Source organism: Beta vulgaris, chromosome 5 (assembly GCF_026745355.1).
Source record: "Beta vulgaris subsp. vulgaris cultivar EL10 chromosome 5, EL10.2, whole genome shotgun sequence".
In the NCBI taxonomy this organism is placed as follows: Eukaryota; Viridiplantae; Streptophyta; class Magnoliopsida; order Caryophyllales; family Amaranthaceae; genus Beta; species Beta vulgaris.
The window spans coordinates 25,681,550-25,825,728 of NC_079206.1; the positions used below are offsets into that span (position 1 = coordinate 25,681,550).

Below are 144,179 nucleotides of genomic sequence, written 5' to 3' on the forward strand. Positions count from 1 at the left end.
TGGGTTTATTTCGTGATTATGTCGCCTATCATTTACTGTCCATACATTCATACAATTAGGTAAGATTGTTAAACGGGCTAAAATGAAGACAGACAAAAACCATACACCTCAAATCTATCAATACTAGAATGAAGACGGACAAAATTAGGTATACACAAGATCATAGCACAACCAAGATCCAGTATCAACTCAAATAAAAATTGCAACACACTAAGTTATTGTCTGAATCAGCGTTCATGTCAACCAAATTACATCCACTTTCGTGTATCAAAGCTGAAGTCAGAAGCGATAATCAAGAGCAGCAACACATAACATAGATCCTTCATGTGCATAGTGAGGTCATCTCGAAAACATCACTCTCACATGATCATTACATCTATATTAATTTCAGATACAGGGCATGACTTAAGAAACATCTTTTTCTGTAAAGACCATATACAGTAAACAGATTCACAAAAACACGACAAGAGATTAGAGAGAGAAACTATTCTTAATATAAGAGAGAATGTATCTGCAGAAATAGTAGGGATATTTATAGATGTACTGTTCATATGACAGGATAGGTAATCCTTTGACACATTTATGACCATGATGAGTCTATCAGAGAGAAGATTCCCTTCTTTTGTCCTTTTCGGTGGCTGCAAGAGCAGTCCCGGTCTCTTATCAAGGAACACTCGTTTTGCTCTTATAAGTTCGCGTCTCGAAATATTTCCTGTCGGTCTCATTGCCATGTCCGACAGTAGACTTGGGTGGTACCCATACACCTGGTATATGGCAAGGGCCCCACTTATTGTAAGGGTCGTCAAACTCGACATGAATCCAAGGAGTTGCAATTCTTTTGATCCATGTTCAGCCTTCTGAAACAAAAATCCTCCACAAACAGTTGCTTCAATCAAAATAACACCTCCATAAACGCATGTCCTGTAGCTGAAAATGTTTGAGTTTGGGTGCATCAATCATAACATTAAAGTATTTGTTTGTTTTACATGCAATCCAAATGAAGCTTTTCCAATGAATGCCATTTAAAAACACACAGCGACAATCGACTCTAAAAAACTTTTTCCCTTGGAAACACACCTTGAATTCTTTCAAACATCCACCACAAATTTCTCGAACCCAATGATGGATATTCAATTGATAATATTATTCAAGCGATTAACTCTACAAACCGGATTGTTAGCGTGTTTGTGATTGTCGGCAACAGCTTCCTCAAGTTGCCAAGGGATATGAATTTAGTGTTGAAACCCATTGAAAGCCCACTTGTGAGTATCCCACATTGGAGAAAGATGAGAGATTGTTATACTTTATAAGATAGAGGAGTTACTTCTACTATCACCAATTAGTTTTAGTATGGAACCTCCTTTGGGCTTTTAAAGTGGATCAAATCACTCCTCCTCTTTGTTCGAGTCACCCAGGCCCGTTTCGTATTGTTTCTAAATTTTACATGGTATCAGAGCAGGAGATTCCTGCATAAATTCATGAAATTCCGTGCAATTTTAAGCTTAAATCTTCATTGAAATTCATTCCAGGTTTCTTTAAGTCAATGAATAATAATTCCATTTGATCGTTTAAATCAATGTTGACAAAATCTCACTACAATGTCTGATTACTAAATATTGATTGATTGAAAAACATTTCTTTTTGCTTGATTAAATGCTTCATTCTGATTCCAAACAAATTGAAGTTAATTTTATTCAAATCTTGCCTTTGATTTTTCATCTTCTTTGATTCAACTTGATTTCATCTTGAAATTGAGATTGATTTCAGAATTCTTGAGTTTATTTTATCACCAAGATTTTCTCAAAATGTCAGAAACATTCAACAATATTCTCCTCTTTTAAATCCAATTCAGGTTCCTTCATCAGTTTACTTCATTTATCCTTCATAAAATCCTACAATTCCTCTTGTTTCTGAAAAATTCAATGGAGATAATTTGCTGATTGGAAAAGAGGCATGTTGCTAGCATTGTCTATGAAAAACAAAATAGCTTTTGTTGATGGAAAGCTTAAAGACACCCGATCCTACTAATTCTTTGTACTCAGCCTGGGAAAGATGCAATAACATGATCATTTCTCATATTCTTAGGTCTTTATACGTTAGCCAATAGTGTATTGTATTACTCCACTGCTAGTGAACTTTGGAAAGATCTTGAAGAGAGGTACTCTATCATTTGAGGACCTCGGTTATACTCTATTCAACAAACACTCGAACAGATTAAGCAATGCTCATCTTCTATTGCTGAATTTTTCACAAAAATAAAAGTAATATGGGAAAAGATAAGTACAGAAAGTCCTCTTCCTTGTTGTACCTGTAATGGTTGCTCATGTGAGCTGACTAAGAAATTCCAGAAAACGCAACAAGATGAAAGGCTGATTCAGTTTCTTATGAAACTAAATGGAAGGCATGCTGCAGTAAGAACAAACATACTTATGATGACCCCACTTCCTTCCATCTTCATATCATATAATCTCTTGATTCAGAATGAAAAACAAAGAGAAATTACTGATATGACTCATAGTCCTACTATGGCATGCACAGTAACTGAAAATAAGAAAACTGAATCTGTTTACATGAATAAAGGCAGATCTTATTCCAATACTGGTCCCCTACTCTTGGATACGGGAAAAAATTAAACTCTTACTATTGCAATCATTGCAAAATGCCTGGTCATTCCATTGAAAGATACTGGAAAGTCAATGGATATCCTTCCACATTCAACAACTATGGTAGATACACCAAGGGTAAGAAGATTGTTGTAGTTGTGTATGGTGATGAAGACTTTAATGAATCTGATGGAACAGTTGACACTACTACTCATCTCACTAAAGCTCAGTATGATCACTTCATGTCATTGGTGAAGTAGAATAAAGATGATCCAATTCTATCTACTTCCATGGCAAATGTAGCAGGTACATGTCTCATTACATGTCATAATTCTAGATGGATCATAGAAAGTGGGGCAATATACCACATATGTTGAAATCTTGAATTATTTGATTCTTATCATCCTTTTGACAAAGAACCTAGCACCATTAAGTAGCTGATGGTAAACAAGTAGAAGTGAAGCATATTGGTTCTGTCAAATTTGAAAATGGGGTGTTACTTGAAAAAGTGTTACATGTGCCTGGATTACATTTCAATTTGATATCCACTCATAAATTGTGTACTAACATGGATTGTGATATCATATTTTCACATGATAAATGCATGATTCAGGGACATTCTCAAAAAGATTCCCCGGTTCTTGGTAAGCTAGAAGTTGGTCTGTATGATGTTGAGCATGATGCAACATCTGTTCAGTCCATGACAAGTTTAACAACAACAAGTGAGGAAGCAAAATTATGGCATCTGAGGCTTGGTCACTTGCCATTCAATAAAGTACATCACATAGACTCTAAATTTCATGTGAATAATTGTTGTTCAGATAGCACTTGTCAAGTATGTCCCAAACTTAAACACACTAGGAAACTTTTTCATGTTAGCACCACTTTGAGTAATCATTGTTTTGATCTTTTACATATAGATACTTGGGGTCCCTACAAGATTTAAACTAACTATGTGTACTTTCTAACTGTGGTTGATGATTTGTCTAGACATACTTGGACTTTTCTTATGAGTAATAAAACAGAAGTTGTTGATATCTTGGAGTATTTGGTGTAGCTGATTCATGCTCAATTTCATGTTTCTGTCAAGTGTATAAGAACTGACAATGCCAAGGAGTTATGTGAAGGCAGAATACTTTCTATTTTTCATTCACATGGGATTTTGCAACAGAAAAGTTATACAGATTCACCCCAACAAAATGGGGTGGTAGAAAGAAAACATAGGCATCTCTTAGAGACTACCAGGGCACTTTTCTTTCAATCAAGAGATCCATCTGAATTTTGGGGAGAATGCTTGCTCACTGCCACACATCTCATCAACACAATGCCTTTGATCTACCTCCATCACATTTCACCTTATGAAAAGCTTCATGGTCAAAAGCCTAGCCTAACTCAGTTTAAAGGTGTTTGGTTGTCTTGTTTTTACATCAACCATTAAGGCCCACAAAACTAAATTCGACTCTAGAGAAATTCCTTGTGTCCTCTTGGGCTATCCTATAGGCCAAAAATCCTAGAAGTTGCTCAATCTAGAAACAAATAAAAAATTTGTTTCTAAAGATGTCACCTTCCGTGAAAAACACTTACCTTTCCACATTACACAACCTGTCACTCCTTCTTTCTCTAACTTTCTTCCCACAAATACTTACTTGGATTCTTCACTTCCTATTGAACTTCCTGATGCTTTATCACCATTCTTTGATCCACCTTCTCCAGTCTCCTTATCACCTTACATCAACACCCCTCTACTCATAGCTCTTCTGTTTCTAGTTCCACTCCTGATCCATCTTCTGTTTCTCCTCTTCACCATAACATTTCTTCTTCTTTACAGAATAATGTTTCCGAACCTAGGAGATCTACTAGGCCTCATACTCAACCAACATGGCTATCTGACTATGTTTGCACCACTACAGCCCCCTCTTCTCATTGGTGCAACTTAATTAGCTTTGATGCTTTTCCTTATATTTCTAAAGCTTTCATCACTCACATTTCTAAAATCACTGAACCTGTTAGCTATCTTGAAGCCTCTCAGCATCAGGAATGGCAAGATGCCATGAATAAAGAATTAGAAGCTTTAGCTTCCAATCAAACATGGGAAGTGACATATCTTCCTAAGGGTAAGAAAGCCATAGGGTGTAAGTGGGTGTTTAAGGTGAAAGTGAAAACGAATGGCACTTTGGAAAGATATAAGGCTAGATTGTTGGCAAAAGGGTATACTCATAGGTATGGATTGGACTATGTAGAGACTTTTTCACCTGTTGTCAAAATGGCTACAGTCATGTGTCTTTTAGCTTTGGCAGCTAGTTTTGCTTGGCCTCTACATCAACTTGACATCAACAATGCTTTCCTTCATGGAACATTCATGAAGAAGTCTATATGCAGATGCCAAAAGAGATTCCGAATCCAGAAAAGAAAGTGTACAAGATCATTAAGTCTCTTTATGGCTTGAAACAGGCTAGCAGGCAATGGCTTGCTAGGCTACATTAAGAACTAGAATATACAGCAAGGGTTTATGCAAATTAAGAATGATTTGTCCCTTTTATCCATAACAGTGATTCTGGTATGTGCTTTGCAGTTGTGTATGTGGATGATATCATCCTTAGTTGGCCTAATATCACTCTTATACATCATCTCAAGACTCATTTACATAAAGTCTTCAATATAGAGGATTTAGGGCAATTGAGTTTTTTCTTGGGCATTGAGGTTTCTAGACTCTCAGATGGCATCATTTTAAGCCAAAGAAAGATCACCAATGAGTTGTTAGTAGACTGTGGTTTGGATGTATCTAAAACAGACAAGACTCCTTTTCTTGTGTCTTTGAAACTTATGGCTAAAAAAGGGGATTTTTACCATGATCCAAGTCACTTTAGATGCTTGGTAGGAAAATTAAATTTCCTCACTCATACCAGATCAGATATTTCTTTTGCAGTACAAACTCTTAGCCACTTTCTTCAGGCTCTTAGAGTTCAACATGTCTCTGCCCTTCATCATCTTCTCAGATACATTGTTGGTATTGTTGGACAAGGCATTTTATTACAAGATTTCAAGCACCTTACTCTACAGGGGTACTCAGACTCATATTGGGAAGCTTGTCCCAATTCTAAAAGATCTGTCACTGGCTACTTTATGTTATTAGGTTCTAGTCCTCTTAATAAGCTATATAGGGCCATGGCTGCTGCTGCTTCTGAAATTTCCCGGCTGGTCAGGTTACTTAATAAGCTAGGTGTGACAAACCTTACACTTGTTAAGCTCAGTTGTGATAATCAGTCAGCCATTCATCTAGGCAAAAATCCACTCCAACATGAAATGACTAAGCATATTGAACTAGATGTTCATTTCACTAGAGATAAAGATTTAGGTTGGAGCTCACTTATGTTCCTACAGGATAGCAGCTTGCTGATCTTTTAACCAAGACTCTTCCTTCTCCTCAACTTTTTAAATGAATGACCAAGCTAAGGATATCCTCACATTCCACCCCTAGCTTGGGGGGGGGGTATTGCAGATATAGTTGCAGCTCCAGCAGCTCACCTAAGCTCTCACACTCTCTATGTTGATGTGTTAAGAGTTAGTTGAGTTTATTAAAGGGTGTTCTAACAACTTTCGGATTTCTAGGAAGTTAGTTATATTAGAGAGAGGGTCTTATTACATCATCACTTGTAATAACAAGGTCTATATATACCATGCTGAATTCATTTTTTGTAATTCAATCAAACAATTACAAATGAAATGAAACCCTCTATTCTCTCTCTACTCTTATTTCCAAATACTAAGAATCATTACATGGTATTAAAGCCCGTTTTGCGGGTCTCGTCTAAACTGGATATTTGATCGCTAATGGATAAGGATTTACCTCGATAGGATGCCCATCCCCTAATAGGATTATTGCTATGACCTTTCTAGTTAGATCTTAATGTCGAAGGATACTCACAAGTGAGGGGGTGTGTTGAAACCCATTGAAATCCCACTTGTGAGTATCCCACATTGGAGAAAGAGGAGAGATTATTACAAACTTTATACGATAGAGGAGTTACTCCTACTATCACCAATTGTTTTTAGTATGGAACCTACTTTGGGCTTATAAAGTGGATCAAATGTCTCCTCCTTCTTGTTCGGGTCACCCAGGCCCGTTTCGTATTGTTTCCAAATTTAACATCTAGAATAGGTTAATTATTGGGGAAGTGAGTTTTTATAGGATTTTCCATGTCCAGAATATGCGACTATTTTTAGTAATGGTGAAATAGTCCGTAATAATGCGAATAGAGGTAACTTGGGTCTAGAGAAACTACCATCGATGGGATAAAACACTTATTGTAGCGGCAAAGTTTAAGGGAAGAAGAGAGAGAATTTCGATGAGGATGGTATCGGGAAGTGAGCTTAATATGTCTCTTCTTCGTCGTCGTTGTTGTTATAGTTGTTGTTGTTGTTGTTGTTGTTCTGCACTTTTCGCCTTTTCTTCTCGCCCTCTTTTGTGTTGTCAGGCATTTTTGTGGCAATTGTGTTGATTTGAGAAATGGAATTGGAAATTGATTTGGGATGCACGATTTCTCGGTGTTTTTTTTTTTTGAAGTGAATTTCTCGGTGAGTTAATAACCTTTAGGGGTTGAAGAAATCACTAAAGGGGTGCTTTCACTTCTATTTAAAAAGAAGTTCAAGGTGGAAGTAGGTTAAATCAGATGCAAAGACATGAGTGTATAGGGCTATGAAAGCCTTATTTTTGGTCAAATTGTTTTTAAAGATATAAATCATACATTCGTCATTCTGATCTCCAAAATTGATAATTCTACCAATCCAAATCATTTTGAGCCATTAGTTTTTGTTCAACTACTTATAAGATTATTTATAAAATAAAGGCTAACAAACTAAAAGTAGTCTTGGACAGAATAATTCAACCTTTGCAAGGGGCTTTTGTTCCAGAACGAGTAATCCAAGATAATATTATCTTAGTACATGAATTTTTTTCATTAAAATAAAAAGGTATAGAAAGTTGGTTACTTGGTTAGCTATAAAACTTGATATGGAAAAAAGCATATGATATATTAGAATGAATCTTATTTGTGATACTTTTAACAAATTGGGCTTTTGCGCAAGATGGATAACTTGGTTACAACAATTTCCTTTTCTATTCTAGTTGATGGGATTCCAATTGATATGTTTATTCCATCAAGAGGCATACGACAAGGGGATCCCTTATCTCCGTATATTTTCATTCTCTGTGCTTAGATTTTAGCTCGTCAACTTTTTCAACCTAGTACTATAAGCTCTCGATTAATCGGGGTTACCTACGTCATTTCAGAGTTAATATTCCCTTCTTAACTTTTGCGATTGATAGTGTGATTTTTGCTAAAGCCAATTCTGAAAGTTGTCATACTATTAAAAACATTCTTAATCGTTACTGCTCTATGTCAAGTCATTTAGTTAATTTTTATAAGTCTGCGTTCTAGTGTACCCAAAATAATCCTACAATGTTAATAATAGAAATTTTTATTATACAAAAGTTGGAAGAAACTCTCTCTTTAGGTAACTATTTAGGTTGCCCAATCATTAGTAGTAAGGTTTCTAATGCTACTTTTGATGAAATTCAAGAGAAAGGTCCTCTCAGCTTACTAAATAGAGAGCTAACTCTTCGTTCCAAGCAGGACGTACTATTTTGATTTAATCAAATTTGGCTACTAAAGCTAATTTTCAATTGCAATGTTTTGCTCTTCCCCGCCTCTATTCATTCCTCCATTGACAAAAGTTATAGAAATTTTCTATGGAATAAGGATCCGAACTCCAATGCCCCTAACTTGATAGGGTGGGACATGATTTGTAAGCCTAAAATATTTGGAGGGTTGGGGTTAAGAAAAGCCAAAATCAATAATTTTGCTCTCCAACTCAAATTATTGACGAAAATCATTAGAAGGCCGGACAGCTCATGGGTCAAACTTGTTAAGCAAAAGTATCAGAAATAAGATGATTTATTTTCCTATAGAACTAAGGCTAATGTTTCTTGGCAATGGCGCGAACTTATGACGTTCTGTAGATGGTCGATTGGGGATGGTAAATATATTTTCTTTTGGTATGATAATTGGGAGTTCAAATCTCCTATTAGTCAATTATGTTCTCCCATTATTGGGTCAGAAGAGCTTAGGGTTAGTTATTTTATTTTTGAGGAGGTTGAGTGGATGAAGTATTGTCTAATTGAGTTTGTTCCCTTTAACATTGTGGATGAAATGTTGAAAAATTTAATCCCTTATAACCATTTGTCAGATAGGGTGTTTTGGGGGTCTTACTGTTGATGGGAAATATTTGATTAAATTAGGAGTTGCTCTACTTCAAGGGTATGGTTTAAACCCTTTTGTTCAAGTTAGTTATAATTGTATATGGTCTTTGGCTATTCCTCCTGAAATTAAACTTTTTCTGTGAAAAATTTGTCAAAATGGTCTTCATACAGAAAAAAAAGAATTGGAGATAAGTCATATTTTTCTCCCTCTGGAATGTTTTTTTTTTGTAATTATCATTCAAAAAATAATCACCATTTATTTGTGAAATGTCCTTGCATTTCCAGTGTTTTGGATATTGTGAATGTTGATGGGGATCCCCCCCCCCCCCAAAGGATTGATATAGATATTGATTTCATAGACAAATTATGTAATCTTAATTCACTCCAAAAGTATTAGTTTTTTATGTTGTTGTCTAGTGATTTATTTAGTATGCTAGGAATAGTATTACTTTTCGTCAGGAGAGTTTCTCCCCAGCTAAATTGGGGGGCTTGATCAAAGCTTATATGAAAAAGATTGATTGCCTCAAGTCTCTTGGTTTGACTACAAAGACTAGTCAAATGGTGCCTAAGGGGTCTAAGCATAATAGGATTAATATTGTGTGGTCCCCTCCCACATCCGCCTAATTGCATAAACTCAATTTTGACGGGTCTAAATTGTGTAATGGTAGTACGACCTATGGTTTTGTTATTAGAGATGATCAGGGGAAAATCCTATTAAAAGCTAATAATTCTATTCCTGATAACTCTATTTTGATTGCTACGGCTTAGGGTCTTAGAGAAGGTATTTGGGGGCTCTGTCTCTGGAGGCTACTAATATTTGTGTTGAAGGCGACAATTTAACTATTATTCAAGAAGTTTAAAGAGTTTGGAAAGTCAGTGGTCTCTTATGCTCTTATTAACGATGCAGGTGAGGATCTTAAGGAATTTTCTAATTGTTTTTATTGAGCATGCTTTTCGAGAAGCAAATTATGCTAAAGATTGGATGGCGAATCGTGGCCATTCGACTTTAAATCTTTGTTATTGGTTTGAATATTATGATATTGCGTTTACCAAGATCATCCGTAATAATGCTTTAGGATTACTTTTAATTGGATCTCTCCCTAGTTTTCTCTTTGTTGCTAAAAAAAGACAAAAATACATGACATGAGCATATGGAATTCGGATTAGGACATAAATTTTAAGATGGAGAATATCTAAATCTTTTCCAACCATTAGAATGTATCTCCAACTCTTGTTTCACCCCTTCAAGATTTCTTAAGTTATTGCTCTTAGCCATATTTAATACACTAGCAAGAACATTATTGAGTTCAATCCAATCAGAAGTGGCGGATCCAAGATTTGATCTACGTGGGTTCGAAGTTATTCGAGAAAAAAAAATATTAGTTAATTATATTGCCTGTCCACTGGTCTAAATTCAAAGTTACGAACTTATGACCAATACCTAGTAATTTAACCCATTATTACATTAAAAAAATAATAATCAATTAAGGTATATTTTCATTCATTTCATATGTCAATTTATTAGTTAAGTTTAGAAATCATCCCATGAAAATATTGATTAATCTCAATTTTGTAGTTATTAGCATTGATTATAAAAATGCATGAGCATCTTAATCTCATCTTTGATATATTTAGCAATATCATTTCTTTATGCATTAAAAAGTAAAAAGGACAATTAGAATACAAGAAATAAGGAAAAATTGACATGAATTAATAATCTAAAGTTCAAAAAAGTTAGTGAAAGTTAGTGAATGTTAGGCTGATTTAGGCGATTTTTTTCAAAAATGAGAAAAAAGATGCATAATACGGTAAATAAAAAGAAAACAAACTAAAATTAAAAGCTAAAGCTTTTTTAAAAGAATTAAAAAGTTAAGATGTCCAGGAGATTACCCAAATTTGAACTTAAATTGAACTCCCTTGAAAAGACAGGGTTTCCCTCCTTTGCGAGTGAGGCCAACCTTACCGGCCGCGGTTTTTTCTCAGGTCAATTATGTTGTTAGCCGAAAGATGGTTATCGGTTCAAGGACGTAAGGTGACCCTGTTTTTCAGGGTAAGAAGGGATAGAGAAAATGCCTCGAGCCAATGTTAAAGTACCAGGCTTTACGGCGCTGAAGTAACCCATGCCATACTCCTAGGAAAAGCTCGAACGGCCTTTAACAAAAGGGTACCTGTACCCAAAGTCGTAAGACCATGTATGGGGGCTGACGCCTGCCTATCCCCGGTGAACGGCGGGCGTAACTATAACGGTCCTAAGGTAGCGAAATTCCTTGTTGGGTAGGTTCCGGCCCGCACAAAAGGCGTAACGATCTGGACACTACCGCGGAGAGAGGCTCGGTGAAATAGACATGTCTGTGAAGATGCGGATTACCTACACCTGGACAGGTTTGTTGGAACGATGCTGCAGATTGAAACTTAAGGATGATGATAATGAAATTGTTGACCTTGGTGGTTATGTGGACAAGGAAATGTGGAGGTATATAATAACACGAAATCTATTATATACTCAGATTGTTAGGTTATCATCGAACTTATCCTCCAAAAGGAGCACTTTGATAAAATATCCAACATGGTTGATACTTGCAGGCAGTGGTATAAGAGGTACTAGGAGGTGAGGCTCAAGTATTGTACGTAGTGGAATTTCAAACAAAACAGTCGGCGCTCTAGCAAAGGAATGTAGATATATGTAGTTAGAATGTGATGTAATAATGATGTTCCTTCTTCCCCCTAGTTATTGTATGCAACATTTTATTTTGGATTGTATGACGTTTGAAGTAGTAACACCAGTGGAAAAAGTCTTATATGACACAAGAAAATTGATCCGATTTTTACTAAACCAGATCAGTTAGATACTGATCCGGTTGGCCAAGATAACAGGATGATTTTGTATATAAGTTTTAGGCGCAATAAAAAAAAGACCGAATTAACTGATCCAGTCCATCTCAAAACCGGATCAGGTAATTGGACATACATATTATGGGCCAGCGTGCTTTCATCCCACTCCTGATATTCTGTCGCGCTTTCAGACTTCAGCTCACTAGTTTCTCTTTTCAGAGCACTCCACCCGTTTACCTTATATTTTCTCTTCTTTTGCGTGCCTACATCGCTACTCCTAAATCTTCTCTCACTTTCACCCCACAATGTAAACTCTAATACCACTCCTCATCTTCCCTCATCAGCCTCCCCATGATCTAAAATCTAAACCGTTATCTTCCCTCCTCAATTCCCCCGCCACGATAATCTACAACCACGCACCATCCTCCCTCCTCTCGCCCAGTTCTCCACGATCGCAACCTTCAACCATCAACAATGTTGTATTTCCAATTCCTAATACCCACTTTTCATATAAGCGCCATCAAGAATTTGAAGAGAACCCATTTCATATATTCGTCTTCAATGAGCTATGATGCCGTCAAATTCCATGGTTTGTAGATGTCGTTAACAAGGACAACATCAGAGTTGCCAAGATCTTCAACACAAATCTGGCCAGGCGTTTCGTCGCATCTTTGAAATTTGTTCGAGATCTGAATTTTGTTCTTCAAGGTCTGTTCCAGATCTAATTTCTGTAAAAAAAAATATAATCTATTTTTAGTTCAAGATTTAATTTATTTTCATTTAGATGCAATTTTTTAAAGGTTTTAGGGTTGTGAATTTATTATCTAATTTAAATTTCATTTTTTTTTATTTTCGTTCTTCAAGATCTGTTCTAGATCTAATTTTTGTAAAATAGTTTCGATTTTTAGTTCAAGATTTAATTTGATTTAATTTTTTAGTTTAGATGCAATTTCCTTTTTTTAGGTTTTAGAGTTGTAAATTTACTATTAGTTGTATTGTTGTTGTAATGTTTTATCTATTTTTTAGTTTAAATGTAAATTCTGAGATTGTATTATGTTTGTAATTTAGTAATATATTATTTTAAATTTTATTGTTCGTAATTCTGGGGTGTTTGTAATTTTATTGTCTAAGATTTTTATTAATGTTTCGTTTTAAATTTGGAGTTAAAACTGAGTTGTGTAGTTTTATGACTTTCACGAGCAATTTTTAAAAAAAAATCAAGAGCGCAACTGATCTGGTTTGTGTACAAACCAGATCGATTGACTAATGTAACGGATCCGATTTGTGTATAAAACCAGATCGGTCAATAGTTATCCGATCCGATCATAAACCGGATCAGAAAAATTTTGCTATCCGTTGCGACGCCACCAACTCCGGTCCATTTACAGATTGGTAAGCCCATTATGACTGGATCAGAGACCTATTTTCTACTAGTGTAATGCATTTGGTTGCTCTCTTTCACAAAAAATGATAAAAATATAATACTTTTTTTCAAAAACTACCTTATAAAGAAAACGTTTTTTTTTTTAAACTACCTTATGACAAATAGTTGTTAAAAAACTTTGTTGAACCCTAGTTTTGATAATGACAAAGAAACAAAGGAACAAACTAAGTAGTGAACTAATGAGTTATTTAAGTGTATGGTGTTTAAGGTATCAATGCAAGGAACTGGGAGAATACGAAGTCAATGAAGAAGTCAAGAGAGGATTTCAAAGGCTAAGTAAAGAAGTTTCTATGTTGATACTGGAGCAAGCATTGGATCAAGAAGAATAGAAGCTAGGCGTTTTATTTTCTAGTTCCAATGTAAAGGAACAAAGAAAGAATGGTAAGGAACTGTGGCAGTCTATTTGAGAATGAGAGTTTGTTCCTTTGTAAGGAACAAACTAAGTGGCACTAAACGAATATGTTAAAGGAACTTAGTTAATAAAAGGAACTAGACTTAGGCGTGCAACATTATAACGGTTAAAAAGATATTTGAGTAAGTCATGCCTAAATTATAGGAAATTAGTTATATCTAATTTCAAATGATAAAATCAGTTTTAAAAAGAAAATCTGTTTAAGAAAAAGATTTTATTTTTCGGAAAATTAAGAATAAATATCCGGGTTGTTAGAAAGATTTTTTAAAGATATTATTTTCTTAAAGATTAAAAATTCATTTTAAAGATAAAAAGAGTTTTATAAAAACTGATTTTCGGATAAAGCTCAAGGAACTCCTATTACTTAGGAGTAATGGCTGAAATATCCACGTTCATTTTAGTTCATGGGATCATGGGACATGATGTAAAACGTGTTCCTTAGGGGAAGGAACATCATGGGTTAATGGACTTAAAATGTACTCTAGATTAATCCCACGTTCTTCATGATTAACACTATAAATATAGAAGTCTAGATAAGTTCCAAATTGTGTCTGACTAAGTAATTAAGTGAGTTTAACTTATTAAGTGTCAGTGCCTTCATTCTCTCATAATAGCCATTTGTTCTTTGCCTTCTTACTCTAATTCCACTAAGCTTATTTCGATCAATTGTATTTTGGTTTTTGGGGTAAGGGAACTTTGAGTGAAGTTCTGTAAGAAGAGGCTTTGAGTGAAGCTTGTATGTGTGAGAAAAACTTCGAGTGAAGTTGAGAGGAACTGCTGTTAAGGGAACAGTGGCTCAGGAACTTGAGTTTAGGAACTCAAGGTTGGCTCGAGTTAGAATTAGGTTGTAACAAAATTGTTTGGCCTAATTAGTGAAAGTGTTGAGTTTAAAATCCCTAGTGGTCGAGGTTGTTTCTTCTTGTTGGGCCCAAGAAGTTTTTCCTCGTAAAAATCCCTTGTGTTCCTTAGCTTGTTTATTCGTTTAAGTTTTAATTTCCGCAAAAAGTTACGTTTATTTCTACACCTACAATTCACCCCCCCTCTTGTAGTGTTCCTAGGGAAATAACAATTGGTATCAGAGCAGAACTCACGTAAGATAGGAAACCCTATTGAGAAAAAGATCCAAGGAACAATGAATACCACCGAGAAACTTGAAGAAGGTTATTCCACTCAAAGGCCTCCTATGTTCAATGGGAAGTACTACAACTATTGGAAGAACCGCATGGAGATATTCATCAAAGCTGAAAACTATCAGGTATGGAGAGTCATTGAAGTTGGTGATTTCGAAGTCACAACTACAAATGACAAAAATGAGGTAACTCTTAAAACCCCTCTCTGATTATGACAAATCTGATTTTGAAAAAATGGAAGTAAATGCCATGGCTATTAAATTTGCATTGTGGACTTGGACCCCATGAACATAATAGGATCATGGGATGCAAATCCGCAAAGCAAATAGGGATTTACTAGAAGTAACCCACGAAGGAACTAATGAAGTTAAAAGATCGAAAATTGATTTACTTATGAATCAATATGAACTGTTCTGCATGAAATCCAAAGAAAGCATCCGAGACATGTTTACTCGTTTTACTAATTATTAATGAGTTGGCTTCTGTTGGAAAGTTTATTTCATCTGAGAAAAACAGGTTCGAAAGGTTCTTAGGAGTCTTCCTAAGGACAGATGGATGGCTAAAGTCACTGCTCTTCAAGAAACAAAAGACTTCACTAAGTTCAACTTAGAACAGCTGGCAGGGTCACTTATGACTCATGAGCTTCACCTTGATACTGAATATGGTGAAAGCTCCAAATCAAAATCAATTGCTCTCAAAGCAGATGATGAAGATGATTCGGACTCGAAGAAGAAGAAGCAGCCCTCATGGTTCGAAAATTTCGAAAGATGTACAGGAACATGAAGAATGGAAACTTCAAAGGTAAAACTAAGAAATTTTCTAACAAAGCTGCTTGTCATAAATGTAGTACAGATCACTTCATCAAGGAATGTCCTCTTTGGGAAAATGACAAAACCAAAGAAAGGAACAAGGAACGCTTTGCTGAAAGGAACAAAGAATCAAAAGCACCTTTCTCTAAGGCAAATGTGCGCAAAGCTATGATAGCTGCTTGGGGAGATTCAGAGACGGAAGAAGAAGAGGAACAACCAACTGAAGAAACAGCAAACCTTTGCCTCATGGCAAACACTGACGAAAAAGAAGATGAAGAAAAATTGAGGTAAGTCAACATGGACTTGAGTCAGAACTAGATGGTAAAACTAGGCTGAAATATATGATCTTCTTTATGATGCAATTCTTGAATGTAGAGATGAACGTGAAAAACGTAAACAAACGGAACAAGCCTTAAAGTTGCAAGGAACACATAGAATGGCTTAAGAAAATGAGAACAGATGTCGAAACAAGATTCTTTGATTATGATAAAAACTTAAAAATCAAAGAATGTTATGAAAGTTTGAAAAATAAAATTATCTAATTAATTTAGAGATTTCACACTTGAAGGAATTTGTCCCTGTTCTGAGTTCCTTTGATATAAGATCAACCCCTTTGAAAGGATACAGATCTGAGATTGAAAAAATGAATAAAGAGAAAAATATTTTAAAGGAACAGATCTGTAATCTTAAAAAGGAACTGGTTGTCGCAAGGAACAGAGGCAAAATCATGAAAGTTCCTAAGTGGATTGAGAAACCACAGACCAAAAGGAAGGAAGGTCTTGGTTTTGAAAACTACAAGAAAAGGAACAAGACAAAGAAATATGTTGATCTACCTAGTGAAAATTTGTATGTATTGTGGCAAGGTAGGTCATTACATAAATCAATGTCAATTAAAATCTGAATGATTGGGAAAAATGTGACAATAAGTAAGAAAAAATGGGTTGTCAAAACAAATCCTAGTCAAGAACAGGAACCCACGAAAGATGGGGTTCCTACAACTAACACTAGTTGATTTTTGCAGGTTGGAGTGAGGGGGAACAACAATGGTATCTCGATAGTGGTTGTTCCAAGCACATGACAGGAGACAAAACGAAGTTTCTCTCACTCACAACCTATGAAGGTGGAAGTGTAACATTTGGTGATAATAAGAAAGGTAACTAGTTGCTATGGGTAAGGTCGGTAAGTCACCATTACACTCCATTGAAAATGTATTTTTAGTTGAAGGTCTAAAACATAATCTATTAAGCATTTCTCAATTCTGTGACAAAGGAAATACTGTAAAATTTGATAAAGAAAAATGCTTGATCATCAACATTAAAACTAAGAAGGTTATCTTGGAAGGAACAAGGAAAGGGAACACATACATTGTGGATCTAGACCTTGTTCCTCAAATCAATTTAACTTGTCTTAGTGTTATTGAAGATGATTCACTTCTTGGCACAAGCGTCTAGGACATGCTAGCTTTTCATTACTTGAGAAACTTAGTCAAAAGATCTTGTTTTAGGATTACCATCCATAAAATTTCATATTGATCAAGTTTGTGATGCATGTGCACGAGGTAAGCAAGTAAGATCCTCTTTCAAATCTAAAACGATTGTAAGTACCACTAAACCATTAGAATTAATTCATATGGACTTATGTGGACCCATGAGAATTCAAAGCAGAAGTGGAAAGAGGTATGTACTTGTGATTGTAGATGACTACTCTAGGTACACTTGGGTTATTTTTCTCCTAGTAAAGATGAAACTTATGATGAGTTCCTTGTCTTTGCTAAAAGAGTTCAAAACTAAGTGGACATAAAATAATGCACATTAGATCAGATCATGGCAAGGAATTCGAAAATTATAAATTTGATGACTTAAGCAGAGATAATGGCCTAGATCATAATTTTTCTGCCCCTAGAACACCACAACAAAATGGTGTTGTAGAAAGGAAAAATAGAACTTTGGAGGAAATGTCTAGAACCATGTTAATTGCTAGTGAACTTCCAAGGAACTTTTGGGCTGAAGCTGTTAATACTGCTTGTCACATAATTAATCGTGCCATGATGAGACCTATCATTAATAAAACTCCTTATGAACTTTATTTGGAAAGAAACCAAATATCACCTATTTTAGAACATTTGGTGCAAATGTTATGTGCATAATAATGGAAAAGATAATCTTGGAAAATTTGATGCAAGGAGTGATGAAGCAACATTTTTAGGATACTCCTCACATAGTAAAGCTTATAGAGTATATAACAAAGAACTATGTGTGTTGAAGAAAGCATTCATGTAATCTTTGATGAATCTGACAAAATAATCCAAGCATACAGGTTGATGACTATGAGATAGGGTTATACAACCAAGACAAGGAACAAGATTCACAAGAAGAAGAAGAAGTGAAAGAGGAAAGGAACGAGGAATTTGAAAATAATGACATCAATGATGTTCCTGTTCCTCAAGGAGGAGAAGATGCTCCTGTTCCTCTAAATGAAGGAACTGAGTCCACCGAGGCTAACAGAGGAACAACTGAGCAGAGTTCCTCATCCTCTCAAGGAACTCATGAGGAACAACATGTTCCTATAAGAGAGTTTCAACCAAAACCTTGGAGATTACAAAAGTCACATCCTGTGGAACTCATAATCAGCGACATATCCAAAGGTACGCAAACTAGATCTCAGTTAAGGAACTTTTGTGCATTTCATGCGTTCCTATCAATGATGGAACCAAGAAATCATGAAGAAGCCTTAACTGACTCTGATTGGATTACTGCAATGCAAGCTGAATTAAATGAGTTTGAAAGAAACAAGGTATGGCATCTAGTTCCTTCATCTAAACAACAAAAAGTAATTGGCTTAAAATGGGTGTTTAGAAAAAACTAGATGAATATGGAACCATTGTAGAAACAAAGCTAGACTTGTAGTAAAAGGTTATAATCAACAAGAAGGAATAGATTATGAAGAAACCTTTGCTCCTGTAGTAGATTAGAAGCCATTAGAATTTTAATTGCATTTGCTGCTTACATGGGATTTAAATTATATCAAATGGATGTTAAGTGTGCATTTTAAATGGCTATCTAAATGAAGATGTATATGTTGAACAACCCCTGGTTTGTAAATAATTCCCAAATCATGTCTACAAGCTTAATAAAGCTCTTAGGGTTAAAACAAGCACCTAGATCATGGTATGAGAGATTATCAAAGTTCCTTTTAGAAAACAATTTTAAAAGAGGAAAGGTTGATAAAACCTTGTTCCTAAAATCTAAAGGAACTGATTTTTGCTTGTTCAAATATATGTTGATGACATCATATTCGGAGCTACTAATGAAACATTGTGCAAAGAATTCTCAAGTCTCATGAGCAATGAATTTGAAATGAGTATGATGGGTGAGTTAAATTTCTTTCTTGGACTACAAATCAAACAAACTGAAAAGGGAATAATTGTTCACCAACAAAAATACATAAAGGAACTATTAGGGCCCGTTTGGTTGGAAATATTTTGGGCTTGGAAAGGGAATGAGGTAACACACTCCCTTATTTGATGTTTGGTTGGGCTATTCATTTTTTTCACTCCCTTACTGGCCCCATTTTGATTCCCCCATCTTGAAACCCTCCTCCCACCAGAGGATTCAAATCACGTTACTTTTGATTCCCCATCTTGAAACCCTAACGTCCTTTCTCTCTCCTCTTTTCATCTTCGAAATCCTTTGCGAAATATTTCAAATCTGCTGAAATCTTCTCGAAATATTTCAAATCTGCTGCCAAATCTTCAAATCTACTGCGAAGTTCTTCAAATTTGTTCCGAAGATGATGTTTACGCAAGAACAACCAATCATCTTTTTTTCGTAGGTAATTTTCAAGTGATTTTACAGTATTTTTTGTGCGATTTTCACTATATTGATGCTTTTTGTTCTTTTTTTTTTTGTCGAATTCTCCTCAGATCAAAGGGATTTTGAAGATTGTCCTTGTTATTTCAACAAAATTAAGCTTAGGTATCCATCTCTATATTCTTCTTAAAACTAGGGTTTTTTTTTCCTATACTTGTCCCGTTGTTGTTGATTTTTGTTCTCACGAGGCTTTGTTTTATTCATGCACACCACATGTTCGATAAAATGTTTAGCTAAGTTCATGGAAAGCATCCTTTAGTTTTCATGCACACCTTGTTCTCTCTTTCCATTCGTGTGTTTTTTTATTGAAATGGATTCCCTGAATTGCCACTGATTCTCTTTCATCTGCTTGCTGTGTGAGTTGAGACACTTAATTACATGAAGAATAGTGCTTTCATGAATTGCCACTGGTGGTAGTAGTGATTCCTTGATATGGGTTCAAGTATTGAACAGAAAATCCAATATGACCAAGCTAAGATAGATTGATTTTGTCACAAAAATCATATATTAGTAATGGATTATCCAAATATAATCTAATCCAATTTACACCCAAATATGACCAGATTGAAATTAGTTTAGAGAAATCTATTAGATTGTGGGATATTTTTCTATCAAAATCCAATCTAAATGATCAATCTCACATCCCTAATGATAACACATCTCCACAATTGATTAGAGATAATTTATTTCTCTACTGTTTTGTTTTTCATTAGTCATTACTAATTTGTGTTTTGTGTTTGGCAATGTTGTTGTTTTGTTTTGTGTTTTGTTGTATGAACCTAAATATCTTAACTTAATTTATGGATGTTTACTTATCTGTTGTTGTGGGGTGCAATGATAATTCTAGGAGGTTTTTTTTTTTTAATTTCAGAAATGGACCGTTTTAACCAAATATCAAGGAGGAAGAAGAAATGTCAACAAATTCAGTTGGTAGTGTCACTAATTTGTGTTACGTATTATATGTATTTTATGTGGTACATGATGAGCATAACAATTGCTAAGAGTCTTGATTTGACGGGGAGGAAAAAGTCTAGAAAAAAAATGCGTATGGAACTTTAAGAAGGCTAAATTCGAGAGAGTGATGTATCTTGTAAAAATAACTTCGAGTGACTAGACATACTTTTTAGTGCTTTGTGAGATGCTTAGAGATATAGGAGGACTTAGTGGGACTCGAAACATGTCACTTGAGGAGATAGTAGCTATGTTTATGTATATATTGGCTCACCATAAGAAAAATAGGTCTATTGGACACTTTTTCATTAGAAGTGGAGAAACGGTGAGTAGATAGTTTCACCTTTGTCTTACGGCTGTCCTAAAGTTACATGAGCACTTACTTGCCAAGCCTACACCAATAGCCGATGACTGTGAAGATGATAGATGGAAACCTTTCAAGGTATTTCACCTAAATCCTTTATGCCCATTGAATAGAATTAGGGGTCGAATTGTTTTGAGTTCAAATGATTTAAAGTTTATTACTTGTTTTGTAGAATTGTTTAGGTGCATTAGATGGCACCTACATTAACGTGAGGGTGCCGGCAAAAGATAGAGCAAGGTATCGAACAAGGAAAGGCACCATAGCCATGAACGTATTAGGGGTTTAGGTTCTATAATTCAACAAGTTAAGCTGGAAATGAAGCATATATAATAGTAGTTATGCAAGTGACCCTTATCTTAGAATAGCAAGCTAAAGTGAGTTGATTAAAATGTATTAATTTCTCCTGTCTATCTACCTATGAGATGAAGTACATTCTAGCTAACATTAGTTAGTATACAGAATATTCTCTTTCATGAAGTGCTAGTAGAGGAGCTGGTATTTGCCACTAATAAGGAACATTAATAAAGATTGTCAGTGTTCCTTTGTTAGTATACAGAATCTTGGCCTGAGTTGCTGCAGTTTTGAGTAAATATACAGAATCTTGATCTGAGTTGCTGCATTTTCCTGTGGTTTAAGCACATCAATAAAGATTGCCAGTGTTCCTTTGTTAGTATAAGTGCTATATTGTCCATTTCCTTTTGATAGCATTGTCTATAGTTCCTTGTTGCGTACAACCTTTGAAGTTAATTAGTCATGTCTATAGTTCCTTGTTGCTGAAAATGACTTTTCATGTTGTAGACTCACAAGAAAGCCAAAGGGCTTTATGGGGTGCCATTTCCACACTTCGAAACACTTGCTGAAATTTATGGGAAAGATCGAGCTACTGGAGATGTGGCGGAGTCATATGTTGGTGCAATCAAAAAAATGGAAGCAGAGACAACTAGTGAGAGAGTGACACTTGATAGTGATGATGACGATGACGATGATGCTGATTCCACCATAGTAAAGGGGAAAAAACCAGCTATTGAGACAACTAGTGAGGGTCTTGAACCTCCCATGAAGAAAGCAAAGGTGCTGAAGAATCCCAAGGGAAAGGAGAAGATACCAAAGGAGAGAAGAAAGGATGAAACACAAAATTTGTCTACTGCCCTTCTTAATGTTTCGAGCAATTTCGGAAAAATATTTGGTGATATGAGCTCTAATCTTGCTACAATGGCGTATGCTTGGTCAAAAGCCGAAGAAAGGGAGCAACTTAAAGATGATAAGAGCAACAACGTCTTAGAGGAGGTGATGAAGTTAGAAGGTTTATCTCCTTCCGAGGCTCTTCAAGCTGCTACTATTCTGATTGGAGAAGAACCAAAGCTTCGGATCTTCCTTCAAGCTCCTCCTAGTATGAAGAAACAATATGTGTTGGATCTTCTTAAGAAGTAGTCTCCCTTGTATGCTTTTGATCAATTTGGTTGTTAACGTGTAGTTTTCAAACTTTTGTTATGTTTATCTTAAAAATATATGCACACTTTTTGGATATAATTATCGGAAGAAGTTGCTAGTTGATGAAATAGAACTTGGTTTTTATTATGTAAGAAGTATATTTGAAGTTATCTTATTTGTTTGGAAGTGAATATCTATGTTGCTATATTGTTTCATATAAAATTTTAGGCACTAAAATAACATTTTTTTAGAATATTTTTAATTTAATATAATATTTATAACAAAATTAGTGTAGTTTTTTTTGAATTTTTTATAAAATTTTGAATTTTCTAGAAAATTTCGAAATTTAATGTATTTTTATACAATTTTTATATATAAAAATGTTTTTGTGTCGATTATACAAATAAGAGTAATATCATCAAAAATCAATTCTACTAATAAGTTGAACCAAACAAAAAGTAAGGGAGTCATTAGGACAATGATTCCATTCCTACATGAAAACAAACAAGTGTTCAAGGTAACACCTTCCCTTTCCATTCCATCCTTTCATCTCATTCCATTCCCTTTCCATTCCTTAGTTTGAACCAAACGACCCCTTAAAGAAATATGGCCTCGAAAATTCAAAGATAAATCAAACTCCTATGGGAATTTCAACTAGATTAGATGAAGACTCCATAGGAACAAGTCTTGATCAAACAAAATATAGAGGAATGATTGGTTCACTTTTGTATCTAACTGCTAGTCGTCCAGACATAGCTTTCAGTGTTGGTTTGTGTGCTAGATTTCAAGCAAATCCAAAGGAGTCTCACCTCACTGCTGTGAAGAGAATTCTTAGATATCTTAAAGGAACATATGATCTTGGACTCTACTATCCAATAAGTGATACATTCGAACTGAAAGGATATGCAGATGCAGATTATGCTGGAGATCTTGTAAATAGGAAAAACACCTCAGGTATGGCACAATTCCTTGGTCATAATTTAGTTTCTTGGAGTACCAAGAAACAAAACACAGTTGCTTTATCCACTGCTGAAGCAGAATATGTAGCAGCTGCTGCATGTTGCTCTCAAATGCTTTGGATAAAACAACAACTTAGTGACTATGGAAAAAACTTTGAATGTATTCCTATTTATTGTGACAATACAAGTGCTATAAGTATTTCTAAAGATCCAGTGCATCACTCTAGAGTAAAGCATATACATATCAGACATCACTTTTTAAGAGAAAATGTTGAAAAAGGTTTGATTAAACTTGAGTTTTGTCAAACTGATTATCAGATTGCTGATATTCTAACTAAGCCTTTGCAAAGGGATAGATATGAAAAATTAAGGCTTGAGTTAGGGTTAATAAAAATTAAGTGATTGTTCCTATGTCATTCCCCCCATGTTTGAATCAATTTGAGTGACTTTGTGTGCTAAAAATAATTGTGTTTAATTGCCTAAGACCATTGCAAATTGAAATGTTGCAAGACATAAACATAAATTCAAAGAAAATAAACAACTCACAAATGTCACATAATACTCCCCTTACTGTTCCTAAGGTTAAGAAACATGCATGATATGAAGGACATTGATATGTAGCATTAGTTGTTCCTATAGCACAAGTTCCTTAGCATTTATTTTCTTTCAAAAATTAAAACTCATAAAAATCCAAAAAATCCGAAAAATCCCAAAATAAGGGGAATCAGATTAAATTAAATCTTGGTTCTTATTATCTTTTCGTTTTCTTCCTTTTTATTTTTATTTTTTTGCTTTATTTCTTTCCCGCGTGTCATAATTACTATTACATGCAAAACTTCCTTCTTTAATTCATCCTAAGAAACCGTGTTCCTCTCAATCTCTTCATCTTCACCATAGCCGAAACCTCATCACACCCTTTGATACTCCATAAAAACCTCCAAACCTTCACAAATCATGGCAAAAACTTCAAGAAACTCTCCTTTTCCCACATCAAAAACTACCGACACTTCAAAAATGGAAAATACTTCATCTCCAACCAAAACCCTTGAAACCGACATAATTCAAGAAAACCCCATAGAGGAACAGCAATTAGAATCTCCTAGAAGGAGTATGCGCAGAAGAAAGTTAATTGGGGAAGACGATGAAGAAGAAACCCCGGAACAATCTCAGGGGGAAGAAGAAGAAATCACACCTGTTCCTTCCAAGGGAACTATTTCTTCATCTTCCAAGAAACGGGTCGAACGAAGTGAATATACAGATTTAGAATGGGCTAATAAAGTAGAATTTCAAGAATTAACCTCCATTCTAAAGGAACAAGGCATGGAATTCTTGTTTGAATTCGCCTTTAATAATGCTCTTATTCCTCTAGCTAATGAGTTCTGTGCAAACTTTGTTAATACTAATGGAACTTACACAACTGAGGTTAGAGGAAAAAAAATAAGGTTTAATCAAGCCACTTTGGGCAAAGTATGGGAAGTTCCTTGCAAAGGAACTGATTTGTACTTTAAACGAAAAGGAACTGTTTCCTTTCCGAATTTTCCTCAAGACAAAATCTTAGAATATTTTGGAGGAACTGCTGGCCAAAACAAACTTAACCATAACCTACTCTCTCCCCTTCACAAAGTGCTATTTAATTTGGTTTGGAGAGCACTCATTCCTCGAACTGAAAAGAGGAATGAAGTGGGTCTCCTAGATATGTGTTACATGTTTTGCTTGGACCACCACATATAAGTCAATTTCCTTTCCCTCTTCATTCAACATTTAACTCACTGTATTGAGAACAACTGTGTAATTGGGTACGGTGCTTTGATAACATCTTTACTTCATCACTTTGAAGTAAGACTTACGGGTTGGACCACAATAGGAGTCAAACAAGGGAACATCTTGAATGAGAAAACCCTAAATGGACTTGGCTTGTCTGTCCAAGAAGGTGTACTCACTCAAGGGAGGATGGCTCCAAGTTCCTCAAGTAAAAGAAAACTGCCTAAACTTGACTTAGAAGAAGATAATGACGTTATCTTGGATGACCCTGTTCCTAAACCGGAGGAACCGAAACCTAAGAGGCGCAAACACATTGCCATTAAGCCTAAACCTTCTGTTCCTCAGAGAGTGAGGAAGAGCACTCGTATAAAGATTGCTCAAGTTTCTGTTCCTTCCAACGAGGACTCTCCATTAGTCCTTTCGGATAATGAGGAACAGGAACCCTCCACTCTCAAGGAACCTACTCCACCACCATCTCCTAAACTTTCTGTTCCTTTCACCAAATTGCCCTCCATTTCACCTTCATCCTTCTCTGTTCCTTCCAGTTTTGAGCAGTTGAAGGATGAAATAAAAGGCCCAAATCCTTTTGCTTCCACCTCCACAACTCTTCCACCCACACCACCATTCCTTCCTCCCATTTATCACCCTTCACCTTCTGTTTCTATTCCCGGAACAAATGCACCTTCCATTCTAACCCCTCCAGTTCCTCCACAAAATCCACCATCTGCCTCAAGTTCCAAGGGTAAGGAACAGGATACTCCGGATGATGCTAACTGGGTAAATGATGTTTGTCTTCCTGCTCAACATATGATCAAGTTTTATAATCATCTTCATTGGACTTTGGATGCTAAAACTGATACAATGTTAAGTCTTATGAAGAGCTTGAGTGATACAGTGGTTGCGCAACAAAAGAAGATGGACTCTATGGCCCTGCCTTGGAGGAGTTGAAGGAACAGGTTGGACTCAACCATGGGGTGGTGATGAAGAAATTATAGGATGTGGTAGAAGAAGAAGTTGTAGAGGAACACCATTCCCCTTCCCTTTCTTAGTTTTTTTTGTTTTGTTGTTCCTGTTTCTTTCATCAAGGAACACAACGTTTGTCTACTCCTTTTTCTTTTCTTTCTTTGTTTTGTTATGGAACAAGTGCTATATAATCAATGACTTTTGCTATAATGTCTATGTTTCTAAATGATTTGCATAATTTCTTCCTTGGAATGGCTAGTATTATGTGATTGATGTTTGAGCAAGTTTAATCTTTGATTTTCTAACTTAACCACCAATGGTGCTTGTATATTGGTCTTAAGGTGTTAAATCAATTCATCAATACATGCAGAGGTTATTCTTTTTGAGGATGACAAAGGGGGAAAATGATTTAAGGAACAAACTGTACATAATAAACTTGAAAAAATTGAAAATTGAAAAAAATTAAAAAATGGATAAGGTGAATGAAAAATCAAAAATAGGTTAAGGTAAATGAAAAATCAAAATTCAGTTACTTACATAATTGTGTTTTATTTTTCATTTTCTTCTTTATGCTTTTGTCATTATCATTCACTTATAATATTTGTTATTTTCCTTAGTTTGTACCTTTGTTGTCATCATCAAAAAGGGGAAATTGTTGAACCCTAGTTTTGATAATGACAAAGAAACAAAGGAACAAACTAAGTAGTGAACTAATGAGTTATTTAAGTGTATGGTGTTTAAGGTATCAATGCAAGGAACTGGGAGAATACGAAGTCAATGAAGAAGTCAAGAGAGGATTTCAAAGGCTAAGTAAAGAAGTTTCTATGTTGATACTGGAGCAAGCATTGGATCAAGAAGAATAGAAGCTAGGCGTTCTATTTTCTAGTTCCAATGTAAAGGAACAAAGAAAGAATGGTAAGGAACTGTGGCAGTCTATTTGAGAATAAGAGTTTGTTCCTTTGTAAGGAACAAACTAAGTGGCACTAAACGAATATGTTAAAGGACCTTAGTTAATAAAAGGAACTAGACTTAGGCGTGCAACATTATAACGGTTAAAAAGATATTTGAGTAAGTCATGCCTAAATTATAGGATATTAGTTATATCTAATTTCAAATGATAAAATCAGTTTTAAAAAGAAAATCTGTTTAAGAAAAAGATTTTATTTTTCGGAAAATTAAGAAAATAAATATCCGGTTGTTAGAAAGATTTTGTTTAAAAGATATTATTTTCTTAAAGATTAAAAATTCAGTTTTAAAGATAAAAAAGATTTTTATAAAAATTGATTTTCGGATAAAGCTCAAGGAACTCCTATTACTTAGGAGTAATGGCTGAAAAATATCCACGTTCATTTGTAGTTCATGGGATCATGGGACATGATGTAAAACGTGTTCCTTAGGGGAAGGAACATCATGGGTTAATGGACTAAACATGTACTCTAGTTTTAATCCCACGTTCTTCATGATTAACACTATAAATATAGAAGTCTAGATAAGTTCCAAATTGTTTCTGACTAAGTAATTAAGTGAGTTTAACTAATTAAGTGTCAGTGCCTTCATTCTCACATAATAGCCATTTGTTCTTTGTCTTCTTACTCTAATTCCACTAAGCTTATTTCGATCAATTGTATTTTGGTTTTTGGGGTAAGGGAACTTTGAGTGAAGTTCTGTAAGAGAGAGGCTTTGAGTGAAGCTTGTACGTGTAAGAAAACATCGAGTGAAGTTGAGAGGAACTGCTATTAAGGGAACAGTGGCTCAGGAACTTGAGTTTACGAACTCAAGGTGTGGCTCGAGTTAGAATTAGGTTGTAACAAAGTTGTTTGACCTAATTAGTGAAAGTGTTGAGTTTAAAATCCCTAGTGGTCGAGGTTGTTTCTTCTTGTTGGGCCCAAGAAGTTTTTCCTCGTAAAAATCCCTTGTGTTCCTCTAGCTTGTTTATTCGTTTAAGTTTTAATTTCCGCAAAAAGTTACGTTTATTTCTACACCTACAATTCACCCCCCCTCTTGTAGTGTTCCTAGGGAAATAACAAACTTTTTCCCCCGTCCTAGAATAATCCGAACACTCCTTTCATGTTTGTCTTAAATTAGTTTGAACACTTTATTTTTGGCATGGTCCTATTGTTACTATATTATTTCTTTTGCATTCTTTGGCCCATTCTCTATCCTTATCAATAAAAAGTTACACAACTTTATCTCTACTCCTATAAAAAAATACCCTACCAACTCCTGTGACATCTACTTTTTTTGATATCATAACATTTGATAACTACATGACAACTTATCACCTTAAATTGCATTTTCCAAGGAGTACCATTTAAAAGAAATTTGTTGAAAGAAACTACTGTTGATTGGAGGACATTAACTGACTTTTTTGATGTTTACATTTTCTCTTTTGTATATTTTTTCCTTACTTTTTAGTCCGCTTTCACCCCAAGTTTTGTTCTCCTTCGAGAAGATAATATTAAATTGTGGTTGTTCGACAAATTTCAGGAAAAATGAAAGAGAAAAGAAACACAAAAAGAAAATATCAACGTCGAAAAAGGTGACCAACTGGTGAAATCCATTCAAATATATTTTCTTACCACATTTTTGTTTTAAAAGGTATATTTCAAAAACTTTTTTATAAAGTAGTTTTTCACAAACACGTGTTATTATAAGATAGTTTATGACAAATTTTTCTAAAAGAAATTATAATTACTTAGAAATCCCAAGTGGGACTATTCTTTTTAGCAAATTTGCTTAGCTCTACATATAATAATTGAGATATTTATTGGCAAGTTGAAGCAAGTGATTTATGAAGTCTATTCTTTTATAATTCTTATGTTTTTTTAGTTGACTCGTTTTCTATGAGCACACTTAACAGTGCACTATTTTGAACCTTTATATCATTAACTATTAATAAACAAAAATTACAAAAAGTTGATATTTGCTGAAAAATATATACTTTGAGACGAATGTAACAAGATCCCAAATGATTATATTTTTTCCTTAAGTACAAATCACAAAAGATAGTCAAAGTTATATATGTGCATAGCGTCAAAAGTCAAAACAATTTATCTAAAAAAACAGAGGAAGTATAAAACAATCTCGCTGACTCCAACATATATGTAAATGTAATGAAGTTCGTAATTATATATAACAAACTCCTTTATTTTGTAGCATATGACAAACTAGGCCCTTTCTTTAAAATTTAGTTTCGCTTATCTGAACTCAGTTTAGTTTGATTGAAGTTAATTGAACTTATTTGAGCTTATTAGTTCTGATCTAAACTTATCTATTCATTAGTTCTTATTATACATTATATGAATTTATAAAACCTTGTTTTGTGAGTGTGACAACCTTTATTTTTGCTACAATAAACTTATCTGAATTTATTAGAATTTATCTAACCTTATCTTAGATTGAAATTATCTTAACATGTTATACATTATATGAATTTATAAAACCATGTTTTGTGCTTGTGACAACTTTTATATTTGCTACAATAAACTTATCTGAATTTATTAGAATTTACCTAACCTTATCTTAGATTGAAATTATCTTAACATGTTTGAACTTTTTATTTCTTATGAACAAAACATGGCCTAATTCTACTAGTATTGTTTGGCTACTAATATAAGTAGCTATGTTGTTGACTTGTCTCGTTAAGTCACCATAATGCACTTTTCAAGAAAAAGTTCTCTCCTCTTTTTTCAGCTTTAGAAAATTGCACAAATTATATAATACGTGCTATAATTTTTAAAATTAGACGAACTCAAGATTAGATTTTTCTAACAAACCCATTTCATTTCATTCGAAACCAATTCATCCATTCTCTTCTCTTTCATTTGTTTTCTTGATTCTCGAACTACAACAAACAATTTCAAAAAAAAAAAACTCGGTAATCTTACGAAACGAGTTAAACTAGTCACTAAATAATGGATTAAACTAGTTATTGAATGGGTTAAGGAATGTCATTACTGAATAGATTAAATCGGTCACGAAATAGATTGATCAATTGGTCTCTAAATAGTCACAATAAAAAGGTGGCATGTTCTCTTATTAATATTAGACTTGGATCGTGCTTAATTTTAAATTAAAAGTAAGTGGTCTCTTACAAGGCCAACTGTAGAAATGGTTGGTAATAATATGTTGGAGTCTTTCTAAAGATCCAACGAGGACAAATTAGTAATTTCACAAGTGTGGAAAATAAGTTGGTACCAAAGTAAGAGTCAATTATGTATCAAATTTAAACTTGGTACTAAAAAATTGAAAAATGGCACTAAACTCTAGCTTCATACCGATTGATTATAATTTGGTACCAATTTGACTTTGTTTTAATATCAATTTAACTTTTAAACACGTGAAATTATGACATTGCTCTTGTTAAAGTATTTGATTAGACGTTTTTATACAAGCTTCAACTTTAGGCCCTATATTTATCGACTGAACTGAAGTAAACTGGACTGAACTAAAATTGCAAAAGGAATATGTCTGAGCTTAATTTGTCAAAAATGAACTGAATTAGACTAAATTGAATTTCCATTAATTTAATCCAAAATAATATTATCTTACTTAATTAATTCTCATGATTGGATTAGTTCCATACATTATCTCACAAGAGAAGGAAATAGACAATAGACACAAATACACAATTGGTCTGAGTGACCAAGCTTTTCCCGCCAAAATATATCCAAACTGTTAAAATCTTACCGCCAAAATGTATCCAATTGTTATCATTCTCCCGCCATAGCCCGCAACTATTCTTTTTGCTAAATATATTCTTTCTTTCTTTTTTTTGCAATATGCAAAATTTTATAGAAAGGTTCTGAATTGGACAAAGATCAATGAGCTTGTCTTGGCAACCAACCGTTTGAGTCTCTTAGGGGACTCAAACGGGGGTAATTTGGTCATTTTAAGCTTTGGAAATTTCACGCGCGTGTTGTTTGGTACCAACGCTAGGTTAGATTGGTACCATTGTCTGAAAATTTTGATACCAAAGTAAGGTTGCTTGGTACCAATCCTGATAACAATGTGATACCAATACCAGATTATAATGGTACCATTGTGTAACTTTTTGAGTGTTTGAGTCTTTTTTGGACTCAAACAGTTGGTTACCAAGCCTTTCTCAAGATCAATGGTTAACAGCTATTTGCTGCTCGTTCTTCCGTAGTTTATCTTCATTTTCAAACTCCTCCAGAATCTGGCTTGCCTCACTATTCCGACAAAAGTCCTAGAAAGAAAATGGATGAAAGTGGCAAAAATGGTAAGAGAAAATGCATTTTGAAGAAATATAATACTCCTGATACTAACAATAGCATTAGCAGCAATGGTAAAAAGACCGATTGAGTTCTCTACCGGACTTCCTCCTCGGCCACATTATCTCTCGCCTTAACATTAATTATGCAGTCGCCACATCTATCCTATCTCGTCGATGGCGCGGCCTCTGGTCCCGATTCGCCACTCGCTTTTTCTTCGACTACTACAACTTCCCGTGCCAGTTTGCCTCCAAATACAATGGCTCTAGAACCCAATTCCTTATATTCATCGATCACATACTCCGTCAACTTACCTTTTCCCAAATCCTCCACTTCGATCTCATTATCGACTATCCTTGGGAAGATCATGAAAGGGAGCTCTGTTCCTCCTTTTTGCAATCCTGGTTTCATCAGATTTACAGCCGAAATATAAAACAACTCAAGGTGATAGTTGGAATTCATGATTATAAGCCTTTAATTCCATTGCCACATTATATTTTTGAGTGCCAATCGCTTGAAGAACTCGAATTGTGTGGCAATCTTTATTGTAAATTGCCTGAGAATAGAATTATTATTCTCCCCAATTTATTTTTTAGTGGTACTTACTATCGTTTTAGTCTTGAAAGAGGATCTAACTTTGATCAATATGAAATTTTATGGATGGTAATCCCAAAATATGATCTTTTGATCTAAGTTTCTCAAGTAATGAAAAGCTAGCATGTCCTATACGCTTATGCCACAGAAGTGAATCATCTTCAATTACACTAAGACACGTTAAGTTGATATTAGGAACAAGATCAAGATCCACAATATATGTGTTCCCTTTCCTTGTTCTTTCCCAGATAACCTTCTTAGTTTTAATGTTAATGATCAAGCATTTTTCGTTATTAAATTTTACAATATTTCCTTTATCACAGAATTGGGAAATACTCAACAGATTATGTTTTCGACCTTTAACTAAAAATACATTCTCAATGGAGTGTAACAGTGACTTACCAACCTTGCCCATGGCAACTATGTTACCTTTCTTATTGTCACCAAATGTCACACTTCCACCTTCATAGGTTGTGAGTGAGAGAAACTTAGTTTTGTCTCCTGTCATGTGCTTGGAACAACCACTATCAAGATACCATGTGTTGTTCCCCCTCACTCCAACCTGCAAAAATCAACTAGTTGTTAGTTGTAGGAACCCCTTCTTTCGTGGGTTCCTGTTCTTGACTAGGACTTGATTTGACTACCCATTTTTTGTTGCTTATTTTCACATTCTTGCCAATCATCTCAGTTTTTTGTTGACATTGATTTATGTAATGACCTACCTTTCCATAATACATACAAAATTTATCGCTAGGTAGATCAACATATTTCTTGGTCTTGTTCCTTTTCTTGTAGTTTTCAAAACCAAGACCTTCTTTTCTTTTAGTTTGTGGTTTCTCAATCCACTTAGGAACAACCATTGTTTTGCCTCTGTTCCTTGCGACAACCAGTTCCTTTTTAAGATTACGGATCTGTTCCTTTAAAACAATTTTTTCTTTATTCAATTTTCAATCTCAGATCTATATCCTTTCAAAGGGGTTGATCTTATATCAAAGGAGCTTAGACCAGGGACAAACTCATTCAAATGTGAAATTTCTAAATTGATTAGATAATTTTCATTTTTCACACTTTCATAATATTCTTTGATTTTTATGTTTTTGTCAAACAAAATCAAAGAATCTAGTTTCAACATCTATTCTCATTTTCTTAAGCCATTTTATGTGTTCTTTGCACACCTTAATGCCTTGTTCAGTTTGTTCACGTTTTTCACGTTCATCTCTACATTCAGGAATTGCATCATAAAGAAGATCATATATGATATGCCATGTTCATATGGCATTTTTCAGTACTTATTTGGTTATTTGTGTGTGGTCTTGAACATATTTTGGTATGATTTTGTACTCTTTCTCATCATATGGTATTTAAGTTCTTTATTTTCTTTTATGTTGATGAGAGGGTCAAATTGTAACAATGTGCTTTTGAAGAAAATGTCAAGTCACAAAGTCAAGTGTACAAGTGGAATGAGTCAACAAAGTGCATTTAAGTGGCAAGGAGCAAAAATGGAAAGAATGTGTTAGTCAATTGAGGAAGCATTCAAGGAAAGAAGATTGAAATTTGTACCGGCAGCCTCCGCGGTCGCGGGACTAGGGACCGCGGTCGCGGCGAATTTTGGAGAGAATACACGATTTCGCCGTGAGCAACTCCGCGACCTCACCGCGGTCGCGGACCACCTCCGCGGGGCGGACCTACTCTCCGCGGTCGCGGACCTCTGTAGTAAGGAAACGACGCTTCGTTTCCTCTGTTTTTGCGGATTAAAATATTACTTAGTCTTTGGTGTTAGGTTTTTTTATCATCATCTGTTTTTTTTGGAGAAAGAACAATCAAAAACAAAAAAAATAGTAGTGATTACTTTTGGATTATGAGGAACTAATTTCCTAACTTGGTAAATCAATTGGAGCAACCTTTTCATCCATTTTGTGAGTTCAATCTTTTCCTTTTAATTGCTTGAATGTTTGATGATTCTTCATATTCTTTATGCTAGATTGTTTTGTACTTTGAGTTAATCTGATCATTTAACTTGTGATTACTTGACAATCTTTGCTATCTAGATAATTGTCTGCTTTGAGGTTATCTAGCATTGGTAGTTTTTGTGCTCAGTTATCACATGCTTTTGGGTAGTTGTGCACAGGAAGAATCATCTCATAAACTTGTGTTTGACCGCTTGTGTGAATGCAAGTTTATCCTATTGACATTTCCTTAGTTGTTATTTAATCGTTTAATTGAATCTAGAACGCTTGGACTAGATTGTTAAACCGTTAAGGATTGGATTAGAGCGCTCGCTTAATCTTACCACTAAGTTAGAGGAGATTGAATCTGTTGATTCGCAATAGGTCATTCAAGTAGTTATAGGAATTGAATTGTTCTATGATCAAAGTTTGAATTGGTTGTTAAGATTGATTGCCAAGTATTTGTCTAATATTGATTACCATTTGCTTAGTCTTTCTTATTTATACTTTTAAGCGAAAACCCCCCCCCCCATTGTTACCACAATACACGTTTAACCTTGCCAAACCCTTTCTTCCCCGTGGATTCGAACCTTACTTCCTTATTCTACGTTTGTGTAGGGTAGTATTGATTTATTTGCGCGTCAGCCGATACGACTTAGGCCTCGCCAAATTTGGCGCCGTTGCCGGGGAAGTTGTAGCAAGTTTGGGTTGTTATTTGTGTGTTATTTGCTTTTATTGTTGGTGTGTGAACCCGTCTTATGGTTCACACCCGTGCTTCTCACATTGGATCTTTGTTTTTTGATTTAGAGATCGAAAGGACACTCTATCGCTTGAGAAAGGAAATTCGGGATCACTTCCGGGAGTTGCCTTATTATTCTGAACTTGAGGAAGAAGAGATGCCGCCTAGAGCTGATCCGACATTGAGGGAGCTATCTGCTCCTAATCTGGACCAAGCACCATTGGCCATTCAATATCCAGAGTTTGGGGAGAATGTTACTTTTGAGCTGAAGTCGGGTCTTGTTCATTTACTGCCAAGCTTCCATGGTTTAAATGGGGAGGATCCAATCAAGCACCTCGACGAATTCCATGCTGTTTGTACTAGTATGCAGCCAAGGGGTGTTACGGAGGATCAAATCAAACTTAGAGCCTTTCCTTTTTCATTGAAGGATAAGGCTAATGATTGGTTCTATCATCTGAGCCCCAACAGTATCACACATGGAGGGGGATGAAGCAAGCGTTCTTGGAGAAGTTCTTTCCTTCAAGCAAGTTGAATGAGCTTAAGAGAGCCATTAGCAACATTGAGCAAGGTTATGATGAACTTCTTTATGATTACTTAGAGAGGTTTAAGAGGCTCGTTGCTTGTTGTCCTTACCATGGTTTTGCCGAGAAGGATCTTGTGCTGTACTTAGTTGCTGGGCTCCTTCCAGATGAGAGAAGGATGGTGAATTGCTTGTGGGGGTAACATTGACAACAAAACCCCACAACAAGCCATGGAGCTCATAGGTGAGTTTGCTGAGAGTTCTCGCACCTATTCTAAGAGGAATGCTACCCGGGGTGTTAAAGCTGCAAGTTCTGATTCATCTTTGGAATCGGAGTTTTCCGACCTTAAAAATATGTTCCGGCAATTTATGATAAGTAACAAACCTCAACAAGTGAAAGCTTGTGGAATTTGTTCCAATACCGGTCATCCTACCGATACTTGCCCAACTTTGCAAGAAGACACTCAAGAGGTGAATGCTTTGGGATATCAAGGAAATAGAAAGTATGATCCCTACTCAAATTCATACAATCCAGGGTGGAGAGATCATCCGGCTTTCAGTTACAAGCAAGGGAATCAAAATTTTCAAGGGAATCAAAATTTTCAAGGGAACCAAAATTTTCAACAAGGAAATCGACCTCCTCCATTCAAGCAACCATATCAACCTCAAGGGTACTCATCTAGCTCTAACTCAATGTCCACAGAGGATATGATCAAAGCTTTGACTAAGAATGTGACTACCATGCAGTCTAATATGGAGCAATTTCAACAAGAGACTAAGTCAAGCATTTACAACTTGGAAACACAAGTGGGCCAAATGTCTAGTGTCATGAATAGGCTTGAGGCCCAAAATTCTGGAAAATTGCCATCTCAAACCGAGGTGAACCCCAAGAAGAATGTGAGTGCTGTGACATTAAGGAGTGGTAAGGAGCTTCTTGATCACGCATCTGAAAAGAGCAAGGTTGTGGAAGAGAAGACAAGAGTCGAAGATGAGGAGGTGGAGGTTCTTACTCCTTCCAAAGAGGTGGAAAAAGTGGTGAGTCCTAGCTCTCACCAAGAGGTAAAATCTTTCCCGGAATACAAACCGGCACCCCCTTTTCCCGATGCACTTAAGGACAATCGTAAGCTTGATCTATCTAAGGATATTTATGAAACATTTAGCCAATGTAATGTGAATATTCCTTTGTTGCAATTGATTAGGACTGTGCCTTTGTATGCTAAGTGGTTAAAGGAGATGTGTTCAATTAAGAGGAAAAGTAATGTTAAAGGAAAACAAACGGTTAGGGTTAGTGAACATGTGTCCGCTGTTTTTCAAAAGAGAATGCCAAAGAAATGCGATGATCCGGGCATGTTCACTATTCCTATAACTCTTGGTGATACTAAGATTGATAGGGCCATGTTAGATTTAGGAGCTTCCATCAATGTGCTTCCTTATTCTTTGTATGAGTCTTTGACACTTGGTGATTTGCTTCCTACCAATGTTGTTATCCAACTTGCGGATAGATCTACTTCCATTCCTAGAGGTGTGGTTGAAGATGTTCTTGTGGTAGTTGATAAGTTAATTTTTCCTGCTGATTTTTATGTGATTGATATGGAGCATGATAAGCATTCGGCCCCGATTCTTTTAGGAAGGCCGTTCTTGAAAACGGCTAAGACCAAGATTGATTGTGACACTGGTTCTTTGGCCATGCAGTTTGATGGTCAAATCATTGAGTTTAATATGTATGATGCCATGAGGTACCCTAACATTGAGGATCACTCTCTCTGTGTCATTGATGTGTTTGAGCCATGTGTTCAAGGTGTGTTCGATGTCTTACGTGATGATGATTTGCAAAGTGTTTTGGACTTTAGTTTGAATGCCGATTCTTTGGAGTTTTGTTTGCCAGATAATGTGCTTAAAATTGTTGTTGAATTGAATGAGCTTTTGAAACTTCCTATGAATCCTTCAAACTATAAGCCCATGCCACTTACTGTGCCTAGCACAAGACCACTTCCTTCTGTTGTGCAGGCCCCCGATGTTGAGCTCAAAACTCTACCGGAGCATTTGAAATATGTCTTTTTAGGTGAGAAAGAGACCTTGCCAGTTATCATTTCTAACAAGTTGACCTTGGAACAAGAGAGCAAGTTGGTGGAGGTGCTCCAGGAGCATTCGACAGCGATTGGGTGGTCAATTGCCGACATCCATGGCATTAGCCCCTCCACATGTATGCATCGGATCTTGTTGGAAGATGAAGCTAAACCGGTGAGGCAACCTCAAAGGCGTTTGAACCCACCCATGATGGAGGTGGTGAAGAAGGAGGTAATAAAGTTGTGTCAAATGGGTATTATTTACCCCATCTCCGATAGTAAATGGGTAAGTCCTACGCAAGTGGTGCCAAAGAAAGGTGGTGTCACAGTGATACCTAATGCAAATGGCGAAATGGTACCCACTCGAACTCAAACCGGGTGGAGGGTATGTATTGATTATCGCCGTTTGAATTTGGTAACTAGAAATGATCATTTTCCCCTTCCTTTTATTGACCAAATGCTTGAGCGACTTGCAGGGAGGGCTTTCTATTGTTTCCTTGATGGGTACTCAGGCTATTTTCAAGTGCCCATTGCTCCAGAGGATCAGGAAAAGACAACATTTCGTGTCCCTTTGGCACTTTTGCGTATCGGCGCATGCCTTTGGACTTTGTAATGCCCCTGCCACCTTTCAAAGGTGTATGGTAAGTATTTTCTCTGACTTTGTGGGGGAGTTTTTAGAGGTTTTCATGGATGATTTCACCGTTCATGGTGACTCTTTTGATCAATGCTTGTATCATTTGTCCCTTGTCTTGAAACGTTGTATTGAGTCTCATCTTGTGTTGAATTCTGAGAAATGTCATTTCATGGTTGAGCAAGGCATAGTGTTGGGGCATGTTGTTTCATCTAGGGGGATAGAGGTAGATAAAGCAAAGATCGATGTGATTCAATCCCTTCCCTACCCCACTAGTGTTCGTGAAATTAGGTCTTTCCTTGGTCATGCCGGTTTTTACCGGCGGTTTATAAAAGATTTTTCTAAGGTGTCCACTCCTTTGTGCAAGTTATTGCAAAAGGATGTTGATTTTGTGTTTGATGATGCTTGTAAGAAGGCCTTTGACTCTTTAAAAGAGAAGCTTACTTCTGCCCCTGTCATTCAAGCCCCCATTTGGTCCCTCCCTTTTGAGATAATGTGTGATGCAAGTGATTATGCCGTGGGGGCAGTTTTGGGTCAAAAGAGTGGTAGAGCGTCTCATGTAATACATTATGCATCTATGACATTGAATGGAGCCCAAAGGAACTATACCACCACGGAAAAAGAAATGTTAGCTGTTGTTTTTGCGATTGAAAAATTTCGGTCCTACTTGCTTGGGACCAAGGTCATTGTGTACACTGACCACGCAGCTATTGGATACTTGATGACCAAGAAAGAAGCCAAACCCCGCCTCATACGGTGGGTTTTGCTCCTTAGTGAATTTGAGGTGGAAATTAAAGACAAGAAAGGAGTTGAAAATCTTGTGGCTGATCATTTGAGCCGTCTTGTCCATGATGAGGATAAGCCCCACTCTCAAGCGGCTATTCTTGGAGAGTTTCCGGATGAAACCTTGCTTTCTATCCGTGATGTTCGTCCTTGGTTTGCTAACATTGTGAATTTTCTTGTTTCTCATGAGTTTCCCCCCAGGTTTACTAAGATGCAAAAGGATAAGCTACGAAATGATGCAAGATACTATGTGTGGGACGATCCATACCTTTGGAGACATTGTGCCGATCAAATTGTTCGGAGATGCATTCCGGAAAGTGAGGTAGCCTCTATTCTTGATTTTTGTCATTCTCATGCATGTGGTGGGCATTTTGGGGCTAAGAGAACGGCGCGAAAGGTACTTGATTGTGGATTCTTTTGGCCAAGCCTTTTTCGTGATGCCTATGCTTTTTGCAAAGTTTGTGACAAGTGTCAAAGAGTTGGGAATATCTCCCAACGGAATGAAATGCCCCAACATTCTCTTCTCTATTGTGAAATCTTCGATGTGTGGGGCATTGATTTCATGGGCCCATTTCCCAACTCTAGTGGAAATCTATATATTCTCCTTGCGGTGGACTACGTTTCCAAGTGGGTGGAAGCGAAGGCCACTAAGACTAACGATGCTAAAGTTGTGGCAGGTTTTGTGAAGTCACAAATTTTTTCTCGATTTGGTGTACCCCGTGCTATGATTAGTGATCAAGGCACTCATTTTTGTAATCGGACCATTGAAGCTTTGATGAGGAAGTATGGAGTTACTCACAAGGTTTCAACACCCTACCATCCTCAAACAAATGGTCAAGCCGAGGTGTCTAATAGGGAAGTTAAGTCTATTTTGGAAAAGACCGTGAATCCCACCCGCAAGGATTGGAGTTCCCGTCTTGAAGATGCATTGTGGGCTTATCGGACTGCCTACAAGACTCCTATTGGCATGTCTCCATATCGTTGGTTTTTTGGTAAAGCGTGTCATTTGCCTGTGGAATTAGAGCATAGAGCTTATTGGGCAATCAAGCAATTGAATATGCGCTTTGATGGAGCCGGAGACCATAGGAAGCTTCAGTTGCAAGAGTTGGAGGAAATCCGCCGAGAATCCTATGATAATGCAGCCATCTACAAGGAGAAGACAAAAGCTTGGCATGACAAAATGATTATGCGGAAAGAATTCAAGGTGGGTGACAAGGTACTTCTCTACCAATCCCGCTTGAGATTATTTCCGGGTAAGCTTCGATCCCGTTGGGATGGTCCTTTTGTAGTTGTTAAAGTCTACCCTCATGGTGCAGTTGATATCCGAAGTTTGAGTACGGATAGTGTTTTCAAAGTGAATGGCCAAAGGCTTAAGCCTTACTTTGAAATTGCGACAAAGGAGGATGTAGAGTTTTTGGAACTCTATGCTCCTCACTATGAGTAACCTTGTTGTGCTTGCATGACGTCGAGCTTTCGACTTTAAACTAAGCGCTTCTCGGGAGGCAACCCGTGTTTTGTATATATCATATTTGAAGATGAGTTGTTATGTTTTGTTTTGTGTGTTTTGGTGTTTTGTTTCTTGTAGGAAACCTTTGAAGCAAATCAAGGAAGCTGAAAGGGGTGGGTTTCATCACCACTCCCTTCCAAAAAAAAAAAAAAAAAAAAAAAAAAAAGAAAAAAAGAAGAAGAAAGAAGAGAATTGAGGTGTTTGCCGAGAGCAATTCCGCGAGCTGACCGCGGACGCTGTAGCACACCGCGGGCGCGGCCATAAACTCCGCGGGCGCGGCCCTGTTTGCAAGTGAAAATAAAAACAAATGAGCCGCAAGCACTTCCGCGACCTGCCCGCGATCGCTGAACATCTCCGCGGGCGCGGACCTTTTCTCCGCGGTCGCGGACTATCGTATTTCCGCCAGGTTCGTTTTTTTTTCTTTTCGCCCTTTTCTCTTTCTTCCTCCTTCACTCAATTTCGACCCCCTCTTTCTCTCTCTTCTCACTTTCCCTCTCACAAAACCTCACCCCCTTTCATTTCTCTTCAATTCTTTCACTCAAATTTCTCTCTTTCACTCATTCAATCCCTTTTCCTCACTCTCTCATCTCATTTCCCACTCAATCCCCTTCAAAAATCTCCACTTTTCTCATCTTTTTACAAAATCTTTTGAAAACCCTAAAATTTGGGGGTTTTTGATTCTTGGAGTTTTTGGGCAATTAAAGAAGCAAGGAGCATTCTTGGGTGTTGTTCTCACTTGGATACTTGATCAACCACTTTATTGATTCTTCCATAAGGTAAAACTTCAATTCTTCACTCTCTTTTTGGAAGTTCCCTTCATTTTTCATTCTGGTTGATTGATTATTGAGATTGTGGAGAATTGTTGTGTTTTTAGAACTCTTTGTGGTTGTGTTGTCATTGTTGAGAGTTGAAATTGTGAATTTTGGAGTAAATTGTTGGAGGTTTGATTTGAGAAATTGAGGGTGGAATTGTTGTTTGACTTACTTGGGTTGTCTTGGTGAGATTTGTGGTTGTTTTAGCAATGGTAAGAAAGCGTGGTCGTACCCAAGGTTCCACTTCCAATGAGCCTGAGGTTCATGAGGAACCTCCTGCTAGTGAGGTGATGATTGACACTATGGGGTTGACTGGACTCAATAGGGAGCAAAAGGTGACTTGGAGAAATCTTTGTCGATCGAAACGAGTGGTCCAGTGTACCAAGTTTATTGACACTCCTTTCTTGGCTCAGTTGGGGCTTTTAGATGGATTTAGAGAGATGATGGGGAGAGCTGGATTATTGGGCATGCTTGATTATACACCTCGCACTTATAAGAGGTGTGTTTATAAGTTTTTATCCACTCTCACCTTGGTGAAGCATAGGGGAGAAACCCGTATTCGGTTTAGGATGCATGACCGAGTGCGTGATATTTCTATGAGCCAAATTAGAGAGGCTTTTGGTTGGGTCGCTCCCTCCAGCGACAATCCTTTTGTCCCCATGGGTGTTCCGTCTGAGGAGGTTGGTGTCTTTTGGTATCGCATTTCTGGATTACCCATTAGCAGTGGTGGTGAGAAGATTAGTAGTATCCGTCACCCTGGTCTACGCATGGCTGCTTACTTCCTAGGCATGACTATCTTCTGCAAGGGTGAGACGGGGAAATTGAACCAATTAGAGATGTGCTATCTTCGTTCCTTGCTTCCGGGTAGTGTTGGTATTCCGGATTGGGCCGACCTTTGGCTCAAGTCTTGCATTGATGTGCGAACCAAATTGGGTGGTCACCTAAGCATGGGGGGTATGATTACACATTTGATTACGCGGTTGGGATATCCTCCTAATAATGCTTGTGAACCGGTGGCTGATAAGTTTCTCTTGTTTAATGCTCGCACATTGTTGAAAATGAACATGTTGAAGAGCTCTGATGGTCCCCCATTTCAGATACACTGTGGTGATGGTTTTATCTTTCTTCCTTGGGCGAATTCCTTTTGGCCCCACGGTGGCCGATTTCTTTATTCGGCCCGAGGTAGGCGGTGGGATTTTGGATGATATGGATGAGGATGAGGAAGGTGATGGGGATTATGATATGGAGATGGAGCAAGGAGAAGGAAATAGGCTTTCCTCTATCGAGGAACAGTTGCAGGCTCTTACTCTCTAGGGTAATGCTACCATGGGCTACATGAGGCATTTAGATGCTTTCTTTCAGCAGCAGTATGGTGGTAGCTATGTTCCATATGGTGATTTCCCTGGAGGAGCATCTGGCTCCGGTGCTTCCGGTAGCGGTGGGGCATTTCATGGTGATCCCTAGAGGTTTGTTTCTCCCTCGTGCTTGCTCTTTTGATTTTCTTACACATTGGGGACAATGTGTCCTTCAAGCATGGGGGAGTGAGATGTGGTTGATGTGTATATTTCTTTTATAAAAAAAAAAAAAAAAAAAAAGAAAAAAAAATGATGAAAAGAAATGAAAAAAAAAATTGAAAGAAAAACAACAACAAAAAAAAACATGAGAGATGAAAAAAAAAAAAATGATGAGTGGCTAGGTGAAAACCCGGGAGGGCGCCTAGGCAAAAGGAGAGGACTCGGATGTCACTTATTCTCAAGTGGTGGCATATGAAGGGTGTTTGAAGCGGCGTTTGGGTAGGTCACTCATGGTTGAAATAAGGAGGTTGTGGTTTAGATGGTGGTAGGTTAGAAAGCCTCTTGTTTTTCATCTTGGAGCCATAAGGGGAGTCGGAGGTGGTTTTAAGAGGTAAGCTCTTGGTTTGATGGTGTTATTCCGAACCAAGGCTTTGTTTTGAGGGAGTAGTGTGTGAGTTGAGCTTGGGGATCTAGGACATGTTAGCTCCCTTGCTCTTTGGTTTGTGTGCAGTTAGCTTGGGTGTGTTGAGGTCATTTCCACACCAAGTTAACTATCCTTGTGGATTATGGAGCGATAAGATGGCTAGAGTTTTGATGCGTTGAGGTTACTTCCGCTCAAACTTTAGCTAGTTGCGATTCATCACTTTTTCGCTTTTGATTGGAGTAGTGGTGTTAGGATTGGAATTTGTGTGAATTTCTCCATGCTTTCCTTGATAGACCTTGGAGATAGAAAGGAGTTAGGATTTTACTCGAGGACGAGTAAAGGTCTAAGCATGGGGGAATTTGATATGCCATGTTCATATGGCATTTTTCAGTACTTATTTGGTTATTTTTGTGTGGTCTTGAACATATTTTGGTATGATTTTGTACTCTTTCTCATCATATGGTATTTAAGTTCTTTATTTTCTTTATGTTGATGAGAGGGTCAAATTGTAACAATGTGCTTTTGAAGAAAATGTCAAGTCACAAAGTCAAGTGTACAAGTGGAATGAGTCAACAAAGTGCATTTAAGTGGCAAGGGAGCAAAAATGGAAAGAATGTGTTAGTCAATTGAGGAAGCATTCAAGGAAAGAAGATTGAAATTTGTACCGGCAGCCTCCGCGGTCGCGGGACTAGGGACCGCGGTCGCGGCGAATTTTGGAGAGAATACACGATTTCGCCGTGAGCAACTCCGCGACCTCACCGCGGGCGCGGACCACCTCCGCGGGCGCGGACCTACTCTCCGCGGTCGCGGACCTCTGTAGTAAGGAAACGACGCTTCGTTTCCTCTGTTTTTGCGGATTAAAATATTACTTAGTCTTTGGTGTTAGGTTTTTTTATCATCATCTGTTTTTTTTGGAGAAAGAACAATCAAAAACAAAAAAAATAGTAGTGATTACTTTTGGATTATGAGGAACTAATTTCCTAACTTGGTAAATCAATTGGAGCAACCTTTTCATCCATTTTGTGAGTTCAATCTTTTCCTTTTAATTGCTTGAATGTTTGATGATTCTTCATATTCTTTATGCTAGATTATTTTGTACTTTGAGTTAATCTGATCATTTAACTTGTGATTACTTGACAATCTTTGCTATCTAGATAATTGTCTGCTTTGAGGTTATCTAGCATTGGTAGTTTTTTGTGCTCAGTTATCACATGCTTTTGGGTAGTTGTGCACAAGAAGAATCATCTCATAAACTTGTGTTTGACCGCTTGTGTGAATGCAAGTTTATCCTATTGACATTTCCTTAGTTGTTATTTAATCGTTTAATTGAATCTAGAACGCTTGGACTAGATTGTTAAACCGTTAAGGATTGGATTAGAGCGCTCGCTTAATCTTACCACTAAGTTAGAGGAGATTGAATCTGTTGATTCGCAATAGGTCATTCAAGTAGTTATAGGAATTGAGTTGTTCTATGATCAAAGTTTGAATTGGTTGTTAAGATTGATTGCCAAGTATTTGTCTAATATTGATTACCATTTGCTTAGTCTTTCTTAGTTATACTTTTAAGCGAAAACCCCCCCATTGTTACCACAATACATGTTTAACCTTGCCAAACCCTTTCTTCCCCGTGGATTCGAACCTTACTTCCTTATTCTACGTTTGTGTAGGGTAGTATTGATTTATTTGCGCGTTAGCCGATACGACTTAGGCCTCGCCAATATATTTCAAGCCTAGTTTTACAATCTAAGTATGACTGAAGACCATGTTGACTTACCTCCACCTTTTCTTCATCTTCTTTTTCATCAATATTTGCCATGAGGCAAAGATTTGCTCTTTCTTCAGTTTTTTTGTTCCTCTTCCTTTTCCGTCTCTAATTCTCCCCAAGCAACTATCATTGCTTTTCGAACGTTTGCCTTAGAGAAAGGTGCCTTGATTCTTTGTTCCTTTCAGCAAAGCGTTCCTTGTTCCTTTCTTTGGTTTTATCATTTTCCCAAAGTGGACATTCCTTGATGAAGTGATCTGTACTACCACATTTATGACAAGCAGCTTTGTTAGAAAATTTCTTAGTTTTACCTTTAAGTTCCCGTTCTTCATGTTCCTATACATCTTTCGAAATTTTCGAACCATGAGAGCTGCTTCCTCTTCTTCTGAGTCAGAGTCATCTTCATCATCAGCTTTGAGAGCAATGGATTTTGATTTGGAGCTTTCACCATACTCAGTGTCAAGGTGAAGCTCATGAGTCATAAGTGACCCAGCTAGCTGTTCTAAGTTGAACTTAGTGAAGTATTTTGTTTCTTGTAAAGCAGTGACTTTGGCCATCCATCTATCCTTAGGAAGACTCCTAAGAACCTTTCGAACCTGTTCCACTGATGAAATTAACTTTCCAAGAGAAGCTAACTCATTAATAATGTTAGTAAAACGAGTAAACATATCTCGAATGCTTTCCTTGGTCTTCATGGAGAACAGTTCATATTGATTCATTAGTAAATCAATTTTAGATCTTTTGACTTCATTAGTTCCTTCATGGGTTACTTCTAGTAAATCCCATATTTGCTTTGCGGATTTGCATCCCATGATCCTATTATGTTCATGGGGTCCAAGTCCACAATGCAACAATTTAATAGCCATGGCATTTACTTCCATTTTTTCAAAATCAGCTTTGTCATATTCAGAGAGGGGTTTTAGAGTTACCTCATTTTTGTCATTTGTAGTTGTGACCTCGAAATCACCAACTTCAATGACTCTCCATACCTGGTAGTTTTCACTTTGATGAATATCTCCATCGGTTCTTCCAGTAGTTGTAGAACTTCCCATTGAACATGGGAGGCCTTTGCGTAGAGTAACCTTCCTCAAGTTTCTCGCGTTTCATTGTTCCTTGGATCTTTTTCTCAATAGGGTTTCCTATCTTCGTGAGTTTTAGCTGATACAATTGTTATTTCCTAGGAACACTACAAGGGGGGGGGAATTGTATGTGTAGAAATAAACATAACTTTTTGCGGAAATTTAAACTTAAACAAATAAACAAGCTAAGGAACACAAGGGATTTTTACGAGGAAAAACTTCTTGGGCCCAACAAGAAGAAACAACCTCGACCACTAGGGATTTTAAACTCAACTCTTTCACTAATTAGGCCAAACAACTTTGTTACAACCTAATTCTATTTTCGAGCCACACCTTGAGTTCCTAAACTCAAGTTCCTGAGCCACTGTTCCCTTAACAACATTCCTCTCAACTTCCTCGAAGTTTTCTCACTCTTACTTGCTTTACTCAAAGCTTCTCTCTTACAGAACTTCACTCAAAGTCCCTTACCCCAAAAACCAAAATACAATTGATCGAAATAAGGTTAGTGGAATTAGAGTAAGTAAGCAAAGACAAATGGCTATTATGAGAGAATTAAGGCACTGATACTTTAATTAGTTAACCTCACTAAATCACTTAGTCAAACACAATTTGGAACTTACTTAGACTTGAATATTTATAGTGACAGTAATATAGAACGTGGGAATTAAAACGTGTATTTTTGAAAAAACATTATCCCATGATGTTCCTTCCCTCAAGGAACACGTTCCTTAAAACATCCCATGATCCTATGATTACTGCTTAGACGTGGGCATGTTTTAGTTACTGCTCCTAGATTATAGGAATTACTTGAGCATTACCCAAAAATCAGTTTTAATTTAAAACAAATTTAATATTAAAACTGAAATTAAATCCTTGAAAAAATATTATCTTTAAATAAAATCCTTTTAAAAACCGAATAACATTTTTCTTATCTTTTTCGAAAAACAAAATCTTTTCCTTAAAAAGATTTTCCATAAAATCGGATTTTCTCTTAGATTAAAACAGTTACCTATTTTTTAGGCATAATCTACTCGACTTCCATTAGTGAACCGTTATAATGCTTCGAGCCTAAGTCTAGTTCCTTTTATTCACTAGTTCATTTAACTGATTTGTTTAGTGCCAATTTGTCTGTTCCTTACAAAGGAACAGACTATCATTCTCAAATAAAACTGCCAATGTTCCTTACCAACATTACTCGTTCCTTTACAATGGAACTAGAAATAAAACGCCTTGCTTTATTCTTCTTGCTCCAATGCTACTCCAGTATCAATTAGAGAAACGTCTTCACTTAGTCTTCAAAATCCTCACTTGATTTCTTCCTTGACTTAGTATTTCTCTTTGTTCCTTTCAATGATACCTTAAAATTCATACACTTAAATAACTCATTAGTCCACTACTTAGTTTGCATCTTTGTTCCTTTATCATCATCAAAACTAGGGTTCAACAAACCTTTATATCTTTAGCTATTAATAAACAAAAATTACAAAAAGTTGATATTTGCTGAAAAATATATACTTTGAGACGAATGTAACAAGATCCCAAATGATTATATTTTTTCCTTAAGTACAAATTACAAAAGATAGTCAAAGTTATATATGTGCATAGTGTCAAAAATCAAAACAGTTTATCTAAAAAAACAGAGGAAGTAGAAAACAATCTTGCTGACTCCAACATATATGTAAATGTAATGAAGTTCGTAATTATATATAACAAACTCCTTTTTTTGTAGCATGTGACAAACTAGGCCCTTTTTTTAAATTTAGTTTCCCTTATCTAAGCTCAGTTGAGTTTGATTAAAGTTAATTGAACTTATTTGAGCTTATTAGTTCTTATCTAAACTTATCTATTCATTAGTTCTTATTATACATTATATGAATTTATAAAACCTTGTTTTGTGAGTGTGACAACCTTTATTTTTGCTACAATAAACTTATCTGAATTTATTAGAATTTATCTAACCTTATCTTAGATTGAAATTATCTTAACATGTTATACATTATATGAATTTATAAAACCATGTTTTGTGCTTGTGACAACTTTTATTTTTGCTACAATAAACTTATCTGAATTTATTAGAATTTATCTAACCTTATCTTAGATTGAAATTATCGTAACATGTTTGAACTTTTTCTTTCTTATGAACAAAACATGGCCTAATTCTACTAGTATTGTTTGGCTACTAATATAAGTAGCTATGTTGTTGACTTGTCTCGTTAAGACACCATAATGCACTTGTCAAAAAAAATGTCTCTCCTCTTTTTCCAGCTTTAGAAAATTGCACAAATTATATAATACGTGCTATAATTTTTAAAATTAGACGAACTCAAGATTAGATTTTTCTAACAAACCCATTTCATTTCATTCTAAACCAATTCATCCATTCTCTTCTCTTTCATTTGTTTTCTTGATTCTCGAACTACAACAAACAATTTCAAAAAAAAAAAACTCGGTAATCTTACGAAACGAGTTAAACTAGTCACTAAATAATGATTAAACTAGTTATTGAATGGGTTAAGGAATGTCATTACTGAATAGATTAAATCGATCACGAAATAGATTGATCAATTGGTCTCTAAATAGTCACAATAAAAAGGTGGCATGTTTTCTTATTAATATTAGACTTGGATCGTGCTTAATTTTAAATTAAAAGTAAGTGGTCTCTTACAAGGCCAACTGTAGAAATGGTTGGTAATAATATGTTGGAGTCTTTCTAAAGATCCAAAGAGGACAAATTAGTAATTTCACAAGTGTGGAAAATAAGTTGGTACCAAAGTAAGAGTCAATTATGTATCAAATTTAAACTTGGTTTAAAAAATTGAAAAATGGCACTAAACTCTAGCTTCATACCGATTGATTATAATTTGGTACCAATTTGACTTTGTTTTAATATCAATTTAACTTTTAAACACGTGAAATTATGACATTGCTCTTGTTAGAGTATTTGATTAGACGCTTTTATACAAGCTTCAACTTTAGGCCCTATATTTATGGACTGAACTGAAGTTAACTGGACTGAACTAAAATTGCAAAAGGAATATGTCTGAGCTTAATTTGTCAAAAATGAATTGAATTAGACTAAATTGAATTTCCATTAATTTAATCCAAAAGAATATTATCTTACTTAATTAATTCTCATGATTGGATTAGTTCCATACATTATCTCACAAGAGAAGGAAATAGACAATAGACACAAATACACAATTGGTCTGAGTGACCAAGCTTTTCCCGCCAAAATATATCCAAACTGTTAAAATCTTACCGCCAAAATGTATCCAATTGTTATCATTCTCCCGCCACAGCCCGCAACTATTCTTTTTGCTAAATATATTCTTTCTTTCTTTTTTTTTTGCAATATGCAAAATTTTTATAGAAAGGTTCTGAATTGGACAAAGATCAATCAATGGTTAACAGCTATTTGCTGCTCGTTCTTCCGTAGTTTATCTTCATTTTCATACTCCTCCAGAATCTGGGTTGCCTCACTATTCCGACAAAAGTCCTAGAAAGAAAATGGATGAAAGTGGCAAAAATGGTAAGAGAAAATGCATTTTGAAGAAATATAATACTCCTGATACTAACAATAGCATTAGCAGCAATGGTAAAGAAGACAGATTGAGTTCTCTACCAGACTTCCTCCTCGGCCACATTATCTCTCGTCTCAACATTAATTATGCAGTCGCCACATCTATCCTATCTCGTAGATGGCGCGGCCTCTGGTCCCGATTCGCCACTCGCTTTTTCTTCGACTACTACAACTTCCCGTGCCAGTTTGCCTCCAAATACAATGGCTCTAGAACCCAATTCCTCATATTCATCGATCACATACTCCGTCAACTTACCTCTTCCCAAATCCTCCACTTCGATCTCATTATCGACTATCCTTGGGAAGATCATGAAAGGGAGCTCTTTTCCTCCTTTTTGCAATCCTGGTTTCATCAGATTTACAGCCGAAATATAAAACAACTCAAGGTGATAGTTGGAATTCATGATTATAAGCCTTTAATTCGATTGCCACATTATATTTTTGAGTGCCAATCGCTTCAAGAACTCGAATTGTGTGGCAATCTTTATTGTAAATTGCCTGAGAATAGAATTATTATTCTTCCCAATTTAAAGAAGCTCGATATTTATATACCTGCTTTGAATTGTGGAACCATAAGTACACTAGCCACACTAATTAAGTCTTGTCCACTTCTGGAAATATTAATTTTGGCATTGAATTTGTCATTTGATGAATTTGTTATGAATATATGTGCTCCGAATTTGAAGCATTGTCGTGTAGATATGTTTGGAGCATCACCGCGCAGCAGAATTGTGATTGATGCACCTAAGCTGAAAGACATTGGAATACATGGTAGTTTGGCAATTTATAGCTTTGTCAACCATCCATGTAGATTATTAGGTGCATATATTGGCTTATTGACATCTAGTATTCAAGGTCGAAAGGACTATTTTAGCTTGTTATCAGACCTTATTCAAGGAATTTCGAGCATTAACTGCATTCGCTTGGCGCATACTCTTGCTATAGTCAACAGTATCCACTCTATGGATGTTAATGTCAGGCCGAGCTTCCACAATCTAACGAGCCTGTTCTTGGAGAATGCTTCAAGGGAACTTGTGAATTCAACAGCTCCAATACCCGCTTATATGTTAAGAAATCTGAAGTACGCAGAAATTCTGAAGCTCACGGGCGATGATTCTGATGTAAAGTTCTTGAAGTACATTTTACTGAATGCACCCGTGTTGGAGAAACTTTATGTTGATGTTTATAACTTTGATGATTACGAAAGTGATGATGGCGAGAAAAAACAATTATGGAGGGAATATAAGTTCTGCAGGGCGGTGTTTATGCTTCCGAAGATATCATTTAGTTGTGAGATTGAGTTTGATGGTACCTATATAAGTAAAGTATCAAGTAAGGCGTTCGGCGATGGAAAAAGTATGATCAATTACTTTGGACGCCTATTGTCTGAATGAATTATGCAATCAGCTCTCTTTGATAACCTCCTTGCCGGCATTCTCTCACCATTTCCCCTCCATTCAACCCACAGCCGCCATGGCTGCCTATGTCTTGATGGGAAGCTTCAACTTGCTATCTACTTCTAGCTTTAAACTGTTTGTAAATTGTAATAGTATTTAATCAACTTTCTGTTTGTTTTTTTTGCTACTCAATGTGAATGGTAATTATTACAAATTTATGCTTTTTTTTTTTGGAATTGACTTTCCGAAATATGCTTAGGATGGATGAGCAAATGATATGCTGAAATATAAGCATAGATTATTGGAAATTGCACTTTGATTGTTCAAATTTGGAGTGAGATATTAGAAGATTTAATTAGCATTGCTGTTTATTATGGAGAGCTTATCATATACGTTGTTTCTGCTATCAAACTATTTACTTCATGATCATGTGCAAAGCCTTAATTGTCAATTTTTTTTACACTTTTTGTGACTGATGCTATGGCGTTCTTGTAACTTTACCTTTCACGGTTCTGAAACACTAATCAATTGACAATCACTGGTTAAGTGTGTTGTGTGCCTATCATTTTTCTGAATTCTGAAACGTTTACCCAGAAAACTGCACTTTCATGTTCGACAACAATCGTCCACCCTTGTTCATCAGTAAGAAATTGAACTTGATTTGAAATCTACTTCCTCCGTTTATGGACAAATTTTAGTAGTACTTTGTCCTCGTTTATTAAAGTTTTCATAGTACTCCTTGTGCGTTCTTTTATTATGCGCACACTTTCTTGTAGGTCATTTTCAATGCACTTCTTTGACATTTAATATCTTTCATTACATATTAGTAAAATTATAACAATTGAATTTTAATAAAATATTTATGGAGACAAATCAAACAAGACCTAACATGTTGATAGCTGAACTACAGAGTTGCTCTCCCATGCTATGAGCTCATCATATCATTGTTGTTTGGAATTCAAACATACTAGTCACAGGTATTTATTTTGTCTAAAAAAGTCTTCCAACTGCTCTAAGCTGCTTGTAGAAGCTGTCCATGGACTAGTAAATCTGGTGCCTTGTGATGGAATGTGCGTACCTAAAAAAGTGGGTAGCTTGAACATCATTGACGTGGAGGCTTGGAATAAAACTGCTATCGGTAAGTTGTTGTGGAACCTTGCTCAAAAAAAAGTTTGGGTAAAGTGGGTGCACATATACAACGTCAAAAAATAGGGATCTTACTACCCTTGCTCATCCAAGTCTAGTGACAGGCATGAACCATGTTGTTCGGCATGAAACTTCTAGCACGCGGTCTCACCATGGTGAGCCAAGCCACTCCTAAGGAAGGTCCAAGATGACACTCGCGGCCACTGAAAAGGACAAAATAAGGGAATCTTCCCTCCAGTCAGACTCACCTCAGTCGTACACGTGTCAAAGGATTACGCACCCTGTCAAATGAACAGTACACCTATAAATAAACAAATGGTACTAATCTGCAGGTACATTCTAAACACTACTCTCTCTCTCTCTCTAAATCATTAACGAACATATACTGACTTGAGCATCGGAGGGGGTTTCCTCGCATCCCCCAAGAGGGTAGTTTACGTTTGTTTAATTGTAGCTCTTCACTCATGGATGCCCCCACAATTACTGACGGACATCTCTGAGGTCCGCCACCATTTCAACTCCAGAACAACTTGGCGCTAGAAGGAGGGGACTCCTATATCTTTGTGAAGTGGTCATGGATGAGACGGACACCACAAGTCGCAGTCCACCAAGATTCGAAATCGGTCAAGGGTCTTCCCAGCCCCTTATTACCGGACCTACAGGGGCACCTGAGTTTCACTGCAGGGTGCCTGAGACCAATGCTGAGCGAACCCCGGACATTAACATTTCCCAGGTGAACCCTGGTAACATACCACTCAATCTAGCTCAACTGAGTCAGTTTTCTCCTGAACAATTGAAGACGGTTGCTTCGTTCATACAAATGATGACAGACGCTCCACGGAATAATGGTAACACCCGAACTCCTAATGCTAGATCCGGTTAACCCCGTAAACGGTCACTGGCTATGGCTGGTAGAAACACTAACAATACATCGATAAGAAAAATGCATACCTTCACTCGTGAGGGACGACTGTTGGAGAGGCAACTAGAGGATCCTGGGTACGAAGAGACACTTTTGGATATCGGAGATCTTGATAATTCAGAGGACGAGAACCAAAGTCACGCCCATCGAGAGTACAACACCAACGGTGCTAGTAATTATCCGGCTGGCGGACATTTGTTGATTAAGTCTAAACTCTCTCCCTTTGTGTCGGAGATTCTGAATCATCCTATGCCAAGGATTGAAATGTTGTCATGTAAATATTATGGCAATTCTGATCCCGACGATCACATCGTGACCTATGAAGCACACATATACTTGTATACCCAGGTGGATGCCATATGGTGTAAGGTGTTTAATTTCCATCCACCCTTATTGGGATTGCTCAGACGTGGTTCAAGCTGGTAATGTTTCTAGTTTCTTATAACTTTCATCTATGTTTAGTACTCATTTTGTGAGCAATAGATGTCACGAACGCACTAATGGGGAGTTATTATCCATCAAGCATGGAGAAAAGGAGTACCTTCGTGACTTCATTGGTAGCTTTAATGTTGATGTTGTCATTATTCCGTGTTTACAGCAAAATGTGGCGGTTCTTGCCTTGATTACAGGATTGAGAGAGGGGTCTGCATTCAGGAGTTATCTGTATCGTAAGACTTTCACGTTACTAGGGTCAGTGCTGTGGAAAGCAAATAATTTCATAAGAGGAGAAGAATTTGACAAGGCTACTAGCAACTAGTATCGCGAGTTCGATAAGAAGAAGGATGAGAAGTCAAAGAAGGATAAGGGTCGTGACAATGATCGTGACCGTGATGAAAGAAAGGAATCTTACATGGTCAAAAAAGGGAATGACCGAGAGCATGGAGACCGGGAGAGAAGTGAACACAAAGAAAAATTTGATGCAGTGACAAATGGCAGAGACCAAAGAAGATGTTTCACAAGAACCGTGACAAAAGTAAGTGGTGTGATTTTCATGGAGACCACGACCATCTCACTGAAGATTGTAGGCACTTGAAAGCTAATTTGGAGGATCTCATACGTAGAGTTATTTCACTCAGTATAAATTTTAGTTAAGTGATGGTGATTTAGTGAAGTTTAAAGACCATAATGTTCAATCTTGGATAGCGGAGATACACATGATCAGTGGCAGCACAATTCATGGCGGCAACATCAATGGGGCAAATGCCAGCTTAAAGGAGTTCAGGCACCAAGTAAATTTCAGTGAAAGTTGCCATTAGATGAAGCCACCCCTCATGCCAGCCATGTCTTTCTCGGTTGAAGATGCTAAGCATGTGGTATATCCCCATGACGAACTTCTGTTGGTCACGTTAAAAGTTGCAAACTGTTTGATTCATATAATCTTGGTAGATGGAGGAAGCTCTGCTAACATCTTATTTTTGTCGACATTCTAGAAGTTGATGATTGGCCGACAACACTTGCAGCCAGTACGTTACCCGGTGATAGGGTTCACGGAGGCGTCAGCAATACCTGAGGGGATCATAAAATGACCAGTCATAGTAGGTTAGAATAAGGACGTCAGGGATGTAATGGCAGAATTTCTAGTAGTTGATGTTCTAGGAGCATATAACACAATAGGTGGGAGGCCCTTTATTAATGACGTCCAGGGAGTGGTATCCACTTATCACCTAACTATGTTGTATGTATCAATCAGGGTACAACAACAAAATTAAGGGGAAACCAGGAGACCGCCAAATCATGTTACCTGACGGCTTTGAAATAGCCGGAACGAAGAGTTCCTATTGAGGATCTAAGTCCGCAACGCGGAAGGAGAAGAGACCTAAGAAGAAGGTGATGTTGGACGAGGAACATTCAGAGAAAAAGGATGAAAAATCCATAGAAATAACCATGGAAGAACTAGAAGTCAGGTCAGATGACTCACCAAGGCCCAAACTCGATGGCAAGTTCAAGCAAGAAATGTTGGCGAACGATTCGACAAGGACGGTCGTTGTCGGAACATACGTGGACCCAGCAGTCAGGATCAACCTGGTGACTCTCCTATGAGAAAATGCTAATGTGTTTGCGTTCTCAGCGGATGAGATGTTTGGAATAGACCCTACCGTGATGGTTCATCATTTGAATGTCAACAATGCGATCCGTCCCGTCAAACAGAAGAAAAGAAATTTTTCATTAGAAAAGTGATATGCGCAGATATTTCTATATTTTTGGCCCATAAAATTAGTCTTATAGTTGTATTCTATGTGTTATTTTATGATACTTATTGACTTTTATTAGTAGTGGGTTATTCATGTTCTTATTATATTTTATTAAATAATTATATTAAATAGTGTATTATTTTTATTATAGGTACTTCGCAAGTTGACTTTGTGAAAGAAAGTTAACAAGAATAAAAGAAAGAAGAAAAATATAACAACTACGTACAAAGAAGCCACTTTAGGTTAGATGCAAAGAAAATAAAAATATAGATCATGAAACTGCAACATAGCTCACATGAGCTTGTGTAAAAGAAAACAACAAAAGTGCAAATCCATATTTTCTTCCTCCTCCTTTCCTTCATCCAGTGAGCAGTGAAAGAGAAAATAAGAAATTTCCTATTTTTCAATTTCACGATCTGTACAGTAAAGGAAAGGCAAATTGTTCCCTTGATTCAATATTCGTCAGTGAATTCAAGAGCTTAATTTAGGGAATCAAAATCAATTGTTTATTTTTCTTCTTGCCAAGTAATTTCCCTACAATCGTTAAGTGGGCATTTCTCAATGGAGTATATATTGGTGGTCCGACTGCGTCTGTTGGAGACACACAAACATACACAATGTAAGGGTTTTGTGAGATAGTGAAGATAGTTTGAGTTCGATTTAGGTGAACGATCGTTCTTTGTGGGTGAAATCGAGGGCAGCGGCTGCATCGACGAAGCTTCAATCTATGAATTTTTCCCTTCTTACCTTCAATTAATTAGTTTGTGATTGTATCCATGGATTCTTAATTTTAGATTTAATTTTCAGTTGCTTTGATGTTCTTATATTTTTAGTTCACATGATTGAACACGGTGTTAGTCATGATTTAATAGTTTATTTAGTATCAATTCATATTATCGTATTCTTAGTATAAATTTAATCTATTTGCTTGTGATTGTGTGCATGGTTACGATTGTAGAGTAATGAAATTATGCTAAGTAGTCATTAGTCGCGACGTTTAATAGTTATTTAGAGTTAGCGGCTTAATATCATTAGAGTGAGCATCTCACCTTAATTTTACTAAGTATATGAATTGTTCTAATAAAACAAGTTTGTTAGAGTCGTATTTGTTTAGTAAGATTCTAGTTGTCTAGTGAGTAAGACAAGAATTGATCGCGGCGAAAATTCACCAAACTAATTGCTAAATCGAGTATTAAAGGAAACTAAATTATAGGTATTAAGCAACTGCTAATTTTCTAATTAATCTATGATCGAACTGTTATATGGGCTTGCTTATTTGTCACTTGTACATACCTATATTAGTTATTAATTGTTAGATTTAGATTAATAGGTACTCAAGTATGATTCCTGAACCCCCCCCCCCTCTATGTTCATATGAGTAAATAATGTATGTATTAGTGTTAATATTATTTTTTTGTGTAATGGTTTTCTTATGTTTTAGTTAAACTTTAAGAGTTAGGAATTTTAATAATCTTCTCGTGGGATCGACCATTTCTTACCCTTTTACTAGTTGTTAATATTTTTCAAGGATTAAGATTGATATTATAAATTATTAATTTGTGTATGGTAGACGACATGTATCAAAAAGAATAAAGCCATCAAAGAAGAAGTTGATAAATTATTGGCGGCCAACTTTATTGAAGCTTGTGATTACCGAGAATGGTTGGCAAATGTAGTGATGGTGAAAAAAGCAAATGGCAAGTGGTGGATGTATGTGTGTTGGTTTCACGGATCTTAACAGAGCTTGCCCTAAATATTGTTATCTGTTACAAAGGATAGACAAGCTTGTGGACTTCACTAGTGGTCACGCATTACTGAGTTTTATGGATGCATTTTCGGGGTATCACCAGATCAGCCTCTTAGAGGCCGATAAAAAGAAAGCTGCATTTATCACGGACTGTAGAATTTACAATTACAAAGCAATTCCCTTCGGCTTGAGATATGCTGGAACAACATATTAGAAGCTGGTCGACAAGGTCTTCGCGGACCAGAAGGGGAGAAACATTAAAGTATATGTGAACGATTCGGTCGTCAAAAGCAAAGACTAACCGCGAACACATTGACGACCTGGAAGAAACCTTCAATACTCTGAGATGGTACAAGATGAAGCTTAACCCAAAGAAATGTGTCTTTGGAGTAAGAGCATGAAAGTTTTTGAGATTTATGGTTGGCAAGAGAGGAATTGACGCCAATCCAGATAAGATTTGAGCAATTGTTGATTTGTTGGAAACAAAAAGTGTCAAGTACATTCAGAGACTGACAGGAAGGATGGCAGCCCTAACTCGGTTTATCTCCAAACCAGCCGATGAGGCCTTACCTTTCTTCTCGCTATTGAGAGGAAACAAAAAGTTTGAATGGGGGAGAGGAACAGAGTAAAGCATTCATCACGGTCAAGGAACACCTAAAAACTCTTCATACTATTTCTCGACTAGAAACAATAGATACTCTGCAATTATACATCTCAGCCTCACCAAAGACTGTCGCAGCTGTTTTGTTGGTGGAGAAGGAGAAGAGACAACAACCAATATACTTTGTCAGTCATATCCTTAACGGGTCAGAGAGCCGTTATCAATTGGTTAAGAAGATGGTGTTAGCAGTGATAATCATCGTGAGAAAGCTCATACCATATTTCGATTGCCATCCTATCCACGTTTTGACAAATCAACCTTTAAAGAAAGCATTGCAGAAGATGAATAGTTCAGGTCGCCTTTTGAAATGGGCAGTTGAGTTATCCGAATACGACATCCAGTACAAGCCCAGAACCGCCATCAAGGCGCAGGCGCTGGCGGATTTTACTATAGAGGCATCTTATGAAGAGGAAGACCAGGTTGAAAAGGATACATGGATGCTAGAGGTAGATGATCGACCGTGAGTAGATCAGGGCCGGCATTGCGATGACTAATCCGGAAGGAAATGTTTTTTAGTATGCCATCAAATTTACCTTCCCGACATCAAATAACGAAGCAACGTATGAGGCTGCGATTGCTGGTTTGAGAATGTGTATAGCTGTAGGTGCAAAGAGTGTATCATTGAAAACGGACTCACAGCTTGTCAAAGGGTAGCTAAAAGGAGAGTTTGAAGTCAAGGAGCCAAACATGCAGAATTATGTGGAAAATGGCAAAAAGATGATAGCTCAACTGGATCGTTTTTAGGTCCAAGCCATCACTGGGGCCGATAACACTAAGGCAGATGCGCTATCAAATTAGCAAGCTCTGATTCTCTGAATGTAGAAAGATCTATCATGGTGAAAATTTTAAAAGAAAAAAGCATCACTCAGAAAGTTGTGATCGTGAACGATATCAACCAGCTGGGAGAATAGTTCAGTGAGGTGGCGTATAAGTTGACGGGTTCACTACCTCAAAATGCCATGGAAGCCAAAAAGTTAAAACGACAGGCTGGTATATCATTTACCAGACTGAATTGTACATGAAGTCCTTCAGTTTGCCAATGTTAAAGTGTGCCACGGCATGGGAGTCTGGTAAGATATTGGAAGAGATTCATGAAAGAATTTGTGGAAAGCACATTGGAGGAAGGGGTTTGGCATTGAAAGCTCTCAGAGCCGAGTTTTATTGGTCGAGTATGCTAGCAGACGCACAAGGGTATGTAAAGAGATGTAATAAATGTCAAAAGTTTACTCCCTCCATCAATAGGCCCGCAAATGACCTTCAGCATATACTTTGTCCAATCCCTTTCGCGCAGTGGGGTCTAGATATTCTAGGTCCTTTCACAACTACCATTGCCGGACGAAGGTTCTTGATTATTGGCATTGATTACTTTACCAAGTGGATTGAGGCAAAACTGACAGCGAAGATCAAAGCAAATCAGGTCAAGAAGTTCATCTGCCAGAGTATAATGACAAGAAGTTCATCAAAGCAAATCACCTAGAGCAAAGCCACATGAATACAAGGTACAATAGATGAACATGACTACATGAGTAATAAAATAGCAAATTCCAAGTGCCTAAGGCTGTAAGGCATCCAGGGAAACAAAATTGAAAATATTTTTCTTTATCTTACGGAAGATTTGTGGTGGAATATATGAGAATTTTAAATTTTGGTGATCAATGAGAAATAATATATATAAATGGAATACAAGTCAGCACAAAAACACAATAGCCACTATGTTTCTAAAATCACAAACGATTATCATAAACTCAACTAATAACAAGGTCAGCATGCTTCATTTTTTCAAGGGAGCACAGGGAGCAAGAGAAGTACATGAATATCAAGCTATCATGATCCAACATGGATGTCCCATAATGAATTTCTTACTTTCCTTCCCTTAAAACTAAACAACTTCTCAAATTGCAATTGAATGTATCAATATTGTACTTTTTCTTATCCTTGAAACAAAAATAATATTGAACATCGACATTGAACAATATTGTTTTCCTATTCATCAAACAAAAGAATATTCTAACACTGACTTCGTAGAGTAAACCCCTCATCCCCTCTCGGGATAAAAGGGAATTATACATTACGTTTATATGTTAAAAAACAATGACTCGCACTTATTGGGCATTATTTAAAACAACGCTAACTTTTAAAGAATACTCCAAACTTTCACATCAATAGTATATAGCAAGGACACCCCTAGACACATTTAAAACTAAAAAGCATCAAGAATTCGGACACCACTTATATGTTTTCGAGATATCACAATGTGTAAACTGCGATTCTGTTTATAACAATTTAACCTCTAATTAACTCCTCTCTTTGCAATCACTATCTCCACCACCACCCACCACCATTATGTCGTAATACAATTAGTTATTGTACATCCATATTCTCCTTTACATTGCTGCTCAACTTTTGTTAAGTTATTTTCTTACGGGTAGCGGCATGAATTCATCAACAACAAAGATTACCAACAATTTAGAAGTTCATAATCTGTTTTTGTTTGAATCAACCCACCTCACTTGATCATGTTGCAATGTACCACTAAGCTTGCTTGGTGCAATCATCTTTAAACAGACTATTACTAAAAATATATTCCACAATTTATCAAGAAAGTCAAGGACTAACAATACCTAGTATTTAATCGAGAAATTATAGCAAATTCCAAATTATACAAAAACGCTAACTAGTGTAGGGGCACCTTTAGTACGAAAAATTAGTGAAAATATAAGGTAAAATATTCAAGATCTCCAAGTAGAAGTGTTAAGATAGCCTATAAAAGGGTTATGAATATGAGCGCATAACATTAGTAGGCATTAACATCCTTTAATTGAAATAAAGAAAAAACCATAATTTAAACGGTTGGATATTAAATTACTAAGTGAAAAATAATTCCACATTATGATTACTCTTAAAGAAAAGAGTGATCCATCAAACCCACAAAAAATTCAACCAAAATTCGACTCAAAGATGCACATTATCATAAAAAACAAAAACCAAGAACTTTAAAAAATAAGAAAGGTAATTGAAAAGGATAGTAATTGAATGAGAAGAGAGAAAAACAGAGAAAAGGAAAAGTTTCTTCCTTTCCTTAATTAAACTTACGGGTGCGTGCCAACCTTTCCCTTTCTTCAAATATGAATTGTTCAAAATATCCTTGTTGAAGTCGAAAATGGACTGTGATGATTGGACATCGAGCCAAACTCATGTGTCGACTACATCCAATTGAGATGCTACATAGATAAATGATGGAACAAAAGATTTGATTCAATGTGCCATTGCAAGTACTTTGGGACAGATTTTGAGTTTTTGACTAAGGCTCCGTTTGGTAGGGCGTAAAATATTTTTCCGGAAAACAGTTTTCCTCTATTTTCAGTTTTACATTGTTTGGTTGACAAAGAGTGTAAAATCATTTTTCCTTGGGGTAAAATTACCCTCCCAATGAGGGAAAATCATTTTCCTTTCAAGATGAAGGGAAACTATTTTTCTTATCTCTCTTGTACACTCCTCTCACTACCTCTTTAATTTCCCTTTCATTTCATCATTTTTCTTACATCAAACCAAACCACGGAAAACAAATTTTGGAATTGTGTTTTCCATGAAAATCATTTTACATTGAAAATATTTTACGCCCACCAAACGGAGCCTAATTGGCCTACTCCTCGAATACTCACAAGTCACATCCGATGCTTTGCCTCCTTGTCATCATCATTCACTCACAGTCTAAAGTCTTGACATCTCACAGTCCAAATCAACTACATTTTCCCGCCCAAATTACAATCTTCCCGCCAAAAATCAACCACATTCCCCCCTACTCAACATTCTTCTCTGATTATCTTCAAATACTCCCACATACCAAATGGATAATAATACCCTCAAAACTGCTAAAAAGAGCAAACAACATTCCCAACACGACAACATTAACAATGCCGCCACCGGCACCGGCGGAAAAGACAGATTGAGCCCTCTCCCAGACTTTCTTCTCGGCAACATTCTCTCTCGCCTCCACCTTGATTCAGCAGCCGCCACTTCCGTCTTATCTCAAAGATGGCGCGGTCTCTGGGCCCGATTCCGCACCTCCGTCATCCTCGATTGCCATCGCTTCCCGCCATCAACGACCACATTCTCCTGCTGCTCTGGCTCTACCCGCGGTTTCCTCACCATCATCGATCACATTCTCCGGCAACTTAATTCTCGTCAAATCTTCCACTTCAATCTTTGTATCATGTATCCTTTGGAAAATGACGAAAGGGAACTCTGCTCCCAGCTTTTGCAATCATGGCTTCAAATATTTTGCCGTCGAAATCTGAAAGAAATCAAGGTAAAGCTTGACTCTAACTCCTGTGGATATCAAGGACCTTTAATTCCATTACCAACTAGTATTTTTCAGTGCTCGTCCCTCATCGTGCTCGAATTAAAAGGAAATTTTGATTGTAAATTGCCTGAAAATAAAGTTATTGCTCTTCCAAATTTAAAAAAGCTCGACATTGATCTCCCTGCTTTCAACAATGGATTCATTGGGACACTAATCACACTACTTAAGTCTTGCCCGCTTTTGGAAATTTTAATCTTGGCATTAGAATTTTTAGTAGATGAATTTGTTGTTTACATATGTGCTCCAAATTTGAAGACTTTTCGAGCATCAATGTCGGGAACGTCACACCGTAGTAGGTTCTTAATTGATGCATCTAAGCTTATACACGTTACTATAGACGGCATGTTGGCATTCTATAGCTTTGTCCACCAACAAGATACACTGCAAGTTGCAAATATTGCCTTTGATTCTGATATTTTCGAAAGTGGAAGCGATTACCTTAGCTCGATTTTCGAGCTTATTGGAGGAATATCTAGCATTAGGTTCCTTCAATTGTCGGATAATCTTGCTCTTTTTAACATTTTCAACCATATGAATGCTAATGCTTTTTGGCCAATCTTTCGCAATCTGACGAAGCTCAGATTGGAGGGTCCTTCAAGGGACTATGTGAATGAGAGAGCTCCGATACCAACATGTGTATTGAAGAAGCTCAAGTGGGTAAAGATAACGGAAATTGATGGGGACGACAGTGATATAGAGTTCCTAAAGTATATCTTACAGCATGCAGACGTCTTAAAGAAGCTTATTGTTTCAATTTATGTTAACATTGGTGTCAGTGAAGGTGAGGATGGCGAAAGAGAACAACTATGGATGGAATACAAGTGTTGTAGGGCGTTGTTCGATTTCCCTAAGAGATCATTAGGTTGTGAGATTGTGTTTTATGGTGGCTATATAACTGAAGCATCGAGCAAGGACTTGAAAGACGATTTACTTGCTAGTAAAATTAGTTATTTTAAATGAGAATTGTCTGAATGAAAATCATCAGTATTCAACACTGGTACGCTCATCTTTTCGTTTTCTCAGGTACCAGTATTATTCCCTTGGATGTACTAAACTGCTCTCATCCTTGATTTCTGTACTATATTGTGATGTTGTTTATCATTTCCTGTTAGTTGTATCCTTGATCTGTACGATATGTGAAGATGTTTTGGAGCATGAGAGGTACAAGGATTTGTATAACATTTTATGCTACAATAATAATAATGATATTTTAAATAAATTGTATAAACGTCAAACTCCATCACCTTACTTCAAGTAAAGAGTAAGGATCCTTAGAAAATGTAAGAATCAGACTACTATATACCAAGCTTTCTTAGCAAACATATTAGTCTCTTAAAGCAAAGAAATGCTCCCCTGAAGTTATTAGCATATAAGTGAAACTAGTCCTTAAATCTAGAAGACACTAACACTCTGTTTGGATGAGAGAAATAAAGAAAAAGGAGGTAAACAAGTTCCTTTGTTTCGATAAGGGGTTGGGGCTTTGTTAATTTTCATATTATATGAAATGCGCCTGTGTAATCCAATAAGGAGAAGGATAGTTTTAGCCCACTTACAAGTCGAAGGAAGTTCCATCTTAAAACCAATTGGGGATAGGAGGAGTAACTCCAAAGCTTATAAAGTGATTTAGTCTCTCCTCTTTGTCCAATGTGGCACACTCACATGTGGTCATTAATGGAATCTAACAAGCCTTGGGGGGAAGGAAGGGGAGGAAGAGGGAGGGATCCATTTATCCTCCCTCTTTAATAAACATTGTCCCTCCAAAGTTCGAGAAATTCAAAAGGAAATACGGGACCCTATATCCCTCTTCCCTCTGTTCCCCTCCCTTTTATTTCTCTTCTATCTGACTATCCAAACAAAGTGTAAAAGAAAGCAAGAATGCCGACCCCATAGAACACTTTTGTGTTAAGAGTGACTAGTTGCCATTGACCTTAGTCTTACTCTTCAGAAAATTCAAGCTGACAAGAAGAATCAAATACTACAAAGGGAAAAACACGAGAACCTAATTCAACTGATGGTAATTACAGTAAAGTTTAACCTAAGCAAAAAAGTAGAACTACTTTTTGCTCATCCTCCCTCACTCTACAAATCTCTGAGACTGAAATTTACAGCAAACAGGCACTTGATGTTTGAAGTGCTGTAAAAAAAATCATTAATTAAACAATAAACCAGAAAGCTACAAAATACATATCAATCGTAAATTTTTACCAAGATCAGGAGCTAGCCAATCTTCACATTAGGCAAACCCTTCATGCCAAAGTTGGTATCTTGCATCATGGCTACAAATTCGCTGTAATCAATGCGCCCGTCCTGCGTGCATGTCAAGATTATTAATAAGTATAAAAAACCTCTTAACTTGAGGATTTTTCATCATATCACAAAAACGAAAGAAAAAACAAACATAGACTAAAGGATTTGTTGAGGCAATTACATTATCCTGATCAACTTCACGAATTATCTCATCCAAATTGCCAGCTCCCAAACCAAACTGCTCATAAGCCTGCTGGAGCTCATCCGGGGTAATGTACCCACTTCCATCTTTATCAAAATATGAAAATGCTGCGAAAAGGTGGTCCTCCTTCTGAATTTTATTTAGATGGAGCATTGCAGCCAGAAATTCGCCGTAATCTATTGTACCACTGTTGTCAACATCTGCCTGCATTAATGAAAATATAAAAGGTTCTGAAACAGTCAGCACTACCATCATAAATACATCAAGGCACCATGTCAAGTTGTTTAGCATGCATTCGGACATAGATCACCTGGCACATAGCTTTCTATGGTTTGGGTTTTAATTGACTAAATCATACATAATAGACAAACTACAGCGCAAGTAACATGATGCTTTTATAACTTCTGGTTTTCCAAATTGGTACCGTAGTATGATATAAGAAGTAAAAATTTTAAGATAAACAATGGAGTGAAATTTTTTTAGGACAGATGGCTTTACCCAATCAATGATGTAAATATATTTCGTCTCACCTACCTATCCCTCATCAAAGGCATGGTGAAGTTGACATACAAATTGACGAATAGAATGCAAGAACTTGTTCTAGAAGCGCAATAAGACTATATACTTATGATCCCCACAGACCCAAGCATGATCTTCATCACATTGAGATAAATGATCAGACAGCAAGGGAATTAGTGGGTTAAGGATATAGTGCTGGGCTGTTTGAATGTTTGCTAATATTTAATCTTCATCTGCTTTGTGCATCCATCTGCCCTGCTCTGTCAAGACGGATTAGTACTTTCGGATCAACAGAATCTTATCTTCTACTTTGGATTTTGGAATCATGAAATGCCATAATCTGACTACAACACCGTGGCATGGCTGGATTAGTACTAAACTAAAGAGAGGTTTTATGGTCATCATGTCAATATTCGGACCACAAGGTGATAGCTCAAAGAGATGATAAAGCATGACCAGCCACAGTAGTGACATCTTTCCTGCAGGCACAGGGTTAGGTTGCCGTCCCCCATGTAGTACCCTCCCTCTTGGAAGTCCTGTTGAAGATGGACTTGACCATCACATACCTGCAAACCTTAAAAGAAGATGATTTTATTGCTAATACTTTTATTTTTCCATTCAATTTGAGTAATTTGCCTGCTGAAAGGTCCTACCTAAGAGGCAAGAATAGGTTAGTTGACACCCTGTTGCACGTGGAAGCAGTGGAGCACCTATCTATATAAAGTGCTACCAAGATTAGAAAAGGACAGTCAGTAGGAGTTAAATTGGGGCTGAGTTAATACTAGTGACTAGTGAGAGACACTGAGAGAGTGAGCACTCAAGAGGGGGAGGGGGATTATATTAACCAACCAATGCCTGCTCCTATCAACCCAGAACTTGCAGTACCCTGAGTCTGTCATGCCAAATCCTCTGCAGGATCCTGAGGGGAGGAAAAGTTTCTGACGATTCCTTCAAACAACCACATATAGGATCTGGACCTCACATATTTCAACCTAGTGATAACCAAAGCGCTGCACCCTTTCAATCAGGAGTATACACAGGAAGAGGCTGAAGAGAAATCTATGGAGGATAATAAAGCAAATCAGTTTTGGATGACATCATTCTAGAGAATGAGATTGATCCTTAAGAAGATGAGTTATTTGAGATGGATGACATGGACAAGGATTGAAATAAGAATCCCCTTCCTTACATGATTTCTTCTTCATATAGGTAGATATAGGATCTATAGGCAATTACTTAGAAGTACATTTTGTGCAACAACCCTTCCTATCTGATAGAAAAAGAGCCCATGATCCTGAACCGATCTTACCTGGGCTCGCAAATCCCAAGTTTGTTTATGAAGAGCGGATCGAATTGTATTACTGTCTATAATGGATTTCTTCTGTGTAATACTAATTGATAGGGCCTCATTGATAAGTGCTACAAGATCTCGTACATTGGAACCCATGGTTATATGTGGCAATTGATTTTTGCATTGATGTTCGAACATTTAGATGTTTTGGAGGATAATTTTAGTATCCCGTACCCGCACTCATGCATGTACTCGTACCCAACTTGTACCCGTAACCTGTACAGGATACGACACTATGAAGCGTACCTGTGCTTCATAGCTATAAATTAGAGAACCACGCCAAGTTTTTTAGTGCCTTTTATGGACGAAATTTCAATTAAAATACATTGTTGTGACCATAACTCTATCCTCGGTCCCTGTAAAAGAGAACTATATGTCTATATCTTTGTCTGAGTAAAGCATCTTTGCTTCTTGACACATTAATCAAGCCAGTTTGAACAAACAATGGAGTGGAATATTATAGGAGTTTGTGTGCAGCCAAACAGTAGAAAGAAAATGGAAATCTTTATATAACAGCACCAACAAGAATGAGTAAAGAAGGAAAAGCACTATAGGAGCTGCTTCTGTATAAAATATGGAGTTAGCACAACTTACTGCTTGCATCAACCCAACAATTTCAGAATCCTTGAGATTGGCACCAACTTTTTCTAACCCCTTTTTTAGCTCCTCAAGGGTGATATGTCCACTATTATCAGCGTCAATCATTTTAAACATTTGTTTTAGGCCAGCAATCTCCTCTTCAGAAAGGTTTTCAGCAATAACCTGCAAAATTTGAGTCATATCAACCAGTACAGTTAGCCAATGTCAGCAAAGGATAGTCCAGACAAGACAAAATATTTAAACTGCAATATGATGTGATTAATAACATATGATACCAACAGACATATTATGTTATTTACTTCAGGAAAATAGACATGGGCTAGTTCTTCAGGAACGTCTGCTCATACACTTTCCATATCTCCATTTATATCTGTCCTACATTGGCTAAAAATAAAAAATCAACATAGCTTTCCACATGAATCTTCAAAAAGCCTCCCTCCGAGCCTGACAGGGCATTTTCGCCAGCATTTTCCGGTACGGAAACCGTTTCCACGACCGTGATCCAAACCGTATCCTTGAACCAAGGTCGTCGGAGAGTATAGGCTCAGGAGACTCTTTCAATAGCAAGAGTGCTGTAGTTGTTCTCAAATCCCAAAGTGCAAATGACATGCTCCATAAGCAGTAGGAAGCTGTCAATTGAATTTCAGTTCAAATGTTTAATGAAAACACTTCTTTCTTGTTGTTGTTGCAGGACTAAAGGTGCATAGGTCTGACTGCCTCCTTACCTCACTTTGTATGAAAATCTTTTTGAAGACATTGAGATGATGTTGATACCAATGAGTTTATGTTAAGAAACATTTTAGTGTCATGCATCCATTTTGGAGATGTTGTACAGTCTTTCAGGTAACTAACTTGAATGACATGCTCATATACAACATTTTAGCACAATAACACGGGCTACATCCCATTTGAGCTAGTGAGAAGTAAATTTTAATTCGCGAGGTAGAACTGCAAATGTTACTGTTGGAAGTACATATTAGAACCTACCCTTATAGCTATCTTTTTTAGCTTGTTCATGGCAGAAAATTGTTTCAAACGAGAAAGAACAGCTGAATCAAGAGGCCTATCTGGAGCCTCACCATCAACCTGAACCCAAGGATGGCCTGCGCACAAGAAGAAGCTCGGGTAAAAAAATTATAAGTAAAATTATCAGATACTCCATCCGCAGGATTTAAATAGTTCAATTAACATCATAGAAATATCTTATTTAGCAAGAAACATGTGGTAAATATTTTATTCTAACGAGGTAATAAGAAATTTTGAGACGTGTGGTTTAGAACTTGCAGTTTTCGAGTCATCCTACTTATGGTGATTCTTATTCCATTTGTCCTTTTTCTCTTCATTTTTTCTTAGTATGATTAATTCGTGGATGAGGAACTTGTACATTCTTATCATTTCTTGGTAAATTACCTTGCTTCTCTGTTCTAAACTCTTAGTTAGAGCTATCTTAAGCTATAAAGATACCTCATAATCTCTCCTCTTGACCTAGCGGTACATAGTAATGGAAGGCATACGACCAGTGAAGTTTATGTTACATGTAACATTCTTTTAGCTAGGCAGCTGAGTATTATATGTCCAAGGAACAGAAGCACAAGACTAGAGAAATAAGAGGCATGTCAAGCAAGGTCTAAACTCTAAAGACTGGCATTTGGCAACAGATGCATAATAGAACATGAGCAAAGGATGATGTCCTAACCAAACCATCAGATACAAAAGATTAAGATTCAATGCAGATGACTGTGTAGTGAAAGGCTGCTTAAACCTTACAGAAAATTGAGAAGCAAAAACTGACTTGTTTTGTTTCTTGGACTTCCTCTTATCGTATACGTAACAAGATGCTGCGATCAACAATGCCAGGCAACCGTGTAGATTTATAATGGCCAAGTGACTGCTATATACCACACACTTGATACATTGATAGAATTGTTTAATGTAGCATTTTAAAAGATAGGGGAGTTGCTAGAAACTAGAAAGGCATAGAGCTACAGGCCAGATTATACTATGTAATTATTGAAGGGTCATATAAATAAGAATGCCTTAATATACAGGTATCTTATTGACTGTATAGTGATGCAGATAGCTTAGATGGACTTTGTAGCAGAAGATCAGTTAGGAAGATATATAAAGTTAAAACTAAAGATCTTGCCAAAGGTCTAAAAAACCCACTACCCAGAAAGATCTCTTTCGTGCTATCAGTTCATTCAACTTTTTAGTCCTCCTATTGGGTTAAGCAATATGTCGATTCCCGGAAATGTACTGGAAACCACTTGGGCAAAACTCAAAATTGAAATATAAAAGGGACAATCATACATGTGCTCCAAAATTCTAGTGTTTTAGTGTTTTAATTTGAACTTTTTCTTTTCCTTGTTGTAGTATGTTCAGACCAGAGTTTTAACATCACAGATCTGCTTGTAATCTGAACAGTCTGTCAACATATTCAGCTGTAAGGGAAGGTAACTTCTTCTGCAAATGGTGACTTTCAGTGACGCTCAAGACTAACAAAATTTGGACATATTCAATACATAAACATAGTCATCAATTATAAAGGAGAAATTTCAGCAGTTTAAAATCACGAAACTCACAGAGAACTTGATGAGCTGTCAGCCGCTTCTTGGGGTCCCGTACAAGCATTTTTTTAACCAGATCCTTAGCACCATTGGATATACTAGGCCATGGTTCAGATATAAAATCCAGATCACCTTTCATAACTTGCTCAAATATCCCTTGCTCTGTTTCTGAATTAAAAACAAAAAATAATGCATCAAGTGAGCCAAATGCAGAAATTAGCAGCTACATAACAGATGAACAAAGAGCAACGAGAAGCAGGTTGAGCTGAATACCAACCATCCCAGAATGGAGGCACACCACTTAGCAATATATATATGATCACACCAGCACTCCAGACATCACATTCTTGACCATAAAATTTCCGCAAAACTTCAGGTGCCACATAGTACGGACTTCCCACTACATCTGTGAATGTTTCACCTGCATCAGGACCCTCTCGATCATTAGATGTCTCACATCGAAAACATAAAATTGGATCACTAACATGTGGCCTCTAGTGAGGCTCCCAAATCCCAACCAAAGGCCTAGTATAGTCAATGATAGCTTAGCTAGCTATACTCATGAATCTCTAATCATAGTTCTTAGTGTATGCAAATCACATTATAATAATAATCTGTTAGCTTATTCCATGTTGAACCAGCAGAAATACAGCAATGATTCTACTATGCAACCCTTATGTCTCAGCAAAAGCACTAGCTATGATATAACAGCAAGAGCCAAGATGGACTAGGTTTGATGATTAGATATCATAAAGGTATCTCAAAACAGACTTCTCTTACTCTACTTAATTTCATAATTAGATCCAAAGGACAATTAGAATGAAACAAAGCGAAAGTGATAAAGTGATCAGAACATAAAATGAAGCAAAGTAATATTATGAACCTGGTCTGAAGAAAACAGAAAGGCCAAAATCAATAGTCTTCAAAGCAGAGTCCTCATGATTGGTAAGAAACAAGAAATTCTCAGGCTTCAAATCTCTATGCATAACCCCTAAAGAATGACAAGCTTCAACAACACCAACAATTAACCTAGCCAAGTGTGCAGCTTTCCTCTCGGTGTAATGTCCACGTTGTATGATACGATCAAAGAGTTCTCCTCCAGCACATAAATCCATAACAACATGCACAGCTACCGCATCTTCATATGCTCCAATGATATTGATTACGTTAGGATGTCCAGCAAGATGATGCATTATTTGTATCTCTCTTCTTACATCTTCAACATCTTCACCCGTCGTTAGCTTCCTCTTTGCTATTGACTTGCATGCATACTCTTTCCCGCTCTTCTTATCCACGCACATGAACGTTGTTCCAAATTGACCTTGCCCAAGTTTCCTACCAAGCCTGTATGTTTCCTTCATGTTTTCTGTCGTACGTCCTAAAACAGACTCCACCTGCAGGCCCATGCTCGACGTACGACGAACATGTCCAACAACACCAGGACCACCACCACCACCACCGCCACCACCAGGCCCATTTTCATCAATCGTCATTTGCTCCGGGGCTGATTTCTGAGTAGTATTATTCTCATCATGGCCAGGGGTGTTTTCGTCATTCTCTTTCTGGCTGGTTGTGTTTTCCGGTGGACGGGACCGCCATACCGCGGCGGTAACAGATTCGAAGAAGCCTGTTGTTGTTGGTTTGCCTGTTGTTGGGGGCCCTACGCATGAGTTACCCATCCCCCAGATTTTTTATTATATTAATTTCTGATTATTATGATTATTAATCATGATTTGATTTAATCTGGGTTATTTTGTTCTACGGTATCTTAGGAATGGTTAATGGAAAATGAGAAATTTTCTAGCAGGAAAAAAACAAAGGGAAGATTATAGCTGATTCACAAACTGAGAGCTGATTGGGAAGATGAAAAAGTTGAAAACAAAAAAGATTATTGGATTTTATTGGTAATATGTTTCCTTGTTATTATTGAGAAAAAACAAACTATGTTTTTGCCTCCTCTATGCAATATTTACTCCATATTCTCTTTTTTTTTTTTTTGGAATAACTTAATTCTTATTGAAGTTATTTTTACGGTTTTACCCTTATTAGAGAGAAAATCAGCATAACAAGATAGACAACTAACTATATTCTTTTTAATTAGTATGAACATTTTTTTTTTTCATGTTGGACGATATTTCAACTCACTCAATTTTGAGCAAAAATGAAAAACAAAATACTGAAAATTTGTACGTCTAATAGGAGAGCTTCCATAATTAAAAAGACTAAGAGGAGTTTTCGTTATTTAACTTTATTCATATTTGTTATCATTTCATGCATTTATTCATTAATTTATATATATTTTTCATGTTTTTATGAGCCTTTTCTCACTCATCATGTTTTCCAATACTAACGATAATTTTCTTTCTCTTCCTCTTCCTCTTTCTATTGAGATTACAGTTCCAATTCCATAGAAAGTTACTTTTACCCAACTTCTTATGTTTTCCTTTTCAAGCTATCTCACTTAGGAAAGTAACACTCAAGACATTGCTATTGTGATATGTAACAGATGATTCTTAGACTATCATATATTAAATAGGCAAAATTGATTTTAACACCCTGAACTATAGCACGAGTGCACCAACCAACATCAACTAAGACTTATAGCCAGAACACCCCAAAGTACTAACCTGGTTGCAGTCTGTACCATAAATAATGAGATCAATGACCAAAATTCTCACCGGAGATGGGAGAATCTTAAAATTTTATTATTATTTTCCATTCCTCCCCCCTTCTTATTTTCTTCTTTTTTCACCCTGATTTTTTTTTTTTTGTTTAACAAAAAAAAAGGGCATATGCCTTCATTTTCTCCTTCCTCAACTGAAGACAAAGACTTTCTTCACCGAATTCCCTCTTTCTTCCTTAAATGAGCCATAAGTGTTGAAAATTACCCGAACTGAGATTGAAAAAGTGACATCAACATAACAATAATGAGCTCATTTTCATCTTCAAGTTTCAAGAATAATTCAAATACTAGTTTAGGTAATGATAAGGTATACGACATCGATTGCCTGCAGTAATTCAAACTACATGGAAGCTCAACCACGATCAAGGAAAATGCTTTTATGGCTGCCCAAAGTGGAATATAAATGAAATTGAATTTATTGAAGATGTTTTTTATTTGTTACAATTTTGATTTGATTGGAAACAATCTCTAAAAATAGGTTGATGATTGTAAATTCTTTGAATGGATTAACAAAGAGGATTATGGGCCACGTGCAATTGAAGTAATTAATGGTTTTGCAGCTGATAATCATTGCTTGGAAGCTGAATTGAAGGATATGAAGAATAAGAGGCTAGCTAATAGAGAAATCGAAGATTAGAGTGATATTTGTAGGGAAAACATGGAGCTTCAAATGACAATGAAGGCACTGGAAGTTGGAAATAGGAGTATGAAGCAGCAAGTGAAGCTTATGAGTGGCAGAGAGACCACTTATGTTGTTGCAATTTTAATTTCTTGGGTTTTCTTTATTTTGTATTTGGACAAGTTTTAGGTCAAATCTTAGTGGAAGAGAATATGAGTAAATGCTCCTTATGTATTTGGTTTGCCTTTGTAAAAAGTCTAAGAATAGAACCAATGACTTTGGTTTAGTGGTAATTTATTTGTATATCATATTCTGTCTTATAGCATCAAAAATAAAATAAAAAGGTTGCAACAACCTTCCAAAAAGATAAACACCGTAAATAGGAAATGCCTTAAATCATGGCAAATACATAAAAGTTGTCCAAAAGATGTCTTTGACTACTTTAAAAAGTTTCCATTACAAAAAAAAATGCTAACCCCATGTTCTCAACACTAGCTTCCCCCCCCCCCCAAACCCCAAAACAAAAACATTTCACGTATCTAAGTAATACTAATTTTCAGATTAATTATAAATTAAATTTTTTGAAACTAACAAAAACAAGAATTATAGATAATATAAAGTATAATAAGTTATTTCAAGTTCCTTTTATATAACCTAACTATTGGACAATAGAACAAGTCTATACTTAAGTGAAAATGAAAAACTAAAAATAACCAAAATTTTCAAGCAATGCCCCTATCGTCTACAACTCTAGTCCACCTTCATCCTCTCACCGTGTATCCTCTTACCCATGAAATTGTTGAAGAAAACCATTACAACTAAGGGTATGCACAAAGCGATCCTGATCGGAATTTGGACAGGACACCGGAATTCCGACCGGACCGGGTCGGAGATTCTGGTCCAGTCTCGTGCCGCCGAATATCAAGATTTCGGTCCACCAGTCCAGTCCGGTCCAAACCTGAAAAATTCCAGTCTGTACCGGTTGGACCTGAGTTTCTATTACTTTAGTAAAAAGAAAGTTTATATGTTAAATTTTATTTTAAAAAGGTAGAAAGTTAGAAACTTAAAAACCTATTATTTATTCTTTTAGGATTATTTTTATTAAAATTATTAATTTTTAATGTATATAAATTATAAATATATTTAAATAAAATAAAAAAAGCTGTTTTTTTGGAAAAAAAAATCCGGTCTGGTCCCGGTCTAAGGAAATGCCGGATTCCGGTCCACCCGTCCAGTCGGTTCCAGTTTGGTCCTGGACCGGTGCACACCCCTAATTACAACTCTACAAATTTTTCTATGCTCTTGTCGGTAGTCGCCCGTTTCAAGCACAAAGTCAACAAAGAACAACTCCATGATCCAACAAAAATCTGAAATCAAGATCACCATATCTCCTTCATTAATAAAGAATATATTGACTAAAGAAATTTCTTTGCAACAATGGTGAAGTTCCAAACTCATTTTCATCTCTATAAATACCTAAGTAGTTACCAATCAAAACACAAGTTTCCGAACAAATAATTTCCTAATAGCCAAGAGTTTCTACTTTCTCTCTCTCTCCTCTATCTTATGCTTTTCTTCTCTGTTCGGGGTAAACTTCCCAGCTATGAAGCACTGACACGCTGACCGAGCTTGCGTGAGGCGTGTCAGACACGTGTCGCGTGTCAAGACGCTGGAAAACGTGTCGGACACGCGCTACAAAGCTCGGGCTTTTTTTTTTTAATTTGGCTATTAAAAACGTGTATTGAGATAGATAATAGATATAAAAGCCTAACCCTACCTATTTAACTCATTAACTGTACCGTATATCAATTATTTCTCTCTCTAAAACTAAAAGTACCACCGCACTATCGCAGCAGGCACATACTTTAATACTTTACAAGGTAAATATCTTTATCATGTGTCAGATTCACGGTTTTTTATCAATTTTTTTTGCTTGAGTCTAGGAGGAAAGTAGAAATTACTTTATTCCACATTAATGAATTGTAGACCTGGAGACTTGGACTATTGTATTGTAGCCAAATTGATTTTGACGCCACATGTAGTGATAGTGATTTTGTTTTTGTTTTTTGTGATATTTGTGAAATAGTAATGAATAGGGATGTGATTATTTAGTTTTGCAAGTTTTTTTTTTTATTTTGTACCGATAATTTCTAAGATTTTATATCATGTAACTTTTACTTAATCAATTTGTTTTCAATTTTATTAACATCATCAGGTCGTCATATTAATTAATTAGCCATGAGTTAATAAAGACAATTCTTTTTTGCAAGTTAATTAAATAGTTTATATGATCATGTAACTTTTACATTAACGTAATAATTGATAAATGATATTATTTGTAATTTAAAATATTTATGATTTATGTTTTTCTTATCTATGAATTTGCAGCTTTTGTCGATTTATTTCACTATTTGTGATATGTCTAATCCTCAATCTAGTAGTGCAAATGACAAATCTAAGAAGGATGATATAGATGAACCTCTTTGGAAATATGTTACTAATGTTGTCAACACTGAAACTGAAGATGGGCAGTGAAAGGGGGTAATGTGGGGATTGTTTGATGTGTATAGTTTTTTAGGAAGTTTCCGTATACAAGAGTAAGGGCCCATTTGCTTGGAATTAAGGGGAAAGGAATTGGAAAATGTACCAAGACCACAAAAGAAATGGTGCGTCAAATGACAAACTTGGATGAAGAGGCTGAGAGAAGAAAGAAAGCCAATGCCCCAAACTATGTACCCTTACCTATACCAGGAGTTCCTCCTTATAGTGAGACTAGTGATGGTCAACCAAGTGATGTACAAACCAAGAAAAGAAAGGAGAATTCAATCACTAAGCTATATGATGTAAAAGCTAGGAATCATCTAGATGCTGAGATTGCTCGTATGTTTTACACTGGTGGTTTACCTTTTAATTTGGCAAGAAACCCACATTACTTGAAGGCTTTTCAATTTGCTGCAGACAATAATTTGAGTGGTTATATTCCTCCAAACCAGGCCCGGCGCTTGGCCGGCGCGATGTGCTCGACCGCGCAGGGCCTCGGTTTGGAAGGGCCCTGGAAATTTGTTTACTTGTTACTATTGTTACCTTAATATAGCAAATAATTGTGTATGGAGCAGTGGTAAAGTTTTGGCAATGTGAGGTTTTAGACCCAAGTTCGAATCCCATGCCTTTGTTTTCTGACAATTAATTGTTGTATGTTGTATCTTTGGGAAGAGATGAAGGTAATTGAATAGTCATCATTCATCACACCCTCTCCCCCCTAAAAAATAAAGCCTCAATCTTTTTCAACCCTTTTCTGACAATTAATTGCTGTATGTTGTATCTTTGGGAAGAGATGAAGGTAATTGAATAGTCATCATTCATCACACCCTCTCCCCCCAAAAAAATAAAGCCTCAATCTTTTTCAACCCTTTTCTGACAATTAATTGTTGTATGTTGTATCTTTGGGAAGAGATGAAGGTAATTGAATAGTCATCGTTTTCCATGGACGCAAAATCGCAAACCACCCTCACATTTCACAAATCTTCAATGACAAGCATTATCGTCTCCTTCGCCCCCGTATGCAGCCAATATGAACATGATCTTCTCAATCCATTTCAATCTTCCTCATTCCAACAAAGGCAACAAGTATACAACCACAAAGATTATTGTTTGGTAATTTTTATTTATTTTTAATTTCTTTTTTTAATTTTGTAATTACGATTATTACTTACTATAATTGTAAATTCAAATAATTTTAAATTTTTCTGTCTACATTTAGTTAATAATTATATTTGGGATTTTTTTTTTTTTTAGATTTAAGGGCCTCTTTTTATAAACTGGCGCAGGGCCTCTAAAATTCTAGCCCCGGCCCTGCTCCAAACTATAACAAGTTAAGAACCACCTTGCTCGAAAAAGAATTAGAACATCTAGATATGCTTTTGGAACCAATAAAAGCTACGTGGAGGGAGAAAGGGGTTACAATAGTGTCTGATGGTTGGAGTGATCCACAAAAAAGACCTTTGATTAATTTTATGGCTACTAGTAAGAGTGGTCCCATTTTCATTAAAAGTGTGAATTGTTTTGGTGAAGTCAAGGACAAGTACTTCATTGCAGATCTTATGGAAGAAGTTATTGAAGAAGTTGGTTCCCATGAATGTTGTTCAGGTAATAACAGACAATGCTAGCAATTGCAAGGGTGCTGGTGAACTTATTGAAATCAAGTATCCATGGATCTACTGGACCCCATGTGTTGTCCATACATTAAACCTTGCTTTGAAAAATATTTGTGCTGCAAGAAATATAGAATCGAATATTGAAACATATGATGAATGTCATTGGATTACTCAAGTTCATGATGATGCAGTGCAAGTGAAAAACTTCATTATGAATCTTTCTATGAGACTAGCAATGTTCAATCGATTTTCTTCTTTGAAATTAATTGCAGTGGCTGATACTCGTTTTGCTTCAGTGGTTGTTATGCTAAAGAGGTTTAAGCTTCTAAGGCGTTCTCTTGAGGCCATGGTGATAAGTGAAGAATGGGGGGGTTACAAAGAGGATGATCAAGGCAAGGCAAGTTTTGTAAAAGAAAAAGTAATGAGTGATAGCTGGTGGGATAAAGTGGACTACATTCTTGCCTTCACTGGACCCATTTATGAGATGATAAGGGCTTGTGATACCGATAAGCCAAGTCTACATTTGGTATATGAGATGTGGGACTCTATGCTTGAAAAGGTGAAAATTGTGATTTATACTCATGAAGGATTGACAGATGATGATGATGATATTACTCCGAGTTTTTTGAAGTAGTTCATCGCATTATTGTAGCTCGTTGGACAAAAGCAACACTCCTCTTAATTGCTTAGCTCACTCATTAAATCCTAGGTAAATTCTTTTATATATTTAGATCAATTTACTCATTTTTTAATATTACATGAATAATGATTGTTTCTATATTTTTTTTATTCTTTTGAAGGTTTTATAGTGAGGCATGGCTTGAAGAAAATCCAAATAGAGTACCTCCGCATAGAGACACAGAAATATCTGAAGGAAGAGTAAGTTGTTTTAGAAGACTATTTCCTGACAATGCTGATTTTGCCCGAGCTATGGATGAATATACCATTTTCTCATACAAGTCTGAGTATACAAGGGTGGAGAAAACTTATATACTAGGGGTACCATGGATCCTATGTCATGGTGGGTTAACTTTGGTTCATCTACTAGTTTGCTTCAAGCTTTGGCCTTCAGATATCTTGGACAACCTACTTCATCTTCATGTTGTGAACGTAATTGGAGCATATATTCTTTTATTCACTCACTTAGGAGAAATAGGTTGAATCCAAAACGAGCTGAAAATTTGGTGAAGATTCACACTAATCTGCGTCTTCTATCAAGGAACACAAATGAATACACAGCTGGGAAGACAAAATTGTGGGATGTAGGTGGTGATCAATTTGATGTCATGGATGATGGGAACGATGAAAACGCCTTTCTAGAGTTTGCCGACCTTTCTCTTGATGAACCGGATCTTGAATTTGTATTTTTTTTCTTAGTGGTTTTAGCTAATATAAGTTCACTTAATTATTTTTATTTGGATTTATTATAAGTTGCATTGGTTAACTTTATTTTTGAACATGTTTGAATATTATATATTATAAATTAAACTTGTTTGTTATATTGAATTTTATTTTCATTGATATTATAAAGTATAAAATAAATTGTTAGAAAAAAATTGCGTTTCCCTCACGTTTTCTCAGTTTCAAAATTTGCGTTTCCCCGTGTCCCCGTGTCCTATCCCGTGTGGCGTTTCTGTGCAAGCTAGCTTCCCACCACCACCACGACGCCAGCGCACCAACCTCCAGCAGTCCAGCCGAAATACAAACCTGCTAACCTCCACGCTGCAGCCACGCTGCAACAACCCCTCCGCCTTCCACATACCTCTGCCAGCCCAGTCACCTTTCTTTCTCTGGCACACCCACTCGCCTCACCTCTCTCTCTCGTTGACCCACCTGTGAGGACGACCCTCCACCTGAACGAACCACCTTTCGACGAACCACCTTGACACCCTCAAGCTCACCATTGCAGCCTCCATCTCCCCCAACAAGCAGTTGTTCTCCCTTCCCGTACTCCTCATCGTAAGGTATATGGAACTATATGTTCTGTTTCCTTTTATTTTTCTCTTTGTTTTGTTTACTCTTTTAGGCCCAAAATCTTTTAATGGTTACTTCATAATTATAGTTATAATTTGGGCTCAAGTGACATTTAGATAATAACTTGATTGTTATCAGGGTAATGAGATAAAAATATGTATATGAACTTTTGTATAACATAAATCTTTTAAGTAGTATATATGACTTAGTATGAGTATTAGACAAATTGAGTGAACTAAGTTAAGTCAACTTATAATAATAAGTAGTCATATCTTATATTCTCGTTAACTCAATATTATTGATCTCAATTAATTAAAATGTACATATGATGAGTTCTAATTTAATTTAGAGAAAAGTTAAGTAATAGTATGGTGTTTATAAAGTTTAGTAAATAAATGAATATACATAGTCCCACAATTAATTTGGTTAACGAGCCAAATTTATAACAATATTAATAACAAATGAGGAAAGTTGCAATATTAATTATTGGTTAGATTAAGGGAAAGGGGATATTACAAGCCTCCCCAGCTATCAAAGTTACTACCGGGAATTGAGGTAACGTCTACTGCTAACACTCGCATTCCCTTTCTAAATATATTTTTTATTTTGATATGTAAATAATGTTTATATATGTTAAAGGTATGCTTTTATGGATTGCGGGATATGAAATACTTTTATAAACATTAAGTTTCATGACGTTATGTAATTTATGATGATTTTCGAAAGATTAAAGAATGTGATTTCCATGATGATTGTGAAGTATAATGTATAAATAAAATGAAAAAAAAAAGTGGAAGATGGTTCTTGGCAATACGATGTTATGTTGGTCGTGCATGTACCGTTCTGTTCTACGGCGGAAACGCCACCTTCTAGTTAGGAGCAATTGTCCCTGGTGGCACCGAGCTATGCATGGCTTTACGCCACCTTTTGGTTAGGGACGATGTCCCTGGTTGCTATATTCCTATGTTTATGATGATGATGAAGATGATGATAGGAGACGTCCTTATATGTTATACTCGCCAAGTTACCAATAGGATAATTATGATGATGGTCATGATAAAGGATAATAATTCTTTCATGTTAATCAAATGTTTATGAAATATTTTTACTTTATTCTCTCCTCCCTATTTGCAACTAAAATGAATTGAAATGAATTTACGATGTTAGAGTAGTATGTTATTGGGCTTCGGCTCATGACGTTTTGCCTTTCTGTTTTAGGTAATGACGGGGATGACGGAATGGCGTAGCAGTGAGGAATAATTACTACTTAAATTATGCAGGCTCTTATTATTATGTATTCTAAGCTTAAGAACATTAGTTTATGAACCTTAAAGTTTAATATTTATAATGTTATGTTCTTTAACGAACTTATATTGCCTTGTATTTTCCAAATGGAAAGTACAGCAGTAACGCACCGACTAAGTTAAGTCTTCCGCTGCTAATTAAGTGTTAATTAATGAATTAACGATGCTTAGAAGTCGGGGCATTACAGATTAATTTCTTCATATTTAATTAGTAATTAGGGTGATTATCTCAAACCTTGGTTAATCACTAATTAGGGTGATTATCTTAACCTTTCATCATATTTAATAACTGATTAGGATGATTATCTTAAATCTTGGTTAATCAGTAATTAGGATAATTACCTTAGCCTTTCATCATATTTAATCACTACATAGGGTGATTATTTCCTAACCTTCATTATGATCACAAATTAAGGTGATTATCTTTCCTTCTTTTTTTTTATCACTAATTAATGTAATTATCTTGATCTTTCATTTTTAATCATTAATTATGATGATTATTCGAATTCCATTTCAATCACTAATTGGAGTGATTACCTCGTGTCTAATAGATTTGTTTAATTCTAAAGGTGAGTTAATCATAATCTATTTTACTTTGTTTCCTTTTCATCCCCAATGGAATTGGCAATTTAGGGTGAGACATATATCGAACGACGATGATTTTGCTCCAACGATGGTACGTGGTGCAACTTCGATGCTCAAACCTACCATGTAGAAATGATATATTGGTCCTAAATAAAAATGATTGATGTGTATATGTGTAAATTATGTGATTTTATTTCTTTTTAATAGCCATGATTACTTTAAAATGGAAAATAACACATTTAGTAAGCCCCCGTTCTTTAAAACGGAAAAGGAGACAAGTTCCAGATGTTCACACCTATTAACCTAAACCCCGAACTCTATCTCATGGTATGAAAGACCAATTTTCAAAAAAGCCTTATTCATATGAAGTAATCATAGTTTTAAATGATATTTCTTGATCGAATTGATTTTAAAATGATTTTTTATATAAATTTGTCCTTATTCAGATATTATTAGGATGGCGACTTCAAAATTTTCTAAAACTAATAGTCCAATGAGAGACTTTTGTGGGATTAAGACAGTAAAAATTCGAATACCACAGCATGATAACAACTGATCCCATTCAGGTCCCATCTCCTAGAAGTACATGTTCTTTCTTCTAAACTCACAACTAAGACCTCCATTCCATGTAAGACTTCAAACCATGGGGTCTGAAGCTAGAACATAGTACTCTTTTCCATACTCTTTGATTTTTTCCAACCTCTTCCTAGTACTTCGACAGATGTTGTTCTTTGACCTCTCCATGATGGATTTTTTTTTCTAGAACAACCTCTATGACTACCCTCCTTATATCTTCTAACATATGCATTATGGGCTTGGACCTTATGCCTCTAAAATACATCCACCCATTGAAGGTCTCGCCAAGGTTATTCACCACTAAGTTGCACCTAGAAGCTGTCCTAAATCCAAATTTGCAAAAGGACTTAAGGTTTTGCTTCTCAAAATCCTCCACAACATGTATAGACAAAGCACCCCATCTCTTGGATAGCCTTGTTGTAGTATGCCCTTGCGTAAGCATACACTACTCTCCAAAAACGCCTTCAATTCATTACCTATATGTTTCTTATGCCATAGAGGATAAACATGTCTAGCACGGTGTTTGTGCTCAACAAGTGGGAAGAAGGTTTTCGCTGCACCAATGACGAACTGCAATCACATGAAATAAGTGAGTTAATCATTGTTTATGTCATTAAGAAAATAAATTAGTTTATTTACCTTGTGTCGGTCTGAAAATTTGTGTTATCCTCTCCTCCAAACTCATACGAATCTTCCTTCAAGCTTTCTAGGAACCATATCAAATACTCATTATTTTCTGCTTCAACAACAGCCCAAGAGATGAGGAACATTTGGTTGTTCTCATCCCTCCCAATTGCTGCTATTAAGTGTCCCCCTAGAAATGTTTTAAGGAAGCACCCATCTAGGAAAATTACCTTCCTACATGCCCTCATATAACCGGCCTCTCTTAGGGCAATGAAGCTTATGTACAATCTTTGGATACTAGCTCCTCCTCATTTCCATCCCTAGGCATAGTTATCAACTTATATGTAACTACGTCATTACTTCTTTTTAGTTCGCCAATGTATGATGAAAGCAATGATTAATGGTCAAACAGATTACCATGAAGTAAGCTATGAGAAATTGCCTTGACCTTATAACAGTTCCACTTAGGTAGTCTGGCACCAAACTTTTTCATCACATCCTTCTCCAAATCCTTCTGCCACCAATTAGGGTTGTCTTTGTATTTATGTAGATACTATCTTGCAGACCAACTAGCCTTAGCATGAATGGTTTCATAATTTGTCCTATAACAAGTATGCCTAGGATTACAAGACTTCACAATCCATGTTTTTTTAGACCATCCCAAGAGCCATACAACTTCCCCTCACAACCATCTTTGCACCTAGCCTCTAGTTTCCTGGCCTCACTTTTCCTCCATCTAATACCATAGCCAGCCATCACAACTTTCTTGTTGACCATATCCTTAAACACTTCAGGAGGGTGTGAATTATAACCCCGCTTGCCACACAAGTTCCTTGAAATCAATGTATATGTACACAACCTTCACAACTGATTTTTCATACCTTCCTCATCAACATCAGTCTTCACATCTAAGTGAGGAATCCAATCTTCATCACCCTCATTCTCATCCTCATATTCACTTTCCCACCCACCTGACAAAGGGAAGCTCAAGTCCTCTACCCTTGAGCTTCCAGCTACATCACTAACACTTTTGTTAGCTTTACTCTTACCCTTACTCTCCTTTCCCTTCTTTATTGCCTAAACAAACTCATCATCGCTAGAACTTACCCCATTTACATCCATTTCATAACTTTAAATCACCATCAGCAATTCATCGCTCTCACCACTATATAATACTTCTACCTCACTCTCATTCTTACCCCCATTATTATTTCCACCCACGGCCTCATTCTGATCCCCGTCATTGTTTCCACCCACACCCTCATTCTCACCACCATCAGACTCTGTCAGCTCACTCAATGACAATCCAATCTATTAGCCTATCAAGGCTCAAATCAGGTTTATCTTCATTACCACTATTATCATCATCATTAGAACAATTACCATCCTCATCAACATGACCAAACCACTCCTCCATATGAATGTAATATGAAAAATGGGCTTAGTCATCTGAACTATGTAAGGATTTTTGTCCATCTACTCCTTCCAAATCAATGGGTTATTCTGTGGCTAGTTGCTCAATTCTCTTACTGATTTCGTCAATTTTTGTTTGGGCTCTGTTACTAAGCTTTTTCTGGTTTTATTTTATGTCGGAGATGGTGAACCAACAAGTTGTGCAGTAGGTTGGATATGTGGGATAACTTGAGGTGTTGTTTTAGGGCTCCTCCTAACTTGTGTTAAGTCAATTACTCTGTGCACTCGAAGCTTCTTCCTAGGAGTATTTAGTTTGTGGTTACAAAAGAGCATTGGTTTAGTTGTGTTTTGTTGTACTGGAGGTGGGTTTAGTCCAACAGTGGGTGGATTTAGTTCAACAGTGGGTTGGTTTATTTCAACAATGGGTGGGTTTTGTTGCTCAATGGGTGGGTCTTCTTGCTCAATAGTGGGTGGGTTATTAATGGTTATGTACTCCAATCCTTCAATCACTTCAGACTCATCTATCCCATTAATCATATACACTTTTACCATCACATAGACTAAACCCACCTTGCAAAAATAAGTCACTTCCTTGTCAGTGTACACTCTAACCAAACCATGTTCTAAGCTTAACCCAGGCAAGTAGTGATACAAAATGTAATTTGAGTTATACTTAATAGCTTCATCCTTCAACATATCCACAATTCAAAATAACTCATATAATTAGGGTCTACGTTATCCCGATAATGTATTTTCCCTCCAACATACTCCCACTTTGGAGATTAAGCACCCCCCATGTCACATTTTAATTGTAAATGCAACATACATGATCTTAGAGCAAGAATTAAACAGCATCAGCTGCGGAAAAACAATTTACCCTAATTTCCTAATCCACAGTTCAATTGCAGAAGTTAAAAAAGTAAAAAAAATCCCTAAAACTACATCGTTTACTAAAATCTAAGAGCTTGTTTGAGTTACTTACCAAATGTAATTTGAGTTCACTGAATCAGCGTTCCATTTTGTGCGGAATTCCCTCTACAACCGAACTTTTTCTTCCAATGACATTTTTTTGAAGATGACTCTTTGTCTTCAATTAGGGAAGGAGGAGGAAAAGGGGGGAAAAGGAGAAAATGAAGGCACGTGCCTTTTTTGTTTAAGTAAAAAATTAGGGTGAAAAAAAGAAAAAAAAATAAGAAAAGGGGGAGGGGGAATTAAAAATAATAATAATAAATTAAGATACTCCCGTCGTCGGTGAAAATTTTGGTCACTGACCTCATTTATGGTATGGATCACACCGTCTACACTTGTTTAAAAAATACATAGAGCTGGTCATTTTGGCCCGCCCGACCAGCTTTTTGGGCAGATTTTTTGGCCCGCGGTCGATCCGATTTTTTTTTTGTTTTGGGCGGGCTTTGGCCAAGCCAAAAATGACTTTTTAGTCTATTTTTGGTCCCCGACCTCATTTTGGCCCGAAAAGCCCGCTCATTTTGGCCCGAAACAGCGGGCTTTGGGCACAAAATTTTGGCTCGGCCCGGCCCGACCAATGGGCAATTTTTTTAGGCGTGGCTCGACCCGGACCATGATCACCTTTAGAAATACATAATATCCACATTAATTGGACAAACATTACACGAACCTTTTTCCTAAGAAGGTTCCATCAAATTAATTTGAGCAACTGAGAAGGAATTGTCATTGATTAATCACAACATTTGCAAATGTATCCATAGCTAAACAAAACTACAATTAATCATAAAAAGATATTAACCATCAAATGGTATATTCCCTCTGTTTTTTATCTTTCTCATTTTACTGTGTGCATCTTCCAATGTACATCTTTGAACTTAAATATCTTTCATTATATATTAGTAAAGATTATAACGATTGAATATTAATAATGTACTAATTGAGATGAATCAAACAAGACCCCATATGACTATATTTTTTCTTATAAATTGAAAAAATTGAGAAGATTCTCTCTAAGTATGAATAATGTCAAAATTCAAAGTGAGAACGATAAAAAAAAGGGAGTATTGTTTGAAAAAAAACAACTTCATAATTTTGATGTCTTCAAATAATCTAAAAATTAATCATTATTCTTGGTCTAAGTCTATATCTTTTATTTAACCAGTCGATTCACAGAGGTATTGCGGAGAGAAGTCTTCCTAAGTTGACTTATGGTTGGGTTTGGGAGGAGGGGGCACTATCTTGGGAAACTTTGATCGAAGAAGAACTTGATTTCCAAGGCGGACATTTCAACCTAACAACATCAAATAAGTAATTACAGAGCGTATAATTAGGATACATGATTATCAATTTTCCAATATAAAATATGGCATAACACTTTTCTCTAATTTTATAAACCCTATTGAACGCATTCATGAATCATATATTTTTAGGTTTCTTCAATTTCTTCAACTTGAAGCGTTTGATCTGACACGACCTAACCTAACTGAAAGTCTGAAAGTGTTTAGAATGTTGTTTGCAATCAAAGAAGGGGCATTAACTCAAAAAAAAGGGTGGACTTTATTGATTACATTTTTTATGAAAATCATTTCGTTGTTTGGGTGCTTATAGTAAAAAGTCTATCAATTTCTATAAAAAAAAAACTTTTTAAAAGCTCAAATTTTAAAACATTCTTTGGAAAAAAAAATCACAAATTTAATTTTTTTTCTCCAATTTCATAACCCCTTCTATTTTCCTATGTGTATCCAGTCAAGACCAACATCGAAATTGAGATAGTCAAATAAGTCAATACTGAAAAATGAGAATACGTTTTATCTTTTTTAAAAAAAATTAGATTTGAGGTTTTTTTTATATAAAGAATGTTTTAAAAGAAAAAAGTTGGTGAAAATTATAAAAATACTAATTGTAAAACACAAATACTCAGCCTCCCCTCTCTTTTTCTCTCTCTCAAACCCTAGCCTCCCCTACCCCTTCTTCATCAATTAGGGGCTGCCATGGATGTTTTCATCCATGGTAAGCCCCTTTTCCCCTTTTATTTTCAGTTTTTAATTCATTTTCTTGTTTTGTTCAATAAATTAGTCTCTCTTTATGAGATTTTCTCAAACCCTGTTATGGGGTTTTTAGTTTCTGTTTTGGAAATCTCTTTCTCCCCTATGGGAGTTGTGAGTATGGTTCTTTTGTTTTTAGGTATGAGAAATTATTCTCATTGGTTTAAGTTCGAGACTCAATATGAAGGTATTGAAATCTCGGATGCGGTCAACCTGACTCGATCAAGAATGTTCTTCCCAAACTATATCAGAATGATAGACTTCCTCATCAATAGCTGCTTGATTCAGCAAATACAAGAGGGTTGTGTTGTATTGTTCGATCTGGTTCATTGTAGTTTCTTCGAAGACGAATTTGATTTAGTCTTGTTTAATTGTATCTTGTTTTACTTTAATACCTATTGTAGACGCCGTTTGGCCTTCAATTAATGAAATTTCTCTTAAAAAAAAAATGTTTTAAAAGATTTTAAAATTTTTTTTTGGCAAATTTCGCATAAGGAAAGCTGAACCCTGCAGTCTAATTTTGGTTTTATTTAGACTTATTAGAGCCAGCCGCTTTGGCTCCAAACTTCACTGGACTACTACTACACTCCTAGTCTCCTACAATGCTGAGTTGCAAGAGGTTGCTGTTAAGACCCATCAAACGGAAGAAGAAGAAGAAAAACAAGAACAAGCCAATAACTACTACTCACCAAAATCACTGCATTCTTCCGTCAGATGTACAACCTATGGATTACCCAGAAGAAGATGAACCAGAAGAAGACGGTTTTAGTCTCAAATCCTCTGCCCCTTCAAATAATCACGGAGTTCAACCACTGGGAAATTTTTTTCTCAGCTCAACTTCTCATAATTCCAGAGATGCTGGCTTAGGTAACTTAAAAACTCTCACTGATGAGCTTGTTCTTGAGATTTTGGGTTTTTTGGATGGTACAGATTTGGGTATTTTAGCTACTGTTAGCAAATCTTTATATATATTTTGTACCCATGAACCACTTTGGAGGAATTTGGTCTTGGAAACCCTTAAAGGTGGGTTTCTGTATAATTTTTCATGGAGAAAAACTTATATTAGTGCTCATTTTCCATGTTTTGATGTTTCAAATATTGGGTCTTGTGGTTTGTCAATTAGGGATTTTTATTCTGATTATATGTTTCAAAGTTGGTTATGTGCTAATCTTGAGATGAAACCTGAATGGCTAAGAAGGGATAATATACAACGTAGGAGGGGAATTTCAGTTGAGGAATTTATATTGAATTTCGAGGAGCCCAATAAGCCTGTGTTGTTGGAAGGTTGTTTGGATAATTGGGTTGCAAAGGATAAATGGGATAAGGATTATTTAATAGAGATTTGTGGGGATGTCAAGTTTTCGGTTGGTCCAGTTGAAATGAAGCTTGAGGATTACTTTAGGTATTCTGACTTTAGTAGGGAAGAGAGACCCTTGTATTTGTTTGATCCTAAGTTTGCAAAGAAAATTCCGAAGTTGGGTAACGAGTATGAAGTTCCTCCATACTTTAGAGAGGATTTGTTTTCAGTTTTGGGTGAAGAGAGGCCTGATTACAGGTGGATAATAATCGGACCAGCTGGGTCCGGTTCTTCATTTCACATTGATCCTAATTCAACATCGGCTTGGAATGCTGTGATTAAGGGTTCTAAGAAGTGGGTCTTGTTTCCTCCTGAAGTTGTACCGCCTGGTGTCCATCCTAGCCCTGATGGTGCAGAAGTGGCATGTCCAGTTTCAATAATTGAGTGGTTTATGAACTTTTACGGAGCCACAAAAGATTGGAGGAAGAGACCAATTGAGTGTGTTTGTAAGGCTGGTGAGGTTGTTTTCGTGCCTAATGGGTGGTGGCATTTGGTAATCAACTTGGAAGAATCAATTGCTATCACACAGAATTATGTTAGCAGGTATGTCTCCAATGTTACTCTGTATTTGTTACAAAATACTAAATTATTACTATGCACTGTATTTTGTAATTTCTGGCTAGACTTCCAACCCTCTTTTAATAAATGGCTTACAGGTTCTGTTCAGCCTTTTTCTCTCTATTTCCGTGGGTGGGGCCTGGGGGTGTGAGCCAGGGGGACTTGATGGGGATTCAAAAGGCTTTCAGGATCACCTTGAAATGCAACATATATCATAAGTCAATTTATATAGTCTTCCAAAGTTGCTGAATTAAAGATTTTTCTTGTTGATGATTATTAAGGTGGTGTTAGAATGCTTATCCTTTTAAGTTTTAGAAATTCTGCAATAATGTCACTTTGAAGGAATAAAACTGACTCTTAGTGACAGATATCTTGTGGTCTTAGTCGCTTGTAAGAACAAATGCTGAAATTAGAGTAATTAGTAATATTGATTATCTGATTATACTGGTCCAAAAGGAAGTAATTAGTAATAATCATTACCAGATTATAACCTAGTACTAGGCAGAGCTCAGAGCTGTCACACTGTTCCCAGATATGCTTGCACATAGTATCTCACTTGGCTTGGTTAACCAGAGTCTTGATCTCCTGCAACCTTCATGCATGAGTTCAGACAGTTCTGTATATCTATTGTATGAAGAGCGTGGAAAACATTGTTATGCAAACTAACCATATCCTCCAAATAGCTGGTAGTTGTGGACTTGTGGTACTGAGTTTTATTCATCAAAGCATCATTTAAAGTAAACTTAAATCATCTAAAGGCAACCTGCTGAAATTGCTTTTAACTAAGGCATCCCCCAATAATTGTATTCAATATATTTTTGCCATTATGGATTAGATGATCATACTTTGTAAAAATTCTAGCTATGTAGCTGGAAAAGTGTTCTCATGTGTATGATTGTCTGCTGAAGAAAATTTAACAGGGACGCAAGAGCTTGCATCTTCCGTTTTGCTTTGATGCCAAGGCACGCTGAAGCTATAGTTGCATGGGGACATCTGATCAAGAACTTATCATCTGCAGTCTACCAAAAAACTTTAAATCTTATCCGATCCACTATCTTTACGTTTCTTGGAATAGGTGTCGATCTCTGGTCGTAGTACATGATTATGCAAAGAACTTATTTTTTGAGTTGATTTGGCCTTCTGTCTACAACTCAATAGTTGAATTGTCTTTATGATGGTAAGTTGGGGCCTGGCCTTCTGGAAGAAGCAGCAAAGTTCCTTCTGTTTTTTACGTAAAAAGTGGTTTGATGCCATAGCTTCCACCTTGAACGGGTTAGGGGAATTACTTAATTTGCGTATGGGGCGAGCTGCAAGCCTGCGATCCAAAACATGCGGTTTGGTGTGTGCAATCTGGTACAGTGGTACATTTTTTTTTCTAGTTTAACATAATTAGGTAGCAAATTGTGCTCCCATACTTGATCCACATAGCAAAGTGTATCGTCAATTAGGTACCACTAGAGTGGTCACTTGTGCTGAAGTCACCCAATATAATTGTGCAGAGGGTTCTCTTAGCTTTTCCCCTATAATTACAAAGAGTTAGTTTCTTATTGACCCTTAACCACAAGTCCAAGTTATTCAGAAACGATGTCAGTACACATTGCCAGAAGCAATTGCTCAGCTATATTGGACCTGTTAATAACATGCAAAAGGATAGTATTCCAATAGTATAGTTTTCATGTAGCTGATCCTATAATCACGGGATTTCTATAATATAGCTGCTACTGGGCTCCAACCTTTCTTCACAAGTTCTTTGGACAATAGGTACTAGTTTCGAAAAATTTCGGTGGTCCCTGAAACTTTTATCTAGGTTCAAATTTTCTCGTATCAAAAGCCATCCTAGACTAGTCTAGGTATGGAGCAGTAGTTTGAATATGCGCACACGCTAATTTTAGCTTTATTTATATGCTGTCATTTGATATAGCACTGTTTGTCACAATACTTGCCAGCCTCATCCTCTCTCATCTGCGTTGAACTTCGGAAGCTATAGGTGTGCCTTAACCTCTGGTTTTAGTGTGTACTATTATCTGCTGAGGAACTTGAATCTAAACAGTTGGGAACAAAACCCTCTAGTAGAGGCTTTTCCAAATTCTCCAGACCACGCTCATAATTTTCACTCTCTCCAAACCCTTCTATCTTCCCTTTGGTTCCCGAAATCTGCCTGTTAGGAACAACAGTTAGGAAAAGGGAATCCTCATCAGCTGCTTGTCGTATTAATATATCCCTTGAAATTGCAACTGCTCTAATGTGGGACTTTGGCAATAAGACATGTAAGCACTGCAGAGATTGAGTAATGCAATGTTAATGTACCATTACTTTCATATGACATTTTCATCTCTATTGCCAGGCGGAATTTGCTGAATGTCTTGGAGTTCCTCCAGAAGCCAAATGCTGTTGAACTTGTATCAGGAACTAACGACCGCGTCAATCTGCACAATAAGTTTAAAGACGCAATTGAGGCTGCTTTTCCGGGGACTATAGACCAGATAGTAATAAAAGCTGAAGAAAAGAAGAAACAATGTTCATATTGGGAAACTGTGGCAGATTCCAATTCTGGAGCTTTCAAGTTTTCTTTCTGAGAGGTTTTTGGTTGCAGGACACTTTTTTTGTCAGTGGTGAGGCAACTTTTCATTAGAAGTAGATTAGTTCATGGTTTCATTCACACCATTTCTGAGAGGTGTTCATATTGGGAAACTGTGGCAGATTCCAATTCTGGAGCTTTCAAGTTTTCTTTCTGAGGTTTTTGGTTGCAGGACACTTTTTTTGTCAGTGGTGAGGCAACTTTTCATTAGAAGTAGATTAGTTCATGGTTTCATTCACACCATTTATTGAGTTTTGCGTGTATTTTTAGTCTATCCGTTCAAAGGAAAACTTTTACGAAATTAATCTTTTACAAACAAATGTTAATATGGTTTGATCAATTACAGTCGATTTAATTTCAGTATATCTTTCCTTATTTCATGCTGGCCTTCCCGTCTGTTTCTTGGAAGAAATTTTTCGCACGCTTTGACCCATTTTGGATAGCAAGATAATCTTCTGGCGTGGAGATGAAAGTTTTTTATTTCACGCAAGTTCTTGTAGATCAAATGATTTTCTATGTAAATTTGCACAATCTCACTCTGAAGGTGGATATCTGTGAATAATATAAAGCTAATAACACTTGTACAAGCATTGGACATACTACAATGTTTTAAACACACCAAATTATTTACAAGGAGAGCTGAATTTGCAAAATTATTCTGATCATACGCAAGTAGAGTGAGAGCACAACCATTGAAAATCTCAGAGGGCGAGGAAGTAAAGAAGTTGGCGTATAGAAATGAATAGAGGGCCTGGCAATTCATTTCACTTGATATTCCAAGGTTGTAAATTTACCAAAACAGAAATGAAGTCTAATATCCATTTGTAAGTTTCAGGTTGATCATAATTTTTGACCCCTTGTCTTTTGAGGATCATCTTAACACATAATTGTACTGTATACATTATACACACGAAAAGGAGTACATCTTTCAGAAAAGTGTGTAACAGACCAAAAGGGAGACCATCAAACACCGGCCTCACTACCTCCCAATAGAGAGAAAATGTTCAACTTGGGTTTCAAACAGGAGAAAGAGAAGCTACATAAGATCCATTAGAATACTTCAAAGCCTTCAAAGAAGCAGAACATAAGCCTGAATTTGCCACAGCTGCTGAGATACCAAACGTATAGGTATCTTCTTGTGAGTCTCCAATTGTCTCATCAGTGTTGGAATTTTGGCTCACTGCTTCAAGAGCAGCATTCAATCCTGCCGAATTAGGGTCTGTCACAAAGCTGCGTGAAGCCAGATAAATATGTCAACCTATACCTCAAATATCTCGTGCAACCTTATATAGCCCCTTAATACAAAAAAGAAGGAACACAAAAGAGAGAAGCACACACATTGCCTCATAACTCTTCCCCTCAGAGCTCATAGCCGAGCATATGGCACTAATTATCCATGGAGGAAGATATGGATCCTTTACTTCAATACTGTAGCAGACACCACTCTTTGGACCATCAATTGACTCCCCATCTTTACTCACCAGCCCTTTTGACTGCAAAGCATCAACCCTCTTTATCTCTTTGCACTTCACCTGCAAAATGACAATGCACAAGAATTGATTTGAAGGTGTGAACCGATGAAATAATCTGGGACAAACTACAATGCCCTTTTTTTGACTTGCAAGGAACTTGGCATTTAAGCAGACATTTTACAGTGCATGGAAGTGTCAAGACTGTGGCAATGACAAACCCTAATTGCTTATAGGATGACAAACTGTTAACATTTCCATGAAAATCTGTACGTCAAACATATTACCTAAGCTTACATAGAAGAGGAGTAAAACACTCATTAGTTTTTCCATTGACATTATATCCAACTTGCTACATTCACGTGGTCATGTGATTAAGGATGCTAACAGCTAAGTATTCTAATTTCTACCTGTGGAGAAGAAAGAGCAGCATTAAGAAAAGGAGCGGGAGCACACAGCACCGGTACGTCCATACTGCTCAGCATAGTCAGCAATGATCTGCAGAAACAAACAGCCCGGATGACGTGCTGATAGAGACGTCAACTTCTAACTACAAATTTCCAGGCACATGACATACCTATAATTTAATAGAAAATCATATAGGCCATGAACACTATGATTTCCATTGAAAGCCAACAAAGATTTTGGACTGTTGTCCACGTCAGGCATCGAACTAAACCGTTTAGCCTGCATTGATCAATTTCAATTTAAAAAAATGAAAAAAAAAATATAGAACAAATTAGTAAATCGACTAAATCCACAGGATGAGCAGCATTAAGATAAACTACATCCAGAAACAAACTGCTCTGCTTTTTATTTTCTGGTCTTATGATTTTTAACACCTATTCTTTTTTTTTTTTTGTTACCCTTATTAATAAGGATCTTGCTACTTCTGATTTAGAAAGACATATAAATTATAACATACGAAGAAAATCCTGTTTGACTTTGCATTTTTAAGTCACATATACCAATGCAAACAAATCAGAAAGGAACCTGTCCTAAGTTATGCTTCTCAATCTCCGATAGCTCAACCAAGTCTTCCCTACTTATCTGCTCCACTTCAGTACAACACAGAGGCATAGTGAAGCTGATATCCTGGTGACATAAGGAAGAAAGCATTAGCGTCGATTATTTCAAGAAGAATAGACATTTATCAGTTAGGAGGTATGAGAGCGAAGTTAGGATTTCACAAATAAAAGTTATCTAAAGTAAATAGATGCAAGAAAAACAAGTATGGGAGAACACCGATATAAACAATAAAGATGCACAGCACATATCAAAAGAATATTTAGAAAAGTGTTTAGACAGCCTTCGCATCACAAGAAAGCTGTGGCTTCCACCAATATTACACCATAGGTACAGATTTGTCGCTCAGGTATAGCTCAGGTTGCAAATGAAAGAATCGAATCATACAGCTCATTTAATTTATCCATGTCAAGACACATTTCAGTCCAATACTCTGATCCAAATGACAGGTGGAACTTAAACCTTATAGATACACAACAGATGTCATAAATAACCATCAACTGTATGATAAAACCTCGATAGCTCTTGCCATCTTCGTTGTCATGACTCATGAGATCCTTCTCTGTAGCCACTCTATACACTAAGTTAATTCTTTCCCCAAGCATTTTTCGTGGGAAAGGGGCTTGCTCTCTATGCTAACATTTTGCAGCATTGAACGCCATTCTGCATGATGTAACATATTAAACAGCAGTAGTCAAGAAAACCATCCTTTAGACTGCCATTCTCTTCACCTTTTGCAGGCTTTGTTAAGGCTTAAGAAGGATGGAAAGATCCGAAATTTCATCCGAGAGAGAAGCCAAATACTAGCTTATCATATCATATTCTGAAAGTCATTGCAGCAGGTAGATATAGTTCAAAGGGGTTTTAAGGTTCAATTGGACTTAGAGTCGAGCATTGAAATTCATCGAAACAAATTTATAAAAATGGAATATCTAATGGTTTGTTCTGTATAGTCTTAAATGTTGGGATCAGGAATGTACAAAAGAAATATTCAACAGCCCACTGCCCACCTGCCAACATGTAACTTTTGGATTATAAGATCAAACTTATGTCAGTACAATTACCCATAAAGTAATAACTAAAAAGCCTCACTAGTCAACTCAACTGTATATACTATGCAGTCGTTCATTATCTTTACTCCTTCTTTATATGGCCACTTAGGACTTCAAATTGTAGTCAGTCTTATTAATTATCAGTCAAAAGACACTTTTAAAGAAGTTACTGCACCAACAATCTGTACTCCTACAAATTACAGTGATGGCGGGGTTACATCCATAACGGCTGCATATATCTATTGAAGTCCCATGGAGATTTCCAATTTCAGATTATATAGAGGAAATCACTGGATTTAGTCAAACATCTGTCGGACTGGAGCTCCTGACCAAAGTTTAACATGATTGGACTGTGTTAAAATTTAAATCTAAACGACCTATATGATCAACAAAGATTAGCTGAACCCAGTCCAAAATGCAGACCCATGCAGTGTAATACTTTATGAAAGCATCATAGGGAGGTTTTTCAGCCCTCGTCAAGGACTAAGTTGTTTCTTTCATAACCAACCATCAACTTTACATTTGACACAAGGAGGGAAAACTTAATTGGAATTTTGAAATTTAGCACAAGTCAAATTTAGGTTGTACATATATGAGACAACTTGGTCTTGCAGGACGACCTGAAACTTCTACAATAGAAACGTAGATCTTGTTTAGCTTACAGCTAAGCCAGATCAAAGAACACTAATGCATAATATCCCAAAAGATGGAAGCTCTACATGAATTTAGACTCACACAAAAACCCAGACAACTCCAGTTACCATGTTGTACAAGTAGCAAACTTTAAATTGGGATATTCATAGACAGGCACCTCATTATGTTCTCTCACATGACGCAACACCAATTCCCTTCCTCAACTTGACATCTCTTTACCCACTATCAGATGTGAATTAAACACATGCTTACAACTTCACCAGTCACGATATGCTGCTCTTAGAAAGTTAACTTCACGCAATTGGCATTTTTACTAAACATCTTAATTTTTATACTTTCTCCGTTCTGAATAAACGAAACGCTTCTCTTATGTGAGCTTTATGAGAGAAGCGTTTCATTTATTTTAGAAAGGATAAAGTAAAAAAAACATTATACCTTCACAGTTCAGGATACTGGCAATATCTCACAGTAAAGGTGTGGAAAAGGAAATTCCAGGCTAATATGCACAAAAATTGACTAGGAAAACCTATAAACTAACCACAGATTACTAATCTTGACACCACGATACACTTTCTCCATAAATCTTAGATTATCAATACATCCAGTACTAAACTATTCCATGGAAAAGCAGAAAATCTTAGTGTTTTCAGACTATAATTATCACATTCTTCAATTGCAAGTTAAATCTATAGCTTTTGCTTTTATAATCAGCTGAAGATGGTTTCAAACAATACAGTAGGATGTATATTCGATGTTCACTGTGCCACCCATCTTATAGCAATGTGAACATTTATATTATATAAAAATACATAAAGTGACATGGAGGCTTACAAGATTAAGACAAATGGCAAACATCTTCATGCACTAATGCGAGAAAGAAGGAAACAGAAGTTGAGACAATCAATTTAAAAAGTGGGCCGTAACTTACATGCTCCTTCAACAAGGACCTTAATCCTCTTGTTGATTGAGAAATGTATGCATTGCATGTACGTTTGACATTCCCCGTGCCTTCAACAGCAGTGAAGACCACCACAAACTGTGACGTACAAACTGGTAAAAGTTTTTAAAAAAGCTAAATATTAGAACAGAGAACCCGGAACAAAATAATGACAGAATGTTTATGGCCAGAGAGAGCATAATCAGCAGGTGAAAACACAACCCCAAACTGATAGAGCCTAGTATGTAGAAAAATTGCCTTCATGGATAAACATCTAACAATATTGTGCACACCTGCATCAAGCAAGTTGTACACGAGGCCTATGTGCAGTCCCACTCAAAGAAAAAAATGTTACTGCCACTGTTTATATCAATCAAATTAGCCATTTCCAGTCAAGGGAAGATCCAAAAGATCTGTAATGGGGGTCAACAAATTCTTTTTGACTGAGCCATCAAATTTGTGAAGTATGAACTAATCAATGTACATTTTTTAGTACAGGCAATGCATTCTCTACTCCCTTTCCCCAATTAATTAATAATTAGTAGGCTAAATGTTGAATAAATAAAGTCCCCCCACCACCAACTACTAACTACTTACTGGAAATCTTGCTGATTTCCTGTGAGGAACTACTTATCAACTCTATAATTTGCGGCTCACATGTTACGTGTTGCAACTTGATCTATAGGCAGTAAACAGATCGCAATCCTTTTATTTGGGGAAACTGCTGGGTGGGGGCTAAAAGAATTGGCAACTATAAAACAAAAAAATTAAAAAACTCATTTTTATAATGTGGGGAGGGGAAGAAGTTGCATTATATGAGGTAATGTATAAGATATTCAAGACATCAAACCTCCAAAATAGCACAACAAAATAGTGCGGTAGCTCTCCTATAATATCAACAAAATCCAAGCTCTAGTACTCTAGTAAGACTAGAAATGTGAGAGTCAAGAAAATTCCAGTCAAGATCCTCTTTGCCTTTATACGAGTGCAAGAAAATATTCAAATCTTTAGAGGAATAACTAGGGGATCAGTACCTATATTAACATATTAACTTGGCCACTCTATATTAACCCAAAGCATACAAGATAACAGAAAACGCATTCAAACATAGTGTGAACCTTGCAATCACCTCATGCCTAACTTTTTCCTGAATAGATCTAAGTACACACAACCCAAATCCCAGACACTTAGATGTCCTTAAAGCAGAGTTTATGTGTCTTAAAATGAACCGTCAAAGTGCATTTTTTTTTAATTAAAGTGCGTCGTATAGGACAGCACATTAGAAATAAGCTGGCAGCAGCTGTAGTTATGCTCTTTTCAACTTAATTTAGCTGAAATTAATTTATGTTCACTGAACTGCACTTATTTTTGCCTAAGTAAAATCTTTGTTAAGTTGAATAGAGCACTGCCTTAATAATGCATCACTACACTTACTTTTGGTGAGTAAAACTATTTATAAGTTAAATAGAACACTGCCTTTATAATCCATAGGCACTATGGATTCCATGACACATAAGAGGCATACATGCTGCACACTCACTCTATTTTGCTCTTTATATTTTATGTCCACTCTTACTAAGTCTCTCTCTTGATCTCTCTTCCAAAGTAAGCCAGCCCAAAACACTCCCGTCCTATCTCCCCTCTGTCATATGCTCATATCTGATCTTCTTCCTCCATATCCACCCATCCCTAGCGTTATCAAACCGTACCTTGAAAAACTCCTCTCCATTATATATTGACAATATGACAAGTACAGCATCATATTGGGTGGAAAAAATCATATCACAGCTGAAAACTTCACATTGTTCCCGGAGAACTAATAAAAACATAAAAACCTACAGTCAAACATCCTACCATATAGCAGCTTGAGTTAATACATGAGGATTAAATGGTTTGAATGAGATCAAACAGAGATATAAGTGCTACGTCATTCTTAAATTCTCATATCAAATTGCACGCCTCAAAACTATTTTATTTAAAAAAGGAAAAGAGATAAGGAAAAGCTAGAGTCTGATGCTTACCATAGAAAACATTGCACCCACTCTTACGTAGCATGTAATAGAGGCTTCTAAAAGAATCCTCCCAAGCCAGTTGGCGTTTATCCAAAAAATCCATCTCAGCTGCAAATGTAATGACATTATTGATATTAGAACAAAAACATAGGATTAAGCTCATAGATGCTCTCCAGAACCTCATGTAAAGAAACGATATTGCAGATAACTTCGAATCACCAAACTTGACTAAACAGAATAGGGCCACACTTACCTCCTCCTGTAGATGAGCTCAATACTGATATTACAGAAGCTGGCAATGAAGACTGCGGGTATATCCATGACTGAAAGCTATAAGGATCCGCAGAGGTTGGATTATTTGAGGTAGAACTGATACTTCCATTGCCAGAGTAGCCAAATTTAGATGCAAAAGACGTCATTCCACAGTAAGTGCCACCCATAAATAACTTGTGAAATCTGAAACAGCAATTTGTGGCACAATCAACTCAGCTACCAAGGGAGAAATTCTTAAAGAGAAAAGCTGCTCCTTCATGATTTATAATAGTTTGCCTTTGCCACCAACGTCAACAAGCCATGGTTCCTAGATAACCTCTTACGACTATAGTGATCTCTAGGAGAAATTTGTAAGTCTACAAAGATGGCATATCATTTTACCTCAAGACATATTTGGTAAATAATTCCTTACGATAGACATCTCCCTCACTCAAAAAATCAGAACTTGGCCTGGCCTGCTAGACATCATCGCCATTCATAGTTTAATTGGATCAGTGCTCTCGTTCATATAACTCGAGAGCAAAAATTAACCATATACATGAATTCACACATGAAATACCACTTTTGTATCACCAGACATGCTATTTAAATTCTCATCTGAATTCAAGCGTTTGTTCATAAGAAATCGTCCTAACCACAATTAAAGGGTGCATTCTCTTCTAAATTACTTTTCCTAAACAAAATTTAGTAACTTACACTTCATCAACTTATTGGAATTTATTGGAACTTACTTGAACTTATATAGCTTATTTGAAATTTATTCAAGCTTATTTTACGAGGTGCTAGAACTTATGGGACTTACTTGAGCTTATTGGAACTTGTTTAAACTTATTGGAATTCATTGGAACTAATCTGAACTTCTTAGACCTGAAATTTAAACTATTAAGGCTGAAGATAAAGCACCTAAGAATCCTTCATCCTAAATAAAATATTTAATAGCTGATAAAAAAAAATTCACTTGTGAACAACAGATGAGTTCCTCTAGTGATATGGAAACATGTAAGGACACCTTTAAGTTGTATGTGTCTAAATCAAACCTAAATCTAGGTGTATAGTATAGGGTAATAACAACATTATTCGATTTCAGTACATCGTAATTTACTTGTTAGTCATTCAACCATTGCAGCATAATATATGGTACCTCATCCAGCAACATCACTAACACACGTATAGCACAAATACCACCACCCCAGAGACTTCTTGTAAATAAATGATCTCCACTAGAAGTACAACCTCAATACTAGCAAAAGAAATCACATTTTCTTACCTATCCACTGGTGAAGAGGACACTATGCGCATTGTTGTTTTCAGAGTGAAATCAAGAGGAACCTTTACTCCAGGAATATTTATTTCTGAACTACAATTCCCTAAAGAGGTGGATTTCACATCCCCAGACTTTCCAGATGAGTTTGACGGAGAGCAAGAACCAGAAGTCTCGTGAGCAGCTAATCCTTTCAATGCTTTGTCCTAACAAATTGAAGAAGTTATCTAACAATATGTAAATGATGTTTGAAATTTGTAATAGCAGAAGAAACCATAACAATACCACATCAACTGTGCCCAGCTCTGTAAATCTGTCACTACCAAGTGAAAGCTCAGCTACACTACGAAACCTGTTTTGAGTGCCTTTCTCACCAGTTTCACACTGCCGTAAAACACAGTCAGTAGCATTTGCAACAGATACACTTGCACTGCTAAAACACCAAGGATACAAACAAGAAAGCACTAGTCAATCCATGATATATATACGCATATATGTAACTGTTAGTTCATGACTTCATACCCTTGTTTTCTAATGAAAGAGCTAAATTGCACCACCCCCCCCAAAAAAAATGCTCTAAAATTAAAGAAAGTCATACCCATTAAGCTCTTGGTGATTCTTGGGGGTCAAATGTGAAGAAAAAGAACCCTTCAATCCATTCTTTTCCTGAACAACTTGATTTTCCTGCATGGAAGAGAGCAAGATACAGAACATAGTGAGATAACAGTGAGCACTGAGCAGAAGCACATACATTGCAATCAGGCATTCAGAGTACTAACTGCTCCTAAATTCCATCAAACTATAACCTATTGTAAAACTACAGATTAATCCACGTGCACACAGTACTGCAATCACCTTCAGAATTGATTTTCCAGAGAGCACGTTGAACCTGCTGGTTGGTTTTCTGGTAGGATATACTTCATCTAAACGCTTGTCTATGTATCTTGTATTCTTTGGGCCTTGTCTCTTAATATTCTCAGAATCGACATTGGTATTTCTGCAATAAGGTATCGATCTTAGTATAGAATCTTAACAATAAGAATCCTCAAGATAGACCAGAAGAGAAAAATAGAAGAAAAACAATAATAAACAAAAACTAAAAGAGTCAGTAGAAGAAAAGGATAAAATATACTCTGAAGGAGCAGCTGATTCATGTGCAAGCTCCACTGCTATTCTTCTCTTCAATTGCTCTCCCTGTTGGATGATGACAAAAACATGAACCAACATTCCCATGATTTAAGCACAAATAATTCCACACAGATCTTTACATATTAAGGAGACTTCGAATTTCGATCAACTTTTTCTATACTAACTAGTTTTGAAGAAAACACCTCAATAAAATGAAAAAGAATACTTCGGTATACAGACAAAATACTAAAGTTCATTTTCACATATCAGTGGAGCAACCTAATATCTAGACCATTGTAGAAGCTAACCATATGCATTTCGTGAAACAACATTCTAAATCAAAGTAACAAAGCTTTTGTTGGTCTTTATTCGAATTTGCAGCACCAAATTAACAAAGCTTTTATAGCACCCCCACAAAATAAAAATTTTACAGAAATAATCATAGTAACACTAAGAATAATCAGGCATAACTAACATTGAAACAAAAAAAAAAAAAAAAAAAGAACTTACTCGCAATTCGGACGGTGTCTTTCGCTTAAGAAGAGGACGAGCATTCATGGCACCCCCACAAAAATGAACCGAATCCGAAGACAAAGAACCAGGAGCAGCAACAGCTTTGGCAACTTTAGCCATACTATATAACCAAGATCACAGCCAGTGAGCCAGCCCTACTCTCTCAATCACTGCAATTGACGATTTTACATTAAAAAAAAAGTAACTTTTATCTTCAATTGAATCAAATCACAAACACATGTTGAAAAATCTAAGAGAAAGACAATAAATAACTTGCATAGTAAAATGTAAAACGTACCTGATTGAATTGAATAAATTAGGGGAAGAATTAGGGTTCAATAAAAGATGGAAAAAAAAAAGGGGTAAAATTAGAATAGAATTCGCCCTAAAAGAGGAGTTTAGGGCGAATGTTAGTGAGAATTGACAGTGGTGGGAGGAGAGAGAAAGAAGAAGAGGGAGGATGAAAAATTGAAATGGGGGAAGGTGGGAAGTGAGATTCCTTTGATTTTACTACCATTTGAATTGCAATTTCATTTCATTTTTCTCCCGCCTGCTTTTTTCATGAGATACCGGGTTTTGGACTTTTGGATTTTGGAGCTTCTTTTTTTTTTTTTTAGTTTGGGCCGTGCTGATGAATTGGAGTAATTATGAGTTATGACACGGGCATGGTAATTTTTATCAGTAGAGCCCGCGAATCTACCTAGTACCTATTACCTCCTTTTGTCCGGTCGACTATTTTAGCACATTAACTAGACTTGTGAGTTGGATAGCAATTTCACTCGGATTCAACCCTAATCCAACCCAATCCCAAGCAAAAAAAACAATTCCAATCTAAAAAAAATAAATCGGACTTCAAGTTGGAGAAGGATTAGAGTTGGACTTTATGTAAGAATCGATAATCTGACCTGCATCCAACATTAATCATATTTCGAATCTAATTCTTTAAAGTTAATATTAGAGTAAAAAATGGCTAAATTTGAGTTGATATATATGTTATTATAGAATTTCTTATTGAAAAATAGTAAAGACATCAAATTAATTAAAGATCATGAAGTAAAAAAGTATATTACTTACAAAATCAATTAGATTCCAATCAAAGTCGGAGCTCCGCCAAAAATACAAGAATCTGAGTAGGATTGTAGTTGTACTACATAAAGTTCGACCTGAATAGGAGTTAGTCTCAGATTAAAAATCTGAGTTTTAGTAGGAACAAAGTGTACTATGTAAATCAAACATGAGTCTGACCGGTTACCATTCTTACTTGACAAGCATGAATTGATGTGGAACGAACAACTGAATAAGTCGCATGATAATGAAAATTACGAAATTATCTTTTGTGACACATTCATATATTAAACACAATACTGTTAATTATTATTAATCTTCAACTTGTAATAAGTTTCCCAAGGCTTTACCTGCCATACATGAGGATAGCTCAGCAGAGCAACTAGACGATTAATGAGAAGCACTGCTGGACCAGAGCAAAGTATAGCTAGAAGAGCCTCATTAACCTTAAAACATAAAAATAAAAACACATTACATAAGCTAACTTACGCATCATCAAACAATAATAAAATCTAGTATATTCATTTTAAACATACCATCCCCGGTTGCCTAACAAGAGCAATTTGGGCTAGGATAGATTGGTCGATCGTGAAGATTCACTACTCCAAGCTATAAACAAATAACAATTAATTGTGTATAAATACTTCAACATTGAAAATAGAAAGTTATAAATATAGCAGAATTACAATCTATTGTAGGGTAATTTGTGATTCTATGACAAGAAATGGGGGTCTCTTTGTTGTATATTGTTAAAAAGAGATGTTTATATGTCTATATACTGCTAATGGTCCTAGGCCCATTTATCTATTATGTTGCTTCCATAAACTCTTTGTGGTCCATATTTATTTAGTCTGTTAGTTGAATGTAGCTTGTGTATGTGTCTCATTATGAGAGGGCACTATTATTGATGACTTAGGGATTCACATTGTGCCGCCTATATATAAAGGCATATGTTTTGATGTGCTAATTATTATAGCAAAATAATGAATGAGAAATCACCTGAGTTTGAGAGAGGATTAACATTGTTTCATTGAAGCTATTTACCGACATTATGAATGTCATCATGGTATCAGAGCAACCAGGTTCATTTGCTCTCTTCAAACACTGAATCCTCTCTGTGAGTTAGTAGTATATGCGAAAGTTTATTTCTTTATCAAAATTGTATCTTTATTTGCATTCTCTGCGTATCTACTGTGTGAGTAGATAGTTATCAGTTCATCTTGTCTAGTTTATTGCGTGAGAAATGGTGCCTGGAATAGACAATTCTCTTCCCTTGTATTTACATCCTTCGGATGGGAGTAATTCTATAAATGTAGAAAAATTACAGGGTTCCATAAACTATAGATCCTAGAAGAGGTCTCTTGATATAGGTCTAGCCTCAAAAAGAAAATTGGGGTTTGTGACTTGGACTGTAAAAAGAGATGTAAGTGACAATGTAAAGCAAGAAGCTTGGGACACTTGCAACAATATGGCAATATCTTGGATCATGAGGATTATTAGTGAACTTATTAAAAAATCCATTATGTTCTTAAATAGCTCATGTAAGATGTGGAAACAGCTTGAAAAAAGGTATGAATGACCAATGGGTCAAGGAAGTACAAGTTGTGTAAACAATTGTATGAAACCAAGCAAGGTGAGAGAAGCATAACAAATTATTACACTGAGATGAGAGGGTTATGGGAAGAGCTTGAGTGATTGAATAGCTTACATCTTATAACTACCATGACAACTGAAATCAATGCATTTGTCAAAGCTATAAATGAACAACAAGAAGAGCAAAGGTTGTTTCAGCTGTTTAATGAGAGGGTTATGGGAAGAGCTAGAGGAAGGTTACAGTGTGCAAATGATCCATCTACTGATGATGAGCCCCCTGCCATCAGTAGACGTGGCATGTAGTTATCTTCATCAAGAAGAAAGTTAAAGAGAAGTTTTGAAGCCAGTGAAGGAACAAAGTAAGGCTACAACTACGCTAAGTAAGAGTAGTGAAATTAGCTCTAAAGAGCGTGGGAAAATAGGACACACCAAGGAAAAGTGATGAAGAATAATGAGGTATCTAAGCAGACACCCTAAGTCACAGAGAGATGGAAAAGAGAAGCCAAGAGAATCATGGAACATTAGTAGAGGAGATAGATGGAACAGAGGTGGAAGGAATAATAAAGGTGGAAGAAGTGTTGCTCATGCAAGGAGTAACATGGAGAGTAGCTCAAATGCACCTAGTAGTGCAAACATTACACCACAAGAGCTTGAGCAGCTCATGAGAATGCTGCAAACTCCTTCAAGGAACCATGGGTCAAACTTAGAAGAGGAGATGGACTACACCTATGCAGGTATGGTGAGTTGCAACCTGGCTGACTGTGTGAAAATCTTAGTGGATAGTTGACTCAGGGGCCTCATATCACATGACTGGGTCCCTGAGCATGCTAAAGAATTCAACTCAGATGAAGAAAGAGCAGAAGATAAACTTACCCACTGGTGAAACTACTATGATTACTCATAGTGGTGAAGCTGTATTGAAGTGTGACCTGAGCATTAAAATGTGCTTTATATTCCCACATTGAAGCACAACCTACTATATGTTCAAAACTTGCAAGAGATAAAGATTGCAAGGTGGATTTTTACTCATAATTTTGCATCATTCATGACAAGAAGAGTAAAAAGGTGCTAGGAGTGGGAAAGGTTATGCATGGCCTATACTACTTGGTTGACAAGCCCCTGAGTGAGATAGTGGAAGAATGGAAAAAACAAGGTGTCAAGAAGGAAGATAGGGTGTATGACAATTATAAGAACCATGCAATGAATGCAAGTGGAGATGTGAAAGTGCCAGACACCATAACTGATGCTCCTAGCATTAACAACATCACATTTTGGCACTGGAGGCTGGGCCATGCCCCAGTCAAGAGAATCAACAAGATCAAGGGTCTTGCAGGATTTAAAAGTGAACAAAGTGACATATGCATCACTTGTCCATGTGCAAGATTCACTAAGGTGCCATTCAGCTTAAGTAAATCAAGAGCCTCACAACTATTTGAACTAGTCCATATAGACATATGGGGACCATGTAAAGTTGCAACTAGGCACAATTAGAGATACTTTATAACCATAGTTGACGATTTCAGCAGAGTAACATGGGTACATCTGCTGAAATACAAGTCCAATGCCTTTGAAGCTATTGAGAATTTTGTGCACATGGCTATGACTCAGTTTGAGACGAAAGTGAAAAGTGTTGAGAAGTGACAATGTTCTTGAATTTGATGACAAGTAATGCAATCCATTTTTTGCGAAAATGGGAATTATACACCAAACTAGCTGTGTTGACAGGCCTGAGCAGAATGGAAGGGCAGAGAGAAAGCATAGGAACATTCTGGAGATGACTAGAGCCTTGAGGTTTCAAGGTGGGCTCCCACTTCAGTATTTGGGAGACTGTGTTATGTGTGATGTGCACATAACAAACAGATTGCCTAGCACTATCCTCAACAATAAGAGTCCATTTGAGATCCTATACAAAACAAGTCCTACCTACACACATCTGAAGGCCTTTGGATATCTTGCAGTTGCTAGTATTCCAAGGAGGGAAAAAGATAAGTTCAAGAGTGGGGGGAGTGCCATGTGTGTTCATAGGATACCCATATACTCAAAAGGGGTATAAGCTGCTGAATTTAGTCATGAATGTGACATTTGTAAGCAGGGATGTAAAGTTTTATGAAGGAGTTTTCCCTTACAAATTGTTTACTATGAATGAAGAAAGAAGTGTGAGAAAAGACTTGATAAGTGATGGGTATGATGATGCAGAAGAAGAGAATGGTGAAGGTGAAACTGATGAAGATAATACTGAGTAGGCAAAAGAAGTGAGAGAGGTTAAGAGATCCACCAGGATACATAAAACACCAACATGGCACCAAAACTATGTGACAGCCAACAACACCACTAAAAGTATCAACCATACCACCACTAATCACACAAAATCTCCCATTGCTACAACTTCCAAGCCTGGCAGCACAAAAAATCCACAGCCTATAAAAATTGACAGAGTGACTCAAACTCACACTAGCCACCAATTCTCCACTTTCATGTCTTAATCTCTCACCCAGCAGGAACCAAATGGGTTCAAATAAGCTTTAAAGGACATCAGATGGGTTGAAGCAATGAATGATGAGCTTATTGCTCTCGAAGAAAATCACATCTGGAACATTGTTGATCTACCAGCTGGGAAGAATATGATAGGAAGCATGTAACACCCCGTATTTTTATACCCGTTCAATAATTATCTGTATTAATTTATTTAATGAAAATGATTTCAAATTTCTTTTATTAACAATATAAATTTTTACTAGCTTTGACTTTATCTTTGATGTGGTCAAAAACAAATTTCCTAAATTTACTAGGGTAAGTTAAGTAACCAATACCTATCATATAGTATTATAAGAAGAGAGCAAGTAGAAAAAAAAAGAAAAGAAGAAAACAAAGGAAAGAAGAGTAGTGCAGTAGTTTGGCATCTAAAACCCACGACACCATCTTTCTTCATCTTATTCAATTTCTCCCATCAACCATTAAACCTTCAAAAACAAATAATTTACCAACCATCACTACATCAACCCCGATCCATCATCTCCATCTTCATATTTGGTTCGTTAGTTTGATAGAGAGGAATTAATTAGTTCTTGGGCTTGCGGATTTCGGGACGAAAATCGGAGCAAGGAGCAGTTTTCGGGTCTTTTATAGTGTAGTTTCATCCTTATTACTTCCCCTAATCAAGTAAGTTATAATCTTAAGTTTTATTTTCATATTTGGTGATTTATTTTCAGAATTTAGGGTTTTATAAATTAGGGTTCATAACAAAATCGAATTGGGGGAAATTCCTACTACGCGAAATTGGTATAATTGGTTTGTGTTTCATGTTTAATTCGACTTAGTTGATGTATTTTCGAGTTGGATTTGTGAAATTATTGTCTCTAAAGTTTACTCTAAAATTATTGTTATATGTGGATTGTTTGTTCTGTTTTGCACGCAGCTAATGTTTTGGTTTTTTTCTCAATGATTATGTCGTTTTTAGACCTTGGTTACTTCATGAGAGCTTGACGAGTTAATGAATTTAGGCTCAAGAATTGTGTGATTTGGAGTTGTATACTAGGAGTTATGCCTTGTGCAAGTTCTTGCTGTTTAGCTATTTTGGTGTTATGGTGTTGGTGGTAATATGTTATATGGATTGTTGTGTTGTGTTGGTATTGTGATCTGGTGACAACTTCACCTTATGGAGGATATGCAATTATTTCAATTAATGAATGTGATCATGCTGTAATGCAATATTAGAAGTGGCATTAGCTAAGTTGATTTGGTGTAGGTAGCTAGTCGACGAATATTTTAGTTACATTCAAGTATGGATATAGTTTTATTATTTCCATATATAAGGTTGTCAATATATGTTGTTTATAGTTGAGCCAACAAAAGTTAGGTATGGACTGTCATGAGTTTTATAGTTTTAGTTATGATTTTTTTTAGAATCATTCATTTCAATTCTCAAAATAAATAAGTGTCGAGTCTTCATTTGTAGATTAGTTATGCAAGTTTACCATGCTAGTAGTAACATTATTGTTTTTGGGAATGGTTAAAGCTCTTTAGCTAAGTAATGTCGTTTATAAGTGGATTATGTGAAGTATAGTCAAGTGACTTATACTATGTTATTATATTATAGATTGCGGGTTCGTAGAGGAACCTTTCTGACTTGAGATTGAGTTTTGTTAGCTGTGATTGCTGATAAGGTAAGATTTTTTTACTGCGCTTGTACAGATGAGTTGAGAAACTGTTTTATAATGTTTGGAAATTTATTTTTACAATGAGATTGTTTTATGAAGTTTATACGTTGAGATTTAAATGGTTCTTATATTTATATTGAAAGAGTTTATGAGATTATTCATAAGATTTATATTAAAAGGAGGAAGTTCATCAATGTTACCAAGTTGAGATTTTGAAAGGAGGAAGTTCCTCACCCTTACGAGGGTTTATAGAGTTTTATTGTGGGGTTGCCGGTAAGCGGTATTCTCCGAGTTTGGAAGTATGTTGAGTTAACAGTGTCTCAACAATATATTTTAGTAGTTGGGTGTATGGTTGATCAATACACTTGCCATTAGTCTTCCTTCTTGGTTCGTTATCAAGTTAGGGGTATGCATACTAGGGACTTTGGTGTTTACCTTGTCTAGTGAGCCTAGCTAGCTCATTGGATATTTATTACTTCCTACTCACAGATTACGAAAGTATATTTGAAAGTTTTACAGAATAGTTCAGAAAGAAAGAAAGATCGTATTTGAGGTTATTAGAAAGTTAATTTATATATATAATCTGTACTCCTTTTAAATGAATTTGTAAGATATTCCTATATATCTTACCTGCACATTGAATAGTTTTGTTTTATTTCAGTATTAAATCTTGCTCAGCCTTTGGCTGATATTACAGTGTTTAATGTGCAGGGACTTGAAGGTAGTTAGCTCCAGTTGGGTTCCCCTTTTGATTTAATAGGACTTTAAAAGACTTCCGCTGTTATTTATTTGACTATAAGATTTATGTTCTGGTTTGTAATAATTAATTTACATTCTATTTAGTTGGTCTGTAATAATTAGTTAAAACTTATTGGTTATTGTTTTAGTTAGAACCATTAGCCTTGCGGTTATTATTAATAATTATCGCGGCGTAGCACCTTTGGATTTCGAGTTTATTTTATTAAGTTGTTTTAAAGTATTGGAAATTCAGGGTTGTTACAGTTGGTATCAGAGCTTTAGGTTACTAAGATTTCCTTAAGACGACTTTAAACAAGAATAGGTAAATAAACTTATTAAAATTGAAAAGCCGTTGTGAGGAAGTGATATGGGAAACAAGGAATTTACTTTATGAGCTGATATATACTTCTCTTTTCATTTCTTCTTGATTATTTATATTATTTTCTTTTCCTCTTTTGTTAAGAATTATTTGGTAAGGGTGAATCATTTTTGGTTTATCTTTGTTTCGATTGTGTTTTAAGATGATGCGTAGACACGCGCGTGCCAGAAACTCAAGCTCGAATCGTATGATGCGTGGATAGCTCAATCCACTCGAGCCTTAACTGATGCTATGGAGAAACTTGCTGAGGCTCAAGCTGCTGCTCTTAATACTCCTGTTACTCCTAATGCTGGCAATGTTAGTTCAAAAACTGCTGTGATTTCTAAGGCAATTGACCAGAAGAAACCTTCTTTTTTGATGGAAAGGGTGACCCTACAAGATGGAGAACTGGATTAGAGAATTTGACAAAATTTTTACCACTCTCCAAGTCCCGAATGAGATGAGGGTTGATGCTGCTGCCTATTATCTGGTTGAGGATGCTGATATTTGGTGGACTCATAACAAGTTTGATCTGACTACTAAGGTGACTGTGGATGAGGAGGGAGAAGAAGGTCATGGAAGAGAGAGAGTTTGGTTGGACTGAGTTCAAGAAGGCGATTCGTGATGAATTCTTTCCAGCCCATATGAGGAAGAGGACGGAGTTTAATGATCTCGTGCAGGGAGATATGTCAGTTCATGAGTTCTATGTGAAATTTCAGGAGTTGGCTCGTTTTGCTAAGGGGTTAGTTCCTGATGAGCAGGAGAGAGCGGTGAAATTCGAGGAGAAGTTAGACCCCGATCTTCATTCTAGGATGGGAGCTGGTGAGTATGCCACAGTGAAGGAGGTGTACACTCGTGCTTGTAATGCTGAGAGGATTGAGGAAAAGAGACTAGCTGCAAAGAAGTTGAAATCCACTCCAGCAGGGTCTACTCAGGCGACAGAAAAGGTGATACATCTGGTTCCACTGGTTACAACAAAGGTAGAGGGGGTTTCAATAAAAATCGAAACTTTGGGAACCGTGATTCTGGTGGTAACTATAACAAGGGAGGTTCCAGTCAGCAGTATTCAAAGGACAACAGAACTCCACTCTTCCCGTAGCCAGCCCCAAGGTCAGATTCAGAGGACTGATCGGATTTTCTATTGCAAACGTTGTAGTGAGAACCACCCTGGCAAGGATTGTGATGGTAATTTGTGGAGTGTAATCACTGTGGGAGGAAAGGGCATCGTGCTTATGATTGTTTTAGTAATCCTAAATCGAGGAACTTCAAGCCTGAGATGAGTTCGAGGAATGGGGCACAAGCAAATAAGAGACCTCAAAATGGTAATAACAGTTATCCTGCTCTTTCTACACCACGGAATGTTGCACCTAATCGCAATGGAGGGACTGCAAATGCTACTCAGGGACATAGAGGTGATGTGAGGAGGAACACTGGGCAGGTTCATGTGATGAACCAGACTGAGGCAAACACCAAGGGCAACGTGGTCACTGGTACTTTTTCTATTCATTCGATGTCCGTTTATGTGCTATTTGATTCTGGTGCTTCTCATTCTTTTGTGTCTGAACTTCTTGTGAAAAAGTTAGGGTTAGAGAACTCTAGGACTTGTGATGTAGACATCTCTATTCCTTCTGGTGTGATCATAACTTGTAATAATTTGTATCCAGATGTCCCTATTATGTGTGGTAGTACCACCCTAGTAGCTGATTTGATAGCTTTTCCTTTGCATGATTTTGATGTAATTCTAGGGATGGATTGGCTTAGTAGGCATAAAGCCAAGATAGATTGTGAGAAACAAAAGGTGTCTGTAGTTGGTCCTAGTGGAGTCCATGAGTTTTATAGAGGGTCTTCTTTGAAAATCATTTCTGCTTTGACTCTAAAATCCTATTTGAGGAAGGGTTGTCCTATGTACTTGTGCCATGTTCACGACACTAGTAAGGAAGAGCCACGTGTTGAGATGTTCGTATTGCTAATGAGTTTGTAGATGTTTTTCCTGATGATATTCCTGGCATGCCTCCGAGACGTGATGTTGAGTTCAGTGTTGACTTGATGCCTGGAACTGGACCTATTTCTAAGCCTCCTTATAGAATGGCGTCCTGCTGAAATGAAAGAACTTAAGGCTCAATTAGAAGAGTTGCTTGATAAGGGCTACATTCGGCCTAGTGTATCCCCATGGGGTGCACCTGTTTTGTTTGTGAAGAAGAAAGATGGGAGTCTTCGTTTGTGTATTGATTAAAGAGAACTGAATAATGTTACGGTGAAAAACAAGTACCCCTTGCCAAGAATAGATGATTTGTTTGATCAGTTGGTGGGAGCTGGAGTTTTCTCGAAGATTGATCTGAGATCTGGATACCATCAACTTCGTATTGCAGAGAATGATATTCCTAAGACGCTTTCAGAACTCGCTATGGGCACTATGAGTTTACTGTTATGCCCTTTGGGTTGACTAATGCTCCAGCAGTGTTCATGGACTTGATGAATCGAGTCTTCAGGCCGTACCTGGATAAGTTTGTGGTGGTGTTCATAGATGATATACTGATTTATCAAAGGATGCTAGTGAGCATGAAGAGCATCTTCGCACTGTTCTGCAGGTCTTGAGGGAGAATAAGTTGTATGCTAAGTTCTCCAAGTGCGAATTCTGGCTGGAGAAAGTTGCTTTTCTTGGTCATATCATTTCTAGGGAGGGTGTCTCAGTTGATCCATCAAAGATCCAAGCTGTTTCAGAATGGCCTACTCCAAAGAGTGTGACTGAGATTCGCAGTTTCCTTGGCTTGGCAGGTTATTATAGGAGGTTTGTGAAGGACTTCTCGAAAATAGCTCGGCCTTGACTGCATTGATGAGGAAGGATACTAGGTATCGTTGGGATGATGATTGTGAGAAGGCATTCCAGATTTTGAAGGAGCGTCTCACCACAGCTCCTGTGTTGACTTTACCTGATGGTAACCTTGAGTACGAAGTGTTCACAGATGCTTCAAGAATGGTCTTGGTTGTGTGCTTATGCAGGATAAAAAGGTTGTTGCTTACGCTTCTAGGCAACTGAAGAACCATGAGTTGAATTATCCGACGCATGATCTAGAATTGGCAGCTGTTGTTTTTGCACTTAAGATCTGGCGTCATTATCTGCTTGGCACATCATTCAAGATATTTTCAGACCACAAGAGTCTGAAATACATCTTCACTCAGAGAGAGCTGAACATGAGGCAGAGGAGATGGTTAGAGCTGATCAAGGATTATGATATGGAGATTCAATACCATGAGGGTAAGGCTAATGTTGTTGCAGATGCACTTAGTAGGAAATCTAGGAAATCCTCTCACTGTTTGCAGACCATGCGTTCTAGGAATCGTCTAGTTTGTATGATGAGATCAAGAAAGCACAAGCACATGATCAATTTTTAAGGGACAAGCAAGCTAATGAGCCTGTCAATTTCACAGTGGTTGAGGATGGTAGCGTTAGATTCAAGGGGAGATGGTGTGTTCCTAATGTTCCTGAGTTGAAGGAAAAGATCTTAGAAGAAGCTCATTCAGCGCAATATTCAGTTCATACTGGAGGGGATAAGATGTACAAGGATCTTAAGCAGACTTTTTGGTGGCCTCATATGAAGACGGATGTTGCTAAGTATGTCTCGAGATGCTTGACTTGTCAGAAGGTCAAGAGTGAGCACAAGAAGCCTCAGGGGATGATTCAACCTTTAGAGGTTCCTACATGGAAATGGGACTCGATCTCAATGGATTTTGTTTGTGGACTTCCGAGGACACCAAAGGGGAATAATATGATTTGGGTTATTGTGGATCGTCTTACCAAGTCTACTCATTTCGTTCCCATCAAAGATACTTGGAAGCATGAACGATTAGCTAGTGCTTATAGAGAGCACGTGATCAGACTTCATGGTGTTCTGAGTGATATTATTTCGGACAGAGATCGCAGATTCTTGTCTAACTTTTGGCAGAAGCTTCCAGAAGCTTTGGGGACTAAGTTGAAGATGAGCACAGCTTTTCATCCTGCTACAGATGGTCAGACGGAGCGCACTATTCAAACATTGGAAAATATGTTGAGGGCTTGTGCCTTAGAGTTTCAGGGATCTTGGGAAGATAAGCTTTATTTGATTGAGTTCTCATATAATAACAGTTATCATTCTACCATTCAGATGGCACCATTTGAAGCTTTGTATGGTAGGCGTTGTCGTACTCCTTTGTGTTGGAGTGATATTGGTGAGTCCGTTGTGATTGGTCCAGAGATGATTCAGGAGATTGTTAAGCAGGTCAAGCTCATCCAGCAGAAAATGAAGGCGGCACAAGATAGACAAAAGAGCTATGGTGATAAGCATCGTCGCCATGAGGAGTTTCATGTGGGAGAGAAGGCGTTGCTTAGAGTCTCTCCTATGAAAGGGGTTATGAGATTTGGGAAGAAGGGCAAGTTGAGCCCTAAGTTCATTGGTCCGTATGAGATTCTGGAGGGAATAGGAGAGGTGGCTTATAGATTGGCATTGCCGCCAGGCGTTGATCGTGCGCATAACGTGTTCCATATTTCTCAGTTGTGGCGATACATTAGTGACCCTTCGCATGTGCTACAGCCATAGACTCTCCAGTTAGATGATAACATGACTTATGAGGAGTTTCCGGTTCAAATTCTAGATCACAAAGTTCGAAAGAATCGCAAAGGTGAAACAAAAATCGTGAAGGTGCTGTGGTCAAACCACAACTCGGAGGAGTCTACTTGAGAAGCTGAGGATGTGATGCGTCTTAAGTATAGGTTAATTTTTAGTTACGAGGACATAACTCCCTTTTAAGGGGGGTAGAATTTAATTTTATAGATGTGTGATTGAAAGTTATATGATAAAGTTTGTGCATGTGTGATTGAAAGTTTTATGATAAAGCTTCGATGTGTTCCACTCCCTACTTGTTATATTATTACGATGATTCCTATGATAAAGTTCGTGAGCTGTTTCAGAAACAAGAGTATAAGTTTAATCATTTGAGTAATACTTTAAGTTTTGGGATGAAACTTATTTTAAGGGGGGTAGATTGTAACACCCCGTATTTTTATACCCGTTCAATAATTATCTGTATTAATTTATTTAATGAAAATGATTTCAAATTTCTTTTATTAGCAATATAAATTTTTACTAGCTTTGACTTTATCTTTGATGTGGTCAAAAACAAATTTCCTAAATTTACTAGGGTAAGTTAAGTACCCAATACCAATCATATAGTATTATAAGAAGAAAGCAAGTAGGAAAAAAAAAAAGAAGAAAACCAAGGAAAGAAGAGTAGTGCAGTAGTTTGGCATCTAAAACCCACGACACCATCTTTCTTCATCTTATTCAATTTCTCCCATCAACCATTAAACCGTCAAAAACAAATAATTTACCAACCATCACTACATCAACCCCGATCCATCATCTCCATCTTCATATTTGGTTCGTTAGTTTGATAGAGAGGAATTAATTAGTTCTTGGGCTTGCGGATTTCGGGACGAAAATCGGAGCAAGGAGCAGTTTTCGGGTCTTTTATAGTGTAGTTTCATCCTTATTACTTCCCCTAATCAAGTAAGTTATAATCTTAAGTTTTATTTTCATATTTGGTGATTTATTTTTCAGAATTTAGGGTTTTATAAATTAGGGTTCATAACAAAATCGAATTGGGGGAAATTCCTACTACGCGAAATTGGTATAATTGGTTTGTGTTTCATGTTTAATTCGACTTAGTTGATGTATTTTCGAGTTGGATTTGTGAAATTATTGTCTCTAAAGTTTACTCTAAAATTATTGTTATATGTGGATTGTTTGTTCTATTTTGCACGCAGCTAATGTTTTGGTTTTTTTCTCAATGATTATGTCGTTTTTAGACCTTGGTTACTTCATGAGAGCTTGACGAGTTAATGAATTTAGGCTCAAGAATTGTGTGATTTGGAGTTGTATACTAGGAGTTATGCCTTGTGCAAGTTCTTGTTGTTTAGCTATTTTGGTGTTATGGTGTTGGTGGTAATATGTTATATGGATTGTTGTGTTGTGTTGGTATTGTGATCTGGTGACAACTTCACCTTATGGAGGATATGCAATTATTTCAATTAATGAATGTGATCATGCTGTAATGCAATATTAGAAGTGGCATTAGCTAAGTTGATTTGGTGTAGGTAGCTAGTCGACGAATATTTTAGTTACATTCAAGTATGGATATAGTTTTATTATTTCCATATATAAGGTTGTCAATATATGTTGTCTATAGTTGAACCAACAGAAGTTAGATATGGACTGTCATGAGTTTTATAGTTTTAGTTATGATTTTTTTAGAATCATTCATTTCAATTCTCAAAATAAATAAGTGTCGAGTCTTCATTTGTAGATTAGTTATGCAAGTTTACCGTGCTAATAGTAACATTATTGTTTTTGGGAATGGTTAAAGCTCTTTAGCTAAGTAATGCCGTTTATAGGTGGATTATGTGAAGTATAGTCAAGTGACTTATACTATGTTATTATATTGTAGATTGCGGGCTCGTAGAGGAACCTTTCTGACTTGAGATTGAGTTTTGTTAGCTGTGGTTGCTGATAAGGTAAGATTTTTTTACTGCGCTTGTACAGATGAGTTGAGAAACTGTTTATAATGTTTGGAAATTTATTTTTACAATGAGATTGTTTTATGAAGTTTATACGTTGAGATTTAAATGGTTCTTGATATTTATATTGAAAGAGTTTATGAGATTATTCATAAGATTTATATTAAAAGGAGGAAGTTCATCAATGTTACCAAGTTGAGATTTTGAAAGGAGGAAGTTCCTCACCCTTACGAGGGTTTATAGAGTTTTATTGTGGGGTTCCGGTAAGCGGTATTCTCCGAGTTTGGAAGTATGTTGAGTTAACAGTGTCTCAACAATATATTTTAGTAGTTGGGTGTATGTTGATCAATACACTTGCCATTAGTCTTCCTTCTTGGTTCGTTATCAAGTTAGGGGTATGTATACTAGGGACTTTGGTGTTTACCTTGTCTAGTGAGCCTAGCTAGCTCATTGGATATTTATTACTTCCTACTCACGGATTACGAAAGGTGATATTTGAAAGTTTTACAGAATAGTTCAGAAAGAAAGAATGATCGTAATTGAGGTTATTAGAAAGTTAATTTTATATATATAATATGTACTCCTTTTAAATGAATTTGTAAGATATTCCTATATATCTTACCTGCACATTGAATAGTTTTGTTTTATTTCAGGTATTAAATCTTGCTCAGCCTTTGGCTGATATTACAGTGTTTAATGTGCAGGGACTTGAAGGCAGTTAGCTCCAGTTGGGTTAAAGAGTGCGTTGGATCCCTTTTGATTTAATAGGACTTTAATAGACTTCCGCTGTTATTTATTTGACTATAAAATTTATGTTCTGGTTTGTAATAATTAATTTACATTTTATTTAGTTGGTCTGTAATAATTAGTTAAAACTTATTGTTTAATGTTTTAATTAGAACCATTAGCCTTGCGGTTATTATTAATAATTATCGCGGCGTAACACTTATGGATTTCCGAGTTTATTTAGGTTAAGTTGTTTTTAGAAGTATTGGAAATTCAGGGTTGTTACAAAGCAAGTGGGTTTACAAGATAAAGTATAACTCAGATGGGAGTGTGCGTAGGTATAAAGCAAGGCTGGTGATCATGGGAAATAGACAAAGGTATAGAGTTGACTATAACTAAACCTTTTTCTTGTGGCAAAGATGGCAACTGTGAGGTCCTTGCTTGCCTTAGAAGGATGGCATTTACATCAAATGGATGTTAAAAATGCCTTCCTCCATGGTGAGTTGCAAGAAAATGTTTATATGAAGATGCCACCTGGATATAAGGGGGTCGGACATAGAGTTGAGGTGTAGAGTGAAGGAGAGTATGTGAAGCACACAAGTGACAACAAGGTACGCAAGCTCAACAAATCATTGTATGGGCTTCAACAAGCACCCAGACAATGGTTTACTAAGCTCAGTAGTGCACTGAAAGATAATGGGTTCAGTCAAGCAAAATTTGACTACTCTTTATTCACACAATAGAAGAAGCAGGTAATCATTGTGATCTTGGTATATTTGGATGACTTGATCATTGCAAGTAATGATATGAGTGCTATCAAGAGAACAAAAGCACTTCTTAGCTCTCACTTTTAGATGAAGGACCTAGGAATACTTAAATATTTCCTAAGAATTGAAGTTGATCATTGTAAAGATGGCATTTTTCTGTGCCAAAAGAAGTATGTACAAGATCTACTGAAGGAATATGGGATGGTGAGCTGTAAGCCAGTCATGCTTCCTACAGACAACCATATAAGCTCAACGCAACTCTTGGAGAACCTCTCCCTTGTGATGAAGCTTATCAAAAGCTTATGGGAAAACTTATCTACTTGAGCTTAACAAGACCTGATGTGACCTTCACAGTTCATGTTCTCAGTAGATTCATGCATCAACCTACAAGTGCCCATATGCAAACATAGAGGGTACTTAGATATCTTGCAGGTTCCATGAGTTAAGGTATCCTTTTGGCTAACAAATCTGCAGCACACCTACAAGCATTCTATGATAGTGACTGGGCAAGATTTGCCAACACTAGGAGGTCCACATCTAGATTTTGCATTACACTTGGTGACTCACCAATCTCATGGAAGTCAAAAAGGTAATTTGTAGTTGCTAGAAGCGGTGCTAAAGCTTAGTATAGGTCTATGACACTCACTATTTGTGAGGTGATGTGGCTTAAACAACTTTTTCAGGATCTTGGGGTTACTCAGATGACTAAGACACATGTGTTATGTGAAAATCAAGTTGTCCTTACTATTGCTTCCAATCCTGTGCATCATGAGAAGACTAGGCACGTTGACTGTCACTTCATCAGAGACAAGACCAATGAAGGAGTTGTGCCGCCTACCTATGTGCCAACTAAGCATCAAGTTGCAGATGTATTCACTAAGTTACTCTTCACTCAGTAGCATCCGAGTCTCCTGGGCAAGCTGGGACTTCAACTCTCATCACTCTCAGCTTGAGGGGGTGTGTTAAAAGGAGATATCTATATGTCTATATACTGCTAATGGTCCCTGGCCCATTTATCTATTATGTTGCTTCGATACACTCTTTGTGGTCCATATTTATTTCGTCTGTTAGCTGAATGTAGCTTGTGTATGTGTCTCATTATGAGAGGACACTATTATTGATGACCAAGGGATCTACATTGTGCTGCCTATATATAAAGGCATATGTTTTGTTGTGCTAATTATTACATCAAAAGAATAAATGAGAAATCACTGAAGTTTGAGGGAGAATTAACACTGTTTCATTGAAGCTGTTTAGTGACATTATGAATGTCATTATATATTCAATTAAAATTGGTCATGTTTTATTTTATACTTCTAAAGTCGAAATTAATGTCAAGTTAGTATCACAACTTGCGTGCTCCTTACTCTTTTATCAAATATCTTTAGTTGTTAAAATCTTTCCTTTCAACCAAATAAAGAAAAGTCATTAGCTATTCTACTCCATTTTCTTTTGCTTTACTCTTATTAAAGATTGTAAGAAATGGGACAGTTAAAGAAATAAAGGGACACACTTTTTCTACTTTATTGCAAAAACTACCAATCTATACATGTTAAGGATTTTTTGGGGCCACCATTTGCAAGCAAACTTAAAAAAGAATTATAGGCAATTATTCGATCAAACTAAAATTGAATGAAGATTGTAAGATATGGGTAGAGCTGGCAAAATATTACCCAACCCGCCAACCCGACCCGAACCCAACCCATTAATAATGGGTTGGGTCAAAAATTTAAACCCGTTTAATTAAATGGGTCGACCTGACCCAACCCGTTTAATTAAATGGGTTGGGTCAGGTTGAAAATTCCAACCTGATTTTGACCCACTTAACCCATTTATGAAAAAACAAGCTAAAAAAATCCCTAAAAAAATTTGGAGTCCTTTACTACTCTTGCTTATTATGAGTTAGTCATTACACTTAAGGTTGAACAATTGCTTACGAAGTTTTAATGATGTTAATTTTGAATATTTGTGTTGATTTTGAACAAAAGTTATGTTGATTTTGAACAATATTATCATATGGTTATGTAATGACTTAATTTTAATTTGCTGCCTATTGTTATTTGCAAATAAATTATGTTGCTTTATTTTATTTTATTTTTTATAGAAAAAACACGAAAAAAAAAATTAAACGGGTCGACCTGAAGGTTGACCCGTTTATCATAAGGTTGGGTTGGGTTGTAAATTTCAACCCGTTTAAGTTAACAGGTCAGGTTGGGTCAAGGGGTTCTCAACCCGCTAACCCGCCAACCAACCTGATCTTGACCCAACCCGACCCATTGCCAGCCCTAGATATGGGACAATTAAAGAAACGACAAGGACCAACTTTTTCTACTTTATTGCGAAAACTGTCAATCTGTACATGTTAAGGATTTTTTGGGGTGACCATTTGCAAGCAAACCTAAAAAAGAACTAGAAGCAATTATTCGATCAAACTGAAATTAAATAATTCTATATCATCATTATCATTAGTGAATTTGAACACTTATGATTAATAGCTATAACTTTTCATAGGCTTTAGAAAAAATCACATAACTATTTTCTATAATGGCGAGAGGGACAAGGGGGAGAATTGTAACACCCCAACCCTTATAGAGTCGAGTATATCGCCACCAATGCACATCAAGGGCCAACCAATGTCCTCAATAACCAACACAATGGTGATATAGCCCAGGCACCTCTCTCACTAGGCGAATAACCTTGGATTAATTATCCACACGATCAACACGAGGTTACACGGTTGCTTTGATGCCAATTTTAACACATTGACCCTTATGGAGTCGAGTTTATTGTCACCAATGCACATCAAGGCCCAACAACTATCTTTGATAAGCAACACAAGTTCTTCGGGTACATTTTGTCCTCACTCATGTGCACCCCGAGAAACTTCCTAGGAAGTCACCCATCCCAAGAGGCCAAAGACTACTCCCAGCCAAGCCTAAGCATGCTTAACTTTGAATTAACTTAAGAAATGATTTTCCTAATAGAAAGATGCCTCTTGTTGGTATAAGTAGCATAGTAAATCCCTTTTAAAGCAATCATTAGGGGTATTAAAAGAGTAATCATACATGCCAATATGAAAGACAATTTAATATGAATTCGACACGATCTAAAGCGAAAAATCTGGTCCAAATCCGAGAAAAGAAAACCCAACTCCAAATCTGAGGATAGAAAATTCGACTCCAACTATGTCTTAAAAATTTCGACTTCTGAGTAGGAGGGTTGGAGATGGACTCTATGTAAAATCCGATAACCTGATATGCATATGACACTGCTCATTTTCTGACTCTAATTTGCAGTTTTAATCTACCAGACTATCACATTAATAATTCTCTAACTTTAATATTATAGACAAATTTTGGCTTAACTTGAGTGTTAGACAATAATCATATGGGTCTACATGTATAAATACCAAGTTTAGTCTCTTATTCTATGATGGGTCAAATAGGATACACATAATAACCTTTCTCTCTCTCTCTCTCTCTCTCTATATATATATATATATATATATATATATATATATATATATATATATATATTATATATATATATATATATATATATATATATATATATATTAGGGTTAGGTTATGATCCAAAATTCTTATGATTGTCTATTCTCTCTAACCACCCATCATATAGAGTTAGAAAATCCAAAATCCACCACTCATCTTTCCAATGGATCAAGGTACGCTTCTTTTGTTATACCGATTACTTTAATATAATGTCTCTAGTTTAGTTTATATCTATCAATTGGTATCGGAGCCCCCTTCATTTTAGATTAGTTGGTTAATTTCGAATTCTACACATTCAATATATATTCTGTTTTTGAATTGTATAAATTTTTTTAGGTTATGCCTTCAAAAAGTTTTTGTATTTACCGTAATTATTTATTTTCGTGGATTTATAGGTTATATTTGTTATGCAATTGATATATTGGCTGGTTGTGCAATTCTGTGTAATAAGATGTTAAAAGAAGGGTTTTTTCACCAGGTACTTTTGTACTTTATCAAAATTCATAGGGTACTCCTAATTTTTAAAATATGCACTAGGTACCCTCTAAGGTTTGTAAGCAATGTACAAAATGCCATTAATGAGGAATGGCGTCAGAGGACCGTTAACCTTGATCTTTTATGCATGAAACACCCCTGAGGTTTTATTAATATGTTTAAAATTTGATAACAGCTAATTTTTTAAACTGAATTAATTTATTTGACCATTGCAATACTTGGAATCTCTATAAAAGCAGCCCTACTGGGTGTATTTTGCTCCCTCCTCATCCAAATTAATGTTTTTGAATCCTACTCCAATTATACTAATGAACTCACAATCTCACACTTCTAGTTACTTAGAATCCTCATACATTAGAGTTCCTAATAGAACTTGCAAACGTAGGAAAAAATTTGCAATTCGGAGCTCGGATTCGTCAATGAATCCACAAAGATTGTACTACAAGTGTGATGATTGCAACACGTTTACATGGTGTGTTGGTAGATTGACCATAACTCCAATGTGAGACAAGAAGAGGAATATGAGGCAAGCTAGTAATGTGAACTTGAAGGAGGAAATGAAGCTACTCAAGAAGAGAATCAAACAGCAACAAAAAATGATGCAAGGAGCAATAAGAATAGGCATATTTGTGTTTTTTTTACTTTTTATTTTGTAATGAACAAATGAAGCAAGAATTGTAATGTAGCATCAAATTTGTAACAAATAACATTCCATGTGCAATAATATTAGTAGCTTTACAAAAATGACCCCAATAATTAAGCTTATAAGTAACTTCACAAAAAAGATGACCATATTGTTTGTACTTTACCATGTTTCATCCAAAAAATATTATTGATCCTAATTTGCACCCAAATTTTTTTTGCATTTGTACCAAAAAAGTTTAGTCCCCTAATTACTCAAACTGCATTCTTGCCTTTCTTCTGTTTTTTTTTGTTTCACCCTTGGAAGTAGATGGACCAGGCCAACAACACTCTTTCTTTTCTTCTCCTGCTGAGCAGTCCCATCAGATGGTTGTGGTTGTGATGTTGATGCAGCAGACTCCTTTCTTTGCTTCAGTGTTGCCCCTCCCTTGCATGTCCTTTAATTGTGGCCAACTTCTTTGCACTTGCCACACTTAATAGTGCTGCTGCTCTTCCCTTTTTTTCTTCTCATTTGGCCCTCTATTCCTCTGTTTAGCAGGCCTTCCAGCACTTCTTTTGAATGAGGGAGGTGAAATATAGGGAGTTCAAACTCAGGTCATTAAGATGAGTCAGGCATGGGTTGTATGTGGCTCGCATAGGTTTCTTTGTATGCAGCCCCCTTGTAGTAGGCAGCGACATAGTCATGTGGGTCAAGCCTCTGGTCAAAAATAACCCTCAAACCATGTTTGCAGGGTATACTAATTCCCTGTCATTTGCCAAAACCATACATCCTAGTTTCTAGCCTAATGGGGAAGTGAACATGATCATCCAACACCTCAAACTCCCCTCCATCAGCTTCAATAAGATGGCAAAACCTGCTTTTTCATCAACCCTCACCTCCAATAACTTACACTAATAGTAGAATAATTGTTTATTGTTGCGGTGATATTGCTGCGGTTTTACCCATACGCAACAATATATCACGTAAAAAGAAAAAATATATAAAATAACCATATTGCTGCGGTTTCTGCCGAAAACCGCAGTAATATGATTTCAGAGGAATTTTTTTGACCATTTGACCAAACATACGGCTGCGGTTTCTGTCAAAAATCACATCAATATATTAAAATAATATAAAAAAAATATTATTTGGACCTATTGCTGCAGTTCCTACCAAAAATCACAGCAATAGGCTTTTAAATTAATACTACCTCTGTTTTTTTTAGTTGCAACATTTGGTTTTTCACATTTGCCGAGACGATTCTTTGAACATTAATATCTCTTATTGGGTGTAAGTAAAAATTATAAAAATTTGATATTTGGAGTTGTCGCATTGAGACGAATCTAACAAGACCCCACTTGACTATGTTTTTTCTTATATAATAATGCGAGATAGTTCATCAAAGTTGGTTGACGAATAGTGCCACAAACCAAATGTTGCAACTAAAAAAATACGGAGGTGGTATAGAAAGGGTTCATCTAGGGTTTCCTACTCTCCCTCTCATCACTTTCACGCCACTCTTCCTCTCCCTCTCATCAATTTCATTCACGCCACTCATCCGCCTTCTCCCTCTAAACCCTCTCAATCATCATCTCCCTTTAAACCTTCTCAATCATACTCTCTCTCTAAATTGCCAGTCTTTGTCTCCCTCTAAAAAAACGGCGTTCGATTTTGTGCAGATAGGTTTTATACTGCCGATCTCAATCTCTTCCTCTAAACCCTCTCATCCTCTCACTTCAAATCTGGAAACATAGAAACTCTCGGTTGGTTGTCAGCGATAACGACGATTTTGTGCAGATCCGCACGATGATTTTGTTCGATTTTGTTTGTGCGACGAACTCTTTGTTGGTAGCCGGCGACAACGACGATTTTCTAATCTGGACGCGCGCGACAATTTTGGACGATTTTGTTCGCTGCGACGTTGGTTGCCGGTGATTTTGTTTGTGCAACAAACTACGCGGATTGTGGCCGGCCATCCATATTTCTTTTGTTTTCTTTATTTTTTGTTTTTTAGTTGAATTTTATAGTTAAATTTTATCCAGGTTGATATTTTAGTCGAGTGCTGCTGAGAACTCGCCGACCTTCTTCGAGTGCTGGGATTTTTTTGTTTTTATTGTTTCAGATTTGTTTGTTCAGTGTAGTTATCTCATTTTCGTTTGTTTAGTGTAGTGTAATTCTCGTTTCTTGTAATTCTTCTGTATTTCAGATTTTTTTCTTCATTAGTTTCATTTTTCGTTTTTTTTTGTTCAGTTTTCTTGTTTTTTTTTTTTTTTACTTTGTTCAGTTTTCTTATTGTTGTTTTTTTCTTTGTTAGTTTCATTTCATTTTTTGGTGGAAGTTTCTGATTTTTTTTTTTGCTATTTTTCTGAATTTTTTTATCCTTCGAATTTAATGGTAAAATGCATTTTTTTTTGCTTATACATGTACCTATTGCTACGATTTTCCCTAGAAACCGCAGCAATATGCCTATTTTTTATTATTAAATACAACATATTGCTGCGATTTTTCCATAACAATATACTTTATGAATCTGATATAAAATATATATTACTGCGGTTTTACCCAAAAAATACAGCAATATGTTCAAATATTGCTGTCATTTAAAATCGCAACAATATATTAATTACCTATTGCTGCCCCCTCAATTGTTGCGCGGCCAAAATCGCCGTAATAGGCCACTTAATGACCGCATCAATAAGCATTTATTCTACTAGTGTTAGTGGCCTAGACAGTGAGGTTATTGGGTTCCATATCAACAACTCTATCAAATCTAGCTCCCATCTTTTTCATACACCAACCTCTAATAGCTGTAATTGAACCCATACCAATCATAAGCAAGCATACACATAATAGGAAAATGTAGAACAACAAAACAACATAAAATACTTACCTTCCAACAAAGTAAGGACATAGAGATCTCTGAAACGCTTTGTGCATGCATTGAATGACTCAACAAAATTAGTTGTGTTGTGATCACAACACACAACAGGGTCAAGAACATGCCTAGACCACTGTTCTTTTGCGTTGTCCAGGTATTCTGTAGCTTTAGGATCAACCTTTGTTATCTTCTCCATGGGTTTTTATTTTTACACATACAGGTTGTATGCATTAGCAACAATCCACAAGGATTTGTGGAAAGCAGGGTCAGTAAATTCAACATTGTTGCAATTAGAGTAAAGGTGTTGACATCATATTCTCCTAGTAGCTCTAGGGAACACCTCCAACAGTGCTCCCTCAACACCCTACAAGGAGGAGAAAAAAAATTAACAGTTAGTTAGTATGTAAGTAGGATGTAAATATAGAAATTAAATTATAAAAGTAAAGAAAATCTACCCTCATCCTATCACTTATGAATGTCCAATGATCTTTGTTCACACCTTGTGACTGGAAAACCAACTTCAACTTTCTGAAAAAATAGGTCCAACTATCTTTACTCTTCGTGTCAACTATCCCATATGTAATTGGAAATATATCATTATTTCCATCAATACCCACAACAACCAATAAGATTGTAATACCTCGAATTTTCAAAGATTGTTTTATTATTTATTAAGGTATAATATTATTTCCACTTAAAATTATTTTATGATAATGCGATTTTATTTGATATATGTTTATTAAAATAATGATTTCATTTAGTTTTGATTTATTTAACAAGTTTCAATTAAATCATTTACTTGTTTTATTATTCATTTCAATATTTCTAATTAATCAAACTCCTTAAATTTGTTTGTGAGTACCTTTGTTCATGTTGTCCATCCACATTAGTAATCCAAAGCCCAAATACTAGTCCATAGTCTATATATCTTTTACCAAAAAGAAAAGTTAAAACAAAAACAAAAAAAAAGGGGAAAAGAAAATGAAAACTGATTTCCATCTTCTTCCCCTCCCCTCTTCTTCGCTCGTCTGATTCGACAGCTCCAAAGGAGCCAAATTGTCAACAATTTACAACTCTTGTCAGTAGAATTGATTTTCAATCCACCATTTCAGATTTTAGGGGTAAAAATTTCAAAGGCTACACCATAGCCCTCACACCTCACTTCCACCACTAATGGAACTTGACCAAAGCTCCAAATTTCTGACCAAAACCTCCACTATTAATACTGAACCTCACTCATCAAATTTCCCAAGCAAACAATCTCAAAAGGTTGCTTCAATTCATTTCTCTTCCTCTTTAATTTCTGAATTTTTGGTTTTGAAAGTTAAAAATAAATTTCAATTCAAACCATTAAACAACAACTCCTCTGTTTCCCTTTAACCACCCGACCACCTGGACCAAATCGCCACTACAACTCACGCCAACCACCGCGACAAACCACCACCAAAACCCCGTTCGCAGCCCTTCACCCTCGCGACTCCCTTAGCGGCACCTCTGCTGCGTCGCGACCCGCGCTCAACCTCTTTCGAGGCATCTCTCTCCGACCGCCCAGTCACCAAACCACCACCTGAATTATGCCGCTGTACGCCGGCCAAAACCGCCACAACAAACTCCTTCGTGCCTCCCCTGTTTCGCCCCCTTCTTTCGCCTCTTCTCTACTTCGTTTCTCAGTTTGAGAAAACTGAGATTTTTAAATCTCCTTTCCCCCTTTTCTCTATTAGCTTAATTAAGTTTTAATTGGTTTTAATTATTTAGTTTACTTATATTTTTAAACCAATAACCTTCCTAAACTAGCTTACATTAATTAAGTTAGTATGTTTTAGTTCCCTTAATCTTTTATAACTTAATAAAAGTTTCTTAATTTTCTAAAATGAAATAAGGAGTATAATAAAGTTAGTTTTTCCATGTTTAAATAATTGTTCAAGCTAATAAAAATGAAGTTGAAGTAATTTCGTAAGTACTTAAAATGATTTCATTATTGATTTGAAAACCATAACTTCGATTTATAAACTCTCTCAAAATCATTAAGAATTTCTTTAAAGTTATTTGGATTATTTAAATCGTTTCTGTTATATACGTATATAAAAAGGGGTTATTTAGGAACTAACTTAGATCTCGTTAATATCTATTGTAGACTCCGATTTCGTAGACGAGGAATATCAAGAGAGCTAATCCGTTCGGTGAACTTAACTTTTGGGCATGCGTCACGAGGTAATCTCCGATGTCCATCTAAACATAGATCCCGTTAGCGTAAAACGAATTGATTACGTGATTATTATGTGCTTATAAAATTTATAAGTATGGACTATAATTATGGATTATCGACTTAATGAGGATCATGAATTCGAATGACAAAATGGACAATGATTATGGATTTCGATTATGAATCATGACTATGGACGATGTACGATATGACAAAGATGTTCATTATACCGTTATTAAAATCGGTTAATGTCATTTAATAATGTTATGATTATTATTATATTATTATGATCATTATTATTAGTATATTATTATGATTATTATTATAATTATGATTATTTTTGTTATTATTATTACTATATATCATTATGATTATCATGAATATTATTATCGTTATTAGTATTGAGTTTTTTTTTATGGAAATTGGTATTAATAAAGATTTGTGATATTGAAATCTGAAGTGATAAATGAACTCAAGTGATGGTTGTGTCTATGAAATGAATTATTGAAATCTCTATGAATGGATTGAGATTATGATGGATTGAATATGTTCACACTGGATTGAACAAGATGACGTAAATGTGTACGTGATTTATGTGATGACTTGATTAAAAGATATTAATCACGTAAAGTGAAATATTGGAGGGAAATGATGAACAGGTTGCTCTGTATGAGTGGTTCAACGGCCCCTACAGGTTCTCTGGTTACTATGCTGATTATTCTATTACTGTCTTACTTCTATCTTGTTGTAATCCAAGTAGAAGGAGTGGGCACACTATGGACTCTGTTATTATGCCCATTAGGTTTATCCGTAGGTGATTACAGGGGATTGACCCCGGCCTACAATGTTGAAGTAAGTGGTTACAGGGGGTTGACCCCGGCTTACTGACGTTCTCTTTCCTCTCCTTGAATAACCGGATTATTTGAATTAATGATGTGATTATTCAATTTATATATATGTGTATATGTGCTATGACTTCCAAAACTATTAATCTACTATTTTACAAAGTATTTTTAGCTTAAGTATTTTACTGGATGGATTTGGAGTTACTCAGTTTTGTTGATTTTTGGGAGCTTGTCTCTCTTGTCTCTTTTCAATTTATTTGTGCAGGTGGGTGATCGAACGGGGGAACAAAAGGGAGATCATTTTGAAGGAGCAGGTTTGGAAGATTTGGGAGGTGAGTGTGGTTTTGTAAGGGTACTTCAGGTGGTGGGGATGGATGAGGGGAAGGTTGGAGAGGTGAGAGTGGATGCGGATGGGATGGTGGAGGCCGGAGAGGGTTATGGAGGTGAATATACATGTTCTGTGGGAGATGGAGGTGGTTGGAAGGGGTGGGCAGGGGAGTGTGTCTGTGGTGGGGGGGGGGGCAGGTTGTGTGTCAGGTTGAGGTTGTGACTCTCCCATCACAAATTCTCCTCTTCTTGTGAAAAAAATACTCCATCACTCAAATCATCCACATTGTAAACTGGTATTTCAATTGCCACAGGGGGTAATTGATTCTCCAATTCCCTCAAAGCCTCCTCTTCTTCCTGCCTTTTTCTTTCTTCCTCCCTTTCTCTTTCCTTTTCTTCAGCAATCTTTCTAAGTATTTCAGCCTCAGAATTTTTCTTTGCTTCCCTCAAGTCCTTTAGTGATTTCAACACAAACCTAGGGGGTTGCTGGGTCTCCTCTATGAATACCTCAACAGTGTCCATTCCAACAAACCCACCCCACATATTTGAAAGATGTGGATCATCATACAATTCCACTAATTTTTTGGTCCTTGGATGCTTAAATCTTAATAGACTCTAAAATTTTCAGGCAACCACAAATCTTGCTTGACAGACTCATCATATATGTCATTCATCAAATCCATAATACTAGTTAAGTCTACATCTTCAACCCTCACATCAAACTGTTTACCCTTATAATCACACAACAACCACATCCCTTCCATCATCCTATTTCGCAATCAAACAAACAAAACAAAAAAATTGTGAATGCAGATTACCCTAAGCATTAACCTACAGAATTTTAGCATACATGAAAAAAATATAGACACCCATTCAATTTTATACAGAATTCATGCAAAAAAAAAGCTAAAACAGAAAAAAAAAATTTGTGAAGCAAAGAACCCTAAACAGGAAACTATGAAATTATACCATAGATGAACACAAAAAACACACTCATTCATCTTTAACAACTAAATAATGCAAAAAAACTGAAAAATAGAAGTTACAAAACCGTACCTTTGCGATATTTCGAACAGATGACCCTAAAACTTGCGAACTGACTTCCTTCGCTTACCCAAAGACGAATAACTTCTTTGCGTCAAGTTTGAAGTGCAAGGATTTAGATTTCTGCCCCAGATTAATTCACTCTCACAATTTTTTTCAAAATTTTTGCCAACCAAGTTGGAGGAAGAAGAATAGAGGAAGAGGGAAGATGATTGGAAGTTGGAGGGTTTTTTTCGAAGGTCTTGTTGTTGTAGCGCCATTAGTGAACGAGGGCATTATTGTAATAAAACACTAACGCCGTCAATGAGCAAGGGCTTTTATTGCTTTTTATAAAATTGAAAGGGGTATCTAGTGCAGTTTTTTAAAATTAGGGGTACCCCATGAATTATGATAAAGTACAGGGGCACTTGTGAAAAAATCGTTAAACGTTAAAAGAATTCCAGGAATAAACCTTGAAATTACTTGACAATTTCAAAATCCAAAGCTGGCACCTGTAAATACTAGAAGAACTAGTGCAATGAAGGAACAAATTGTTGTTCTAGATTAGCAGAATCAGGAGTTTCAGGAGAAAATGCTGCTTATGGTGAATGAATTGAGTGAAAGAATTAGGAATTCAGAGGAAAATAGAATACCAAATTCTCCTGAAAATTTGGTACGCCAAGATTCAATCCAAGGGTCTTAGGGTACGTTCCCAAACTTGAATTTCCTAAATTCGATGGCACTAATGTTAGAATTTGGATCAATAAATGCAACAAATACTTCAGTTTATGTAAAATTATTAAAGAACAAAAAGTTGATCTAGCTTCATTTCATATGATTGATAAAGGTCAAAATTAGTTTGCTAGTTATTGTGCTGTGAGGATAAATGTGGACTAGTCAGACTTTATCATAGACTTAAGTGCTAGATTTAAAGATGAAAGAAGTGATGTAGCAGAACAATTTAATAAAACTTCATCAAACTGGAACAATAGAGGAGTATGTTGATGAGTTTGAAGAACTGAGGTCAATCTTGCTTCAACAAACCATAGGTTACCTGAATCCTATCTTCTTGATAGTTTTATTGGTGGTCTTAAGGCTACTGTAAAACGCTTTGTAAAGGCTTTCAAACCCATAAGTGTTTCTGGTGTTGTTAAGTATGCTAGGCTCCAAGAAGATAGTATAAAAGCAATGAAAACTTCACAATATTCTAAAAACAATTACACCAAACCCTTCACTAAAACAACTTTTCCTATCAATTTACCAAGCCTTTTACCTACACCACCTGCTTCTTTCAAGACTAACACTAACCCAAAAAAAAAAAAATCCAATATAATAAAACTCTTCTAAGAAACTTTATCTACAACTGAGAGAAGACAAAAATAGCAAAAAAGATTGTGCTATTTTTGTGATCAACCATATGAGAGGGGTCATGAATGTTTGCTGAAACAATCCCAGTTGTTTACGGTCAAGATACCTGGTGTGGATGATGATGAAGGAGAAGTTTGTAGAGAAGAATGAGAATAAGAAAATTGTTTCCATGCCTTATATCTTGATCCTTGTATTTCAGACAATCTCTTGTGTGGAAACCATAATTCCAGACAATGAGAGTTCATGGTTTTTACAAAAATAAGACACTTCATATTATTGTTGATTGAAGTAGTACACATAACTTTTGGAGTTTTCCTCAGCTAAAAAGTTAGGACTACAACTAGAAAATAGTACAACTCAAACAGTCAAAGCGGCTAATTGGAACCATTTAGCTTGTCAGAATGTGTGTAAGAATTTTGTGTGAGAATCGCAAAACACTACATTTGCATCTGACATGTTACTTGTTCCACTAGGTAGTTGTTATGGTGTTAGGAGTGCAATGGCTTAGTAACTCTATTTTTTTTTTTTTTTTGGACATCGGTAAAATTTACAAGAAAATAAAACAACCTAATCAACTACATAGTATCCATGGGAATATGTCCTAGTCGAACATGATTGGCCAGGTCATGCGCCCTCTGGACTTGTTGACGATGAACTTTTAGAATTCGACACCATTGGAGTTGATGTCCAATGGAGCGAATGTCATTGAGAGTCCAGGCAATCGAGATAGGTTGTGTGTCTTGATGAATTAAACTCCGGACCAGTACATCAGAATCAGTGTAGATCAGAATTTGACAATAACCCCGGGATTGCGCCCAAATCAAGGCCCCCAGACAAGCCCGTGCTTCAGCAACCAGTGGGGACTCCGCATAAATGCAGCCCCCTTGCACTTCTGTAGTTTGAGTAGTAACATGCTCAGCAACCCAGGCAATACCGGCCAGTAGAGAAGATTTCTTCCAGGAACCATCCACTTGTAAATGTAACTGTGGTACCCCGCAAAAGGCTGTCCCAAAATGTGCAAAAAGAAAACCAGGAGGACCTGGTGCCACATGCAAAGATCTAGGCAGAGGAATAGGATTAGCCAGAAAGGTGTAGTGCTGCTGAATGCCTTTGTCCTGGAGTGAACGACTTAGAGGCATATCAGGTGCTATTCCATTGAAGACCTTGTTATTGCGACCCTGCCAAATAGCCCACAAAATAGCCACAAACACGGGAAGACGAAGGCCATTATATCCATCCTGCTGGTAGAAGTAGTGTATCCATGCAATGAGCCAATCTTTAAAGGCCACAAGGGGAGTAGCGTTGGAATGAATACGTAGTTGGCTAGTTTGCCAAGCAGCAGTGGCTAGAGAGCAAAATCGGAAGAGGTGTTGGGATGTCTCAGGTTCGACGTTGCAGCTTGGACAACTATCTGATATGGCCAGACCACGGTATGAAAGGTTAGCTGCTGTTGCTAACCCGTTGTGGAATAATTTCCAGAGGAAAATTTTCCATTTTGGCATGATGCGTAACCCCCATAAAATCCGGAAAAACTTCGAATTGAGAGGGGGAGTCATGTTGTAGATGTCGGTATGTCGAGAAAGGAAATAGTAGCCAGATTTGGTAGTGTAATGGCCCGATGTCGTAAAAGGCCAAATAGAAAGATCAACTTGGTTTGTGAGACGAGGAACTTCAAGAGTACGTATATCACGAACCGTACTGGAATGAAAAAGGGACTGAAGGCGGGAAACATTCCAGCCTTGTTGTTGAGGCAGCAGGAGAGAAGCAATGGAGACCGTAGCAGCAGTGCAAAGAGAAACATTATCCCGAAAGAGGGGAATCTGCCCATGAACCCAGCGCTCCTTTCCAGCAAGGAGGGGGGAATTGGAACCAATTTTCCAACACGAACTTGTCAAGAGTATCTGCTCTGCTTGAATTAAACTTCGCGCACCCCAAGAACATTGACCCCGCACTGAACGCAGTTTTGGTGTCGTTGATCCAGCGCCCAGTTTGTGATCGGAAAATACCTTACTAATGAGGTCACCGGAATTCCTTTGAATACGCCAAACTTTCTTCATTAAGAGAGAAAGATTGGTCATCGCAATACTACGTAAGCCGAGACCACCAGCACCTTTTTGCAAATGCAAGAGCTCCTTGCTTTTCCAAGCAATTCCTTTACCAGAGCTATTAGATCAGAAGAATCGTGCAAGCATCGCATCCAACTTATTAGCTATTGTTGTGGGAATCAAGAATACAACGAGGATGTGAGCTATGGAAGCAATGAGGACAGAGTTGATGAGAATCACTTTCCCAACTTGCGAAATAGGTGAATGATTCCAAGCAGTTATGCGCTGAGAAATATTATCAAGTAAAAAGGTGAAGTGCTGAGTTTTCTTCCTTTGAATATCCACAGGAGTTCCAAGATATGTGCCCAGAGATTCTTTAGCATCCAATTGCAGGATACGTTTGTATTCATGACCCATGTGCTCGGAAACATTTGGGCTGAATTTAACAAATGACTTTCGTAAACTGAGCATTTGTCCAGAGATACGGTAGAATCGATCAAGGAGTTTGGACAGTTGCTCACAAGAAGCAGTCGACACTTTAAAGAAAAGAAGAGCATCGTCAGCAAAAAATAGATGAGAAATAGAAGGGGCGTACCTGTGAGCTCTAATCCCATCGAATAGTCGAATATCCGTAGCCATGATTATCATACGGGAAAAGATATCCATACAGAGCAAGAAAAGATAAGGGGATAGTGGATCACCCTGGCGAAGCCCACAATGGGAATGAAAGGACTCTGTAACCTGTCCATTAACGAGGATGCGATATGACACTGTAGAGATACATTGACTAATCAACTGAATCCATTGAGCAGGGAAGCCATAGGCTTGAAGAACCTTCAAGAGAAACCTCCAATTAACCCGGTCATATGCCTTATTCATGTCAATTTTGAGCGCCGCTAGATGACCATTACCCCGTCGATGTTTATTGATAACATGAGTTAACTCATGACTGATCAAAATGTTATCATCCATATGCCGTCCTGGAATCAAAGCACTTTGGTATTCCGTGATAAGATCAGAAAGCAACGGCCGAACCCGGTTGACCAAGCACTTCGAAACACATTTATAAATCGTGTTGCATAAGCTAATTGGCCGAAATTGTGTTACCTCCTCAGGATTCTGTCCTTTAGGCAACAAAACAAGCAGCGTCTGATTCCACTCATGCAGTATGAAACCTGTTGAGAAAAAGTGATTGACAGCTTAGAACACCTCATTCCCGAGGGAACCCCAGTGAAGTTTGAAAAACTCAGCCGTGGACCCGTCCAATCCAGGAGATTTACCCTGACCAATACCAAGCATGGCCTCATGCACTTCTGCCTTAGAGAAAGGCGAAGGAGCTGTTGCTGTTGTGACAAAGAAAGATGAGGTAGATTTAATTCACGGAGTACTAAATCAATGGCTTCATCTTGGCCCTGGTCAGAGACAGTAGGCCCCTGAGAGGGCCCATACGCAGTTTTAAAATGATGTAAAATAGTTTTCACTATGGTAGGACCATCCTCAGTCCACTGGTTATCTGCAGTTCGAAGAAGGTAGATATATGCTGATCGTTGTTTTTGTCGCATCTTATTGTAGAAGAACTTAGTTGGAAGGTCCCCCAGCTGAACATATTTGTCTTTCGACCTTTGCGACCAGTAAGAGTGTGCTAATGCAGACGTATCCAACTCCTGCTGACGTTGGAGCATAAAGTCATTACCTTGAGGAAGAGTAGAAATATGAGTCGCAGTGGCAGCTAACTTAGTAGAAAGTTCTCTCCAATCAATCCCCCAAACAACCTTATGATCCAAACACCATCGCCTAATCTGGGTGCGAAAGATAGATAGATGTTTCGTGAACCGGTACATTGTTGACCCAGCTATTGGAATGCGCCATAGGCTTAGTAACTTGGGGACGACTATCAAATGGGATTTCAAGAAACTGATTATGGAGTTTCACAACAAGAATGTTAGGGTTTAGCGTCCGACAAAATCGGACGGTAAAAATGCGGAGGCGGACGCTAAACAGATTAGCGTCCGACAACGGACGCTAAATAGCTGATGCAAAACACCTGGTCGCTAATGGCTAATTTAGCGTCCGGTGGACGGACGCTAAAAATATAGCGACCGCTTTGCAACATTTAACGTCCGATTTGGTTTCAGACGCCAACTAGCGTCTGCCTTCGGCAGCGGACGGTATTTAGCGTCCGGTTTAAGCGGCGGACGCTAGTCAGCGTCGGCTAAAGCGGACGGTAATTTGCGTCCGCAGCCACAGACGGACGCTAGGTACTTCTAATTTCAAGGATAAAGGAAAGAAGCTTGTGCTGAAAGGCATTCCTCCTAAGAGAGTTACAACCAACTGTAGGTACTTCTAATTTCATGTCTAATGCTATTTAATTGTATTTTAAGCAATTGGTTGTGTTTGGAAATGAAGAAAATAACATAAATATAGTTAGTCTTTCTTCATAAATTTCTTCTACTCATAGCTGTATAGTAGATTTAATTTGCTAGCACAACATCACAAACTTTTTGAAGAACCTACTGAATTACCTCCTTCGAGGAAGCTGTAACACCCCCAAATTTCTCTCTTTTGGAAAATCCATTTTAATATAAAACTCCTTGAGAAACTTGCAAATATTATTGCCATGTGATAACGTTAAAGGCTTTAATACTAACTACTAACTGAACTTAAACTAATGCAGCGAAAATAACTTAAATAACTTTTCTTTATTAATATAAACTTTATTGTGCAACTATATAACAACGGAAATAAATAAAATAAAATAACAACTTCTTGACGAATTATGATTCCTCGCTAGCTCCCTCATATGAAGTATGCATCATATCAACATGTAAAATCTGCTCGCCAAAATAGGTTCATCTCAGGGATAAAGCCATAAAACAAAACAAAACAAATAAAAGCGTGTCAGTAAAAATACTGAGTACATGTATTTGTGGAATATTAAACACTTTATTTAATTAAACATTTGAAATATTAAATTTCGAAAAACCTTTTTGGATACTTGATAATACTTGTATAATATAAAGTATATAACCTTGATAAAAATCCTTTTTCCTTGCCTAGGTACCTTTCCTAAAGTGTGCAAGCCCCCTATGTTTAGTATTCCTTATTGAGTCTATTACGAGGGGTTACTACCTTGTCCACATGACTTAAACAAAAAGTACATGGGTAAATAATATAATGGCTATCGTTCTTGCTAATAAATAACAAGTCGTTGCCTCTTTAAATAATTGAGATCATAAAAGATCATATACCTAATAAAAATCCTTCTGAAATAATCCTCCTTTAAAATTAATAGTACTACTTATAAATCTAGCCATATAAAGGCATAAATAGAATAACTTGCTTAAGAGGTAACTTTTGAAAAATAATAATAATTCAAAACAACTCATTTTTAAATATTTAAACATGAATCTAAAGATCAAACTCCTTATAAATATTTGAATATAAACTCAAAGATCAGACTTTATAATTATATTAAACAAAAGACATAATTCAAAGTTCATAAATAAAATTTTCAAATATTCAAACATGTTCATATAAAACACATGTAGTTCATAAACCTTTATAAAAATATGGACTTCAATCCAAAGTATTTTCCTAAAAACATGATACTAAGGTAGCAAAATAATTATTAAAGATTTACACATAAACACACCTTGAAAATTAATAATTACTAGGGAGGAAGAGAAAGGTAGGCTAAGAGGGAGAGAGAGTTTAAACCTGAGAAAAGAGATTTATTTCTCAAATTTGGTGTGAAGAATATGATGGGTGGAGACCGCTATTTATACTAGTCGGATAGGTAAAATCGGAATAGGACTAGGAAACTAAAAGATGAATTTAAGAAAAAAGATAAAGTAATCTAGCTAAGATATAGCTAACATTTGCGATTATCCAACTAAGATTAGGAAACGGTATAAATTATCCCATAATACATAATTATATAAGGTAAAATAACTAAAAGATAAACAAAAAGGAAGAAAATAACCAAACTTTATCACTCCACACACTTAACTTAGCGGCATGAGATCTTTGTGCTAAATATTTTTCTTTTTCTTTTTATAAACCTTTTTTTTATTTTCTTTTTTTTATAATTCTTTTTAGATTTTATTTTAAGAGATACCTTCAACTACTAAACTAACTACATGGATTATAATTTGTAAACTTAGGCCCAATTTATAATTTGGGCTAAAATTTATTTGAAAACCCTATAATTTATCGTAAAAGCCTATTTAAAACCTTTATATTATTAATAAACCTCTTTAATAATTAAAATCCTTTAAAAAACTATAATTAATAACTTACGAAAAATACGGAGTATTACAGAAGCTTTTTCATCATAGAATACCTTTGGAATTTGAAGCTAACCCTGAAAACATTAGGCCTTATAGATATCCTCTAAACATAGGTATATTATAAGAAGGTTTGATTAATGAGATGATGAAGCAGGGAATATAAAAGATAGTTGCATCCCATTTGCTTCTTTAGTGGTGTTAGTAGTAAGAAGGTTGGTTCTTGGAGGGTATGTGCGGATTATAGGGATCATCTCAATAAGAAAACAGTGAAAGATAAGTTCCTTATCCCCTGTGGTGGATGAATTGATTGATGATTTGGCTGGCTCTTGTGTGTTTAGCAAGATTGATCTCATAGTTGGATATCATCAGTTGAGAGCGAGTGCACATTAAAGATGTGTATAAAACTGCTTTCAAGACTCATAATGGTCATTATGAGTTTCTTGTTATGCCATTTGGCCTAACAAATGCTCCAACTTTATTTTAAGCATGGATGGATCATGTTTTCAAGCCTCTACGATAGTGTGTATTAGTCTTCTTTGATGACATATCGATATATAGTGCAAAATCATTAGAAGATCATTTAGCACATTCAGAAGTTGTTTTTAGTTAATGCATTAACACACTCGTTTTGCCAAGAAAAGTAAGTGAGTAATTACAATAACCAAAGTTGAGTATCCAGGATCCTTTATCTCAGGTAGAGGAGCAGAAACTAATCTTACTAAAGTAGCTACTGTGACTAAATTGCGTGCCCCTCAAAATGTGAAGCAACTTAGAAGCTTTCTCGGTTTGGTTGACTATTATAGAAAGTTTGTGCAGAATTATTCTTTGATTAGCAAACCTCTCACAAACTTATTGAAGAAAGGAAAATTCTTATGGATTAAAGAAGCTACCGAGGCTTTTGAACATCTTAAAGTGGCCCTCAGTTATGCACCAGTGTTAGCCTTGCCTGACTTCTTCAACCATTTTGAGATAGAGACGGATGCCTCTAATGGTGGTATTGGTGTTGTGCAAGAAGGTAATCTTGTAGCCTTCTTAAGCAATTTTTTGGGTCCTAAATGGAAGAGACTGACTATGTATGAGAAAAAGCTCTTGACAGTGGTGACAACAGTGCAAAAATGGGAACAATATCTTTCCATCAGCAAGTTCATCATAAGAACTGATCAAGAGAGCTTAAAATGGCTTCTTCAATAAAAGATTTCTACTCCTTTCTAATAATTTTGGCTTTCCAAGCTAATGGGCTTTTATTATTTTTACAAGTGTGGCATGGAAAATCTAGCCGCAAATGCATTGTCTAGAGTAATAGTGCTAAGATCTTGCTTACGGCTCTTTCAGTTTTGGATTTCAACCTCAACACTCTTATTCAATCTATTTATTCATTGGGCAATAACATTACTCAACTTCTCATGCTTTGCAACAAGGAAGTCCAGTCCCTCACTTTACTCTCGTTGATGGGTTGATAAGAAGAAAATGGAAGATTTTTATTGGTCTTGATGATGGGTTTAAGCTTCAAATCATGACTTGGCTACTCATCTCCTCAAGGTGGTCATTCAGGAAGAGATGCAACTCTATAAAGGATAAAAATACCCTTTTATTGGAGGGGAATTAATGACACTAATTGTTACAAGCTTTGTCAGAAATTGCCTTGTGTGTCAAGCTAGCAAGCATGAAACTCTTGTATCTCCTAGACATCTACAACCTTTACCTATTCCTCAAGGAGTCTGGATGGATATATTAATGGATTCCATTTTTGGATTGCCAAGGTCTCACGGTAAAGATGTCATTTATGGTTGTTGTTGACAGACTAAACAATTTTGCTCATTTTATAGCACTAACATATCCTTACTCAACTGCGGATTATGAAGGTTATCGTTCTCTTGATCCTCTTATTACCAACAAAATTTACATAAGTCGTCATGTTCTATCTCTTGAACAAACCGTATTGTACACTAGTTGGTCCCAAGTATTCCATGCCTTATAAGCTTCCTTTGGTCTTAACTTATTATTGGAGTCCCACTAGTGTTACTCGTGTGTTGTCCTTGGCTACACCCCTCCACTCACCTACTAATGGCCAAGACCCCCTCCGCTGGTGTCTGTTGTTGGCTACGCTCTTACTACTACATTTTTAATCAAAGGCAATGGCTAAAATTAGCTGATGCGACGCTCGATCTCTGTGGCTACGCTCAATCTCTGTGGCTACGCTAGTCACACTCCGTTCCCCCGTGTCGTCTTTTGGTCACGCCCCCATAGTAGCATCTGCTGCTTGCCACGTCCTAGCTGTGGCATGTAGTGTCCAGCCAGCAGCCATATCCTCTGCACACCACATCTCACCCATGGCTTCCCTCATACATCACACTAGTCCTGTGATGTATGTTGCCCCAGCTTCAGCAGCCACGTCGTAGCCTGCTCGCATGACTCCCCCCCTACTCCAAGTCCTTGTGCTGTCATGTCTAAACCCTCCTTGAGTTCTTCTCCCACTTTTCTCTTTGTGTCTTCATCTTGTCTAGTGCCTCGATCCCCCCTTCCCCCCCCCCCGCTTGTCTTAAATCAACATCCTGTGGTCACTCGATTAAATATGGTGTTTCAAAGCCACACATTTTAATGAACTTAAAAACGGTTGTTATTGAGTCGGAACCAGCAACTAAGTATAAGCAAGGGTCCATAGACTCACGTTAGCGTCAAGTCACGCTTGATGAATATATGGCTTTTGATTAAAAATGACACATGGTAGTTGGTACCTCATAAGTCGTAACTATAATGGAATTTACTTGGTTGTAAGTAGGTTTATCGGATTAAATACAATTTTGATGGTTCAATGGAGCGGTTCAAAGCCATACATGTTATTTTTGGCAATCATTAGCAGACGGGTATTGATTATTTTGAAACCTTTTGTCATGTTCTATTGTTCGCTTAATTCTTGTTATTGTTATCTCCTTCATATGGACTATTCGTCAATTAGATGTCAAAAATGTTTTTCTTCATGAAGAGGTTTATATGCGTCAACCTTCATGTTTTATTCATCGATCCAAACCTAATCATATTTGGCGTATTCGTTAGTCCATTTATGGTCTGAAACAAGCCTCTCTTGCTTGGTTTTCTTCTTTCATCAATTTCTTATTATCTATTGATTTCAAGTGTAGTAGTTGTGACACTTCCATGTTTAGTTTCAAATTTCCTAGTCATCTTATACTCCTATTATATGTAGATGACATTGTTCTCACTGGGCATATGTTTATTCTTATCTTTGTTCTCTCTTTTCAGTTTGCTATGAAGGATTTATGGGATATTCATTATTTTTTTGGGTGTTTAGATTATGTGTACTCCATGTAGTTTATTCTTATCTCAACATAAGTATGTTTCTTATTTACTTTGCAAATTTCATCTTCATACTGTTAAACCAGTTCGCACTCCTATTGTCTCTAGAGTGACATTGTCTCTTCTTGACGGAGAACATCAACCTGATCCAAAGATTATCATAGTATAGTTGGTGTTTGGCAACACTTAACAATGACTCGTCCAGATATTGCTTATACTATTGATATGGTGTCTCAATTTATGCATGCTCCCTGTACTACTCACCTTCATGTTGTGAAAAGAATTTTCCAATATCTGCAAGGTACTTCGAGTTTGGGCTCTTCTTACATAACAATAATTCTCCTATTGTTGTCGTTACGTACTTTGATGCAGATTGGGCAGGTTGTTTAGATACTCTTCATTCTAATATTGGTTATGCAGTTGTTCTTGGCAAGAATTTGATTTCTCAGCGCTCGAAAAAGCAATACACTATTTCTAAATCCTCCACTGAAGTTGAGTATCGAGCAGTTGCACACACCACTGCACAGACTATTTGGCTTCGACAACTTCTTGCTAATCTTGGTTATTTTCTTCGACAACCGATGATTTTGTATTGTGATAATATTTCAGCTACACTTATCTCACATCCAATCTCGTTCATTATAATCGAAGTAACCATATTGATGTTGAATATCACTTTGTTCGAGTGATGATTGCCAAAGGAGGACTTTTGGTTCGACATGTTCCTACTCAGTAGCAGGTTGCAAATACTTTTACCAAAGGCCTATCTACTGATTTGTTTATTAAACATCATTTCAATATATTTGTTATATAACCCCGTAAAGTTTGAGGGGTTGTATTAGGGTCCGTTCTATTCAACTTATTTTAACGTATTTAAAATCTTATAAGATCAGATCAGATAAAATAAGATAAGATGTTCTGTTAACTTATCTTCACTCATTTTAGAAAAAATAAGATAAGATAATATAAAATCAGATAAGATAAGACAAAATAAGTTGAACATAACTTACCCTTTGTGTAATATCGTATGTAAAAGGATAGAAAGGGCTTTTAACAATATTAGTGTTTGTATATATCATCATATATAGTGCCATGGTTAACCAATCTACATTAACCACAATTCATCTTCATTACTCGTACAACTCAACTAAGTGTTCCACCATATTTATAGTAGAGTTTTCTATTGTTCAATAACTCTTTATTAGGTCTTTTATTATTGCATGGCTACTTTATAGGCAACGAAAAATAGTACATGCATCAAATGCTTGGGCATGTATCCTTGACTCATAACACTCACCTCTTTGTTTTTCCTAATATAGTTTTGTTTTTGCAAAAGTTAGAAGAAGTTTCAGCCAAATCCTTACGAAATCCTCAATAATTTCAGACACACCTCTAGCTAACTAATTAATTTCAAGTCCAACAATGCCTTTCTTGAATCAAGTTTCTCCTGTCCAAAAACATATAATTAATAACTACTTTTATATGATCTTAAACGGTCATTCAAGTAAGTATTTGAAAATACATTTTATACATACTATCTCTGCTTTCTTTAGATACATGCAATATTTGATTATTTTAATCCATTTATTAAAAAGGTAAATGTTGCATTTCAAAATATATATATGCTTGAAAACCAAATTTCAGCATCTTATCCAAAAAGTTGATACAAAAATAATTGCATAGTCCTATAGGTTTTCTCTTACTTATATTGAAAAATTAGGTCAATAAATGGAACAAAACACTATTTGGCACTCAAGATTGATGCATCTGCTCGAAAAATAACCTAACTACAAAGCTTACACTATACAGTTGCGGGTTGATGAGCTCAATTTTTTATTCTTTGAACTTGTTTGACAAGAAAAGGACCATAGACCCTTTTATTTAAATATTCATGAAATGTTTTAAGGATTTTGCGCCAAGTAAATTAGACTTGGAAAAATGACCCGATTCGAATCAGATTCGAAAATGACTACTCGAAGTTAAACTTAGAAGGTAAATTGGCCCAAATCGACTAGAATTAAGCAAACCCGAATGTGACATGACTCGAAACAACTCGTGTTATACTCCCAAATGTGCTGCTCCACTACAAAATAAACCAAGTATTATTTTTTAATACTACATTAATTACTTAAATGTTATCTCCTGATTGTTATTTGTAATTATTGACTTAAAATATATTACATCCTTATAATCATTTTATTTTTAAGTTATATATATTTAATTCAATTATTGACATTGACTCGAAAACAAACTCAACCCTAGTTTTTATACAAAGGAACTATTAACTTATTATTGTGTTATATCTAGGTTAATATATATATATATATATATATATATATATATATATATATAATATATATATATATAGAGTCCGTCCACGAGCTCTCGAGCCGAGCTTTGCCTAGCTCAGCCCAGCTCGTCAAAGTCTCGACCCGGGTTCGAATTCGAGTGGGGCCACCATGAGTCGACCTTTGACCAAGCCGAGCCCGAACTGTTCGCGAACAGGATAAGCTCATTATCACCCCTACTTATGACACTTAATTTGATCCTCAAGAGTAAAGATACATATTCTTCTTCATCAGTCACTAAACTTTGTTTAAAAGGACGGAAAGTGAAGGAAAGAGAGGACAAAAAAATAATATGAGAGGTGAAGCTTCCTTTTCTCTCCAAATCTCCCTTGTTCTAAAAGTATAATGTTTATTGAATAGCGAGGGAAAATTGATCCACGACTCTCCCTCCCCTTTTCCTTCCTTCAACATCTTATTTAAACAAAAACGTCTCTCTCTAGCCCTTCTCTGCCTTCTCTCTACAAAAAACACCCTCAACCCTCCTAACCCTAGAACTCACCGGAGATCCGGCGCCGCGCAGGTTTCCGGCGGGTCCCCGGCGAGTTCCCTTGTGTTCCCTCGTGTTTTTCTTCACTTTTTTTTCAGTTGGTTTTCTTATTTTCCTTCCGCTTCGTCGGCACCTTCCTCGTCCCCTTCATAGTTTCGTCGCGGTTGTCCAGTCGTTTTCTCCACCACCCTACCTTTGCAGCTCCGCGACGTGATTCTCCCTCATTTTCACTGTGACTTTTCTCTATCCACTGGTAGGCTCCGATTGGAGGTTTCGCTCATTCCACGACTCACCAAAGTTTCCCATCCTTCACCGTTCAAGGGAGTTTCCAGTGTCGGTAATTCTACTCTCCCATTGTATGTTTGTAGTTGCGAAAATCATTTGATAAAATCATACTAAAGGATAACACAAACAAGTTTGATTGGTTTTTGGTTAGAAGGAGAGAAGAGTATACTCTGTTGTGATGAAACTGGTTGTATCGGGACTGGGATCGAATATTGCAATGTATAGTGTTTATTAAGTGTTTACTTGTGGTTTTGGTTTGTCTTTCTAGCTGTCATTATTACTGCCTTTACTTCTAGTTTCAATGGTTCATTTGGATAGTATGGAGGAGGATTCGAGTATAGCTTTATTCATGTTGCACCACTTGGATTTCTTGGATGATGAGGATAGAGTTCTTGAGGATTTGTTTGCAAATACTACTGGACCTAATGAGGCCATTCAATATGTGGCCTTCTTAAAAGAGATTGGTAATTCTCTTTTTAAAGTGAATGAATTTTGCAAAGCTTATGAGACATATAGGAATGCTATGAAGTGCCTTTGTGTTACCATTTCTACCATGTATGAAGAGTGCTCTGTTCATAATATTGATCTTGAAATTCGAGAGCTAGTTGTTTCTCTGCAATTGAACATTGCAGCATGTGAAATCAAACTTAGCTTGTTTAAGGAAGCCATCGGTTCATGTTCCTTGGTGTTAGGGGTTGACAAGAGCAATGTGAAAGCTATTTTTAGGCGAGGCATGGCTCTAACAAAAATTGGTAGTATGGAAGATGGTTACACTGACTTTAGGATATCTAGAGGAGTTTAGCCATAAAATAAGGCGATTGCTTAAGAGATTGCAAGTCTCGAGGCTGTCCTTTTTCAGGTTCCTAGGGTTGATGATGCTGTAGGTCACCACTCGGTGATTAGTGGTGTAGATAGTGGCGTAGGCCCACTCGATGCTACGGGTACCCCATTGCTGGACCTTGGACTCACTACAATAAATGTGGATGTCCAGGAAGAGGTAAAGAGCAAGTTCTCTTCAGAAACAGCAATGCAGATGAGATCATGACCAACTAGGATATGAAGTGGGTAGAAGAGGCTCCTTCGGATAACTCGCAGTGTGCGGAGCCTCGTTGTGCAGAAAACATTCGAAAGATCCCATTCGTCAACAAGAGAAAACCATCCTCACGCCTCCTGATTTCACAATCAGATATAGACAAGTTAAGGAAAGGGAAAGTAATCCAATTCTATCAATTTTGAAGGTTCGCACCTTCACTTCAAAAACTGAAAATTTGAAAGAGGCCCCCTGCAATTCTGAATTGCGGGTCGCACAGGTCTCTAATTCGGCTTTCATTGAAGACGAGGGCCTTCAGGCTAGTATCTCATATCCGACATCGAGTCCGAAGGATGAAAATCGAACATGCACGACTCTTCATGAAATGCAACACCAAGAGGTAAGTATCGGTACCTCAACTAACACAATTTTGAGTGTAGGTATCCAAAGGCAAGATAAACGCAGTTATTTGGATCATTCACTCAAGGAAGACAACGCACAGG

The 144,179-nt window shown here is 36.5% G+C and overlaps 7 protein-coding genes and 1 pseudogene across 12 annotated transcripts; 6 read left to right on the plus strand and 2 right to left on the minus strand.

The window, feature by feature from the left end:
• The first annotated feature begins 18,945 nt into the window (after positions 1-18,945).
• LOC125497530 (uncharacterized) lies at positions 18,946-22,309 on the plus strand. 2 transcript variants are annotated; one of them, XM_048644681.1, is made up of 3 exons: positions 18,946-19,320; positions 19,412-19,463; positions 21,472-22,309. In XM_048644681.1, exon 3 carries the CDS (start codon positions 21,598-21,600, stop codon positions 22,102-22,104), a length of 507 nt encoding a protein of 168 aa, XP_048500638.1. In that variant the 5' UTR covers positions 18,946-19,320; positions 19,412-19,463; positions 21,472-21,597; the 3' UTR covers positions 22,105-22,309. The 2 variants fall into 2 exon arrangements, with proteins under 2 accessions (XP_048500638.1, XP_048500639.1); XM_048644682.1 differs by having other exon boundaries at positions 18,946-19,463.
• Positions 22,310-35,051: 12,742 nt separating this feature from the next.
• LOC125497812 (uncharacterized) lies at positions 35,052-39,744 on the plus strand (annotated as a pseudogene).
• Positions 39,745-48,641: 8,897 nt separating this feature from the next.
• LOC104893200 (putative F-box/FBD/LRR-repeat protein At1g78760) lies at positions 48,642-50,744 on the plus strand. Its single transcript, XM_010679294.4, has one exon. It carries the CDS (start codon positions 48,906-48,908, stop codon positions 50,370-50,372), a length of 1,467 nt encoding a protein of 488 aa, XP_010677596.1. The 5' UTR covers positions 48,642-48,905; the 3' UTR covers positions 50,373-50,744.
• A 10,146-nt stretch (positions 50,745-60,890) lies between these two features.
• LOC104893201 (putative F-box/FBD/LRR-repeat protein At1g78760) lies at positions 60,891-62,625 on the plus strand. Its single transcript, XM_010679295.4, has one exon. It carries the CDS (start codon positions 60,891-60,893, stop codon positions 62,364-62,366), a length of 1,476 nt encoding a protein of 491 aa, XP_010677597.1. The 3' UTR covers positions 62,367-62,625.
• On the minus strand, positions 61,200-72,387 carry LOC104893202 (calcium-dependent protein kinase 20). 4 transcript variants are annotated; one of them, XM_057395073.1, is made up of 8 exons: positions 69,776-72,387; positions 69,170-69,313; positions 68,908-69,060; positions 67,313-67,428; positions 66,320-66,487; positions 63,835-64,059; positions 63,612-63,713; positions 61,200-61,337 (listed from the first exon to the last, which is right to left on the minus strand). In XM_057395073.1, exons 1-7 carry the CDS (start codon positions 70,569-70,571, stop codon positions 63,624-63,626), a joined length of 1,692 nt encoding a protein of 563 aa, XP_057251056.1. In that variant the 5' UTR covers positions 70,572-72,387; the 3' UTR covers positions 61,200-61,337; positions 63,612-63,623. The 4 variants fall into 4 exon arrangements, with proteins under 4 accessions (XP_057251056.1, XP_057251055.1, XP_010677599.1 ...); XM_057395072.1 differs by lacking the exon at positions 61,200-61,337 and adding an exon at positions 61,428-62,531; XM_010679297.4 differs by lacking the exon at positions 61,200-61,337 and adding an exon at positions 63,380-63,540 and having other exon boundaries at positions 69,776-72,386.
• A 2,470-nt stretch (positions 72,388-74,857) lies between these two features.
• On the plus strand, positions 74,858-78,404 carry LOC130591372 (uncharacterized). Its single transcript, XM_057394667.1, has 5 exons — positions 74,858-75,109; positions 76,290-76,978; positions 77,149-77,313; positions 77,421-77,709; positions 78,375-78,404. The coding sequence occupies exons 1-5, from the start codon at positions 74,858-74,860 to the stop codon at positions 78,402-78,404; spliced, it is 1,425 nt and encodes a 474-aa protein (XP_057250650.1).
• A 7,958-nt stretch (positions 78,405-86,362) lies between these two features.
• On the plus strand, positions 86,363-90,691 carry LOC104893203 (arginine-specific demethylase JMJ22). The gene is made up of 2 exons (XM_010679298.4): positions 86,363-87,735; positions 90,095-90,691. Exons 1-2 carry the CDS (start codon positions 86,438-86,440, stop codon positions 90,324-90,326), a joined length of 1,530 nt encoding a protein of 509 aa, XP_010677600.1. The 5' UTR covers positions 86,363-86,437; the 3' UTR covers positions 90,327-90,691.
• Positions 90,692-91,117: 426 nt separating this feature from the next.
• On the minus strand, positions 91,118-101,380 carry LOC104893205 (uncharacterized). 2 transcript variants are annotated; one of them, XM_010679300.4, is made up of 15 exons: positions 100,952-101,380; positions 100,651-100,823; positions 100,145-100,206; positions 99,868-100,009; positions 99,611-99,696; positions 99,298-99,442; positions 99,019-99,218; positions 97,732-97,934; positions 97,488-97,586; positions 95,458-95,579; positions 92,791-92,892; positions 92,375-92,484; positions 92,208-92,295; positions 91,667-91,860; positions 91,118-91,558 (listed from the first exon to the last, which is right to left on the minus strand). In XM_010679300.4, the coding sequence occupies exons 2-15, from the start codon at positions 100,771-100,773 to the stop codon at positions 91,345-91,347; spliced, it is 1,890 nt and encodes a 629-aa protein (XP_010677602.1). In that variant the 5' UTR covers positions 100,774-100,823; positions 100,952-101,380; the 3' UTR covers positions 91,118-91,344. The 2 variants fall into 2 exon arrangements, with proteins under 2 accessions (XP_010677602.1, XP_010677601.1); XM_010679299.4 differs by having other exon boundaries at positions 99,298-99,445.
• Positions 101,381-144,179: the final 42,799 nt, after the last annotated feature.

Excerpts from the sequence above, each read along its gene's own strand:
- LOC125497530 (XM_048644682.1), top strand. The coding sequence starts at position 21,598 with ATGGAAGCAGAGACAACTAGTGAGAGAGTGACACTTGATAGTGATGAT.
- LOC104893200 (XM_010679294.4), top strand. The coding sequence starts at position 48,906 with ATGGATGAAAGTGGCAAAAATGGTAAGAGAAAATGCATTTTGAAGAAA.
- LOC104893201 (XM_010679295.4), top strand. The coding sequence starts at position 60,891 with ATGGATAATAATACCCTCAAAACTGCTAAAAAGAGCAAACAACATTCC.
- LOC104893202 (XM_057395073.1), bottom strand. The coding sequence starts at position 70,571 with ATGGGTAACTCATGCGTAGGGCCCCCAACAACAGGCAAACCAACAACA. Across the intron at positions 69,061-69,169 it reads TGTGCCTCCATTCTGGGATG|AAACAGAGCAAGGGATATTT; the intron begins GTTGGTATTCAG and ends TTTTTAATTCAG. Across the intron at positions 64,060-66,319 it reads TTGTTGGGTTGATGCAAGCA|GCAGATGTTGACAACAGTGG; the intron begins GTAAGTTGTGCT and ends TCATTAATGCAG.
- LOC130591372 (XM_057394667.1), top strand. The coding sequence starts at position 74,858 with ATGGTGCGTCAAATGACAAACTTGGATGAAGAGGCTGAGAGAAGAAAG. Across the intron at positions 77,314-77,420 it reads ATTTTCTCATACAAGTCTGA|ATATCTTGGACAACCTACTT; the intron begins GTATACAAGGGT and ends TTTGGCCTTCAG. Across the intron at positions 77,710-78,374 it reads ATGAACCGGATCTTGAATTT|GCCCAAAATCTTTTAATGGT; the intron begins GTATTTTTTTTC and ends TTACTCTTTTAG.
- LOC104893203 (XM_010679298.4), top strand. The coding sequence starts at position 86,438 with ATGCTGAGTTGCAAGAGGTTGCTGTTAAGACCCATCAAACGGAAGAAG. Across the intron at positions 87,736-90,094 it reads ACACAGAATTATGTTAGCAG|GCGGAATTTGCTGAATGTCT; the intron begins GTATGTCTCCAA and ends CTCTATTGCCAG.
- LOC104893205 (XM_010679299.4), bottom strand. The coding sequence starts at position 100,773 with ATGGCTAAAGTTGCCAAAGCTGTTGCTGCTCCTGGTTCTTTGTCTTCG. Across the intron at positions 97,935-99,018 it reads TCCTCTTCACCAGTGGATAG|ATTTCACAAGTTATTTATGG; the intron begins GTAAGAAAATGT and ends TTGCTGTTTCAG. Across the intron at positions 92,485-92,790 it reads AGAAGCATAACTTAGGACAG|GCTAAACGGTTTAGTTCGAT; the intron begins GTTCCTTTCTGA and ends TGATCAATGCAG.